Below are 128711 nucleotides of genomic sequence, written 5' to 3' on the forward strand. Positions count from 1 at the left end.
TCTTGCTTTTCAGGTGCGACGGAGAGAAGCAAGATTAGGCTGATGAAGCTTCTCGATTCCGATATCATCATTCCATTTTTCGATCTAATGAATTACCCGAGAAAATGTGTCAAATATTAGCTATTGGCTTGCAGTTTTCTCCTATAAACTCTATCTATGAGGTTTTTTTTCTTCTCTTGTTTTTCCCGCAATGTTGGCATGAAGCATGATATGAGGATGAGATGATTGCTGAACACTGAGTTGTGAAATTCTTGGGGGCGTTTCAATGAAATGAATTGATTGAGATGGAGGAATTTGATTTGATACAGATTGAAAATATATGTCGATGATTTCAAATATCTAAGTGATACCTTAGGTTGCATTTGAATTGGATTATTTAGATTGGAGAAATGAGAACGAATGGCTATGGGATTCTGAATGTTTATCGTTTTTGGAACATAGACCATTTCATGATGGGCTAATTGGTTAACTGCAGTCAATCTGCAACAGATATATTAACTGTGATCAGTTTAAATCATGCTTTAATTTACCCATTTTTCGCTTGAAAAACCAAGGTCCAAGAGTACATCGACAATGTGAAATAAGTCAGTAGGAGTTCTAAACAACCTCACTCCAGTGGCAAGAATACCGCAATCTGCTCCATTTCTGGCAACCAATATAGGATCAATGTTATGTTATGAGCCCGACGGGACCGTTTATGTACCATAAATCACATTATAAAAATTTCATGATTTCAGAATCATTAAACATCTCTAACATATGTAGGCACAGCTTCATTTGTAAGAAGGGATTATATACAAAAGGCCATGATATTTTTATTCAAATTATTGTATGATTTGAGTCAAATGTCGAATGTAATAAGGACTCGTGGAAACCAATTTGTACCAAACAAATAGTGCCCGAGTCAAGTGAAAATAACCATCTCGCGTGGTAGTTTCTTGCCTGCCTCCTTGTGTTCCGGTGCTCACAAAGAACCCGGCAGGAACACCGGCGAGCTTCTGCTCCCTCCAAAACACCCCAATCGAGTCGAAAAACACCTTCATCTGCCCCTGCCATTCTCCCGTATCTCGTCGGTAACCCGAACAAAAACCCATTCGCCTCGACCAATTCCTCTGCCGAAATCACCGGGATTTCATCATTTTTCGGTGGCACTTTCATTCAGGGTTCGCCGGAACGGGAACGGTGAGCGCCATTCTTCGACTATTTAGCGGCGATGCGGAACGGAACAGCTGAGCGGAACGGAAATATGTGCAAGCTTTCAAGTGATTTTCGAAATTGGTATGCAGTTAGAAAGAGAGAACGCAATAACAATGTGGCCAAAAAAAAAAACTATCTGAATGATGCAGGTAAGACTAAGGGACATGTTGTTTGGTTGAAAAACACCTTCTCGAGGCAACCATTTGGTGAAAAGACGAAGGGACGCACGCACAGCTTCGTAGCGCAGATTTCCAGAAAGGCTCGCGCATATGCGCGCGAAGAAAACAGCAAGTCGCGTGCGTGTGCGCGGATTCTGGGCCCGCATATGGGCGGCTTCTTCTGTAAAATGCTCTCACATGCGTGCTGGCTTCTGTTTTTCGGGGGTATGTGCTTGTCAACAAAATTATTTTCAAATAAATTTTGTCCAAAAAGATTAATACGGTCAAAAAACCTCAGCACACCACACCGCGCCGAGCCGAGCAAGGCTGGCGCACGTGTGTTTAATTCACCGAGACCTAGCCTAGCAGCGTGTCCCCCCTTCCAAAAACTTCGGTACCTCTTTGGGCCCAAACTCATAACACAAACTTTGAGTTATTAAGGAAAACCAAACTTGGCTTATTTTCCAACGTCAGACAACTCTCACTCCCTTTTTTATTGACCCATTTTCATTTATCCAACACACATATTTTATTTTTTTAGTATGATGTAATTTATATTTAAATTTTTTTACCAATTTTTTGAATTTATTAATTTTTTTATACAAGCGTTCCGCAACATAACATTGGAACTGGAACAGTAGTTGCCGTTCCAAGCACCGCAACCGTTCCGGCGAACCATGCTTTCATTTGATCCACAAAGCTTGTGGTTCCCAAGTCAAGTTGACATTCTTGATGTGATCATTATCAAGAAAAGCAAAATCGGCCATTAATGAAGTGAATTACTTGAAGAAAATAGATGAATGTTTCTCGCTTGTAAAATCTTGTTGATTGTTCCGATTAAAGTAACAAGTGCAGAACAAAGTTATTCAAAGTTAAAACTCATCAAAACTTTTATCTGATGAACCATGGCACAAAAAAAATTTAATTAATTGATTATGTTATCAATTGAGAAAGAAATTATTGAACAACTTGATTATACATACTTATTAGTACTTTCATCTCTAAAATTATAAGGAGAGTTATTTTTTAATGATTATTTTGAGTATGCTTGATCTTTTTATTCGTTTATTTTTTTACATTATCTTTAATGTAATGATTTAATTTTAAAAAAAAATTGTTATGGAACTAAAAGAATATGAACACATATAATGATCAATGGGGCTTTTTTAAAAGTTAGACTCAAACTCAAAAATTGTTAAAATCGACTCTTCTATCAACAGAACCAAAAATGAAAAAAAAAAGTAATTTACAAGATTACAAATAAAAATTTATCGTTAACAAACCGAAATAGGGAAAAAAAATGAAAATTACATCACAAAAAATTTAATTTTCCTCAATCAAAATTTTTGTGGCTTCATTTTTAAATCTGGAAGTGTCTAATGACGATGATAGAAGCGTCTACAAAATTACAAAGCTTCCTGTATAACTTGATATCATGGCGTCGTTGATAATTCTTTGCAGAGACATTACAAAATTCTCACTGCTCGTACCCAACTTTGAGCATGATAAATATATTGTCTCTAAGCTTTCTGAGTGTGTGTGTGTATATATTTGCTATAACTTCACCACCGAACTTAAATTGGTATGGATCCAAAAAGGCTTTACAAAATAATAGAAATATGGAACGATGGACTTACGGATTTATCATAAATTTAAAACTTTTGTGTCAGATAAGTCACAAGTGATCCAATTATTCGACACATGTTTTAGCAATTATGCGCGGGACTTTGCAGAACTTTTATGATAAAACTTGAAATCTAATATTATGTTAAGATTGGAACTTGAACCTAACTCAATCCCAAACGCTAGCTCAAGATGAGAGGATTGTCCAAGTTCACATATACAACTCTAAAAGATTTTATCTAATCGATGTAAGACAACTAACAATTGTTCTTTTTCAAAATAAAGAAAACAAAATCTTATTTTATTATATATATTCAATTCGATCTCGAATTCGAACTCGAAAACTATTGGATTGCAAGTACTGTGGCTAGTCAGTTACTTCACTAGTACTAGTCAGGCAACTAAACTCATGTAATGTTTGGTTGTAAGGACAAAAGTAAAGACCCATTGAGATAATGAAAAAAAAATTGGTGGAGATGAAAGAAAATGAAGTTTGTGGATGAAAATGATTCGAAGGTTGCTTTCATCTCACACAAACGTAGCTTTTCAAATCTGTGGCTGCGAACGATCTCTAAAAAATCTCCTGACTTTTCATGTTGCGTTGATAGATTTGGAGTATTAATTATTATTATATATCATATTTTATATTCCAGCTGTAGTTTTGTAGACCAAACCAACCATTGTCATTAGCCCAAATCCTTTATAAACCGCTCGTTCACTTGTGCGGACCCCTTTTCTCGTCACTCGACTTTTGTTGCTCATGGATAATATCTCAACGATTGTGGCATATGCGTCTTTGGTGAGACGGTCTCACGAATCTTTATATGTGAGACGTGTCAATTCTACCGATATTCACAATAAAAAGTAATATTTTTAGCATAAAAAGTAATATTTTTCATGTATGACCCAAATAAGAGATCGGTCTCACAAAATACGATCTGTGAGACCGTTTCACACAAGTTTTTGTCCGATGTGTATGGATATTAACATAAACCAATTCATCTATTGGATTAAGAAAAATCGAAATAAGACACTTTGACGAGGTCATTTGCATTTACATCTCTCGTATTTTATGTATTTGATATTGATATCTTTTATCAATTGTAAAAGTTATAATATGACGATGAAGGTGAATGCCAATCAAATATATAGGAGAGATGCATACAAATCACAACTTTGACGGTTGTGAGTATTGACTAGTTAGATTTACTTGTAATTAGATTTGGATGTGATTAAAACAAACTTTTCCTTTGATAAAATAACTATTTTGGTGTGGTCACTTCAAAATTACAATTATCATACTTAATTTTTAATTAATTTACAAATTATTTATTTGATAAATTATCCAATAAAAATGAAAACAACATATTTTTAAATTAAATAGTTTTAAATAATTATGCTGAATAACTTGAAAACAATTTTTTTTAAAAAAATAAAAGAAGTCAGAGTTGAATAAAAATAATAATTATATAAACATGCAATTTGTGTATACGATCGCTATTATATATATCAAAATCCGACTAAAATTTAATGATGAAGTGGTTTCTAGGCGACTTCTGTTGCTGCTAAACATAAATAATTTATTAATATTATAAAAATTGATGGTGTGCCCTTTTGTAATAATTTTTATAATTAATATCATATGATCGTTTAAACTTAAACAAAATTGAAATACTTTTATAAGCCAGCAGACATAGATGGGCAATTGGTTGTCAGTTGTCAACCCTCCCCCTTTCCCCGATATTTTGTCCTGAACAAAAACTTGTGTGAGACGATCTCACGGATCATATTTGTGAGACGGATCTCTTATTTGGGTCATCCATGAAAAAGTATTACTTTTTATGCTAAGAGTATTACTTTTTATTGTGAATATGGGTAGGGTTGACTCGTCTCACAGATTAAGATCCGTGAGACGGTCTCACATGAGACTCACTCTTTATATGGTCTAACATGAGTCGTAACCCATATCCATGCACTGTCACTCATAGAATATCTCATCCCTGGAAAGTGGTTTTTTTCGCATCCCGGTCTCCCCCAACACTTGAACCCAAAAGTGGGAGGCGAAAGAAACCACTTGGTGGGATGAGATATTCTATGAGTTACGGTGCTTGGACATGAGCTTAACATCTTAACAAACTGTGATCAGTAGTGATGCATGAGTATGAGTCGAGGCCTATGTTAGTTCAGTCTAATGACACATGATCTTTACAACATGTGTTTGTATGTGTTTATATATAAACACGAGTAATCTTATATATGTGTCGCAGGCATGTACATTTGGTTTTTTTTTTATAATTATTTATCATAGGATTTTAAGTTTATATTTGAAAAATTGTATTAAATTTCGAAATTATTGTGTAGATAATGTGCTATTTTTTTTAAAAAAAAAAAAGAAATACGAAGCAATTAATACGTGTTGTAGTTTGAAAATTAATTTGTCTTTTAATAATAATAATATAATAAAATATAAATATGTGTACCATATGATTCCAGGTTTTTTTTAAAAAAATTAAATGATTAATTTTTTTGCTGCCCACATAAAAATGTCTGGCTCATGTTAGTAATTAGTAGATATAGAATATTATATAAATAAAATATAAATTCTTGTATGTGACATAAACCTGAGGGCAGTTTAGGAACATACTCCAAAATTCACACGCTTCAAGTCACATAATCATGTTACTGTGCACCGGCATGCTAGCATATAATAGCCCCCAACTCCGTTTTCATCGATCTCCGACGCACCCCACAGCCGTGCGTCTCCCGCCGCCGCACCTTGTTAGAACACCGACCATGTAACTCTTCCTATGAATCGATCTCTTGTAAGTATTATTCTTCGTGCACTATGAATTCTACTGCTTGTATCATCAATTAATGGCTTTGCGTGTTTGATATATTCTCTGTTTGACTTTATGTGTAGCACAGTGCTATAAACTGAAAAGATCGTTGAAATTTGTTAAATCGGTATAGAAGAAGAGTTGTATGAATTTGAAATGAGAACACTGTGCGACGTCTGTGAGAGTGCGGCGGCGATTCTATTCTGCTCGGCGGATGAGGCGGCGCTTTGTCGTGCTTGTGATGATAAGGTATTGCGCCTGTTATAGTTATTTCTCGGGTAAACTATTTTATTTTTGTGTCTTTGATTTGAAGATGGGAAATTGGGAGATTTGCAGTTGTTTCTGAAATACTTTCGAGATTTTTCTAAATTTGTGTTGGGATTGAAATTGTATGCTATTATCTATTTATCTACTCTACACTGAGATTATGATACTTCTTTGTTGAATTGCTTGATACGTGTTTGTGTATAATTCTATCTTAAATTCTTGTTTTGATTCATGAAATGTCAAACGCTGTACTGCATGCTTTTGTTTCATTGCCAATTTTGAGTTATGTGCTCATTTCTAATTTTAATATTGGACGATGGTATTGGTTTCTTTAGTTACTTCTCATGTTGGCCTTGGCTCTAGAGTGGAATAAAGTGCTTGTTTAAGCTGAGGCTCTCAATATAGTCAAATGTACTCCGATCGCCGGTAACAATATGGGGAGAAGATTGTATTTCGTTCTTTCTTGTGTTCATTGATCTATGTTAGTCCATATTATGAATTTGCTCATTGGATCTACCGTCTAAGTACTTGCAGTGTAAATATAAACTCGACTGAATTAAAGTGGCCCAAACCTATTGTGCTAACGTTGTCTGGCAGGTCCATATGTGTAACAAGCTTGCGAGCAGACATGTACGAGTTGGTCTTGCTGAGCCCAGTGAAGTCCCACGTTGTGACATATGTGAAAATGCACCTGGTATGCTGGTTCATATCTTTCTCTTTCCTCTTCATTTTTGAAAGGTGGCAACCTGTTTTGAAGAATACTTCCTGAGCCTCTGTATGTAGCTTTCTTCTATTGTGAGGTCGATGGAAGTTCCCTGTGTCTGCAATGCGATATGATTGTCCATGTCGGTGGTAAAAGAACCCATGAAAGATATCTCCTTCTGAGACAGAGAGCTGAGGTTTGTGGATGTAGTTGTGGACACTGGGTAAAATGCATCTGGCCCCTCTATTACATATTCAATATCTGCAAAAACTTTCTGCGGGAAAAAAGCGTAAAAGTTTTGATTTTAATGTTTCCGAAAACCCTATGTACTTTAATGATGTTTCTATTTACGCATTCTTTTGTTTCTCTTGCCCTGGATAACTCGAGCTTAGGTTTTTTTTAGCTAATTTGGAATATTACATGGGGCCAAATGCAATTCACCTAAAGATACTCGTTCTCTTTTTTGTGATAGTTGAACATGAGTAATGACATTTGGTTCTACGTCTATGTTCTTTGCAGTTTCCGGGGGATAAACTAGAAAGCTTAGACGAGTCAGGAGCGGTCAGAGGAAATATTGTTCAAGCTAAGAAAGAGCCTACTCATGTTTCTCCTAATCCTATAATGGTTAACATTGATTGTAATGGAAAAATGGAGAACAAATTGATTGATCTCAATGCCAGGCCTCAAAGGGTGCATGGAAGAGCTTCAACTATCCAGGTTTTATTTTTAACCGGAACCTTTATCGTGTCTCAGAAACTACACTTCAAGCAGCATGGTTTAATGACTCTAAAGTGTAGTGAAGTAATACGCAAATTATCTTCCTTTTCGATTTATTTCTCAGGAACAAGTGAATAATTTGTTTAACAATCACCATGAACCTGAAAATATTGTAGACGGATCATTCAAAAGGGAGCCTGAGAATAATAGAGGTATACTGAATGCAAAGTCAATCCGTATCAGTCATACTGTGATGCTTTATGAACCTTTTGCGAGATTGGTAATTTGAGTTCTTGTGAAAAAAACATTACCATGGAAACACGATCTTCATGTCTAATGTTAACTTCTGTGGCTAAAACAACACTTGATTTCTACTGTCCATTAATTCACAGAACACTTGTAAATGTTCTGCTTTTAGTATGTTTTGATAAATCTTTTTGTTAATTTGAAATTTCACTTCTTCTTCCCTTTTCGTGCTTCTACTATGTGCAGCTTGACGAACACTGTTTGAGGTGGAATTAGCGATGGAATCTAAACAATGGTCCCCGTGGCCATTTTTCATGGTTAAACATGTTGAAAACTGCGGTTAATATACTGGGAAACATTGTGAAGTGCATTTTCTGCAACTATTTGCATTCTGCAGTTACTGGTGTAGAAGTTTGTGCCATATTTATCTGCTGTAAATTAGAAGACCTTAGAAACATTACAGTTACCAATAAAGTTTCTCAGATAAATTATCTCATTTTTAAACATTGGTTTCTTGTTACTTTATCTTTACATTTGGGGTTTTCTATGGCAAATTGCTGGATATTGATTTACTGTTTAAAAAAGTGGAAAAATCTTTAGTTTATCTTGGACACTCAGACTCAACTGATGGCGATCACTGACAATGGACCCACCCAAAATGAAAAATATGTAAGCTCAGAACATTTATTTTATCGACTCATTCTCGTTTTTTTATCAATCTAAAGTTGCATTTAGATTAATGAACTCGAAGTTATGGATTTTAAATCCATAATAATAAATTCATTAGTTTATTTTGGTCGATCCATGTTGGAATGAATTTCAAATTCCATGTAATTATTTTTTGAATAATTGTTGTGGATCTCAAAATTCATCTCAATATGGTATTATTTGAAATATTTTGATCAAATATTTATCAAATCGAAAATTTTCAATCCAAACGACACACGGGAATTGAACTCAAGAATCTGACAAATACAGGTGCAAAAATTGATTTCATTCAAAAAACTGAACTGTGAATTAAAGTTATCTTAATAGATTAAGATATAAAAGTTTCAACTGAACTGAACGTGTCGTATGCGTGCCATCACTTTGAAAGGATACCAATTCTTCACGAGTACAAATTCTCACACACTTGCAAAAATACTCAAACTACAGTTTTGACCCAAAAGGAAAAATATCCACCATCCTTTTAATAGTCGAGCAAGCTAACTAATTCTCAAGAGCATAATTTTATAATAAACTAAACAAAAACATTTTCCCACGTCGATCTATAGACCATTTTCTTCGACAGTGCAGTATGCTTAGTAGCTATACCCCTTGACAAACATTCCTTGCTTGGCTTCCTCAGATTCCCCATCACCGGTGTATTTTCCGAGCTGAGCCAGAGAGTTAGCCTTTGCTCTCACGAGCAGAGCAGCCTGAGCTGCCTTCACATTCTCCGGGAGTCCTCCCCATGTCTTGAGGCATGTGTTTTGGAGGGCCCTGGCATAGGAGAACGACACATGCCAAGGGTTTGGAGCTTGGTTCATTGCATTCAAGTTCAAGGTTGCTTCTACCTCAGATTGCCCACCTGACAAAAACTGCCCAAGATATCGAAACAAGAAACACATTAGCTCGATAAGCTCAAAGAACATATTTTTGAGTCGGACGCTATCTAATTACACCCCATACAATAGTATAGAATGAGTGCCTGTCGTTAAACAGTTACAAGCTTTTTTAGTGACACCAAATCAAATCTTTATAGAACAAGGGGTGTTGTAGGATAACCAAATGGGGAAGGGAATCAATGCATTATACCATGCAAAACATAAACCATAATCGATACGAGCTTGAATACTTGCCATGATTCCAGGGACGGAAGGGGGGATTCTCTTGCGGAGGAGCTTAAGAGTGTAGTCTGCAACTTTCTCAGGTGTGGCCCTGTCTTTGCATTCAGCACCAGGAGTAACCATGCTTGGTTTAAGGAGGATTCCCTCAAACGTAACATTGTTCTCTGCTAAGTAGAAAAACACCTCTGCCCAAACTTTAAGTGCAACCTCAAAAGTCCTCTCAATTCCATGTTCTCCATCTAGCAAGATTTCTGGCTCCACTATTGGGACCAATCCCGAATCCTAACAAGTTCGACCATCACAATCAAATAAACGTCAGTTTTCGTCACAAGTTTTTCTTGTAAAATATTCTAGCTCTAGAACCATCTCAAAGGTACCGCTCTTCCCGGTAACATCTTTGATGAGTTTGTCTTGATTTTCATGCTAATTAAATAATCTTTACACTGTTATGATCGTTGTTTGATGGTAATAGATAGCATTTTTTTAGTGTCAATCAACTGTGGTATATCATTTTTGATCGGTGGATCAGATACTGCCAATATATGTATTGATAAAATCCCGCAGTTGCGGCAAAACACAGGACAAGACAGGCAATTCATCCTCAATAAACACAGTGAGATATTCATATATGGATTTAGGAATAATTATGCATGTGAATTGAAAGCAAATCAGTTATTCTCGTGAGCCATGAATTTTAATTTCAAAATCCACTATGTATTCATGGTGAACCATATAGTGTGATACCTGAGATATAGCAGCATAACGTGCCAGGCCCCAGGCAGCCTCCTTCACAGCCAAGGCAGATGGACCATTGGGAATGCTCACAACAGTACGCCTGATTCAAGAAAACAGCGAGCTCAATACTTTTACATCACAAACACAAAAGGGGTTCATCCAAATTCATGTGATAATCGTACTCACCATTTGGCAAAACGAGCACCCTGCTGATAGTAAGCAGCAGAGCGAGAAGCAAGGCCGTCAAGACCTTGGCACCATGACTCGTCATTTGAACCAGCTAGCGGAACCAAACCCTGCCTCAGTCCAATCCTTTTGCTTATCAAGTTTCAAGAATCATTTATATGGATATTCATAAATTATATATGTAAAATTAAACTGCCAACCAGGAACAGGCATAATTTTACATGTCTTTAAGATTAGTCATCAAAACTTCATAGCTTCGCATGTTTTAGCTATCACCAAGATTCAAGAATCAGTTAAAAATCATGGATTCGTGAGTTTTTATTAGTTACCTTGTCAACTTTGATCCCAGGGACAATGTTCTGCTCGACAAGAACATCCACCATTTTCTTGCCATCGACTGTGGATTGGTATAGAGTCTCCTCGAAGAGGATGGCACCGGAGATGTATTGGCCTAGGCCAGGGGCGGAGAGAAGGAGGGTGCGGTAAGCTTGGCGGTTAGCCTCGGTGTTCTCTAGCCCGATTGATGCCAAACGCTTACCGCATGTGGCATTTGACTCATCCATGGCTAGGATTCCACGCCCTGGTGATGCAATAGTTTTCTACAACACCATAGTTTATGGACATTGTCAAAATTTCCCATTAGTTAAAATCCAAACCCATAGGCCATAAATAACAATAGCTCAGAGATAATAAGTCGATAATGAAATTATATCCCATTTGTCGAACTCGTATAATTGGTTTTCTTCACTTAAAAGCCATATTTTTTTATATAATAATAGTTTAGATATTCGATACATGTTATACAACTAGTTCCAAGCTAGGCCTCATCCCAAAGTTTGTTTTATTTTTTTTTAAATTGAAATTCGGTACGTACTGCGGTCTTGACGAGCTCATCAACATAAGAAGAAGCTCGAATAGTGAGAGGAGATGCGGAGGCGGCTCTCGGGTGGCACAACCGAACGGCCGAGGACGAAGACTGCCGCAGAAGGGGTTGGCCCTTAACAAATTCAGACTTGTCCCAGATTGGAGATGACTTAAGGAATGATGCAGAAGCCATTGCTACGTGTATTTTTCTTTTTGGTGTGAATGAATGTTTTTTGGTTAAATTTTTGTGGGACTATTTTGTGCTTATAAGAAGAAAAGCTAAGGCGAGCGTTTATTTAAAATCTTATCCCACTTTCACTCACTCTCTTTACCACACACAAATACTACTATGTAAGAGGGTGTGTTGTGCCAAAAGATGTCTACTTTGAGGTTGTTATCGATGAACCAATCACGGGTTTCCACGTGGATGATATATTTCGTCTATTTTATTTCATTTTATTTTTTGGTATGTGGTCGAAATTGATGGAATAATTATAGCCTTGAAAATATCAAGAACAATAGATGGGTTACTTGATTTAATAAAATCTAGTTCTTTTTACATATTTTATTTATGCTTGTAGTTTTAGACAAGAGAATGAGTCTTGTTGCACCATATGACTTGTAGGGAGTTTATTGAAAACATTGAATTCGGAATACGGTAAGTAGGTCCGGATGAACTATTATATGTAGTTATCCACATCTAATATATCGTTTATTATCTTATTCCACGAGACAAATAATGACAAATGAAATCAAATAATAAATATAAAATGTAAATTTATTTATTTGAGAAGATCTATCATCTATTATTAGTTAAATCACTCCAAAAAAGAATCAATTATACTTATCTGCCACCTCTTCATGAAATAAATCATACAGCTATTTGGACAAATTTGTTGATAGTGTTAGCATAATGGGCTTGTATTATCAACTTAAACAACACTTTGGGCCAAAAGAAAAGCAATAAAATCCAAAGTGACAACAATACTCCTAAACTTTACAGGCCCATTTATATAGGTCCAACAAGTTGGAAGCCCGTTTTGCATAAAAACAAATTTAGCTTTTAATTTTATTAATTATTAATATTGATATTAATTGTGTAATCTTACGATATATTCATCCTGTTCCTTCCCAGCTCTCTCCAAAAACCTCCGTCAAAGATTTCTGTGCACATAGGGTTCTGAGAGAAAAGGGAGGACTGGATTCCCATGGAGGAAGATGATGACGTTTTATGGAACTTGAAAAGATCCCAGGAATCGGATTTGGAGAGGGACACTTTTGAAACTGGTGATGCAAAAAATGCCGAGGAATGAGGGTTTCTGACGGAATCGGGTGATTGGAATTTGAGTGTTGTTGGGGAACGAAATGGAATGGTTTTTTCAGAGGCGGTGGCTGATGAATTTGGAGAAATGGCTGGTTTGGAGAATGATGCGGCTGTAGAGACCCAGGTGGTGATGGCGGTTGTAACGGTGGAAGGTAACAGAGAAGTGATTATTTCTGATGTTGAAGACTCTCATCTGAAAAGAAAACCCGACGAAGGATCTGGGCTAGTGGATGATGCCAAGGTGGCATCGGCGGTGCCTGATGCAGGGAATGCGGTGCTGTTTTATGAGCCGCAAGTAGATGCAAGAGAGGATGAGAATTTTCGATGGATTTTAAACTTTAAATGGTAGCAGAGGAAGAATTTATGATCATAGCTAATTCAGTCGAGGCGGTTGATGATGCAGATGAAGCACCGACATTTTCTGAGTTGCCAAGAGGTGATGAATTGCTGGCAGCTAGTGATGGAATGGAGTTTCTAAACGATAGAGCCGAGCTGGTGACGGAGAGTGTGATACTGTGATCAGCGAGGAAGAGAAGGTTGAAGAAGTGGGAGCTCAGGTTTATTTGGCGGACAGTGGGAAATTCGAAAATGATTTGGAGGTGGTGGGTGATGATGATGGCGAGGAGAAGGGTTACTTTATAGAAACTATTTAGAAGCTGGGATAGCTGAGAAATCCTCTGGCATTGAAGAGGAAAAAGTTGATCTCTTTATAACTAAGGAGACAGACACCCATCACTGAGGTTATTATACATTTTTTGTTACATGTGGTTTTAAATCCCTGGCCTGTCAGAATTGTCGAAACATTTCTTGTGGTTGAATCATCTTATGCCACAGATATTTCCATCTTGTGAATCACTTGACTAATAAAGTGTATCCAATCACACCATGCAATTTTTTTGTACTTGTTATGTGTAATAGATTGATCTTTCTTTATTCTTGCCTTTTGTAGGTCTGAGATTTGTTTTGCTATAGCATTGAGGAGATGAAATTCAAATGTTACAAATATTGAAGTTTATCAAGATGCGAGGTATAGTTTCTCTGATTCATGAAATCATAGTAAAAGAATCATTCTATTCCAGTATTGATGATTATATATGTGGTTTGACCACCACTGTTTAGTCTAAGCATGTTGATTTCACAACTAGCTATGTTACTTGGGTAAATGAGATGCTATCCTCGACCATTCTTGAGCGACTTTCAGACTCAGAGAATATGTGGAGAACTTGCAGATTTTGAAGATCCCTGAAGACCGTCAGAAAGGAAATTCCAGAAATACATTCTGATCCGAAGATGGATCCAAGTTATGAATCCGATGGCAGCAACCATGAAACTGAAGGTAGTAGACGAGGTTTTCCTCATAATCTTTTTGTATAGTTGGTAAAGTTTATAATATATATTATATCAGTTGTCTAATCCTAACATTATTTCGTACATTGATTTGTTTTCTGCAGATCATTTCTGGAGATCTAGAGGTTCTGCTGTCAGCAGGAGAGTGAAAGACCCGATCTATCCTGAAGGCCATGATCCTGTAAAAGATACTCGGCGTTCGCCAGTAAAAATTTCCCCAAAAAATTTGGAATTGAGTAGAAGCGTGTCTGGTGATGATTTTTCTGCCAATGCTCCCGCTCCCTGTGGTGGTGACATGGTAATTGAAGATAGTTGCAATTCAGAAACTGACCTAGAGCTACCGAAATCCAACAATACGTCTTCTGATAGGAAGACGAATGCTGCATCCGAGCGGATTCGCTTTCTGGAGTTGAGCATCTCTTTCGGCTGGAGTTGCGGAAATCACTATCAAGGTTAATAAAAAATGGATATGGCACTATCAGGATCCTTCAGGAAAAGTTCGAGGACCTTTTTCCGTGGCAAGATTGCCAAAATGGAATAATGCTGGTCACTTCCCATCTGATTTAAGGATTTGGAGAACCACAGAGAAGCAAGATCACTCAATACCTGTATCTAATGCTTTGGTTGGTAAATTTCAGAAAGAGTTGCCAGCTGTTGACAATATGATTCCCCCAACTGACCCGACTGACTTCCTTAAACCCTGACCAATTGATGCGTGCTGTTGATCAAAATTCCAGATCTCCCACTAAATTTGTACTGAAAAACGGACTGGGAATGCTGTTACAAACATTTCATCTCCTATCCCTGCACTGGGTAATGAAGGTTGGACCAGAGGAGAAGGTGATCTTCCCTCTGGAGTTAAGGGAGTAGTTCTATCTCCTACTGCAGTTTTTCCAGACATTGAGCCTCATTCCGCTGTTCATTGAAGCGCTAATTTTAACCCAACACTGCCTATGCCTCAACAGGGAATACTGGTGGGATCAGCAGATTCTCTGCATCTTCAGGCAACCATTTAAAGTGAACCACATGCTGTACAGATGAATCGCCATCCTTCCACCATGGTCCAGTCAGTTCAGTAGGTTTCTAGTCAGAGTCCTCTAGCTGAAACTCAGGGTTGGGGTAGCACTGCACAATCTGGGCAGCCCCAGGAATATGGTTGGACTGCACCAAACATTCAGGTTTCTACTCGAGTTTCTCTGATCAAAGTACTACAGCTGGGCCTCAATCGGAATTTTGGAGACCTAATCAGGGCAGTCAACCGAACGTTTAGGCTCATGCTAACACCAAATGTAAGTTGCGGAATTCCGCCGGCAGAGAACAATACTCCCTTGGGGGTGACACCTGAAATTTGTAACACTGGGTGGGGCATGAAGCAGGGCAACCCAGACATGAGATTGGGGAATCCTAAAGTCGGAAATACAAACACAAACAGGGGACATCCTGTGCAAGCGCCACCCAGAGGGAATGCAAATTCCAGTTGGGTTGCTCCCACCACAAATGCAGGAGCTAACACTCAGGGTCCCATGGCCGGAAATGTTAATTCTGGTTGGACTCTGACCCCAGGTTGGGTGGTCCACCAGTTGAAGGGCCCGTTTCCTAGAACAGGTGGGGCCCAGCTGGATCTCTACCTCCTGTGCAAGTTTCAGATCAAGAAACTTCAAACCAAGGATGGGGTGCACTACAAGGGAACCATGGTGCATGGGGTGGCGACCAAAATCACAATGAAGGGCAGTTTTCAGGCCAAATGAATGGTTAGTGTCGAGATTCTGTTTTTGGTGGTGGTAGGCCTTGGAACAGGCAGGCAACATTCGGTGGAGGACGGGGAGGTAATCAATATTTTGACAGGCGAGACGTCTTGTGTCCATACAATGCGCATTGTGATTATCGTCACATCTGACATAAACATCTTAAGCTTATGGTACGTGCATGATTTTTGAATAGTTTTTTCAAATTTAGCTCAAGTCTTTACCATAGCCACCATAGGTCTTTTGTAACTCGAAACGATTTGCAGTTCATATGACTGCTTTCTTGACATGCAATCATTCCCTAAAACATGTGCTCTTCTTTTACATCTCTCCTCTTTTTGCCGTCCCCCCACCACCCCAAAAAAAAAAAAAGATACAGAAACAAAGAACACTTAGCTTGTGGTTTGACAAACTCCTATTTGTATATGTAACCAAAATAAATGAGAAGTAAGAGACACGTTAGTTAATCAAGCCCAGTCTAGTTTGATACAACTCAATATCTGCTTAGACACATTAAAGCTTTAGGAATTCTATGCGAACGAGTTTCAAATACCAGCATGTCTGCAACAGAGTTACTTTTCAATGAATGTGTAGTGAAAAAAAGAGATGACGGACCAACTCACAAATTCCAAGAATAATGCGCTCCTATGAATTCACTGAGGTTCTATTTAGAGAAAAAGATATGAATTCAACGTTGGAAATCAATTTCGATTTCGATTTTAATTGATTTTATATGAGATAGATTCGAAATTCACTAAAATTGTATTTAGATCGATGAATTTCAAATTAATAGATTTTAAATATATTCAAATATATTTTTGTAGTTCTAGAAAAAAAAAAAAGACTATAAACTTCAAATCCACTGTTTTTATTTATTTAGTCTTTCGTGTTAATTATGAAGAATTTCAAAATAATCTAATAATTGAGGTATTTGAAATTCATTTTACATTGTATAATTAATGTGTAATTAAGTAAAATACAGATTTAAGATTTCATGTATAATTTCATTGTTCACAAAAAATAATAAAACTATAATCGAAATAATTTCAATATTAAAAAAAAAAAACAACGAAGTGAAATTTTATCCCAACAAACCTCACAGCTTTACTATATAAACATAACGTATTTCCTGACGCATCCGGGCAGCACCTTCCAAAATCATATCACTTGCACTACCTTTGGCACTGCCATTCACATAATTTAAGGATATGTTTGGTAGCCATGATAAAAGAATGATTATTAAATAATCATCCCTTATCTCATGTTTGGTTCATTTTTAATTTAACATGGAGGCCCTTGATTATGATTGAAAGCCCTCACTATTTATGTTATTTGTGTGATTAAATATCCTTCATCAAAGGTGTGATAATGTATAATTTTTGAATAGTGATAATGATAAGATTGTATATTAACCATAATACCCTTGAATTGTTTTCTTCAATATAATATGAAAATTAAAATTAGTGAAAANAATCATTTTAAAGAAAATAAATTGTAATGCAAATCTATTTTAAATTAAATTTTTATAAATTTCTAATCTAGTTAATTAATTTTTTTATGAAAATAAATATTTATTAAATTCTAATTTATTTTGTTTAATAAATATAAATTATAATTATAACTATTTAATTATCTATCAAATTATTTTAAGAATATTTATAATTATTTTAAACAAACAATAATATTGTAATTATTTCTAGACTTTATTTAACTTTAACATTCAAAATATTATTGTTATTTTAAATATTAAAGTAAATGCATATTTACAAATTTATTTTTAATAAATATATTTAAATTAATTTTAATAAATATAAATTATAATTATAAATATTTAATTATCTATCAAATTATTTTAAGAATATATATTTAACTAACAATTGGGGCATTTTGGTCATTACAATAAAATTTACAAAATTAATCAATCATTTTAAAATAATACCAAACACCATGTTATTTATCTCACCATACTATTAATCCATATCTCTCATTTTTTAATCACTCTAATTACTAATCATTTACTTATCCCATCACACGTATCAAACGGAGCCTAAGTATACAAAAAAAGATTTAGTCCGACGACGGCCACTTCCAGAAAAGCCAAAGTAATTATGACACAACATTAAAAATTAATTATCTCTAATTTGATATCATTAACTTAAAACCTATCCTTAACTTTCCCCCGATAACAAATCTCCTCCCCACTCTTTCGCCATTATTAAGTATCTTTAGGCGTGTAACTTCAACTTTATTACAAGTCCACGGAGCATGTGATGGCAAAAAGTGAGATTTTATTATCGGGGAAAATCCATAAGCCGCAGAATCCATCATACTAAATCATTAAAAATTTGTCAGAAAAACTTAAACGGAATCATATCTGAATCTATAATCCTGAATTCTTTATAACGTGTCTTGATCTTCCAGATCTACGCGCTCTTACCTTGTGAGAATCATTTAGATTTTTATTCTGAACTATTTTATTAACGAGGAAGGGAATAGAGGACGTGATCTGAGGACCATGACCCATTCTGATATTTCTGTTTTAACATATCATAAAAACAGAAATTACACTTATGTATTTACACATTAAAGACCCACAATCTATTAGATACATTAAAACCCAATAACCCGAAACCTTAGTTGATCACTTTAATTGGACTTAACTTAATATATAACATACAACTCATAATTATTCACATATAAGCTCATATAAATAAAATTAACCCAGTATTTATTTGATTACATTAAAGTAAAAATTCTCCCAGTCTTTTATGTTAAATAACTTGATATGAAGAAGATACTATTATTATTATGTAATTATTTTTAAATAATTTATGGTAATTAATTAACCCCAAAAAAAATAGAAATGTAGCCGTTTTCACCCCTCCTACATCCCATGCTTCAGTGCAACTTTATACGCCACACCACCAATAATTGATCCAATTTTTATTTTTTTTTGGGCACTTGCCATATAGTTAATTCAATTTGCCACAAACAGTTGAACCACCCCAACCCCCCCCCACCTTATCTCCCCCCCCCCCCCCCCCCACCCCCCAAAAAAAAAAAATTAAATAAAAACACTTAATTTAAAATAAAAAATATTAAAAATATAAAAAAAAAAAAAAAAAAAAAGAGTATATATATTGCATCCCATTATTAAATCTTGAAAGGTCATTTCATTCCACGAGAGAAATAGTTGTTCCGACTCATCGCCCACTGGAAAAGATTTGAAACAGTGCATTGCACGCCATTGACATGTGCCTAGTTGTTGGTCTTATGATATTATTATGTATTTTCCATGTTATGTCGAAAATTCGTAGTTATTTTTCTTTAATCTTCGATGATATCATGAATCAAGGCATTCGTAAAATTTCTTCAAAATGAAAAACGGGCTAGAAGAGGTGTAGGAAGTTGCCTGAATGAAACTTATCCAATGTTTAAGTCGAAAAATAAATAAAAATATCACAAAAACTCTTATGAGACGGTCTTACGGATCAATTTCGTAGGTCGAATCTCTTATTTGGGTCATCCGTGAAAAAGTATGATTTTTTATACTAAAAGTATTACTTTTTATTGTGAATATCGGTAGAATTGACTTGTCTCACAGATAAAGATTCGTGAGACCGACAAAAAATAGAGACCACTCTAAAAATATATGACCATATGTTTGATTTTTTATTTTTTTATTTTTGTTAAGTAGATTGACTTGATTGATGTATTTATTTTAGATTCTTTTCTANAAAAAAAAAAAAAAAAAAAAAAAAAAAAAAAAAAAAAAAAACAAGTGGAGAAGACCACACAAGTCTGAACAATAGTGGGCTCCAACCCACCACCACATGGCAAGATGGGCTCGGGGGCCCACGATAATTTGTATTAGTTGTCCTTTCAAATTTTTCTAACAAAAGTTTGTTCAACCACTTTGGAATTTTCAACTCGCTCCAAAGGACTTTTCAAAGTAAATACAATATACCAAAATTAGCCGCATACATTTGACAATCTAATTAATTTATTGAAAAAATATCTAATTATTTATTATAATCGAAATTTAAATTTATTTTATTATATATATTTTTTAAAATTAGAAATATTGAGAATTATGGTGTTAGTCAACTCCATCATTAAAACATTAAATGGTGGTTATATTAGATATTATCCTCTTAAATTCAAATTTGATTTTCCTTCAAAAAAAAAAATTCAAATTTGATTTTAAAAAACCAACGACTATTTTGTAATGTTTGACTTCAATTTTTGTGTTCTGATTTTTTTTTTAAAGAAAATATTTTATTGTATGTTTATATAATAATAACTATATATATTCATGAAACTTTGATAGTATGTTTATATATAATTAGTTATCCAAATAAGTAAATAATTATTACGGTTTTTTTTTAAAAAATAATTATTAATGTTTTCCGTAAAACCAAATTTGACAACAATTCTTATTACATAGAAAATTCAATAAAAAATATCACAAAATAATAACAAAATTTCAAGATATAATTCTTGTTTGTTTTTATTATATTTTTAGTATTATTTTTTAATTATATTATATTAGAAACTGCAAATGAATGAGCTACAGCAAAAAAATATATATATGTAAAATTAAATAAAAACCTAAAGTCATAAATCCACCTAAATAATTCAATTCTAAGCCTAGAGGCCTACCTACCATACGACCTTCCACGCCAAAATTGTTCGTTTGGACCACCACCGGTTTACCCCGAAACCGGTTCAAAATTAAAACTAATCTACCCGTCAAACATTCGCTATCACTTCCTGTTCCGCCGCCGCGGCATGCGCATCCTTTCTCCGCCGCATCTCCAAAACTTTCCGGTGACTGTTGGAGTGTATGTCCAACGAGAAAGTCGGGCTGCAGGCGGGCCTATACTCTGGAAAAAGCCTGCCAGACTTGAACCGGACACCACAAGCATTGCAAAGCGTTTTCGGGCCTAATGGGCCGGCTCGCCACTGAGGAGTCTTCTGCACCAGACAGTGTGTACACCGCCGGCCGGTAACGAAGCCCCCGGCGGTCTCCTTTTTAATCTTCTGCTTCTTCACAGGCGGTTTTTCCACGGATGAGGACAACTCCAAGTCATGAACCGGGTTCGTGAACACAAAAAGAGGCATGGTTGTTGAACCGGAAGAGCAGGACGATACAGAAGACGACTCGTCGGAGCTAAGCGCCGGAGAGGCCAGGGACCAGGGCCGCCCGTTCTCCTTGGACCGTTTGCTCCTCGGCTTCCTAGACACATCCGTCGGGAAACACGGGTTCCTGGTTTTCGGAACCGATTTGCTCAGATGGTCCACCCGGTTCGCCACCCTGGCAGCTTGGGTTTTCGCCATGAAACTCCCGGCGGGGGATACCAGTGAGAGCCCAGGTGCAGAATCATCCACGAATTGCGACAACCACTCCAGGTTCTCCAAATCTTCAACCTGCAACAACAAAATTTCAAACATAGAGTTTTAAAAAAAAGTCCTTTCTTTTTTCTCAATACACCAACATATATCTAAATATACATGATGAAGTTTGACTAATTACCGGAAGAGAAATTTCGCCGGCGGAAAAGCTATCAAACTCGCCGGCGCCGGAAAAAATGGAGGAAAATTCATTGGAATTCGTCTCCTGCGAGGCTTTTTCCTCATCTTCTTCCATAAAAAAACATCCCTCCTGCAGCTCTTTCTCGGAGAAATCAAGGTTAAGGAGGTCCTCAAAGGGGAAATCATCGGACACAACGGTGTTGATAGCAGCCAAACGCCACACATCATCGACCTGGGAACTGTTCTTCACACCCATTTGAGAGAGGAAACTCGACTTCAAAGCTCTTGCTTCAATGCACTCCATACCAAAATCAACCAACAAGCAAAATCAAAGAAAATATTATTCTCTTCCAGATAAAGAAAAAGAGGAAGAATATGAAGCTGAACAGATGGGATATGGTATTTAATTGTGCATTAACTGAGTTAATTTATGTGTGGGGTGGGGTGGGGTGGGGGTGGGGTGAATCACGAGATTTTTCATGCGTGGTCTGTCCGGCTGACCAGTATTAGTAATTTGCATGGAAAGAAATGGACAAAGTGGGCGTTGTTTGAGAAAGTTTCTTCGACATTGACTGGTAAACGTGCGATGCCTTGCCTTAACCGCGTTTCTCGTCTTAATTGTCATTACCAACCTTTATTACGTTATTCACTTTTTAGTATTATTATTGTTTTTATTAAATATATTTTTATGTAAAAATATAAATTTATAATTAATTAAAANAATATTTTTATTTATGCTATTTATCTAATCAAATAGATCAAAAGTGGAAAATGATTTCAATAACATACATGTTCTTCAGGTAAAATAAAGATAAAGATATGCATGATTTCCGGAATAAAACATGTTTTAAATTAAAAGCCAAAAAATTAAGTGTGTTCTTGGAAGAAATATTCGAAAATAAATTTTTATTGATGAATTAATTTAAAATGTTATTAACAAGTAGCATTTGGTTTCTATGTGTATAAATTTTTAAAATAAATAAAATTGATACATGATGTTTGGCAAAAACTTGTGTGAGACGGTCTCACGGGTCGTATTTTGTGAGATTGATCTCTTATTTGGGTCATCCATGAAAAAACATTACTTTTTATGCTAAGAGTATTACTTTTTATTGTGAATATCGTTGGATTGACCCGTCTCATAGATGAAGATTCGTGAGACCGTCTCACAAGAGACCTACTCTTGATGTTTAATGAAAACCATTAGTCAATAATCCACAAATAATTTATAATTTTTTTGCTGATGTTGTAACCTATTGAGTATATATTTCCAGAAATACTCTTGTTAAAAAAATGAAATTGAAAATAAAATTTGAAATTTTCCGATTTTGTTTTGTACAAATTTAATTTTTAATGAAGTAAAAGAAGTAAGAATTGGGATAATAATGACATAAAAAAAATTTAGAAACACGAGGGAATTCATAGCGCCGCCCCCTTTTGGTGGTTTCTGAAATTCTACACGCTTTCACTGAATTGTTTGGCTGCCATCAAATTGAATTCGTTTAATTTTGTTGATAAATCATTTAGCAGTCAAATTCACACATCATATATGTGTGTGTGTGTGAAAACAAGAATTGTTTAGAAAATAAATTTGTTTAGAAAACAATAATAGAGATTATATTTTTTCAAGAGGAGTGTCAATTATAAAAAGTAGATCTCTTGTGAGACGGTCTCATGAATCTTTATATGTGAGACGGGTCAACCCTACCGATATTCATAATAAAAAGTAATACTCTTAGCATAAAAAGTAATATTTTTTCATGAATGACTCAAATAAGATATTCGTCTCTGTAAGACCGTCTCACACAAGTTTTTGCCAATTATATATAAATAAATATTTTCATATGTATATAATATAATGAGTGGGTCTCACGTGAGACCGTCTCACGGATCTTAATCTTTGAGACGGGTCAACCCTATCAATATTTACAATAAAAAGTAATACTATTACCATAAAAAGTAATATTTTTTCATGGATGACCCAAATAAGAGATCCGTCTCACAAATACAATCCGTGAAACCGTCTCACACAAATTTTTGTCTAATATAATTTTACGCTCTAATTTTATTCTATATAATGAATTCGAACTCACGTTCCGTTCGGGAAGAAACGAGATTCATGTTGTGAGATGATGTGTAACTAAATAAATTTGTTTCTCACACGCTGTCGTAGCGCGTGACATAAAAGATGCCGGCTTCGGTCACGCGCGATGCGCTGGTGCTTGCTGGCCGCAACATTTTGCACACGATCACTTACCTAATCTCGTTTATATTAAATAAATATTTTCTTTGAAAATTTCCCAATTTTTAGAAGTTTTTTTAAAAAAATATATAAACATTAAAGGTTAAGTGTATGTTCGATTTTATTTTTTCCAATAGAATAAAATCATATAATTTTGTCCGATAAATTTGATTGTCAATGATTTGTGTAGAATTTCCATATATAACTCTCATGGATTTTATTCAATCTATGTGTGACAACTAACACACCAACTCACGTCGATGAAAAAATATATGAAACGTGAAGTTTACAAATTATCCAACTTTGGGCAAAATGAGTGGTCCAACTATATGATCCCTCCAACACATAATGGCAGAATTTGAACTATGATATCATGTTAAGATTGAGATTTGGATCGCAACGAAAATTTGCTTCTAGAAATGTATCTTCTCTCCTTGCCTTTTCCTGAATCTTGGAACTAATTTCGATATCACACCTTGAAAATATGCTAGCGAACAACATGAATTTGCATATTTGACACTACCATGAGTTCGGCCGGTGCGGTGCTATCGTCGCCGATGTAGTGGGAATAATGGCAGGGACCAATCACTAAATATTTTTAAAACTTTAGAGACAAACTTTATTTAATTGAACTACTTAGAGGCTAAAAGTACTTTAGTAAGAATATATAAGGACTAAAAGAGTATTTTTGAATGCAACAGAATAATGTTTCCGTAAATCAATCACGGTTTGCCAATCGTATCTTCGTCACTAAAAACAAAAGATTTACGTAAAAAAAAAAAACACTATTTTCCATACGATCATTTCATCAAATTCATAATAATATTTTTTTTAATGGTGTAAGAACTCGTATCGTTATCTTTCAATGTATGTTGGGTAAACTTTTGATTAAATACAAGAGTCTACAAACTTTTTTGGTCAAATAAAACGCACTAAACAAGTCGTCCCAAAATATATTGACGGAAGAAATCTAATTCATCACTGATCACATACATGTCTATTTCATTAAGTCGGAAAACTTTTTAGAAACATATAATTTTATTATTATAATAATAATAATTTGGCGAACATGTTATGGGATCTAGAACTCGACACCTGTTTTAATTTTAGGAAACTTGATGCCACTCGCAGCCGGCAGGAGGCCTGTGGTTCCAATTCGTAATATTCGTGTATAATATGTAGAAAACAAAAATTTGTGTGAGACGGATATCTTTATTTGGGTCATTCATGAAAAAGTATTACTTTTTATGCTAAGAGTATTACTTTTTATTGTGAATATCATTAGGGTTGACCCGTCTCACAGATAAAAATTCGTGAAACCGTCTCACAAAAAACATACTCTATGTAAAAACAGAAAAACGAAATGTAATTAGAACACACATGACAGTAAGTCTTATGCAGCTGATAATTATTTTTTTAAAGCATTTAACATTTATTTATTTGTTTTATATCGTTAATATCATGATTAAATATAAATCAACTAATCCAATCAGTTGACCAACATTTTATCCTACAAGTGTACTGTTTAATTATTTAATAATAATAATAATAATAATGAATAAATATATGGTGAGACGGGTCAACTTTTCTTATATTTATAATAAAAAATATATTTTTGATATAAAAGTAATATTTTTCATAAATGATATAAGAAAATATCCGTTTTACAAAATTGACACATGATATCGTCGTAATAATAAGAAGATTTTGTTGGTTTAGGTTTGACTAAGGGCTGGGCAAATGGTTTTTAAGAAACTAGGAGACAAATAAAAAGTCTTAAATCTAGCTAGTTAGGCCAAACTCCAAATCTATTACCATTTGATACTTGATTTTGCCTCCGACCGAACATCTTCTTCGAGTTAGGACTGGTGTCAGCTACATTGCTGTGCCGGAATTAAAACAGTGCTCTAGATTTTTATCAACTGTATTACTTAACATGGACGACGAGTATAAAAACATTCTCGTATATACATCGAAAAATACAAGAAAAAGGTAACAAAAGGTAACGAAATATAAGTATGATTAATCGTTTGTCAACCAATTGCCTGCATTATTTTTGATGGAATTGCATTAAATTAGGCTTTGAGATTGAAAAAGTCTAGAGGTCATTTAATTTCACAATATCAATATAAGTGATATCATTTGAAAAAGTAAACTAAAAATATTCTAGTAAAATGTATAGTATTTTGGTGAAATATAATTTTTTTTTGGTTATGTCGTTTAAAAAACTCTTATAAGGTTGTTTTACGATTCAATTTTGTGAGACGGATCTCCTATTCGATCAGACTCATGAAAAAGTATTATTTTTTATGTCAAAACTATTGCTTTTAACTACCGATATGGATTGTGTTAACCGTTCTTACAAATATAAATTTGTGAAACCGTATCACAAAAAAACTTAACTTTTAAAATAAAAATAAAGACGAAATGGTTCGTTTTGGGCAAAGAAATTGATATATTTTAACGAAGTCATCATATACCTTGGTTAAAATAACATAATTAAACTAGTATTCTTCAAGAACAGATCGAACAATCAAGGGAATCCTAACATGATGGAATCCATCATCCCACACCAAACTTCCAAACGAGTAGACTCCTTGAACGCTCAAATTGGACCAAAATGTCACCTTAAACTTGATCTTCTTCACTGTTGAACAAAACTTAAGAATCCCAGGTTCCACTATCACATGTGTACCAGGAGGAGCCTTGATCCTAGCAACGTAAACTGACGAAACGGAACCCACATTCGTCACGGTTCTTGATACAGTGACACCCCTTTTCAGCTCAGGAATGGTGACAGAAGGCAGATTAAAGTTCGCCAGGAAGCTCGTCGTTTTCGGGCAAGCAGTTTTGGTTCTGGTAAATGGGGTGATTGATGAGGCATTATAGCCCATGGCACATAGGAATCGAGTGTAGTCACCCGTGTCTGTGTCAAATATTAGACCGGGATCGATGGCTTTGTTGGGATCGATATGGCCACCACCATAATCGAAGGGGTCAGCTTGTTTGTATGGAGATCCTTCTGCAACCGCTGGCTGGCCATATTCGTCAGTTGACAAGGCTGCATACATGTGAAGAAAAATGGAAAAATCACCTAAGTTGATTCAAGAATGAGTAAAGAAAGAACTAGAAAAATGCATGTAAAGGGAAATGTTAATCCCTACTGAAACATTCATATTAGTCTCAAAGGTCTAAATTACTGACCTTTTCGTGTAAGAAAAAGGGCAAAATAAACAAGGACATGACAATTTAACCATTAAATCATCATATGGCCTAAACATAACAATCGAAGTAGCAATATTTCCTTTACCTGTTGTGATGAGGGCAGACTTAATTGCAGCAGGACTCCACTTAGGATGGATGGTTTTAATAAGAGCCACAATGGCAGTTACATGGGGGCAGGCCATGGAAGTTCCCGATTCGAATTTGAAGTGAAACGGAGAAAGTTTGTTTTTCTTGATGTCATCATATGGTTGAGCTGCTTGAGCAGCAGACCACGAGGCGAGAATGTTAACTCCAGGAGCAGCAATATCAGGCTGTGGGATATTTAGACTTCGACCTTAAAATATATGTCGCATATATTTGTACAAAAAGTTGAAATGAGACCTTTTTTGGTTACCTTAAGCACAGACGGGGAGAGAGAACTTGGCCCTCTAGAAGAAAAGAGTGCAACATTAGGGGACACCTGCTGCCCTACTGCTGTCTTTGGAGCATTATATTTTATAACAGGATTTCTGTTTCAAGATTGAAAATCTTCTCTTATTTGTGAACACGAGGATTAAAGAGCCTTCGAAAATAAGGTTTTTACCTAGTTGATGCTATGTAGGAGAGTATGGAAGTTCCTATTGTGAAGTCCACTTGGGCACAAGGAACTTCCAAGCACAGGCTCACATCTTTAGTCAGAAACCTTGCAAAAACGATTCCGACGCCCTCGACTTCATGTACAGAACTTTCAGCAGTGGAAACAAACCTTTGGCTTCGTGATTCAAAACAAAGAATGACTTTTCCCTTGGCTAGAGTTGCATTCAACGATCCAGAAGCGCAACTTCTGTTATCAATTTGATACATGCAACTCATTTTTTCTTTTTTGGAAGACGTGCAACTCAATTTGAAAATACTTTACCTTGCATCATCTTCATCAGCACCGGTTGCTGCGATGTCTTCTCCATACACAATAGGATAGAACTTGTCAAGATCCTTGCTTATGAACAAAGATTGACCCTGTATAAAAGTGCAAGGACTTAGCCCTTTTGGAACAATTAAAAGCTTATAAAAACAATACAGATTGTCGTAATGGTAAAACTCGAATGTTTTGAATTATAGTACATGTTTCCGCTCCGCTAGTTTCTTCAAGTTCATATAATTGTCACTCATGACAACAGGTAAATCTATAAACTAGTGGAATAAGTACCACAAATGTTTGATTATTTCCGATGGTTAATGCTACTGGAAAAGCTCTATCAATGGTGCTTGCAGCAACTGTTATCATCCACGGAGCAGTATTCACAACCGTCTCAGGAAATGGACCGCTATTTCCACCCGAGCAGATGACAGGAATCCCACTAGCCACAGCATGGAATGAGCCTACAGACACAACGTCGTTAAAGTAACTCGAAAGGGGTGGCATTAAACCCAATGACATCGAAATAACATCCACTCCATCGTGTATTGCATCGTCCAGTGCAGCAAGAAGATCAGCCGAGCTGCATCCACCCGTCGCCCAACACACTTTGTACATAGCCAACCGAGCAGATGGGGCACCCCCTCTAGCCATCCCATGTCCTAATCCCAAAAAACTCACGTTTTTAACCAAAGAACCAGCTGCAATGGATGACGTGTGTGTCCCATGGCCTGATGCATCTCGAGGGGACATAAACTCCGTGCCATTTTCTGTTATCAGCTCTCCTAATTCGGCCTTGTAACCTTTAACATACCAACGGGCACCGATGATTTTCCTGTGAATAGACACCATATTTCAAATTCCAATCTTCATTGAGTCATGATAGCAATGTGAATCCCTTTATCTATTTTAGACAAAAGGTTTACCCGTTGCATTTCGAATTATCAAACTCTTCTCCAACCTGGCATTTGCCTTTCCAACGTGATGGAACTGGTTCCATTTCATCGTCTTTAAAGCTTTCTGACTCAGGCCATATTCCTGCTCTAAAGTAACTGACGAATCAAACTTATATTTACAATACACTTCACAAGATTTTACTTGTTCGTTCTTACCAGAATCAAGAACACCAATGATAGAGCCACTCCCTGACCGAGATTTTACTAGAATCCCACCATTTAAATGATTTACGTGCAGAAAATCCCAACTTCGAGTCGTGTGCAGATGAAGAATACTGTTAGGAATGACACTAACAACACCAGGCAAACCTGAAATTCACGAGTTACGTAATGGTAGTCAAAGAAGTAAAAAAGACATTGAAGTACTGCACAATTATTTAAACTATAAATCCCAAAACCTGCAATAGTTTTGGCCTGGGATGGACTCAAGACTGCAGCAAATCCAGAGAATCCATGTTTGTAGCTGTACAAAATTGATTCACTTGCAGCTTCTTTGCTACAAAAAGTTAACATGAAATGATTCTATTGATTTCAAACTTTTCTGGAAAATCAAATGCAACATAGCGTCGAGCTGCAACGTAATTCAACACTGTGAAGAAGTAGAAAAGAACAAAGTTAGTTGGAAACTAAAAAATGGACTGAATAGGATTATATATACCTTTCGAGAATGCCTGAGAGAAGCTCATGGTGAGAATTTTCAACAAGATGAGGCTCATCCTGCTGCCTGTCTCCCATATAAACAATGTGAACCTACACATATATAACCAAGGAAATTCTCAATCTTCGAGCTCGAATTACGACATTGTCGTCCACCAAAATTGACATGATGCCTATACCTATGCCTATGCCTATGTTAGCAACCAATTCATACCCATAACCATTTATTTGTACAATTTTTTTGGGCAGATTCCATGTTCAAAACCCACATTTTTTAAACCAATAGTATCTTAGGCATCATAGAAAAAAAATTAATTTTTTCTCAAGAAACAGGAACTCACATTGCTGGAAACTGCACCTTCGGCAGCAAAGCAACAAAGTTGGTAGGTGACAAAGAAAAGAACGACACAAACCCAATGAAAAGCCATATTCATGAACTCAGCACTAACTTGAAGCGAAGCATTTAAATACACCTACTGCCCAACTAGCTAGCTGTGGAAAATCTCGGTTGTTCCATTTGAACTTAGTGGTGATAACTGTTGCTAAACAGGATCTCCCATTTGTCTCGCAACCAGTAATGTCAACACATTTCACACTATCAAAGTACGTGAAGTTGAGTAAGCCGGTCACTACTCAAATTTAAAAATAAATAAAATTATATATATATAATTACAAATAAAACCTATCTGTACATATATCTTTTTTGTGTAATAAGCAATTGAAACACGATATTTAGATTGTTGTATGATTTAAAAGAGTGAAGTTGAATTATTGATACAAGTCATAGTTTTTAATAGAGCGGTAAAAGTTCAATAAGTCCTATGATACATATACGATGGTGTGTGTATTTGCTCTGGTGTTAGTAGAACTATCAAAGTGTCATGTTTGAACTATTGTATGATTTAAAAAAATGAAATTACACCGTTACTGCAACTTGTAGTTTTTGATAAACCAACAAACGCTCGATCAATACAGATGTAGTGAAAGTAAAAGCTTGCAAACTAAGCAAGTAGCGTTGGGACATCAATGAGAGTGGGTTGGCCATTACTGAGAAGAGAGAAGACCGCCTAAAGTTAGTGACTTCATGTTTTCCGTGGAACGAAAATGGGATTTCAGTTGGAGTGGAGATGGTGATGTCACTTCCACTAACTTAGTGCATGAGTTAATTTTTTCTTTACTTTATTTATTTTTTAAATTTTGATTTTTGATATTTAATTAATGCTTTATGAAGACACTTTGATCGACTTCCACTGTTTCTTCTAAAGTGAAAAATAGCCAAATGTTACTTTCTATGAAGATCTTGTAATATCTTGGATAATTATTGGCTTTATTTATGCCACTTTTGAAATGTTTCTAATTATCATATTTAAGATAGAGTAGGTCTTCAGCAAGTCAATTTGTGACTTGAGTTTTATTGATTTTATATAAAAATAATATTTATTATAATAATATTTTACGATTTTATCCAATTATGACATTTATTTTATATGTACACTCATGCAAGTTTCACAGATAAAGTCCTTGAATTATAAGTATCATGAGGTCCATGAGTTTAGTGGATCATGAAATTTGTTAGGAAATGTATTGTATATTTTAAATTCGTTCTTAGTCGATTCAGTTGCCTAAAACGAGGATAAAAGTCGCTCAAGTTTGAGACTAATATATATTATATAAACATCGTGTTTCATTGGGCATGAAGATATCTATTTATATAGATGGATGCTCATTTGATGAGACACTGAAAAATCATCCATCGGATTTTCCCATTGGTTATCATTTATCGAGTGGAATAATATGCGGTTATGGTTGTAAATCATTAGTCCTTAGACCTGCCGTAACATGGAGGTTACGTATTAGCATGCACTTTGATCCATTTATCGACTCTATTGAGGGTCATCAGGTGGTGATGTTTGGTGTACTTTCAAATACGTACGTGCCAATGTATTGTAGTTAGATATTCACATCTTACTCACGGGTGTGGATATCTTATGTGATTTGATGAGTTAATAGTGCAATGAATCTCTGGCCAGATTAAGACATGTGCATCATGGAAAGGTATTTCCTTAGTTGCACATATTATGATACCATTATTGCTCAAAGATAGATCACATCATTATCGAATTCATTTGCAACTCTCGATGTACCAATGATTACAGATTCGATCGGGATATATGAGTTGAAGGGACTATACTGCCGCGATGTAATCGTGGAAGTGGAAGTGGAAGTGGAAGTGGCCGTGAAATTTTTCCCGTGAAAAATTGGTGTTGGCCGCTTTTCTTGAGGATAGAGGGTGGACAAAACTTTCTCTACCAAAACCTCTGTGTAAAACTTTTATTATTTCATATAATTTTTAATAAAATATTTATAGACTTTGATTCCTGGTCACATCATGACTCCTTCTCCTATTAAGCTTTATACTCATAATATCATTAGGATTTCTATTTAAATTAATTAATTAAAATTCTAATATTTTATATATCATGCAAAGTCAGCTTTTTTTATATATTCATATGTACATGTATAGACATATATGTAAAATTCGATAACCAATTATTTAATTTTTTAATCAATTGTTAATCAATTCTAGACATTTCTAGAATATTCAATGAGAATCATATACATATAGTAATCACTACTACTAATATTATTATTTAATTATTTTATTCTAAATTAACTAAATAAACAATTATGAACCCATATCAGAAAGTGCCGATGTACCGAATGTACAAATCTTGTTAATATAATGAAAATTAAAAATTTCGAATATCAAAATTTCTTCTGATCCATTTTTGGCAGATGCCAATTTTGTGAATTTCTTCATCAAAACAAACAGTTTCACTCTCCTTACTTAGTTACAGTCGAGCTAACTTCCACAACTTCAAATACATGGAATCTACTTATAAAATTTGATCTCCATCAAATTACAGTCGTCAAATTCAACTCCTTGAACTTGACTATCTCAATGAGAATACAAAATCCGATACTTGTGTGACCCTCAATGGTTTAGGGTTACAGCTAGCTATTGGTTCCCAACTTCATGTGATTCAGAATAACATTTATTCTTATTCAGACTTACCCTAATTAGTCTCATTCTTTTCATGAACACATTGATCAAGAATTTCATTACTCAACTTTGATTGCCACCATCAGATCATAAATAGAGCGTCCAGTAGAATTGCCCCATGATCCCCTAGGTATCACTGATAATGCTTGCAAAAACCTTAAGTTATGGTTAGCGTACAGTAAATGAAGAGAGTACAACTGTCAAATTTAGTGAAAGAGTCCACAAAAATGACAACTGCAAAAATTTGGAACAGTGAAAATTTTTTACCTTCAAAATTTTCGATTTTCATTATATGAACGAGATTTGTACCATACATCGATGATTAGATGTCTGATCGTCGATCGAGATTGTAATAAGTTCATAATTACTTAATTGATGAATTTAGAATATACTAATTTAATAATAATTGAGCAGTCATGATTACTATATAAGATTCTAATAAAATATTCAAGAAATAGTCTAAAATTATTTAATTGATTAAGTAATTAAAATCATATATTATCAATAGTTGATAATCCTTTAATTATTCCATAGATTTTCAAGAATAAAAATACAACATGAGATTTTTAAATAATAGAAATATAGAATCTCGATTCAAGGATAATTATGGATGGATTGAAATGTTGTGTTTATTAAATACAAATTATCAAAATTTGATAATCTCGAACCGATTTGGTGTCCAATATTCTTAAACACAAATGTAAATCAAATCTAAACACCATATGAATTGTTTAAATCATACAACACTGAAAAATGTTTTTACCGTCAAAACAAACAAAAAATCAAACTTTTGCTACGTTTTGAATACGATAAAACAATACTCCAACTATTTATACGATACTACTAATATTATGTAAAAAAAAACCTATACATTCATCTCACAAACAAATTACAAACGCATACATTTAAAAATTTACACACTATCAAAACCAACTATAAATATTTTATATTTATATCATTTTTTTAGTCTAAATATTAATTTCATTCTAAAAATAATTATTCATAATAAACCAACTTTACAAGTGCATAGAATTACTGGTAACTATAAATTTTATTCTTTGGATCAAGCAATATAAGATGTATTTCTTAGAAAAATGTGAAGTTCTAACTCGTTAAGAGGAATATTATTTATCCAAGTGTTCAAAAACAAAAAATCTGAAGTTAGTTATGACGTAAATAATAATTTCCACGTAATTATTATTTTCGGGTCTCTGCCCTTTTGAGGTTACTTTCATTTAAGTTTGTGATAAAAATGGAAAGAAACGGTAGGTAGCAGTCTTTTGCTTTAATAAATATATAAATGTGCGTGTCTTTTTTCATCATTTTTATTGGACTACAGTTTCGATATCCTTCACAAAAGAAAGAAATAAAAAGGATCAATTTATACTTAGCTATAATAATTTATTAGTGATTACTCATTTCAGCATAGAGTAGGTCTTATGTGAGACCGTCTCACGGATCTTAATCTGTGAGACGGGTCAACCCTACCCATATTCACAATAAAAAGTAATACTCTTTCATGGATGACCCAAATAAGCGATCCGTCTCACAAATACGACCCGTGAGACCGTCTCACACAAGTTTTTGCCTTCAGCATAATATGTATTTGGAGAAGTTAAGACGAGCTTAGTGTAAGTGAATTACGATTTTCTCAAATTATAAACATATTATATTTTAACGTAAAAAAATTTCATAAAAGCAAATTTTAGTAATATATTTGATACCCCATGGATGGGCCCACTACCCTTTGTTCATCCCTAGCCCAAATGGAAGATAGGCCCATCAAGGACCCATGTATTCTCCTATAAATATCATGTTTGAGTGTTTTCATTCATTATACTGTTTTCAGCAGCACTCTTAGCTGCTCTCCCCTCATATCATCAGTCTCTGACTTAAGTTTCGGAGGGGCTACGTCGCGACACCCTCCTGGCCTTCTTCTAACGGTCTTCTTCGTGATTTCAGGCTCAGATCAAATTTGAAGCCTGTGTCTGGACTAATGACATTTGCTGAAATCGGACCCTAAATTTTCCGTAAGTATCACTTGGCGCCGTCTGTGGGAACTTGAGTTGAGACGTAGAGATGGCAGGCATGAGAGGGAGTAGAAGAATTAACTCAGCATCATCGCGTCTTTAGATGGGACCCGAATAACCTCATCTTGAGACGAGACAGGAACCACCTCGTCATGAGGCAGGAGCTGAACAACCCCTTCACGAGACAAGGGCCGAGCAACCCCGTCCCAGTGAGAATGTGGGGAACTTGACCCTTGAAAAGTTGGGCCAATTTATCTCTCGGACAGTGGATGAGGTCATGAAAAAGAACCAAGAGTCTATGTTTGCTGAGGAACATGCCACTTGCCAGGAGCGAGAGGAAAATGATGAGGGCCACCAGAGTATGGTTGAAGAGACACAGCCCCTCCCAAACGAGGGGAATATGGAAATGGGAGAGAGAAGAAAATACGGATGTTGAGGCAGCAGTTGGGAAGCAGAGTGCCAGCACCCAAGAGAGGAAGTCCTTTTTCACTTGTCATTTTGGAAGAAGGGCTTCCTCCAAGTTTTCGACAATCAAATGTGAGAGAGTACAATGGACGTACTGACCCAGAAAAAAATTTGGAAAGGTTTGAGAACACATCTCTGTTGCATCAGTATTCAGATGGAGTTAAGTGTAAGGTATTTCTGGGCACGTTGGTGAGGTCAAACCAGCAATGGTTTAACACCTTGCAACCCAACTCTCTACAATCTTTCGAGGATTTTTCCCCTGCTTTCTTGCACAGATTCGCTAGCAGCAAGAGGCACCAAAGAAATTATTTTAGCTTGTTTGTGATGAAGCAGCAAGAAACTGAAACTCTGCGAGAATTTATCCGACGTTTCAATGATGCAGCGCTGGATATACCAGATGCTTCCCCTGACATCATGATAAGTGTCTTTACCCAAGGACTGAGGAGAGGGGATTCCTTTAAATCGTTGGTCAAGAAACCTCCATCAAGTTATGATGATCTGTTATCTCGGGCGAAAAAATATGTAAATCTAGAAGATGCCCAGCGGCATAAGAAGATGGAGCAACAGTCTGGGAGAAGTAGGGTTGAGGGAGCGGAAAAAAGAGGTAGGAAGAGAGGTTCGGGCGAGAGAGAGGGGGATAAAGTTAGGGGTAGAGGACAATTCTCACCTCATGTTCCTCTGGATATGAGTCGTGACAAGGTGATGGAGGTGAGGGAGCCCGAGGGGAGGTGGGAGAAGTCACAAAGGGTTGAGAGCAGTGCTAGATTGCTTTCGCGGGATAGACGAGAAAGATCCTCATCCGGGAGTCGACAGAGGTCTCGCTCGTCCCCTAGGCATGGCCAACACCCTCTGTTGATAAATCAGAGGATCGGGAATCAGAAAGGGGAAGGTCGAGGTCAATATGTCCCTCAGGAGCTCGTCGAACCGAGGATGAGAATGAATGAGGATAACCACCCTACGAGAGGAATGATTCATATGATCTCGGAAGTTCTACGGATGGAGACTCTAGGCAAGCTCGGAAGGCACATGGGAGAAGGTTGGAAAACTTTGAGATATCTAGGGGTGCAGACGCACCAAAAGAGCCCATCATCAGCTTTGAGCCGGAAGACCTCTGAGGCGTTGTGACTCCACATAACGATGCCTTGGTGGTTACGGCCACCATTGCCAATTATGATGTGGCGAGGATATCTATTGATAACGGAAGCTCCGTAAACGTCTTGTTCAAGAGCATGTTGGATCAAATGAAAGTGGAAGGATTTGAGTTTGAGCCGGTCTCTACCCAGTTGTATGGGTTTGCAGGACACACCATCCCACCTTTGAGTCGGATTGTTCTTCTCCTATCCTTGGGGGCTGATCCTCGGCGGGTAACAAAAATGATAGCCTTCACCGTGGTGGATACCCCGTCAGCATATAATGGAATTCTAGGATCGACAGCCGTGAAGGATTTTAGAGTCGTAGCTTCCACTTATTATCAGAAGCTTAAGTTTCCTATGGGAAAAGGAGTTGGAGTCTTGTGCGGGAACCAAAAAGTCGCGCGTCGGTGTTATGAAGGGGTAGTGAGGGAGGAGGGAAAAAGAACGCGTGTGGAGGTTAACATGATTAGGAAATGAAGAAGTTGGTGACTTGGTCCTGTTGAAGATACAAGAATAGTAGAGGGGAAAGTTGGACCCAGAGTGGGAGGTACTTTTCAGAGTGACTGAGAAATTTAATTCTCGAGCTTATTACATGGAGAATGCTCAAGGCAAGGCTTTAAAGAGGTTCTGGAATGCTTACCACTTTATGAAATATCATTCTGGATTTTATCGTTGATGTATTTCATAATTGAATCATCTCATGTAAACAGTTAGAACTCAATAAAATCAAGTTCTTCTTTTCAGTTCATAAATGTTGTTGTATTCTGAAAGTGAGAAAAATTTTATTTTCCTACTAAGGCATCGCCTAGTAGAGGAGCAGAGTGGAGTAGAGACATCTTTAAATTTTCCTACTAAGACATCGCTTAGTAGAGGAGCAAAGTCTAGTAGAGGAGCAGAGTGGAGTAGAGACATCTTTAAATTTTCCTACTAAGGCATCGCCTAGTAGAGGAGCAGAGTTGAGAAGAAGAAAAATAAAATTTTCCTACTAAGACATCATCTAGTAGAGGAGCAGAGTTGGGAATGAGAAAAATAAAATTTTTCTACTAAGACATCGCCTAGTAGAGGAGCAGAGTTGGGAAGGAGAAAATTAAAATTTTCCTACTAAGGCATCGCCTAGTAGAGGAGAAAAATAAAATTTTTCTACTAAGACATCGCCTAATAGAGGAGCAGAGTCGAGACAAAAAATTAAATTTACCTACTTGGGTTGCGCCTAGTAGAGGAGAAGAGTTGATGAGGAGAAATTAAATTTACCTACTTGGGCTGCGTCTAGTAGAGGAGAAGAGTTGATGTCAGAGTTTTATTTTCCTGCTAAGGCATCGCCTAGGAGAGGAGTCAGAAGGTGAGGAGGTTGAAGTTTGATTTTTCCTGCTAAGGCCCGGCTTAGCAGAGGAGTTACGAGATGATGAGGTAAAAGTTTTATTTTCTTACTAAGACCCGACTTAGTAGAGAAGTTACAAGATGATGATATGAGTTTTATTTTCCTGTTAAAGCATAGCCTATCAGAGAAGTTAGATGGTGAGAAGGTTGAAGTTTTATTTTTCCTGCTAAGGACTATTTTAGCAGAAGAGTCAAGGACACGGGGAAGTGAAAATTATTTTTCTTCAAAAGCTTAGTAGAATACCTTGAAGATGGGGTCGACGAGGGCATACCGTGTTAGAAAAATTTATTTGGTTTGTCGATAACGAATGATGTTTGCCGCTGCGAAAATTACGGGGATCGGAGGACGAGGCTTTGCAGGGCGAGCGCTCGACGTGCTAGGCGAGGGTGTGGTTGGGCGAGAGCTTGGCGCGCTAGGGTGACGGCGTGTAGGGGCGAGGGTGAGCACGGTCGGGCGAGGAGGCGAGAGCTCGACAGGGTGAGGGCGAGCACAGCCAGGCGAGAGCTCGGCAAAGGCGAGGGCGAGCACAGCAGGGCGAGGGGGCGAGAGCTCGGCAGGGGCGAGGGCGAGCACAGCCAGGCGAGGAGGCGAGAGCTCGGCAGGAGCGAGGCCGAGCGCTCGGGCGAAGGGTCTTGTGCACATTGTGCAGGCAAAGCGCGCGAGGGCGGCGATGGGCGAGGCTGCTATTGGCGCGGCGAGGGCAGGATTGTATGGCGAGGCGCTCGGGCGAGAGCGCCCAGGGCAAGGGACGAGTCGCCCGAGCGTGCAGGTGGCTTGGGCGAGGCGAGCGTGCAGGGCGCTGGGCGAGGCGATGGCGGGTGAAGGCAAGCAGGCGAGGGCGAGCGTGCAGGTAAGGGCGAGCGTGCGGGTAAGGGCAAGCGGGCAAGCGTGCGGGTAAGGGCGAGCAGACGAGGGCGTTGTTCCGGTGACAGGGCAGGGGTGCGTTCGGGAGAGTAGGGGAGGGCTCGCGTGGGGCGAGGCATGCGCAAGGGTGTATTCGAGCGAGTGGGCAAGGGCTCACGCAGGGCGGTGGCTCGGGCGAGGCTAGGGCGGCGTCTTCGGCAGGGTGAGGGCGTGCGCGAGGGTGTGGCGAGGTGGAGCCATGGCTTGCCAGGGTGACGGCGTGGTGATGATGAAGCGGCGCTAGGGTTAACGCGCAGGTGAGGCGCGGGCGGGGGAGAGCTGGTTAATGATTTGACGAGAAAATTCTGTATGGGTGAAGTAAGGAGAGAACCTATATTTGTAGGGAAAGCACAGACCAAATCTTTCCTTTTAAAGCAGGATTACGATGTGATTTGTTTCCAAATTTTTGGAGACTGACGAGCGACGAGGAGAAAATACACAACTCGCGCCCGTTGAACCGAGGACAACACAATTAATCGAACTTCGAACCTACGATTCAGTTCGACCCGAGAGGGGGAGACTGGTGATACCTTATGGATGGGCCCACTACCCTTGGCCCATCCCTGGCTCAAATGGAAGACATGCCCATCAAGGGCCCATGTATTCTCCTATAAATACCAGGTTTGAGTGTTTAATTCATTCATTCATTACACTATTTTCAGCAGCACCCTTAGCTGCTCTCCCCTCATATCCTCAGTCTCTGACTTGAGTTTCGGAGGGGCTACACCGAGACACCCTCCCGGCCCCCTTCTAACGGTCTTCTTCGTAATTTCAGGATCATAGCAAATTTGAAGCCTGCGTCTGGATTAGTGACACTTGCTGAAATCAGACCCTAAATTTTCCGTGAGTATCAATATTATATATATTATTATATTATATAACACGAGAACACCTCATACTAACTGAAAAGAATCGTGAATTAATTTTAGATTTGCCTAAAACATCATCATCTTATCAGCAATTATTTATCTTTATCTATGTCTTTGAATTATTAACTCGAACATAAAAAAAAAAAAAAAACTATTATAAAAATATTTTGTGACTTTTGTATTTTAATATGATCTCTAGAAGTCCACACAAATATTATTTAACATAAAAAATTTAATATGTATGTACGAATCTAGAAGTCCACACAAATATTATTTAACATAAAAAAATTAATATGTATGTACGCATCACATATACCACAGAATACTAATCTATTTAATCTATAAGTATAACTATTATATTCTAATAAAATATTTATTTATCTTTATTTGTAATTTTATATTTTTAATAAATAATCATATTACCAACATAAAAAATTATTACAAAAATCATGTAATTAAATTATTAATATCATTATTAAATTTTTATATAATTACTTTGTTAAACACACATGTACGTCATGAAAGATTTTTTAACCTCCTAATAATAATAAACATTAACAATAATATGGTTCGTTTAATTACACAATTTAGATGAGAATGACTTAATTTGATTGTCGAAACACAGTGAAAGGGACTTAATTGATTCAACGAAATATATATGATTAAAAATTTACCTCATGATTAGGGGTATAAATAAACCGACTCGTATTCAAGCTTATCGAATTCGAGTCGAACTCGAAGAAGTTTGAATTTTTTTCGAGCCGAACTCGAACTCAAATGATTTTGTTCGATAGTTCGCAAGCAGCTCATGAACCTTAATATTTTATTCATATAATATAATTTTATACTAAATAAATAAATTTCGAGTCTTTTGAGTACTTATTTTCGAACAATAATAGTTTGAAACGTTCGCGAACATGCTCGCCTGTTTCGAGCCAAATTCGAACTTAAACTTTAATTCGAACCGAATTCAAACCAATAATTTTAAAATTCTCGAACTTGAATAGAACTAATTCGAGCCTTCAAATTTTCGTCATATTCGGCCCACTTTGATTTGTTTACATCTCTAATCATGATACATACAAGACTAACTTTGACATTTGTTTTTCTTTAACAATCATTAGTCAAGAAAAAATATATTATCGTAAATTTATCAACACACAAGTATGTTTGAATCTTGTCCAAATCTTATCCAAATTCAAATTATCGTATAATCTCCCATTTTAAAATTATTATAATAAATTAAATTCATATAAAATTAATCTATAAAAAATTTATTTCACTCAATTTTTATATTTCTTATAAGAATTTTTTTTTAACATGCACGCATTGAGTGGAATGGATACTAGTTATTCATAAAGTCAACATGAATTTAAAAGTTTACTGCAACGTCAATGTGACATTTCACTTCATAGAACTCGAAGCCAAATGCCAAGATTAAATTCTAGCAAAGTCTTTTCATCTTTTTTTACGCCACCTCAAAATACGTAGTCAGTTGAATGCCGAGGATTAATCGAATTAACTGCACTTCCAATTTTTTTATTGCCACCAGTTCTTTGACAAAAGCATGTTTTACCACAATTTCACGCTTATTGCACGAACGCATGGCCTAAGTTGCTCCAAAGAAGAAAAATAAATGCATGAAGTATGCGATCAAAAACCGAGCTCTTAGCTGTCTAGACTAGTTAATTTGCCACCAAAAAGTTTTTTAAAAACATTCACAAGTCGAAATCGCAAAGGAAGGCGAAGAAGTACGTATGCGCATCAACTGGAAAATAAACAACTTTTTTCGATTGATATTATTTTTGGAGAGCTATGTTTAGTTTTAATATAAGTTTAATCGTCAGATTTATCAAAATAAAGACTACCGTCATTTCATTTAACAATTCATTCAATCGTTACCCTCAAAAAATACATATACTAATACATGGACATGGAAATTGCTTGAGATGACAAAAACGACACACTAAATACAAGATATATAATTCTCATCATTTGGATTTAAAGCAAACATATCTAATAGATTTCTCGGCTTATGTTAACATACATACCAGAAAGCAAAACACAGCAGAAACTTCAGCGACTCGCTAAGTTAGCACAAGGGATGAACTTCAAACATCATCCTGGTCTTTCTACAGCTACTTATTTATAACAAGAGATTCCTGCATTTTATGAAGAACGCCATGTGAATTGGAAACCATTTTCTATTGCAAATTGCAATGACTAAAAATTACTATATCTTGGATGGAAACACTTACAGACAGCAGTAGCTCGAGTTGCAGATAAGTATGATACAAGAATGGCCAGTGCGATAAAGATGATAACAAACTGCAAGAAATAAACATAACTAGAAATTTATAAGATGGGAGGAGTCTGTTTCGATTGAAACAGAAGAAAAAGGAATTTGATGCTAACCGTAGCAGTATTATATTGGGGCTTGCTCTGGATCACGTAAGATTTCCTGGTGCAAAAACAAGAAGCATTGTCTTAAGTCAACAATAAAATTCTGGAGAAAACAACTATAAAATTCTGGAAGATAAAAACTAAAAAGCTAAACAACCTTTCGTTTATGGTTCCCGAATCCCTGCATATTTTCAAGATCACTTCTAAGTTGTCTTTTGTCTTTCTAGCATTAGGATCATTGTCATCAATCTAGAAGTTTCAGAAAACAGCCCGTTTGTAATGTATGAAGGGAAACGATAATGCAGGCAAAGGAAAAAAATTCAACATTCAACAGTGTCATTAAATAATTTTAATTTCAAGACTTTTATCGGTTGTCTGTTATGTGTACGTATTTATGAACAAAAATTCCAAGGTGTAAACTGTGCATGAAAAGCTTATAGAATATGACAGATTAACTATGAACATAAAAATCTGAAATAGAAACTTGCTGATGAAATTTCGAATGTTTCAAAACCTTGATCTACTCAATTGGATGCAGAAATATTTGTAGGTAAATTAATTGATGCCAGTTTACAGTAAATTGTGCTTAAACTCTTGCCATGAAACCTGTTGCATGCCTCTAATCAGGAATGTTATACTCATATAGATGAAGTTTCTTACCTTAAATTTTAGCATACGAGAGAAATCATAAAAGGCTCCATACACATCTGGCATGGCCTTAGTTCGGTCAATAACTTTGGCAGTAAGACCTAGGGCAAGAACAGGAAAACAAAAAACATAGTATCTTTTGTTGAAAACAGAATTAAATGAAAACAGCACGGCATTTCAAGAAGTCTGGCAGAAATATAAAGTAAAGCCAAATGCAACCTGAACTTTGGTCAAGTTATTTCGTCATAAACAGCCACATTTGGATATAGCATAAATTCACGTATTGCACTTAAAGTTAAATTCTGTGTGGTTGGTTACCGACAAAACGGTCGATAATTTAGGAAGCTTTTCAGCTTGTGAGCTATTTTCAAGGTCAAGAACATTGAGAAGCAAAAGCAAGAGTGAAAAGACTGATCATTGGTGTAATAGCAGGCCAACACAAAACATTTTCAGGTATAGATTGATGTAAATATTTCGTGACCAAATAATTGATTTTGCCACTTTGCCTATTACATATGTACCTCCACTTGCAACAAATTCAGTTTCTCAATCTCATGAGTGTGTTACACAGACAAGAATGGAAACAAGAAATAAACACAAACCATGTTGTCGTGAAAGAAGATCAGATTGAGAGAAATCATCTTACCACGTCTCATTTTCACAACACCTCTGAATACTTGAATGTTGTTGTAGCACAAAGCAAGAGTCCCTATTGCCATTACCTGTGGATATTAATAAAGCCAACTCAAATGTACTTTCTGACATTTTACAACAGAAATTTGAATGCAAGCCAGAACCACTCATGGATGTCGTGATGACATTAGCCATGCAAGATATTCACAGGCAGTAATATTTTTTAATGTTCTAGACAACAGAACTACGGTTTAATTGAGAAAATATTTCAAATGATCCATTAACATGTATACCTGTGGAATTGCACAAAATCGGAAGATTGCTGGATCCCGCAAAGCAGACATGTACTTCAGGCAGTCTTCAACATGTGATAAAGCATTTGTGACCATGTCATTCAGGCACTCTACTGCCTTAACTGAATTGTCTTCATATTTTAAATCCTGGAGGAAATCCAAACAGCAGATACTGATTTGATTTTATTGAGTTACAATTAAATCCACAACTGTGAACAACTTAACTTCTGTAATGAATTTCAGTATTGAGATAAGGCATGAAGCAAGGAAAAAAATACCTCGAGTTTGTTAACATATTTATTCCAAATTTGGCGAGGCCAAAACATTCTTGATTTGGGAATCTCATTGATATCCTCCAGATAATCCCTGATAATATTTGTTTTCTACGCTTACCGCAAAGAAACAAGGCAAGTATCATGAGTTTCGAATGGGAGAGAAAAAGTAAAACATTGATTTTGCTAACAATACCTGAAGAAATAAACCCATTGAGTTCGAGAGAGCATCTGACGCAAGATCTTCTTTTCCTGAAGCATGGAAAAGCTTTGACAATCCTAATCCAACAAGTCCAGCCACATAGTGACAATATTCATCATAATCATCTACTGTTTCTACCTGGGAAGAGTAAAAAATTGTTATGAACTCAATTTGATGCTTGTCGTTCCATGCATAGGACTCCAGGATATTTCATATTTCTTATTTCGCCAATGGCAAAACAAAAGGCAATAAGTAGATACTACGGTTGCTAAGAGATCTAGAATTCATAAGCTGACATCTCTACTTCCTGATGAATAACAGTTTAGAACACGAGCAAAGCTTTTAAGTGACATTCTAGGTTCCATGACATCACTTCTTTGCTGATGAGTAACAGTTTTGAAAATGTTGTCGAGTACAGAAACAATCAAAGATAATATTAGTATATTCTAGATTCTTTTGAAGACTTGGCCAAACAACAAGTAACCCAAAATTACAAAGCACTAATACAACCAACACGAGCGTGAATAGCTACCTCCTTGCATATAAATTTTGCCATTCCTGCACCCATTCTCAAGGTAATATCCTCAATAGCCTCTTGATAACTGCAAAAGAGAACAAAATTTTTCATTCACAAAAAACATCATTTTACACATCGAACTAGTTGTGAACCAAAACAATTCAAGTTAACAATGCCAAGCATCAACAATCAGAAGTGTAGCATCACATAAGAAATGAAGCATGATTTTATGAGGAGATTGTGGAATTGAAAAAAATCGACCATCACCAGCAGAATTCAGATTATTTCCAATCTCTACAACTGGTGTGCAGAGTCCAGTTTCCTGGCTAATTTTAATTATTTTGCTTCCAGGTTCTCTCTCCACAATCTAGTTCAAATGTAATGCTCTACTCAATCTCGTCCACTAGTAGAAATATTGTTTGGAAAAGCATATAGTACTAACATTAATTTAGTTCCCTAGTTCAATTCATTGAATGCCAAATAAATTGTACACACATTTCAAGAAAACATAGATATACTACTACATGAGCAATGATGTCAGTAAAGAGGTTTACCTGCTTCCAAGCTCCAGGAAGGCCGTCGTTAGATGATGGAACTCATCCATGAGAACCTTGTAGTCCTTAGTCCCACCTGAAAGGTTATACAAGGATGGCTTAGAAATTTAATGAATCCAGTGGAGTATAGATAACAGAGAAGAAGATTCATCAGGATGTCCCTCATGTTCGAAATAATGAAGGTGACAAAAGCGATCGGCAGAAATAGAAGTGTCTATCAAAAAAACGAGACTCGGCATCATTTGAAGAGTAACCAACCCTTGCACGAGTAAGTTGAAAATGGTGGGAATTTATATAATACTTTTTGACTAGTCTGATGCTTCGTACTACTATAGCAGCAGCCAGAAAGAATACTGCTCACTCCTGCCCCATTAATTTTGATCATATCTCTTTCTCTACTTTGTCGTGATTAGGACACTCAATGTTTGATAAATGGTTCTATAGTCATTCTGATGAAGATTACAATAAAAGACAGAACTATTGTAGCATAAAGTGGGAGATTGGTACAAGAATGATGATATCTCATTCGACTTTAACATAATGATAACAGAAAAAAATCTAAGGTAAACAACAGGAATTATAGGTGTCCCATTTACCAATCAAAGCAGGTAATGTGTCCGTAGAAAAAATCCAAGCCTGCATTAGTTTACAATGTCAAGAATTATGACCAAAATGCCTTAGCAGGTGCTGTAAGTTGTAACGACTATATTCAGACCAAAAGCTCATTCTTTTAACAGCATACGGTTTACTTTAAGAAGGATAGTTGGTGAATGCCAGTATATCAAGTTTTTATTTCCTTCATTACTTCAGGACATGCTTGGATGAGGATGTGTAAAAGATGAATTGAGAGTCAGGATTTATAACAACGTTTGTCAAAGTGACAGACAAGAAAGTGAAGCCTCGTCAGATCTAACTATAGTATGTTTATATTAATAACAAAGAGCAAATACAAATTAAGATGATCCCAAACACTGTCCTTAAAGGAATGAAATAAGAGCCCATAATAGTAATAACATGAAGTAGATCAAATGCCAGAACTCGAAAACTCACATGAAAAATGCCATTCACGGTCATATATATGACGGTGAAAAGACATCAAAATCGGTACTTTAACCTCTGTTGCTATGCTCGTATCATCCTCTGTCATATTAATCAAATTAATCATTAAGGTGGTTATTTGGGAATCTAAAATTTAAAATGAAATATTTTACCAGCATTAGAATGAAAACTGTAAAAAAATATGCTACCAATAGGAAATCTTACCAACAGTATCAAGAGCTCGGAGAACCAAATAGAAGATGCATATCTGCAAAATTCCATGTTATTTGCTTGATTAGCCAATTGAATTCTAAAATAACTAGAGAATAAAACAAAACCAAAATACGAGCCCTTTCGTTATGATCACACTTCATTTAATCTAGTTGTTATATTTGTTACCAACTTGTTTCTTAGTGTTAATCAAGAACCAAATCTTTAGATGCTTCTACCTGGTATTAGCATCTGTCCATAGTTCAGTGACAGCCTATTATAGAAAATTTTTTTTCCTAATCAAGACATCACAAGTTAGCTCAATTCCTTTTAAAATTGAAAATTGATTGAGTATAACTTAAAATTTGATGAAGTTGGTTTTGGCGATGATTTGGGTTCTTTTTTGCCCACAATCCCCCAAGCATCGTATCCTCCTTAGATATTAATTTCATTCATATTTATACAGGTCTCGGCTTACATTATTGTTGGACAGGCTATTATAAAGTCTAACTTTTGGAAAATTTTGTTTTCAAGGCATTCACACAAAAATACAATGCTAAAGACTAAAAACTTAAGCAGAGCCTTCTCAACAAAAAATCTACAACGATATCAACACCTGGCAAAATTTCAACCAAAATAACGTAACAGGAAAAGACAAATAAACTGAACTTACTGCATCACGAAGATCGGTATCTAGCTGCTGAATAACGAGAGCAAAACTCCTCGAAACTTTGTGAAGCATAGAGTAGCAAAATCCCCAGTGCGGCTCCGACGGAATCTGCTTCTCCGCATTCCTAGCCGCCAACTTCAGCTTCACCAACGGATATAAATCGTCCGGATGCTGCAAAATTGCACGCAGACTCCCCATTTTTACCCCTGCTGCTGAACAACAATTTAAAACAAAAAAAAATCAAAATCAAATTCCAACCTCTCTACAAACCATATATCAATCCAAAAAACATATAACGAATGGACATCCTTCAATCCGATTCCAGATTTCGAAAATCAGGGTATCCAAATATGATTCCCAATCATTTTGCCCGAAACTTGAACCGAAAAAAACAGCATGGATTCAGAACAAAAAGATCTGAATTTCCAAGCAAGATCTTCAAGCAAAAATCACTCAAATTAAGTGCATTCCGTACCTTCGTCGGGTTTGAAAGCGGTCTGTTCTGGTAAATGCGAATCTTTAGAGAATTTATGGTTCGTGATGATCGAAAATAGGACGTAACAATGAAGCTATTGAAATTGCGAATTCGTCGGTCCATATATATTTGATATAATCAATGGCATTGATAGAATAAAGTTGGTAAAGGACCTCGCACTGCCTCATTTACTCACACACAAAAAAATGTCTACGTGGCCACTTTCAAAAAAACAAAATAAATAAATAAATAATCATTTTGTTTTTCCTATTATTTTTTTAAAAATTTTATATTTTTAAACAAATAATATGTGATATGATCTTACATATCTATATTTAAAAAAAAAAAAAAGATCGATTCGGCTTCATATTTAGAGTGAAATATAATAATTTTGACATAAAAAATAATATTTTTTTATAAATTGGGTTTTAGCTAACAAATTATAACATAATAGCATAAACTTATATCAAATAATTTTTATGAGACCATTTGGTCAATTTTGTGATATGTTTATCCTCCCTGACTAACTTATAAAAAATAATATTTTTTATGTTAAAAATATTACTTCTTATAATAATTATAGATCGAGTCGACCTGAACATCTTATAAATATAAATTCATAAGACCGTCTCACAACATACCAACTTTTTTTATATGTATTTTTGAACATTATTCAACTCAAATGTGAACCAAACAAAAAGCAGCACAATTCGTTTCCCACAAACAATTCGACGCCTTTTCAATTATCAATACCCACAAATTTTATGTCCACGCGGGCTTCACACATCGCCCATTTCATTTTTTTCTCCGTCATCATCATTCACACTCTTTGTTGTTTTTTTTTTTATTATTTACACATACATACACATATATATTACCGGGTCATGATATACATGATGTGCGTGGTCTATAAAAAAAATGAAGATGTAGTAGTTTTTTTTAAAAAAAATGTAAAGTGAAAGTTATCGAGTTTCTAAATTAAAATGATATTTGAGAGTATATGATGAAAGAGTAAGTCTCATGTGAAACGGTCTCACGAATTTTTATCTGTGAGACGGGTCAACCTTACCGATATTCACAATAAAAAGTAATACTCTTAGCATAAAAAGTAATACTTTTTCATGAATGACTCAAATAAGAGATTCGACTCACGAAATTGATCCGTAAAACCGTCTAACAAGAGTTTTTGTGATGATGAAAAGACAAATGTTGAATATGAAAGTCTGATAGTTAATTGTGTATTTTCGAAATCATAAAAAGTATTCACCAAAATACCAGAAATAGTTATTTTGTGGGGTTTAACTTTAATTAATAGTATAGACACGTGTGAGTCAATATTTTTTATTCCAATTTTTTATTAGATTATTTCAATTTTATATGTATATTTGGACAATACAACATATTCAAGTATTATCCGAAACATCCCAAGCTATTTAGTGCCGAAGGAGATTTTTCCTCATCATTTTCAACGGGATGTTGCGATACACACCACATATTCTCGAGTTTGAAAATTTGCGAGGTGACAAGGAACATGGTTTGCGATTTGGACGAGTTATCTCATGTCACATATATATGTTCGCTGGATTTGTCGACACGGTTTATATTTATAATCAAAATTAATATTTTTTTTTGCATAAAAAGTAATATTTTTTCATGAGTTGGATTGGGTATGATATTCGTCTAAAAAAATTGACCCGTAAAACAGTCTCATAAATATTTCAGTGATCAAACATGATCTTTACTTTAAAGCCGATCGAGTGAATCGGGTAATCCATTAAAAACAATCAAATTAATCATTTACTCAAGTCTTCATACTCTAAGAATAACTTGTAAAAGCTATTCCAATGTATAAAATATTGCAAGAAACTAGATATTAGGTACTTTAGAGTTGGAGGGAACTTATTCGGTGTTGGCTATTATCTCATCATAATTTTTTTCGTTTGAGTTGTGACATGAGATCAGCAGTCGTGCTTAATAATATTTTGTTAATTGGGTCAAAATAACAAATTTAAGGGAATTGGGTCAATTTAATCCTAATATTTTGTTTTATATCCCACTTCAAATTGGACTTTTTTTTTTTTACGACTTTCTCGAGTGAAATTTCGTGCAAGATATTTGTTCAATCTTGCCAACGGCCAAACCCTATATTAATGGATTCTGCCTAAATGTATTTCTTGAATAATTTTCACCGACCAAACATATTATTTGTATTTAGTGGTATTGAGCTGAAGAATCATTTCGCATATTATTTTATTTTAATATGATCTTTAGTTTTCCTTATGTTTATACACAAAAACTAATGTGAGACGGTTTCACAGGTCAATTTTGTGAAACAGATATTTTATATGGATCATCCACGAAAAGTATTACTTTTTATAACAAATATATTAATTTTTATTGTAAAAATGGACATGAATTATCCGTATCACAAATAAAGATACGTGAGACCGTCTTATGAAAAACCTACTCATGTTTACAACGTGGAATTGAGTTATTTATCAAACAAATAATTTAGTGGTATCAAAGAATATACCATTATTTAGATTTTTAAAAAAATCGTGGAATTTCTTAATTTTTTTTATTTTTCAAAACGATCTTAGACACACTGAAAAAAGTAAAACAAAATTAAAAATTAATAAGGTTATACTTCAAATTCATGACCAAACAAATTTCATTTTCTAAAACTTTTCCAAGCACAGAAGGTTGACGTCTATTTGTTCATTTTGTCCAAAATGGCCACCACCTGTAGTCAACACTTTATGTTTAATAAAGTTTCGTTTAAAAACCTATGATATAGGTACAGTAATAGTCTTCAAACTAATGTGACACGTCACATCACGTCGATGTCGTGTTGAGTTTTAATTCGATATTTTTAAAACGTTTGAAATTTAATAATTTCTTTTTACGTGTTGAGTTTTAATTCGATATTTTTAAAACGTTTGAAATTTAATAATTTCTTTTTACGTGTTGAGTTTTAATTCGATATTTTTAAAACGTTTGAAATTTAATAATTTTTTTTTAAAAAAAATTATTATTTTTTATTTCAATTATAGATCAGATCGACCTGTCTGACAAATATAGATTCGTGAGATCGTCTCACAAAAAACTTGATCTTTATGCTTTTAGCTAAGTGTCTTCATAACGATCATTTCAAAGTATTTTATTTTGTTTAACATCTTGTGTTAGAACATTTAAGTTTTGGTGATTTAACAAGCCTGCTGATCCAATGGATAATTATAGAGCCTAACTAAATAGAATTCAAGAAGAAAACTGAATATTCACGAGCAAATGTTTTCTACGTTAATCAAAGTGCAAATGAATACCTAGCCAAACTCATAATTCATTATTCAAAGACAAAAAAAGATACTGATAGCCAAATTGATAAAAGGACAACTGATGGAGCCAAAATAATAGCAGTTTACTTCAGACGATCAGTTAGCCCAAATCCAAATATTATATGAAGTTTATCAGTTTACACAGTGATTAAGGATCGGAGTCCAACTGAATTATCACATAAAGTTTTCTGTACTAACAGACACTGATTCCCAACAAAATTTCAGAATCCATGCGCACTATCAAAATTATACAAGCTGTCAGAAAAGACGATGATATGACAACAATAACATCTATATTTGGAAATAGATACAAGATTAAAAAAGATTATTGTTGCAGGAAAATTCAATAAATAGATCAGTTAGACAATTTTTTGAATTTCTCAGGATCTCTCTGAAAATTTCATCTACGCAATTAAAGTTTCATGTGCCCAATTATTTTTAAGAGCGAAACTGATCACAAAAAACACATTCTAATAAGTTATAATACGATCAATTGAGGATCAATTTGTGCTTAGATTTTCTTTATGAAATACCTGTAATTGGGAGTAAGAAATCTTACTTCTCATTTGGTTAAGAGTGAAGTATACTAAAAGTTTCAGTCAGTAAGTGATAAATCCTACTGAAGTGGATGATTTCAAACTGTTTATAATTATCAAAGTCTTTTAGTATAATCCTTCTACAAGCAAGAATGGGTCAACATAGGAGTATTGATGTCTCCGAACATCCAGAAACAAATTCATACAATTTACGTTTCAGTCTATCTATTTTTCTTTTCGTTTGATAGCCCAATTTTTTTTTATAAGTCGTTTCGTGTTCAAATAGTTTCAGTCGGTCTTTTTCCGTCACGTTCTCACTGCTGACTTACTGAGAACTCAACTGACAAGAATTTCATTTCATTATTACTAAACCAACCAAAATATTTGTAAATTTAGTTGAGATTATTTATTCACCCCCTCTAAATCAATATTCGATTATAACAAGTGGTATCAAAGCGATGTTAATTCTTGTCTCTAAACATTATTCAATCAAATGGCTTCATTTAGAAAAATCCATATGTTCTCTAAAGAAGATTTTGATAACTGGAATATTAGAATGCATGCTCATTTAACTGCACAAGATGATGACAAGTGGTTTGTCATCACGGATGAACCAATGAAGATTATGAAAGCAAATATTGTCTTCGCCGGCAGTGATAGTGCTTCGCAAATAATCGAAAAGCCAGAATGGAGTAGACCATTGAAAACAAAAATAAAGCTAATATAGACAATGTGGATAAGGATAGTTTTATTTATTTTTTTTACAAGAAACTAGACAATATATTCAGCAAGATGATCAATATATATGTGTTTTACTGCCGAGGTTACAAAGGGCTTCAAACTCCTCGGACTTCACAAATTCGGCTTTCTTGCTTGTCCAAAGGGCCTCCTCCTCTTGTTGTTGGCTCGGTAATTGGCTTTCTAAAGACAAATTATCCTAAGTTAGCTGGACTCTCTACTCGGCCCTCTATACGGGGCCCCTCTAGCTTGTCCACTGATAAGAACAAAAAGTATTTTTGTTTTAGTTCATTTTTACGTCGTTTTGTGCTTATTTTGCGTGTTTGCATCCTAGTTTTGTGATTATCCATTGAATTACTTTTTTTCATGTAGTGTTGATGAAAATGCCAAAAAAAATAAGATAATTAGTAGAAAATTCAACGAATGGATGCCAAGCAATCGAAGTCCATGAAAAGTGTTGGAAAAGTTGGAGGAAGAATAGTCAAAGTTGAGGAAAAAACCCTAGGAAGAGTCCAGTTGGACATGCATCGGCATAGGAATGAAGAAAAAAAGAAGACAACATTTATGTGAAACCCACGCGATCACTCACTCCTGAGTGAGTAAGCCTGCAGTACGCGAAATATGGAAAAGATCAGATTTTTGGATCCTATCATTTTTAATTTTATTTTTTCCTTATGACTCTATCTCTATATGTTTAAAAAACTTTTGGGAGAGAAGATATAAATAAAAAATTCCAAGAATAATAAAATCATTTTTTGGACTACCAAACATTGGTGGCTACAGTTTGAGAGGAAGAAAAACACTTCAAGCAAGATACACGTCATTCACTCTGTGATCTTTCAATTTTTCTCTATTTGAATATTATTTTCATGGATTTAAATATCGATTTATTTCTTTGTTTTGAATTTAATGAGTAAATTTTTATTTTTTTTTACTGAGGTCACGATACGAGACTATGTTTGATATTTGGTTTTGATTCAACGAACTTATTTATTTATTGCATCTAATTATTGATTTATATTTGTATATAGTAGCATGTGAATAATCTTGCCAATCGTTTGCATATTTGTTGCTTGCTCTCAAACCGAAAGGCTAGAGATTGAAGTTTAGCTTCACAATATCAATCAACACATGGTTAAACTTACTAGAAATAATATTCGATTTTAGTGTGCGGTTTTAATTAGGTGACAATTGAGATTCCATAAATCTTATTGCATTTTTGTTTAATTAAATTCAAATATAAATATTTTTACTATTGAATAAAAATAGATTTATTGATTCTAAAAATAGATTAATAAATAATTTAAAGAATTTTTCCGTAATTACGCAAGACTTTGAATAAGTGATTGAGTTAGAAGGCGTGTCATATAGTTGAGTCAGATACCGTTGTTTGCTTTTGTCATTTTGCTTGAATTTGATTTATTCCCCGATTAATCTCTATCATCTAAATTGATTTTTTTTATATTTCATTAGAAGTTTAGTACAATTAAAATATTATTATGATAATCTCAATCGTCCACTTTAATTGATTTGTCAAGATTAAGTTTAATAATAAATATCATGTTAATTAAATATATGTCCCCGTTGGAAAGAATCATACTCTAAATCCGATTTATTACAATATGACCTAGCGCGCTTGCTAATTCCAACCGATTTCAATGGTCAGCACTAAAGTGGCCTTCTACGTAGCTTCTCGGACCTCCAGAGCTTGGAGCTGCTCCATAAGCTCGGAATGCCTTGCCCAGATATCATCCAGGCCTCTTTGGTGGGACTGAAAGCGAGCGCGAGCGCGAGCGCGAGCCTCGATAGCTCAGAAAGTGTGCTCCCCGGCATGAATTTCCCCTCCACGGGAAAACAATGTTATGATACAAATTCGGAGATATGAAAGGAAATAATGAAAGTTGAAGCAGTTCTTACCCAGAGGAAACCAATGGCTATTTTCATCCAGCTGTTGATCAAATAGTTCTTGAACCCTCTAAAGGCATTCAAGATCAGTTTCTACATCAACCGAGGGCATCTCCTCAACTTCAACGACAGACCTCTTCTCAACAGCTAGAGTTTTTTTTTTTTTTTTTAAGAAACTCTGAGCTCCTCCACTTCATCAAGTGAAGGATCCCCAACCCCCAAAGGCATTTTCTTCACAGGCTCGGTCACTTTTTTCTTCTTTTTCCAGAACAGTTTTTTCGGATCTCAGGGAAAACCTTATTCGGCTAACTCGACCTACTTTCTCTTCATGGCCTTAATCGTTTCAGCACTTACCATCATGTTGTCTGCACAATGAAGGAGAACAACAAAAATAATAATGGTGGTAAGACAAACACCAAAAGGGCTAGCCTGAACCATAACTATGGGCACTTTTAACTTGACCTTTATTTTAAAAAAATGAAGTAGCACATGACGTCATCCTACACCAAGTTCAGTGAATAGAAACTTTTGGCAGACTTGGTAGCCAAAAACTTTTTGAGGTGGGGCTCGGGCTCAAATTTATAATGCCTGGGAGGTGATATAATACTCCCAAGTCATAGGGTAAGAGTATTTATCGTGTGCGGAAACATAAAAAAATCGGTTCGGCCACTCCATGGGAAGAAGGTTACCCCCCAGAAATTTATGCTCAGTTTTCAAGTTGATGTAAAATCGGCCAGTGGCTACTCTCTTTAAATGTACATATAAGAGCAGAAGGCTTATAATAATTCTAAAGTTAAAATATTTAAGAAGAACCCCTAAAGACAAAAGGGTGGAATAGCAGTTAGGGGCTAGTTGGCTCGGACAAACACAATAATATTTACAAACCCCTTGGATTAGGAGCGGGGTGGGAAAACAAAGACCCATTTCTATCTGGTCTTGTAAACATTGAGATAACCCGGGTGTGGTTGGTGAGCTCAATCACTCGCTCTAGTCATGCCAAGTCCCAGTCGACGGGAAATCCAAATACCTCCTTAAGTTCATCTGCCAGTGCGTGATCGACGTGGGAACCTTCCACGTTGTACCACTTCAGCTCGGATCCCCTTAATTGTGCCTCTATGGCTTTAACTTCCTTAAGATGCTCTTCGTGAGCACTTAAGGTCGAGGTCTAGAGGGTTGCTCGAGTTTAGGAGAAAGAGAGGCGTCAACCGACAACCTTGCTAATGGCTCGAGGGTCAGGACTAGATATCTTGTCCTGATAAAAAGTACAAATGACTTGCTACAAGAGACTAAAAAAGAGCTAAGAAGAAGGAACTTTATGGTCGGGAATGACTTGGAAATTTTGCAGAGTAATGGTAAGGTTGTGAAAATTACACAAAGGAGTTGTCTATTTATAGTTGGGGTCCCTTTACCATGACCGCAGGACAAAAAAACAAGCGGATGGTGTGAGCTAGATCAGGGATCCGACCGGTCGCCTCACGAATCTGAATAGGTTCAAGATCGCAATCGTCCACATGTACATCTAACGATTGAAAATAAAATCACGCGGATCAAGGTTTTGATCTACAAGGATCTCAATCTCGACCATCGATTGTCTTCTGTTTCAATGGCTTGTATAAGCCTGAACAAGCACAAAGTGAGAAGCTAGATGAAAACAAAAATCACTCGGATTATGATATTAGCCACTCATTTCAACGGTTTGGATGAAAAAAAAAAAGAGAAAAAAAAGAAAAATGGCTCGAGAAATCCATCATGTTCTGGTCAGACACCACACTTGATTTAAATTTCATACTTCTTTTAGATCAAAATAAGGAGGTACTGTTGATACCCCAGAAACCTGACCCGACCCCAATCATGTCAACCCGACTCGTATCATGCTCGAGCCTAGTTATAAAGATAATGGGCCAGGGAAGTCAAGCCCAAAAAGTTCAGTACCCTGCGGAGAAGCTGAACTATTCTGTGCTCTGTAAAAGCCTTTTGAAAAGAAGAAACCGAGCAACCGAACTCATGGGTTACCGACTCGAGCTCAGTCTGTTATGACGGCGAATAAAGTTCTTTCTATACCAAACTCTGAGTTAAATCTTCCGTCATAAGAAAATAATCACAGGATAATCGGGATAGATTATTTGAATTTATAAACTGCCAAAAATAAGAGATAATATCAGCATAAAATCTGTGATTTAAAGGAACATGTCTTACTATAGTTCTTTCCAAACAAGAGTTCTTTCCATACAAGGTACATAGCTCCTTCCTCTATAAATACATGTAATCCTCGTTGTTATATACGTACGGCTATCACTAGCACTACTATACTCACACACTTAAATTTCCTCTCTTGACTAACTTAAGCAACAGAGGGGCTACATCGTGACCACTTCCCGTGCCCTCTAACGTTTGTTTGTCTTAGCTCAGTCGCATTCAGCTCGGCATCTCTCGATCAGGACTTTTCTGCTCTGATCGCTTGGTATCGACCAACCATAATGGTTATTTTTTCTCTCCAAACCGAACCTTGGATATGTGATATTTGGTATCATCATTCTCATTTCCTTATTATATCATTTTTTACGGTTCTCTCCTTATCCCCGAAAAATCGACAAACAAATAATCAAATGATCGAAGACTTGAAACACGTACCAATACGCTTTCCTAAAAACTATATTTGTCCCCTCTCAATGTTACTTAAGAAATATGACAAATAGTTTTTGGGATATGACAAGCCTTTGCAATATTTTGTAATATTTTGTAGAAGTAACAATATAAAATATTTTGGAACTTGGAAATGTGTATTGAGTTGGAATAAAAGATTTCAAATGATTTGTAATAATCATTATTCTTGAACTCACAATCACATACACTATTTGTAGCAACCGAGAAGTCATCTTCAAAAGCTACAATGAATGGAATGCATCTCTTCTCAAATATTACATGCCAATAGACATGATGTTAGATTAAAACAAACTGAAAAATAATTTATTTATTATTTTTTAAAAATAATTAACAATAAAACTGCATGTGGCAGATAATTTCAATGGTTATGTCATTTATAGATAATGATTTGAAACTAACATTTTCAACGGACATTTCCAACGGCTATGAAACGTCCACTACTTTTTTACTTTAAAATGATACTAATTTTTTTTTCAACTCATCAATTCCAACATCCAAAAATTAATTTAACATATAAAAATCTTAAGTGCATAAAAATCCTTAAATCGTCAATTAACAAAAATCATATGTCAATCTTTAACATGATCAAAAATAAACTTCAAAATAAAGCATAAAAAACTCTAAAAAAATCATTCTCAAAATATTTATTTCAAAACTTTAACTATCAAGCAAATGCTGAAATAAGTGTCCATTGGGAGTGTACTGTCGGATTCGATCCACTCAAGCGTCAGCGCCTCCCTCAATATCATCCTCACCTGCAACCATCGAAACCTAGTTAGTCTAATGACTCAACACATTCTAACCATGAGTAACAAATAATAGATATACGCGCACATACACGAAAATCATATTTTTATTGAAAATAAACTTGTAATCATAAATCATTTAATAGTAAAACTTTCCATCATCATATTTCATTTTTGGTGAAGTTTGATCCTTGAAAGTGACTAGCTTTAATCGTATCATGTGATCGACTAATCAGTCTTAGCTCATCATTGCACATGGGGACAAGTACTAGGCACCGCCGTAAATGGAAATACGATCGTCGGGCTCCTTCTAAGACCTTCTCCCGTAAACGGGCTCTCTCTGAGGCCTTTTCCCTCACGATATTTCCAGTCATATCATATCATATCATGTTTGTCACAGTCAATCCACATCCTTCAAAATATGTTTCTTTCCTTTTTATTCATAAAATATTGTGTCATTTCCAAATTCGTAAAATAACATTTTAACAGAAAAAATCGTACAATTTTAGCATAAATCATAAAATTCAATATTTTCATCATAAACATTTTAAAGTATCATTTATCATGTATTATAATTCTTCGAGACACTGTCAGACCTTTCGTACTTTCCGGGACGCAAAATGACGATTTTACTCTTGGACTCTAAAACTCACGATTTTGAAGTTTTCTTACTTTTATTGATTCGATCCTATCCCAAATCATCATATCAGCTTAAATTTTACTTCCAATATTTTTCTTAGACGTAAACCTGAGGCTGTCGATTTAATTACTTAATAATTAAACCGTAAAGCGTTTTAAACCCGAATTAATTCAAAACTCAATATTTTCTTCTCAAACTTTAAATTTAGGCTTTTCGTCCCTAAAATACCCTCGTGAGCCACGAACCACCTCCCGTGGACCATGGTTTGAACCCTTACTCCTCTCCCTAGCCAAAACTGCACCCTAAGCCCTATACCAAGCCACGCTTCCTCTAAACCCGAGCCACCCTCTAGCCATCATGGACCACACCCTGCCTAGACCCTCCGGCATCACACTTGAACTGACCTAGAACAGCGCACCAGCACCAGCACCAGCCCCAGCCCACGCGAAACACCCCCTGCGCATGAGCCCCTAGGATCCGCGGCCCTTCCTTGCGCAATTAGCAGTCCAGCCATGCTAGGACTCCTCCTAGCCTCTAGATACAGCCTCCACACACCTAACCATCCCTGAACCACCCTCTTGGACCCTTCCTGGCCGCGCCTAGACCCCCACAGCCATCCAGGACCAGCCGTGCATCTCTTCTTCCACAACTTGCGGTTTTGCCTTCCAACTGCACGCAGCAGTGTCCAAACACCCTAGGACTCTTCCTAGGCCGTCAACATAGCCTTCACCGAGCCCCTGACCAGCCCTGGCCGAGCCCTGGTGCACCACCCCTCATAGCCGAGCCCTAGAACCCATGCAAAACCCATAAAGTGGTTATTCTTTGTGGTTATAACTCCACTTTATTGTGCTTAAGTGGCAATAATTGTCCTCAGTTCATTTACGGACAATAAAGTGACAATAAGTGTCCTCAGATCATGTTCCAGAATTGTGCTTGAGAAACAATCGTGTCATACACTGCCAAAATAACTAATTTTCATACACTGCCAAAATAACTAATTTTTATAAAATGTTATCAGTGGCTTCTCATGCCGTCAATCTCCATGAAAATGCTTTAGAAAACTTCACGTTTCGTGTTATCTTCTCTGGCGCAGATGCACAAGGTATTGATCCCTTACTTCATTGCGCTATGTCTCACACCCAGTACTCATCGCCTTGAAGGTAAATTGTTGGTAAATTGCCTCTATCTTAACTTCTCTGCCTAATATTCTTTTTAGTTTTTACGTATTTTGCGATACATGTCTACTGTTTCCCAGTGTGTCTAGCTCACATAGGAAAACTTGAAATGAGAAAAATGAATCAGAAATAGAAGATTGACTGCTTCATTTATTCTCCGAAGTTTCATGATGGAGGAGCTTAAAACTTTTTGGTTATATATATATATTTTCAGGAGTTTTAGCCTTCTCTTCCTTATCACTAATAGGTTTTTCCCAATTGAGTAGGCGGGACGAGACTTGAAGTTCATCAGCATGTCTATGAGTGGAATCCTTTGTTTAGGGATTCTTCTTCTACTGGTATGTAGCAAACGCTCCAGTGGCTTCCAGCAGTTCATACAAACATTTCTTCTTCTATCGCATTTGTGTATTACTCTTTTGTACAGTTTACCAAGTCTATCAATCCATTGAACACATGGTTTATCTCATTCATTAGATTGTGCGCAATAGCGGCTACAGTTTAACTGGGTGTTGGTTTGCACTCGTTGCATTTCAATGGGTAAGTTTACAAGCTACAACCTGATTAGATTGCAATTGCTCTAAATATTGTAATTCTTGTTTCTGGCAGTCTCGGTTTCTTGTTGCCCTCCTCAGGCTTACCACACCAGCGGGCGTGCTTCATTCAGAAGATACGAGTCAACGAGGTGAAAACTGCGTAAATTGGACGTCAATAGCCCAACGTGCACATCGATACCCGAGTTCTTGAGGGTAAGTGGTAAACAAATCATGTTTCCATCAAAATTCAATCACAATTCCTAGCATCCCAAAATTGCTGCGGCGGTGGAGCTTCTCGTTCAAAGATAGACTAAAAAATTGAAGGTCGGTAGTAGTTCATAATGGTATTTACTTTTCTTTGTTAGCTCTTTTATTTAGTTGCTTAGCGCACAGGGATTTCATTCTGATTCTGTAAACAAAAATGACGACTTGAACCATAGCTATCTCAATATCACATTTTTTAAAATTCTTGTGTGATTTTTCATAAAATTAAATCTACTTTTTTAAACGACAAAAACTTGTGTGAGACGGTCTCACGGGTCGTATTTTGTGAGACGGATATCTTATTTAGGTCATCCATGAAAAAATATTACTTTTTATGCTAAGAGTATTATTTTTTATTGTGAATATCGGTATAGTTGATCCGTCTCACAACTTATCCTAAGTTTTGTGTTGGTTCTCAAAGAGTGTGAATGCAAGCCTTGAAATTTGACGTGTCTCCATGGTAAATATTTAAACTTTTCCCCTAGATTTCACTCAAGAATCAGATACAAAAGTTTAATGAGACCAAAAGTGATTAATTATTTGAGATAGGTTGAATTCAAATTAGCTTTCTAATTAGTAGCATGAGAGAAATAAACACTAAAGAATTATGATTGTTTTTGACATTCCAGAAAATGTGGATGATCATGTAGAATTTGTATGTACTAACCTCTTAAAGGAAATATAATTTCTTAATTTAATTTATTTTCTTAATTTTTTTTTCATTGTTGATTTGTTTATGTATAATATTGTATGAGATTTTGCTTTTCTAGATAATGAGATAATTATGTAAATAATATCATGATATGATATCAATGTTCAAAAGGAGTTTGTTCCTAATTAAACTCCTACCTTCCTTGTGTAATAGGTTTCCTTATGGAGATAAACTCTAGGAGAGATGAAGTCTATAAATAAGAGAAACAAGGACATTGTTACTGGCGCTTGGATCGATCATTCACGTACTTTGCACGACACAAACTTTTCAGAGAAAATTAATTCACAACGTCGCTGCTGAACGAAGAAGTGCTGATGCCGCGTGTTGCCTCGATTGTTGGAGACATCTACAGACAACATCCGTGAAGAAGTTGGCTGAAGATCGTTTTTGTTGCTCCGGTTTTTGGCATCACGTTTTTGATTTCTTGAATAAGTTTTATTCTGGTTATTTGTTTTTAGAAAGCATTTATTTTCTCAACGTGTTGAAAAAATTGATTTTAGTAACAATCATTATTGGTATTGTTTTCGTGTAAACTCATTGGTTTTTATAGTGATTAATTTTTGACTTGAGGCACCTTACTTGTGCAAATTTAATTTTGACCATCGTATTTATTTAAAGTCAATTTGTGTTACTTTAATATTCCGCTGCATGTTGTCTGAAATATTGTAACATTCAGCACAACACTTAATTCTGATAAAACACAAATTTACAATCTTATACTACTACTGTCATATAAACTCACATCTGCAAAATTCCTTACAACTTCCATCGTCAAGCCAAGAAAGTAATGGGAGTTGGGGAAACGATTACCAATACAGACTGCATACAAAATATGAGCTTTTTTGTTTTTGTTTTTGTTTTTTTTTTACCAAAATGGAGCTTATTTGAGAAAATATTGACCCTTTCTATAATGGGCTCTGACAAGTAATAACTGGGCTCAAGAAGCAAGAAATGGCAACATCATTTTCTTGAACCCCCCAAAATGAAGTGGACCAAACAGAACTTCAATTTTAATCATTGTTAATTCATTTACGAGGTTGCTCCCTCCTACTCTACTACTGGCCCCTTTATTATGTCGATTTATGGAGACCAATTTGCTAAGAATGAGACTGAACCCCGAGACATTGTTGGCACTTAATCGAAACGCAATTTATTGTATTTTAAAGAGCTAAATTAATATGACCATAACATTAAATATCCTTAATGAAGGAGGAAGACTTTCCATATTCCCAACCCAATGAGAATCATGTGGAGTGTAAAAAGGACCATAGAGTAACAACAGCTAACTCCTTGGAAGCTCACTCTCATTGAGGCAAAAGAAAAGGGTAATTAATAAATAAATTGAGCCTCCAGCCTTACTCTATTGACTTATGACCACTTTTCCATTATTGAGTGAGTGAATTTGTGTAGATGGAGTGCAGATAAGACAATTCTATCATAAGCAAAAAAAAAAAAAAAAAAAAAAAAAAAAGGCAAAGTGACATGTGCTCTTTGGTCTCTTTGCTCAGTCTCAATCATTAATTGGGATCTATTCTTGCCTTCTACTCATCCACCATTTTATTTTATATATATATAGAAATATTATAATACATAATAACATCTCTTGAAAAGATCATCTGAATCTTATGAGTGTGGAGGGGACCAAGTTGTGTTAGATAGGAATCGAGTTGATTCAAAACATATTTGATTTTAATTTGAAATTATCGGATTCGAATTCATATACATATTACATAAAAATATTCCGAACCTTTATTTTCGAGTATTTCACGAATATGTTCTAGTATTTCAAGTCGAACACAAACTCCGACCTTGATTTGAATTGAATTTGATTAAAAAAAATTAAAATTTCAGAGATTCGAATTAAATTCGAGCTTAAATGTATCTAATTTGAGCCAAATTCAAATGTTAAAAATTTTCATATTATTCGGTTTCATTCCGTTTTACACTCTGAGACCAAGTGTAATATGGGGTGGAGTGATAGAAAATTTTGGTTATAGTAGGTGTCCAACGAGTCAACTTGTGGCTTGGATTTTATTGACTCCTATATAAAAAATTTTTTATTTTAATAATATGTTATGATTTTATCTATTTATGACATTTACTTTATATGTATACACTTGTAAGATGCATATATAAAGTATTTGAATATACAATAGATAACATAAGGTTTTTCTCTCAACATAAAATCATGTAACTCATTAGAAAACATAGTGTATATTCTAAGCCGCTTCCTATTCGATTCAGTCACCTAAAATAGAGATTAAGATCGTTCGAGGTTGACACTAGCATATGTGATGACATCATATTTCATTGGTAAGGCAATGAAGATGTTCATTAATTCAGGTTAATGATTATTTGATGATGTACTGAATAACTCTTCCTCAGACTTTTCAAGTGGTTATTTGTTGCAATATTTTGCTAATTGCAAGTGTATGATGTCAAATTTTAGCAATCAGTTAAAAACAGATATAGTTCCCACATGAAATGTAATTTAATAATATATTAATTATCACAATTAGAATAGTAAGTACTTTATTTAGAAAATTTAATCGAGTGTTGATTAGTAATTATAAACTAAAATGAATTAAATCACACAGACAATTTAAAATCATTGACAATAAGAATCTAGAGGTATGATTTCACTCGCTCTTCACTATATTAAACTATCATTGAAATTTATATTCATAAATTCAACATGTTTACTACCCAATATTCTTTCTCGTTCCTTGTTCTATGTATTTTTTCGTTCGTTTGCTGCTCCTCTTCTTTGTGGCTATGGTTTCAAAATTTACACCTACTATCCAAGTTTCTAGAGCTCACGAAAAAATCTCATACAAGTCTAAGTCTTGCATGCGTGCGCGGCTCCTCGCTGTTTCTGCTCTTCTGTGCGTGAGCGGCTGCGTAGGATTCCAAGCGGCTGCATGCAAGCTACTGGTCTGTCTGCTGAGCGCTGTTTCTTTCTTTCATATGTGTTTCCTCGTTGTTAGTACGTTAGGCACTCATACTTGATTCCTGCAAACACATAAACAACCGCTAATCACGTAAATATTCTTGATATTAACAAAATTTCATGCCAATTCATTGGATAATTTAAGTGAAAAACTTTCACTTATCATTATCACTTATCGAGTTGAAAAATATGCGGTTATGATTGAACAACATTAGTCCTTTGAAATGATAGTTATTTAATTATACAAATACTTTCACTTATAATTGTAGTATTTTTAAAGAATGCAAATACTATATGAGAATTTTAAATAGAAGAAATATAATATCCTATAAAAAAAGAGTTATGATTAGATCATCATGAAGAGACTTTTATATTGAATATAGAGATAACTTTTACACATAAGTTTTTCCACCAAAATTTGACAACAAAAATCCTCTCTCTTCTCCCTCACTAAAACAATCGGCCACCTTGGGAAACAACTCCCAAGGCCGAGACTTCCCAACGCCACCGAACCATCAGAAGTTGTCGCTGGATTTCTGAAATTCCGGTGATCTAAATCTCAACGAAAGTTTTGTGTGTATTTTTAGTGCAATCTACACAAAGAACAAAATATCTGATCGTAAACCTGATTACAAGGTTGAAGAAAGTTCGAGGAGAATTGCAAGAAGAATCATCTCTACTAATCTCGAACTGGTTTAATGTTCAGCGTCCTTAAACGCAAAAGTAAATCAAATCTAAATGTTGAATTCTTTTTAATCATACAAAACCCAATAATTTTTTGAACGTCAAAACAAAATTTTTAAAATTTTTGTTGCGCTTTGATTGCGAGAAAACAATACACCAACAATTTTGAGGAAAAAGAGGAGTTAAATTGGAAAAATGATTGAACAAAGGTATGCGTGTAATATAAATATATAATACTTAATTTTTATAAGAATTATAATCGAGAGCCTGGAAATTCATGCATTTGCGTGTATGAAAAAAGAAGTACCTCTTTTCAATGTTATGTCGATGAGATCAGTCTGCAGTGATACAAATTGAGTTAGTTTATAATGTTTTATTCAATCGAGTTATCAAAACAAGTTATTAATAAATTATTAAAAGCTTGATCGCATTTTGTGATAAATTAAATACCAATTTTCAAAATTACACACATATACACACACGCATATATGTATACACTACGTTATTATATTAGAGTAGGTCTCATGTGAGACGGTCTCACAAATTTTTATCTTTAAGACGGGTTAACCTTACCGATATTCACAATAAAAAGTAATACTTTTTCATGGATGACCCAAATAATAGATCCATCTCACGAAATATGAACCATTCGTGAGACCGTCTCACACAAGTTTTTACCATTATATTATTAAACATAAGCTTATTATATAAGTTAACTTCAGTGTTATAGTTTGCTTTTTTATTTAATTCCAAAAATTATTTTATTTTATTTAAAGCATATACAACTATCTAAATATTATTTGAATTTAAATAAGCACATCATTTCTCATCTGTAAATTCAGTATAGAACATCATTTTTTTTTAAAAAAAACTTATAAAATATAATTCAAAATATAGTTTTCAATTTTAACATGATCTCTATTTTTTTTTTTTTAAAAAAACACTTAACATACAAAAATATAAATTAAATGCAGGCAGTAGTACCAATATGCTCGTACGTGTTATCCGTAATAAATATACCTAACTTTCCATACTATAATCATGTTAGGTACTTAGTTTTAAGCTACTTGGTGAAAACATAGGCTCCCAATTACCAATTATTAACTCATTATTATCTCTCACCTTTTTTTTACAAACTTGTCGCCCTTGCCTTGCTGGGGATGTGATCTAATTCAATATTATTGTTGGTTGCTATGGCCCCCGTCACATAGTTAAAATATAATAGATCTTTTATGAGATGGTACGATGAATAATAGATTTGTGATAAAAACTTATGTGAGACGATCTCATAGATCGTATTTTGTGATACATATCTTTTATTTGAGTCATCTATGAAAATTTTTTATTTTTTGTGCTAAGAGTTTTACTTTTTATTGTTAATATCGGTAGGGTTGACCCGTCTCACACATAAAGATTTGTGAAACCGTCTTACAAGAGACCTACTCTAGATCTGTAAGACAGGGTTACAAATATTCATATTTACAATAATAAGTAATATTTTTGTGCATGTGATCAAAATATGATATTCGTCTAACAAATTTTTTTTATTATTTATTCAAAAATAATAATTAAATTTTTTAAAATATCAAGTGGTTCAAGTCACTATTTCATATAGCATATATATATATATATATATATATATTATTTTTATAATATTATTATTATTTTTAAAATATTTTCGCATAAACCATGTATTAATGTATGAACAAAGAAGAAAGTAACTCGTCAAGAAATGTTTTATTAAAGAGCTTGCAAGTGTTTTTGTCAATTTATGTGAAACAAAATGACAAATTTTCACAGGGGAGTTTTCAGCTATTTTTTTGGAAATTTAAGATTTATTAGCTTTTTAGTTTTTCTAAGGGTGCTTTATGCCACTTAGTGGTTTCACATTAGACAAATCAGGGACGACAATAGACCTAGTTTGGGTAGGATTACATATCATCTGTCTTTATCTTCATCCTCGTCCCATCATGTATTCCAATTCATGCTTATCCTTGTACCCGTCGAAGGATTAGATATTCATACCATATCCAAGAATCATATTACCACTCATAGTTGTATTTTCTAAAATTTGAATTATTTTGAGTAAATTATGGATATTAAATAAATTGTTGATAATAATAAACGAAAAATATAAAAATTAGCAAATTAAACATTATAGAAAAAATATCAAAAACAATTTATCATAACATTAGTATCCAACAAAAGGGAAAAACTTGTGTGAGACGGTCTCACAGGTCTTATTTTGTAAAACAGATCTCTTATTTGGGTCATCCATGAAAAAGTATTACTTTTTATGCTAAGAGTATTACTTGTTATTGTGAATATCGGTAGGGTTGACATGTCTCATAGATAAAGATTCGTGATACCGTCTTACAAGAGACCTACTCCCAACAAAAATAGCATTAACTCTAAACTAACAATTTTTTTCATTTCATTGAACTAGTATCATTCAACAAAAACATATTAAAATTAACATCATAGCCGAAAAATCACATATATATTAATTTTAATCAAGTATTCGAGTCGGGAGTATGATTCTTTAATACACTCATCCATTCTTGTACCAAAAAATCCCCATACCTTTTTTTCCATTTATTTAATCAGATAAAAAAATCCCATCTATATCCTCCTTCGTTTGGTTCGAATATAATATTATCCGTCGAGTTCGAAAGAAATTATCATCCCTAATCAATATTTTATTAGACATATTTTTTAGTGATGCTTGTATTAAAGTACTAATACTTGTTATTATTATTATCTAGCTATTTAATAAATAATCTACTTTATTTCATATGTTTGCTCAATTATTTATACAAAAATTTAAAAATGTAAACACTATCTACAAAAATTATAAATATTTTCACGATAAGTCATTATTCTCTAAAAAAATAACACATTATCCCCGTTAATAATTTGTACAAAATATAACAAACTAATTAAAAATATTTTAACACAAATTATTCGTTTAGAAAAAAACCCAAGTGACTACCATACATCACAAGCATATTATTACTAGTTATATTATTGTTATTATAATTATTACTATTATCATTGAGTTGGACGAGGCTTTGTTAAAATGGCTCTTGAACTCAAGTTCGTCTCAAAAAGTAAAACTTCGATATCAGATAAATTATAAATTATTTAATTATAACAAAATTTTTAGATGTATCTAACATGTTATCAAAATCATTTTAAGATCGTTCGTGCCTCGTAATTTTCCATAGTTTGTATGCCAATTTTATTCACCAAGCAATCCAACAACGCATACTACAAAAGAAAGCAAAAATTTGTGTTAGACGGTTTCATGAGTCGTATTTTGTGAGACATATATCTTATTTTAGTCATCCATGAAAAAATATTACTTTTTATGCTAAAATTATTACTTTATATTGTGAATATCGATAGGGTTGACTCGTCTGAGACCGTCTCACACTCACAAAAGAAATTTAAAATTTTAAGATTCCTCAATCAAATCGAAAACCTAAACCAAACAAAACCACTAAAAATACTAACTTTTGTTTCAATTAAAATTTTTTTTTCCCAAGAAAAATAGCTTTGAGGTTGTGCTTTTCAAATGCTTTTAGTATTAAATTGTCTTATAAAGCTCTCGACAACACCATAGTCTTCTGACGTGAATGATATTTTATCATAAAAACCATGTACATCCTTCTTCCCACATGGTACGTTACTCTGGCAGAAGCAAAAGTTCCCTGGCAAAGTAACTTATTTTAAAATAATTTCTCAATTCAAAAGCCCCCACTGTTTTTATTCATTCGAAATGCATTTAAATTCAAAACCCATCGTTCTCACTTCTCACCAGTCTTGTCTCATCGCCTCTCTCTCTCTCTCTTCACACAGACGCACGCGCGTGTGTGTCTGTGAGTGAATACTTACACAACAGAATGTATACATACATAGATGTATATGTATAACTATGCGGTCTCAAGCAGCCGAGATTCTTTCGGGCAGTGGATTATGCTGGAGAAGGATCGAAGATTTTGAAATGAGGGCAATGCTGTGAACTTACGCAGCTGTGTTTCGTGATTTGTGGAGGATTCTGTACCGGGTTTTGTGTTTTGGAGTTGTTGATTGGGGAATTGGTTTTCGATTTTGATCTGTTCAAGTATGGCGGCGTCGACTTCTAGAGGGAGGAGCAGTTCCCCTTTCCATTATCGGAAACCTTCGAGTCCGTACTCTTCTACATCTTCATCTTCGTCGATGATGAATGGTCGTTTTATACCGCGCTCGAGCTCCTCCTCCGCCACGTCGTTTTACGGTGGAGGAGGTGGAGGTGGATATGGATCCAGATCCACGACGCCTAGCCAAAATACTAGAGATTATTCTCAAAGTAGGACGCCGGTTAACTATCCGTCGATGGAAGAGCAGCTGATTGGCGAGCCAGTGGATAATGCTTCAAGATCGGGGGACAGCATTTTGGTGACGATAAGATTTCGGCCAATGAGGTGAATTTGAATGAAATGATAGATCTAACTTGGATTTAGTTCTAGCACGATCCTTTGAATTTGGGGAAATATTGGAAGCTTGTTTACCTTTGTGGGAAATATGATTGACTTGATTTGTCTTTTTTTTTTTTTCTTGTTGCAGTGAGCGAGAACATCAGAGAGGTGAGGAGGTCGCATGGTATGCAGATGGCGACAAAATCGTGAGGAATGAATATAATCCCATGACTGCATATGGATTTGGTAAACTTCTTTGCTATTTTACTTTTCGTTTTAAGTTATTATGATAACGATGTTCAGAATTTGATGGCTGATTATGGTTTCAAGTTGCATTTGAATTTTTAGGAGCTGCAAAACCAGTCAATAGATAGCAGCAATTCATTATAGGCATGCTCAAGTTGAAATGATGTGAAATCAATAGCCTTGAATAGTATTTCTTTTGAAGTCTCAGCGCGTGGGATTTTGCCGCTATTTACCAGCCCTAAATAATAATTGTAGTTTCAGAATGGAATATTTGCTGCCCAACTAATGAGAACATGAGCCCCTGAAGTTTTCTATTATTCATGTGACAGATAAAGTCTTTGGGCCTGATACAGCAACCCCTGAGGTGTATGATGTAGCTGCTCGACCTGTAGTTAAGGCTGCGATGGAGGGTGTGAATGGTATGTTCAACTTGATTTTACTTTTGCAAATTGAAATTGCTTGATTAAAAGCTGAACTATTAATTGTTAAGTTGACAAACTGGTTAGCTCTTATCAATTACTTTTTCTTTGACGACAACTCCATACCGTTGATTGATCAATGATAAGCTAGAATTCACGTTCATGTTGTTAAATTATCTTCTTTATTGTACTCTTCTGTGCCAATTGATGTCTGCTTGCAGTTGCAAATTTTGTTTCCATCTAATACTGGTTGAGTCAACATGCAGGAACTGTGTTTGCTTATGGTGTTACCAGTAGTGGAAAGACACATACTATGCATGTAAGTTGTATGCTCCCGTATAATTAATACTAACTTGATATTTGCCACTCATAATTTGAATGAAATAGAAAACAATGCATTTCCAACAGGCATTTGTTCTGGTCACACTGATTTATCCGTATGTCAATGTAATACTATACCGATTAGTTGTATCGACCATTTGTCCGTTCATCAATGTTCGACTTTTGAGATTATAGTGGATGTATGAATGGCAGGCGATGTATTCAAAACTGCATAGCGCCAATCGTTATAGTTGATATGTAGATGAGTGTAGTCAAACCATAGTTTAAAGGTCTTACCATCTAAAATGAAGGAGCATGAGATGTGTGACAAAACCTTTGGTTATGATTACTGATTTTCATATTTATACCTGTCTTTTTTTTGTTTTCTTTTATTGTGTCTCGTAATGAAATTTCACAATTTTGAACTTGGGAAAAGAGAATGACTGAACGCACTCCCATGTATTTCATTATTTTTTAAAAAATATTTATTGTCAGGGAGATCAAAATTCCCCTGGGATCATACCATTGGCTATAAAGGATGTATTCAGCATCATCCAAGACGTAAGTTTCCTTGCTATTATATTTAGACATTTTACTCAGTTCAGTTAATTTGAAATACAACCAACATGTGCCCCCTATCAAACAGTTTTTTTTATTTATTTATGCATTTTATTTAAAACAAGGAAATTCATTATTTATTGGTGGATGGCTGACTTTGATTTTTCTTTAGACTCCAGGCCGTGAATTCTTACTTCGTGTGTCATATCTTGAAATCTACAATGAGGTTGGTGCTAATGCTATGACTGTTACCATTGGCGTATGTATCGGTAGAAGTGGGAATTTGCATTCTCATCAATTTCAACCTTGAGGAATACAATCCAATGATCAGTTCTAAGTTAGCTTAGTTACATTTTATATGGTGTGTTCGAGTCCAATGTTAATGTTCTCTCTCATTTTTTTGGTGCTAGGTTATTAATGACTTGTTGGACCCAACTGGCCAGAATTTGCGTGTTAGAGAAGATTCACAGGTCCTTTTCACATTTCTTGTCTCTCCTCTTCCAGTATGCTTATTTAGTGTTCTCTCTGCTTAACTTGCACCTGTCCTTGATATAATGTCATTGTTTTTGGTCTTTCAAGAAATTCCCCTGCAACACCCAATGTTTGCTACTTTGCTTCTTTCACATGGGCACTATTTATGTTTCCTATTAACAGTTTAGATGAATACCTTTGTTTTGCTTAACTGTAAGCAATCAGCCTGCATATATACGGTTCACCAGGGTTCACTGATCTCTTGGAAATTGGAATTGTTTACCTTATGCCTGAATTTCTTTGTTTTTTCCATTATGCCTGAATTACTTGATTCACAAGGAATCATTTTTGGAATCTTCGAGCACATGATCTGAGTTTACTCAATCCTCAGTTTTGTTTAGAATTTTATCATAATATTAATATTATATTTGCTCAGGGAACTTACGTTGAGGGTATAAAAGAAGAAGTTGTTTTGTCCCCTGGACATGTTCTTTCATTCATTGCTGCAGGAGAAGGTGATTATTACATTTGTTATTTTATTTTTACCATATCTTTTTCACGGACAGTCCATTGGAGTGTTTTCTCTGATGAAGTTTTAGGCTTAATACATTAAATTTAAAGTAGGCTTTTCTTTTCATTGTTATTTATTTTCTTTTTGTCTATTCCTTATGCCTCTCTTTAGCATTGAGCACATATGGCTTGTTTGAATGGTTAATAAACTATTTGACCTTTATCGGATGTAATTACAGAGCATCGACATGTTGGATCAAATAATTTTAATCTTTTCAGCAGCCGGAGTCATACAATTTTTACATTGGTAAGAGTTTTTACTTCTTTGAGATCCGTGGTTTAACTCAAATATCCCCCCAACAGTAAGGGCACAATTCACATTCATGAATGGCGTTCAATATTCAATTACCTATCTTCCTTGCAGATGATTGAAAGTAGTGCACATGGAGATGAGTATGATGGTGTAATATTCTCTCAGTTGGTATGTATATGTTTATTGTATGGGATATTGAAATTTATCTCATTGACAACCGGAGAAGATTGCTTCAGTTTCTCATTTATAAGTAGTTTGTTCTTTTTTGTTTAGAACCTAATTGATTTAGCCGGATCTGAAAGCTCAAAAACTGAAACAACTGGCTTACGCAGAAAGGAAGGATCATACATCAATAAAAGTCTTTTGACGCTTGGAACCGTGAGTATCTGAGCTCCACCTTTTTGATTTTTTTGATTTTTCTCTTTTTTGGTTGATTCAGTGCCACATCTCTCTTTCCATCACATGTACATTTGTTGATACACAGCTGACTCAAACAAGCACTCTTTCATCAACCATGTTTTTCTGCATCATTTAAATTTCCCAATCTAGAGCTCTGATGTTTTGATGCCTTATCTGATGTGTAGGTAATTGGAAAACTTAGTGAAGGGAGGGCATCACATGTTCCTTATCGGGATTCAAAGCTTACAAGGCTTCTACAATCTTCACTAAGTGGTCATGGACATGTGTCGGTGAGCATGATAAACAATTGACTTGTATTACTTCTTTCCTGAACCAAATTGTAATTTTGCATGAATCACGTAACATTTATTTAGTTCATGTTCTCATTACTTTGAAACTACTTCTTTTTGTCACTTCACTTCTTAAACCTTATGGTTTCTTATATACATGAGTTGCTTCAACCAATCTATTATTTAAAACTCTATTACGGGAATATGCTCGTGGGAAACTCAGGTTAACTTGTTTATTTCATTGAGCTCTTAATTCTTGTTTATATTTTCCAGCTTATATGTACTATTACTCCGGCTTCAAGTAATTTGGAGGAAACCCACAACACGTTAAAATTTGCCAGCAGGGCAAAACGTGTAGAAATATATGCCTCACGTAATAGGGTGCGTATATTACCTGTATATTTAGTCGATGGTCCTATTTTAGACAATAATAAAGTTCGGTATAATCATGTCTTTTTTCTATGGTTTAGATAATTGATGAAAAATCACTGATCAAGAAGTATCAACGAGAAATATCATGTCTCAAAGAAGAACTCGATCAACTCAAGAGGGGAGTGCTTGCTGGTGTCAACCCTGAAGAAATTATAGTCTTAAGACAACAGGTATTATGACTCTTACCTTTCTAAATGGTAGGAAGTTGAATGGTTTAGCAGCTGCCTGCAAATTTAATGGCATATATTTATGTTCTTGATATTTAATATGCTTTTACTGTGACCTCATGGACTGATTTCGCAATCCATGTTTACTATGTAGCTGGAAGAAGGGCAAGTCAAAATGCAATCAAGATTGGAGGAGGAAGAAGACGCCAAAGCTGCTTTGATGAGCAGAATTCAAAGGCTAACCAAATTAATACTTGTTTCCTCCAAAAATAGTATACCAGGATACTTGAATGACGTGCCCTCACACCAAAGGAGTCATTCTGCTTCTGAAGACGATGTAAGTTGCCTTCTTCATTTTTGTCATTTGAATTTTTCTAGGCATGTTTATGCTATGTCATGTTATTCATTCAATTTTTTCATGAAACCACTGTCATATTGAAGTGGACAGTTACAGTTTCAAATAAATCTTTGTGATTCTAATATAATCCTGAGTTAAAAGTCTCTAGTTCATCCTCGACGTGTAGCGGTGGGTACTACTGACTGGAACCTGTAATTCAATGCATCCAAGTGCTTCACGTGCTTAACATAAAAGTAAACTACTTAGCATCTGTTCATACATCGTTTTCTGATTGTTATCTAGCAGAAGTTGGATATTCTGCGCGATGGGTCTTTAATTCTTGAAGGGCAGAGCCAGAATCGTGTATCACCTTCTGCTTTAACTATCACATCAGATGCTTATGATTATAAACACAGAAGATCATCCAGCAAGTGGAATGATGATCTATCGCAAACTGGCAGCACTATAACTGAAACAACTCAGGCGGGTGAACTAATCAGTGGTTTTTCCTGCCCAACTAAACTGCCCATAGTATGTTCCAACTTCTTTCTTCTATATTAGGATAGTGTGCCTCATAAAACTCGAGCTTAAATTTTTTTAATTAGATATTTATGTGGTGTCGCTACGGGTAATTATGTTTCCAAATTTGTAACATGCAATTCTTGTTGGATAGCTGTTTTTTTGGTCGCACCATTTCTTTTGACATTCTGGTTTTATATTTACCATTAAATAATGATTGTCTCACATCTAAAGTTCATTGTTAGACCTTGCAGTTTTATTAAGGAAATCTTGTTCATCTGAATACTTCTCAACAAATGTTTTTGTCCTATTGTTTGTAGGATGGAGTGACAATGTCAGATCAGATGGACCTCATTGTTGAGCAAGTTAAGATGCTTGCTGGGGAAATTGCATTCAGCACCAGTACCCTAAAGCGTTTGGTTGAACAGTCCATTAATGATCCTGAAAGTTCAAAAACTCAGGTATTCTCTCATTCCTTCAAAAATACGATTAATCTTTTTTCAGTAGATTCCACCTTCGATTTTGAGGTTTCACTGTTTTGGTTCCCTGCCAGATTTTGTTATGATTGATAATGAGATGTTGAGCATACAGAATTTTCACTTTCTTCTGATGGACAGATTCAGAACTTGGAGAGTGAAATCCAAGAAAAGAGAAAGCAGATGAGGGTCTTGGAACATCGTATAGTAGAGAGTGGTGAGGCTTCTGTTGCAAATGCATCGATGGTTGAAATGCAGCAGGTTATTAGCCATTTCAAAAGAATCATATCATTTAACTCTCTGATTATATTATTGGATATTAGTGCAAATTTTTTTGCTTGTTTTTCTTTGACAGACAGTCAATAAGTTGATGGCGCAGTGTAGTGAAAAGGGTTTTGAGCTAGAGGTTCGTGTTCTTTTTTATCGTTTCACCATATTTTGTCTTTGCACTGTATTCTGTAGTCACCTATCATCTGGCATTTGCTGTTACTGTTTCTTCCCTGAAAAGACCTGTTTTACAGTTTCCTTTTATTACTGTACATGAGTAATCATATTAGCTTAAGCTTTATTAATCTCAAAATGCAGATTAAGTCCGCAGACAACCGTGTGCTTCAAGAGCAGCTGCAAAACAAGGTCAAACACAAAAAAAATCTAAAGCATTTTTACTTTGTTGTGATTGCTTGCGTGATGGTTATACCCACACTTTACTGTACCCTTAAATGGAAGTTGTCTCTATTCTTCCTTCCAGTGTGCCGAAAATGAGGAATTGCTAGAGAAAATTAGAAACCTAGAGCAGCAACTAGCTTCTGTCTCTGTGGAAAAGATTCCATCCACCTCCAATCCGGGTGTATCTGATGAATATGCTGAGGAATTGAGAATGGGAATTCATTCCCAGGTAATGCTGTCTTGAAATTTTTATTTGTTTTGTATTAATGGTGGTTTTCTATATCGTAGATTTAAATAAGTGCAAGCTTGATGTCATGCGGGGGAAGGCTTAAACTATTATTGAAAGTTACCTGGTTGACAAATGTGACCATGGCGTACTTTTGCTCATGTGATGTGGTTGTGGGTTTTGCAGTTGCTTTAAAATTTTGTATCGCTAGATCTAATATAAACAGTTTTCATTATAAATCTGAAACATTTATTGCACCTATTATGAAATCATCAGATGCTCAAGAATCTCTAGAGTACTTGATACCAGCTACAGTTTGAATTTATTCGTTTAAAAACCACATATATGAACCTAAGCCGCTATTGGTTCTTACATTTCTCATTGCTATGGAAAATTAGTTCACGCTTGGTAAAATGTCCAATAAACGCGCTTATAAATAGAGTCAAACCTAGCCCCACAACCGACACAGTTATAACGAGCATGATGGCTTAGTCACTCTACTTTTAAAAAATGAACCTCCCTAGAATACTGTTGCAGCTCAGTGGCGAACATTTCCCCACGGTCAGTCTTCATACCAGTGCACTGGTTGTTTGACACTAAAATTGCTGCACGACATAGCTATAGCAACCTGAATTGAGCTGTTAAACCCAATAGTTCCAACAGATCAACGTTTGGTAGTGCACGCATTCCTTATTGCAGATCATAAGCTGGTCTGTCTTTCCATTTTATTACATGTCAGATGGGGTATCATAATGTTGCTCTATTATTTATTTATTTTTTTCACGTGTGATACATTGATTCTTCCTTTTCTTCTGGCTTTATAATTATACTCCCTCGTCACATTTGGAGTTTTAGATTGAATATTTATTGATGTTTGAAGCATTACAGGTGAAGATTTCTGACACTTGGTTTTGATGTCTGATGATATAGTGTAGCTTTTTTCATCTGTTTATGTTTCTGTGCTTTCATCTTCTTCTGATGGATGTCTTCTTTTTTGTCAAAACATTGATTGTTCTTTTGGAATTTGATTTAATTTACTTCTGGTGAACAGGAAGTTGAGAATCAGAAACTAAAGCTAGAACACGTTCGGATTCTAGAGGAGCATAGTGGGCTACTTTCACAAAATCAGAAATTATCCGAGGAAGCTTCTTATGCTAAGGAACTAGCATCTGCTGCTGCCGTTGAGCTAAAGAATTTAGCTGGTGAGGTTACGAAGTTGTCATTACAAAATTCCAAATTAGAAAAAGAATTACAGGCCGCTAGGGAGTTGAGCTCTAGAAGTTCCAACATTCATGCTGTTAATGGTGTGAACCGAAAGCACAATGATGTCCAACGAACTGGTCGGAGAGGTCGATTTTCTGGTCGCTCAAATGATGTTTCTGGTATGGTTAATGACGATTTTGACTTGTGGAATCTTGATCTTGATGATCTGAAAATGGAGTTGCAAGCAAGGAGACAGCGGGAAGCCACTCTTGATGCTGCCTTGGCTGAGAAGGAATTAAAGGAAGATGAATACCGAAGAACAATTGAAGAGGCAAAGAAGAGGGAGGTGGCTCTAGAAAATGATTTGGCAAACATGTGGGTGCTGGTTGCGCAGCTAAAGAAAGAGGGGAGTATCACTCAAGTGTCAAAGATGAATGACATGCAGAATGATATAAACCAAGTAAAAGATCTAAAAGTGGATGATGTTGACTGTGAGGTTCGAGTTCTCAAGGAACGGCAAGCTCAAGATAATTTAACACCTGCTTCTGACATTCCCAAAGAAGAACCTATTGTTGTCCGGCTGAAAGTAACTCCTCACTTTTTTAAACTTTTCATTGACTTTTCCATTAACATCTTTGTGTTGGTGTTGGTTTTACTACTCTACGTTGTTGCTCGTTATCTTGAGCCTGGCTGAAACTAGCCATCGCTATTTTTAGCTATCTCCTTGGATATATATTTGTTGTGTCTTACTAGTAAATAATTCTTATAGTAAATAATGTGTGATTTAAAAGCTGCTGATGGTTCAATTTTATTTGCTTGACTCGGTGAACATTGATACTCTTAGTTATCAGTTGAGGTGAAGAAAAAAAAAGCCGAATATATGCCTTGTGTGCTGTACTGTTAATCGATTTGCTTACAAGCTATTCTGTAGGCAAGAAAAACTACTTTACTCTTATTCTTTCCTTCAAATCCCTTCAGGCGCGAATGCAGGAGATGAAGGACAAAGAACATAGGTACACTGGGAATGGAGATGCAAATTCTCATGTGTGTAAAGTGTGTTTTGAATCACCTACAGCTGCAATGCTTCTTCCATGTCGCCATTTTTGCTGTATGTTCCATTCCTTTTTGAATCCTAATGCGTTTCTTTTTTTATTCATTTGGGACATTACCGACTAAGTTTAATTCGTTGCATTGCAGTGTGTAAATCTTGTTCTCTTGCTTGTTCTGAATGCCCCATTTGCCGAACAAAGATTGCAGATAGGATTTTTGCTTTTACTTGACTCCCCTTTAAACTCAAGGTGAAGATAGATATCTATCTCCTTTTGGTTTTCCATTGCTCCTGCTTTATTCTGCAAATTTTATCTCAGACCTTGTCAAAATTTGGGATCTAAAATATTTGGAGCTGTCTCAATTCTTGTAATTTTAATATTTCCTTCATTCATATCTGTTTTTGCAGGGATTTGAGACCGTACCTCCGTCAATTACCTGCTCGTTATTTTCCTCAAATGGCAGGTGCCATTCTTTAATTAGTTAAACTGTATGTATTTATGTGTCATCTTTATCATTCCCATAGGGACTGTGAAATTCAGCTGAGCAGAAAATGGGGTGTTTGTGAAAGAGGAGGGAGGGAAGAAGAGAACGTGTTCCCAATCGCGTCCTTTTTTCTTCCATGTTGTAATGTATCCATATAACAATTCATTGTTAAATCAAATTTGTTGATGCAGCGATTGACTCTTCCCCTAAACTCCTGCATGGTTGAAATGATTTGAAAATTGTTAAAAATAATTAATTGGCAAATATTGGCATGTTATCTAAGATAATTGAAATGTATTGTTATCGTATACTACACTTTTTGGTAGGATGTAGACGTGATTCTATAATGGTTTTCGAATTTAATGAGTTTTCTTTGCTACGGAATGTAGTATTTGTTCCTAGCTTGTGCGATTAGAAATATATTTAAATTTTATATGACAAAAAATAGAAGAATACAAGAATTTTTTTGCCGCCCGTGACTCCCGTCAATCACTTGATCTCCTCGCGTTGCTAATGATTTAGTTGAACATGGTTTTTGTTTTGTTCTTCTTGTACATTGAATGCGCCTCATTATCAAGTACGCCGCGTTCCTCTTAAATTATATTATAATTCAATTATTGAAGATTTTGCAATAATGAGAGAGCTGGTTATGATTTAATGACTTTGCTATTGAAATTTGCCATCATCGGTAAAAAGTGTTATATTGCATTAAAATCTCATAACTTATACTTGTAGCTTAACAAAATATCAGATATAGCCAAGAATATTTTATGAACAGTTTTCTAGTCCAAACAAGTGAAATGAAATACTTACCTTTGAGAAAATTACCAATGAATGTGAATACTTCATTAAAATTCATGCTAACCCGAAGGGTAAAGAATTTCCATTTTATCAGATGCTTAGAAATTAATGTATTGAGTTTTCAGCGTTTAGATAAGGTTTCATAAACATGTTCACTTTGAGGGAGAGACGTGAGTTCCAACTCATGTAAAAGCAAAAAATAAAAATAAAACCCCCTTTCCCCACCCTACCCAAGATTGTAATAAAAAAATAATAAGTTATTGAAGAAATCTAAACGATGTTATCATCAAATGTAATTTTTATTTTTACTTTCTTTTTTTTATCATCACGTGTTATCTTATAAAATAGCTGGTTAAATTATATTTTTTCTAGTTATTTTTTTATTATTTAGAACTCGGCTTATTTGAAATAAATTTCGAATAAGATTTATTTTCTCGTATTAATTACCTTCTATATGATATGAAATCTTTTTGTCAAAATTGATTTTAAAAAATATACTATTGACATAGTGAAAGTTATCAAATATGTATAATGGAAGTGACTTCTGAATTTTAAATATTTGATAATGCCGCAATTATTTATTTCCTGTGTATAAATAGGTATAGTGAGAAAAATGGAAGTTGGAGCTAAACGCCTAAACCCAACAACTATCTCTCTATAATTTTATTTTATTTTATTTTATTTTTTGTCCTAAATATGTAAATATCATTCCATTTGTCCCTCTCCAAAGATAGAAGTTTAGACTTTAGAGCATCAATTTACCATATTAACCTATGCCTAAACTAATGTCTGCAATACTAAACACAACTTGAATAATTTAAGCTAAAACTATGTTAATCCAGTCCTAGAATTTAATGAAAAAACGAGAGTTTCTTTTAGGACAAACTAAGAAATAATTTGGCATGTAACCGAAACATGGAAAAAAATTAAAGAAAGGGGCCATTAACAAGCAATAATGTGGGTATTAAAAGCAATAAATTGGCTGTCCTGTATTATTATGTAAACGTGGGCCACTGTTTTGCGAAACTAGATGTTCTTCCTCCAATGAAATTGTTCAGTTGGCCAAGATCTGGTTCCAATCTTGAACGCACTTTCCCAAATTCGTGTACTCAAACGGGTCGTTAGACAAAGAGCGGAACAGTCCAATTTCTTATCTTTTTTATTTTTCTTGATTGATTTTTTGAGTTGGAATGTGAACTGATACTTCAATCGGCTGTATGTGTTGGGAGGATGCGGCAATTGTATGAGATCTGAGCAGCTAAAATTTCAGGTGATTTTTGGCCTTTATTTTCTTGAGATTTTAATAAAGCAAGGTTCTTGGTGTAAAATTCATGAATCCCATATTTTTTTCCAAGAAATTTGAGTTTTTGTTTATGAAAAATTCATCTTTCTGGCTTTGCGGCGTTGCATATTGAATGCTTGTTTTTTAAGGGATTCAAATGTTATAAAGAATTGTCATTTACTAATGTTGTTTGGTTATTTGAATTGCTTATCAAGGTTCTTGTGTTCTTACAAGTATGATCTTGTCCCGTGGGAGAGATGAAATCTTGAAAATAAATTGGTTTCTTCGTTTACAGAGTAGACAGATTGAGGAATAGTAAGTAAAGATGGGCAAGACAAAAGGTTGGTTTCTGTCGGTGAAGAAGGCCCTAAGCTCAGATTCTGAGGAAAAGAAAGCTAAGGTGCGCAAAGAAAATTGGATTCAGTGTATTGTGACAAAACTTTGACGATTAGATTTGGTTGTTTCCATTAACTTCTGTTCTGGTTTCTGGATTCAGAGTGGAAATAAGTCAAAGCGAAATTGGTTCGGGAAAGAAAAGCCACTGGGATCGAGTTCTCCGATCCCCGAGACCATTGAAGCATCTTATCCTCACCCTCTTCCGCAATTGGAAGATGTGAAGCCAACAGAGACGGAGAATGAACCGTCAAACAATGCTTATACTGTCTCGGTCAATTCATCAGCTGATGTTGAAGATGTAGCAGCTGAAGAGGTTGTCCAGCCCCGAATAGTGACACGGTTTTCAGGAAAATCCGAGGAGGAAGTGGCAGCAATCAAAGTTCAGACCGCATTCCGTGGTTATCTGGTATGGTAGTTTATTGGTTACTGACGGGATATGGATATACTCTCGAGAGTAGTTCAAAGTGAAGTTGATTTAGCCTTAACCATAAGATCTAAAGTGGGTGGTGCCGGCAACGGCAAGGAGGCTGAAAATGGTTTCATTTTCATATAGAAATTGGGATTAATTTACTCCAGACCTGAAGTACGAGCCTTTGATATTTTTGTTGTTATAGATATAGATATAAATTTTGTTAGTACATTCAATGTACCAAATTACTCAGCGATATCAACGTCACACATTCAGGTGTTCCTATTAATCATATCATGATGGTCCTAGAAAATTATTCTGATTCACTGATAGTATTATTGTGTAATCATCATTTATACTTCATTTCATTTTTATTTTATCTTACTCAAAAGAATCGTTGTTCATCACGGTGGAGACGCAGTATACCATGAAAGTTTTTTGGTCTTTTTATTTTTCAGGCGAGGAGGGCACTGAGAGCTCTAAGAGGGCTTGTGAGACTGAAATCACTTGTTGATGGACCGATTGTGAAACGCCAAACTGCAAACACACTAAAATGCATACAAAGTTTATCTCGTGTGCAGTCTCAGATTCAAACAAGAAGACTCAGAATGTTAGAGGAGAATCGAGCACTTCAGAGACAGCTCTTACAGAAACGTGCTACAGAACTGGAGAGCTTGAGAGTTAGTTCTCTTAGTAATGCAAGCATTTTCTTTATAAACAAGTGTGCAGGAACTTGCACCTCCTGCTGCTGTAGTTTCTTTTTATGATTGGCATAATAGTTAAGATCATTTGTTATTTCCCATTTGCAAATCGACGCAATTATGGGGAGGTCTTTTTGGGAAGTACAATTGTCCTGCTGTCAAGCGTGGCGCAGTATTCAAAGCGTAGAACTGGGACTGCTGAATGCTGTAAAATAGGAGCAGTATTATTAATTAACAAACACTTCTCGGTCCTATGATAAGAATGAAGCTAAAGTTAGCTTTCTGTTATGGATTAATGTGTAGCGAATTAGCTCGTTGGTTATTGTTTTAGTTCTTTTTTCTTGGGTCATGTTCCTAAATCTGTACATTGACTAGCTAGCTTTATTTATCCGGTCATTTGATTATCAACGAGTTTTTATTTCGAGGCTTCATTTACAGATGGGAGAGGACTGGGATGACAGTTTGCAGTCTAAAGAGCAAATCGAGGCGAGCTTGCTTCAGAAGTACGAAGCAACAATGAGGCGAGAAAGAGCACTAGCTTATTCATACACTCATCAGGTAATTGAGTCTTTATTGGTATATACATTGAAACGGTATGAACATTAAAAAATATACCCTTCTCTTGATGTTTAATCGATCGTTTTCAATTGTCTACATTTAAACTGAAAACAGCAAACGTGGAAGAAATCGGCAAAGTCTTCGAACTTGCTTTTCATGGACCCGACTAATCCTCACTGGGGTTGGAGCTGGTTAGAACGATGGATGGCTGATCGGCCATCGGAGACACAAAGCTCGCTGGATAAAGATCTTAATACGGATAATTTATCCATCAAAAGTGCTAATCCTGGAACTGCTCCAGGAGGAGAAATTACTAAATCTTTTGCCCGTCATCAGCTAAATCCTGAAAATCCATCTTCTCCATCCAACAAAAAACCGCCTTCTAGCCGCCAGTCCCCTGCCACACCCCCTTCAAAGGCCATTAAGTCTTCAATAACTGCAAGAAAGGTGAAATCTGCAAGCCCGGAAGTCAGTTCAATAACTCAAGACGACGATTCAAAAAGTAATATAAGTGCACAATCAGAGAGAAACAGGAGGCATAGTATTGCTGGTTCAACGATTAGGGACGATGAGAGCTTGGCAAGTTCTATGTCTGTTCCGAGTTACATGGCATCCACTAAGTCAGCAAAAGCTAAGTCGAAGCTCCCAAGTCCATTAGGAATCGACAATGGCAGCACACCTGAAAAGGGTTCAACCGGAACTGTCAAGAAGCGGCTTTCCTATCCACCTTCGCCTGCCAGACAGGGGAGGCAGTCAGGGCCCTGGAAAATCGACACTAGCTCCATCGGTGACAATAATGTGGATGAAGTTATCAATTAATTAAATCACATTTCATGAGAATGAAGAGGTCAATTTCATTTGTGAAGTTCCATACTTGAATTATTTATTTTTTCATTGATTTGTGCGCTTTGTTTGGGGTTGATTTTGTTCAGTCTTGAGTGAGTCTTGCTATACATTTGTTACTCATAATTTTTTTTTGGCTTCCTTCTGTTACTGTTATCAAGATTGTTATATTGATAAATAATCGTAGAGGACATAATTATTATGCTTTGAGTGAATCTTGTGATTGTCGTTTGCTTACATGTTTCTTTTACACTTTTAGTTAAGAATTTTATACTTCTACTCTATTGACGTGACTTGTTTATCGATTGAATTCAATTATCTTACCGAACTGGATGAAATTTTTATAAAAATCAAACTATTCAAATCGAATTTCATGAAAATTATATCAAGCGAGGCGGAATAATCGAAAATCGAACACTTGCTGTCATACAACAAGTGTAATGGAACGTATTTATATATATTATTATATGTTAGCAAAGAAATTGAAATATTTATGTGGTCCATTTAATGATACTAACTTTTGGACAAAATGATATACTCTATTGTCCAATATAAAGATCCATTTGTATTTTCACATTATTTTAAAAATAATTTAAAAGCAAATTTTACAATGATTATAAAATTTGAAAATAATTAATGTATTTAAATATGGAAAATTGTAATTTTAATCTTGTAAATTGATATTGTTTGAGCTTTAGTCATGAAATGCGACTTATGAAAATTTAATTTTCATCTAGTAATTTGATCTTTTTTAAAAAAATTTGGTCATTTTTTTCAATAGAATTATTTGGTATTGTACTCCCTTACATGACTTATGAGGTGAGAATAAAGTCTATATTATATATATTGAATTTCATCTCGGCTAAAAAAAGAAAAACAAATCAAAACAACCCCAAATATTATAAAATAAGGGGAAAAAAGTTTGTCGTTTTCTATTATTTTTGTTTAGGTACATTTTAATATGTGAAATATAACTTTATTCTTTTCATATGAGGCCACATATGAGAACATCATTGTCAAATAAGTAATAATCGGTTGATTTAGTGTTTTTGAGGAAAAAAAGACAAAAACAAAAAAAAAATCCAAATTATTGGATTAAAACCAAACTTTGACAAATTATATGAATAAAAATCAAAACATGTCAACTTATCGGGATAATATTATAATTTTTTTCTATTTAAATATATTAACCATTTCAAAGTATGTTATATTTCAATAAAAAGGAAATTAGATGTTAACTTTTTTTGTAATTATTGACTTTAATATATGAACTTTTGGATATAAGATTTTATCACTAGTTTTGTTTTCCCAAACGATAATCAAATCTAGGAAAGATGATGACTGCAAAGTTACAAACCCTGATTGTTTAAGTCGGGAGCTCTGCAGTGGAGTATTTAAAGGGCAACTCGGCAGCGTGTCTGAACTAAGGAAGAGGATATCACACCGCGTTGAACGTTCAAAACTGAGTCATCTTCGTGTAAAAATGGTGAGTGCCGTTGAAATTCTTTATCCACCATAATTTACATCCGAATTTAGTGGACAATCGCTGTGATTGTATCAATACATGCCGCCCATTTTACTATTTTGGCGGCACTGAATTAATATAATTTTTGTTTAAGGATTGTGAATGTAAGAATGGGGTACTGAGAAGCATTCCGTGTTTTCCCATTCTCCATTTCATGAATGCAAGTGCTTCTTTTGTTTTATTTTCTTATTGCATACTTGATTTGTAGCGTTTAGAAGTTACATGCGGATTTGTCTAAAAAAAGTTGTTTTACACCCGTTTTGATGTAGAATCTTGGTTGCTTCTGGAGTATAGGCATTAAATTAATGAATGGGAATTAATTATAGAACTATGCCATTTTCTGTTGTCTGATACCATGAAATGATGATATTGATGCAACTCCCGAGGGAGTAAATTTTTTAATCTCTAAGAAGTGTGAATGATGAGAACTGCCTATTTATGTTAGGATGAGAAAAGCCAGCCCGCTAATAATGAAATCAGTCTTGGATCTTGATTTGGTTTTTCCATTTTAAATGTGCAAGCATTTGTCTTTCAACATCTTTACTGAGAAATTGTAATTGCTTATCATACGATCTTCAGTTATAAAATGCGCGAGTAATCCTCCATTAATTTGCTCATCATTCTCTGTCAGGATCGTATCACTCTGCTTTACTTCATCATCAATTGCATGACTTTATCACTTGTAAATAGATAGATCAGTTATCTATAGCGATTGCTTTTATTGTTGTTTGAAGTTATAAATACACATTATAAAAAATCGAAAGTTGAAATTCGAGGCAGACTTCACCCTTTATAGTAGGAATAGCCGTCGCTGCTACTGCTTATACTGGTAGATATGGAATTCAAGCCTGGCAAGCATTCAAGGCAAGGTCGCCAACCGTTAGAATGCGTAAATTTTATGAAGGAGGTTTCCAGCCAACAATGACCAGGAGGGAAGCGGCTCTTATTCTTGGAGTCAGGTGATTCAAAACCTTCATTGATTTTGTACTTAGATTTCACAAGTATGTTGATTTTGGCAATTAACTATCACCAAATTAGATCTCTATTTTATACCCGTTTATGTTACTGTATGCCGCATCCCAAGTTGGTTAATAATTGATGGGCGTTTTTATCGTTGACTTTAAAGCTTTTGATTCATGTTCGACCTTTTATTTGCTCTAGGTTCCATAAAATACGAATTTACCAATGACTGCCTAATATTAACAGGATCATGTGTGATATTTTTTTTTTTCATTTTTAACATCATTTTAACTTGATTCAGGGAAAGCACTCCAGCAGATAAGGTTAAGGAGGCGCACAGACGGGTGATGGTAGCAAACCATCCTGATGCAGGTGGGAGCCATATCTTGCTTCTAAAATTAACGAAGCTAAAGGCATTATTCTTGGAAAGAGCAGAAACAGCGATTCTGCTTTCTAAAATCGACCGAGATTTTTGCCAATTTTTATGAGTTTTGAAATTGAGCATGATCAACTAAAAAGCTAATCATCACAGATTGATGATCCGATAACATCTTCTCCTCAATTTTGAAGAAATCTACATTTTAATAATTCCTTAAATTGCTGTGAGTGTGCATTGTTTGTTGTAGTCATGCTTTATTTTCAAGGAGCATAGTGTACTGGATTTGTGTTATGGGAGGAAAGATGGAAGAATTATATTGTTTTTATTGGATTTCTTATGAGCAACTCCACATGTTTGAAGGAGGCTATATTGCATGAAAAGTAGTATCATAAGATGGTTTCTACCATCCAAGTTGAGGTTCTTTATGAAGTATACAGGTAAGAACCTTCATTTGCAGGTCAAAAAATGGGAGATATTTCAATTCAAATATATTGTAGTGAATTTTTTGTTGTTTTCAGAACTGTCAGGAGCAGTAGATTAATCACTTTCAATCCTAATGCTACCTTCTTCACACCATTTACTACTACTACTACATTTCACCACTTTCTTTTTCTCAGGGACTCCAGTCAAACTTTGTTCTTGAGCTGGAGTATAATCTTTGGATGCAAAAGCATCAAAATTTCCTTCAAATTCTTCGTTTGTAAAGAGGGACATCTGGTCATAAATCTGCAATTAACTCCAAAATTAGTGTACGAGCACTTTAATAGAAGGTTTTTGTAACATTATAAACAAGTGAGGATAAATATTTTTTCCTGCTAGTATATTAATTTCTTGGACTTCAGTATCATATATTAGCACTTCAACACATAATTTGTGCACTCGACACACGATAAAATGTAAGTGGTTATCTGAAGTTGAGTTTTTTTACATATCTAATCTTGTTAGTTACTAAGGATGTAGATACTCAAATACTACTGGCATATTCATATTCATGCTCGAGCATGAATTTTTTAGCAGCATTGAATCTCGAAATTTGAAATAATTTTGGTTTTAATTAGAGCTCGAATTCTACTGAGATTAGTTTGGTATGAACTTAATTTCTATCATGTAGAAGCTTGAATTATAGCTTGAGGTTGCAAGCTCGTTGAATTTAAACATTTTTATAAATGCACGCACACACAAAAAACAATTAGATTGAGGTAGATAATTTTGAATATAAATTGAATATCATTGTTGTTGATTTGAAAAGCTCACGAGCCATTTGAATTCCTTTGCTCCTCCAAGTAATGATGGTTAAGTCTCTTACTTAGTGAGGAACTGAGGATTGGTAAATATAAAAACAAAAAATCGAGAAACATGCTACAAACCTTGCAGAAACCATAATGAGAAGAAGTATCCATCAAATCTTCAACATGCCAACTGGGTAAAGTCTCCATTAAATAATCTGTTCTGCTACTGGTCGAAACTTGGCTCGCGGCTTTGCTTGACTCATTGTTATCTCCCCAAGGATTTGATGATGATTCTGAGCAGTTGGTCATCAAATTTGACTGGAAATTAGTTTTACATGCTATGGAATTCTTCATCTTTGTTTCTGATCCTGATTCGCTGGATGAGGCTTGCACATTAAATGAAGCAGCAGCTGCAGAAAGCTTAACCCCGGTAAGTAGAAATCTATTGTGCTTTTTTGTATGTTCATTGGCTTTGTGTATTGAACTATCACACTCTTTGCAAAGTAACGCTCTGTCTTCTTGACAGAAGAATAGTGCTCTCTTTTCCTGTGAAAACCAATCAAGAAAATTTGGGAAGATATTAACTTAACTAGCTTGTTTTATTTTCGGGATATTTACATTTTTGTCCCTAAAACTTGTCATTTCAGTATATTTTGTCGTCCATGTTTAATGGTTAGTAGATTTGGTCCCTCAACTTAAAAAAAAACTATATCTAGTCTTTTTTTGGGTACTCTCTATACACTCTTATCAAAAAATGTAGCACGCATCACACGTGCCACCGTCTTTTATTTTCCTTGAATTGAACCTTTGAGTTTGATTTTTCCTCTAATTTTACCTCAAAACCATGACTGACTGCTATTGCCCAAGAAGAAGAGATATTCTCCGAAACTATTTCCAATTTCCTACATAATAGCAAGCAAATTCAGGAGGAAATATATTTCTGATTTGGGAGAATATCCTCTCTTTCTCTGGCAAACTTTAAGTGTGGGTATGATTCTCAATGTAAAATTATGCTATCAGATTAGTTGTGTTTTCAAAAGTCAAAGAGACTGAAAATGTAATTTGCTAAGCATGCTAACCAAAACCAGTTAACGGAAAACATTATAGACTAACAATGTGATTATCATCTATTTTCTCAAGTGTAAAATTTTTGGATGAAATGATGGGACGCTATAAAGTATGAAACATGTGCACATTTGTTACCTGGCATATGTCACATAATGGTGAGTCTTGAAACTGAGGATGGAGAAGAGAGAACCTAGTGTGTTTTTCGGCTAGTTTATTGGCTCTGTGGACTCGAATATCGCAGTTTTGACACAGGGAAGCCTCATCCGCAGGGCAAAAAACAGAGGCTTCTTCTTTCCGGCAAATATAACATAGAATCTTCATTGTTTTCCACTGTGTCTGTTTTTGGTGTGGATAATATCTTGGGTACGTTGTGAATTTGTGATGTATTGTTAAGAGATATAAAGTGATGGTTGGTCGAACTTTTATGGGGGCATATGGGTTGGAAAAGCACAACTAAGAGATATTAAGATCAGTGGTAATTGAATATAAGAAAGAAAGTTCTTGAAAAAGCTCATGCAAATTGGGTATATCTCCCACTTGGGTGGTTGTAAGAGTGGACCAGTCCAGAAGATACAGTCAGCTTCTCTGTTAATAACTACGATTCCAACAAAATCTTGGGTGATACCATTTGTTAGGAGAGAATATAGAGTTTGCCACTTGAGTTAAATAAATAATTTGAGGCCCGACATGGCCGATTAGTCTAGGCGTTTACGTAAATATCAAGACTTTATTTTCGATCAAAATGTGAGATGGTGTTTTTAACCGCATGATCGACATTTGTAGGGTTAAAGATGAGCAAAGGAATCAGCTTCGATAGATAATTATACCCATATACGATCTTGTTATAGTTCTGTAGGGAAAAGATCAAGTTGGCTTATATAGAGTGTAGGGGAAACAGCTACATATTTGATATTTATGACAAAAGCCTTTCATTCTTAATGTTGGTTTGTTTGGCAGTGGAATGGGATGGGAGTATGGCTGTACAGGATTGGATGGTCTTTTATTTTGTTCATTTATTGAACCATACTTTGATTTTGCATTGGGTAATGTACATGCACACTATCCAATTTTGTTCCCTGTACATTTTATGTTTGGGACGCCCAAATATTTAACTTGGGTCGTGTCGGTGCATTATATTTATGAACAAAATTTGAAATTTAATTGATTCAATTAATTAATATATAAGAATTTTAATTTTAAAAAGTTATGCATGAAATTACTCTGTTATTAATCCAAATATGAGTTTTTTTTTTAAATATTATTGGAGAAATTGTGTTTGTACATAAAAATTGAGATGACGTGTCTGGTCAAATTTGTGAATAATCTTACTTTTACATTCAAGCGATGTGGATTCCGATTCGGTTGTTAGTTCTAACTATTTTGGTAAGCCATAAAGTGAAGAATATGTTGAAAATCGCGGAAGAAATCTATGAACAAAATCTGATCTAATTATGAATTGAAATGACATTTTACAACTAGAATTAGAAAAACTGAAGGGATATACCAAAACTAAAGAATTTACGATAATGAAACTAGAAAAGATGCGATATGAGATGAGCTAAAATGGCTAGAATTTGCAGAGAATGTGTACTGTAATTTTGAGTTAATTGTTGATGAAATTATTGAGAGTTTTTTAATGATCTTCCATCTGCTTTTGTTCATTCCTCCGGACGGTTTCATCCATCTTCCACTTTCTTTGGTCGTATATCATGGCTCAACTTCCTCAATCATGTGCGGACCAAGTCCTCAAACCACCTGATTCTTCTGAGTTAATGATTTTAACCTAGTGTGCCTCAAATATATTTGGGCTGGCAGGATTTGTTTGTCTAAAAAATAAAAATCTAACGAAATATAAAAGGGAATAGCAACATAAAAAAATTTAAAGAACATTTAGATGGCCTACATGTGGGTGAGAGATCAAGGGAGAAAGAAATTGTAGACGATGATATGAAAGGTGGAAAGAGGAGTTCTTAATTAAGAATTTATAATTTTGGAATTGATTTAACAATGTAAAAATCTATTACTTTATATGTATATGTGGTCCTAGATTTGTCAAATTGAGTCAAGCTTGTCGGGCCAGTCCGCTCCGCTATAAAAATTGAGCGGGTTAGGTTGATAAAATAGCAGATCGTTGGGTTGCGGGCCAAGACGGGATGTGTTTAAATGAGGTGGGCTGGCCCGCCAAATTAGGGTAGAATTTTATATTTTTAAGTTTTATATAAAAATTAGAATAAGTCTTCTGCGCCTCCATGACTCTCTTATCTTATTTCTTCTTTATTTTTCTCCTACGCCTCTCCTCTATTAGTCACTCTGGTAAATTCTGAATCTCTATGCTAATGTAGAATATCAAGATTGAATGAAATTTAATGAAAATTGACTTTATAGTATTTGCTTAATCTTTTCATGTTTGGTTTAAGCATTTTATCTTTTATGCATTTTGTTGTATGCTTTCTTAACTTCTTATTTCGATGTTTTTAAGTATTTTATGAAACTATTTGATTGAAATATATTTTTCTTCTATATTTACTGTGATATTGTGTAGCATTTTTTCTTAAAAAAATAAGCGGGTCGGCCCGTCTAACCTGCGGCCCAAGGTGGGTTGGGCAGGGTTGGCCATTTAAAGGCCCGTCAAAATGGCAGGCTGGCCCGCCCAACCTAATGACAGGTTGCGGTGGGTGGCGGGCTGGTCCGCCCTGCCAACCCGTTTTAACATGTCTATGTGGTCTCAGAATTTGTGTTTGTATTGTCGATCGAGTTTAAAATTAAAAGTCTATTTATTTTATATACAGAATGAGCCACAATTTGTATAAAAATATACCATAATGTTTGNAAAAAAAAAAAAAAAAAAAAAAAAAAAAAAAAAAAAAAAACACACAGACATCCTAATAAAAATCTTGAGGCCCTTTATGGGGCTGTTAAGGAAACATTACAATCAGAAGGAATTATATGTAAGTTGACATAGATTAGTCGTGACATTTCATTATTGCGTGATATTGCCATCTCTCTTCCTCAACCATCTCAATTATTTTGTGACAACATCAGCGCTCTTAGTATGTTCATAAATTCTATTTTTAACGCTAGAACTTAACACATTAAAATCGATTATCATTTTGTCCGGTAAAAAATTGCTATAGGGACTTTGATTACTCGATACATTGTTTTTTCGTCTCAACCAACTGACACATTCACGATGTTGATTACTCGATACATTGCTTTTTCGTCTCAACCAACTGACATATTCACGATGCCTCTGCCTAAGAACCTATTCAGTAACTTTTGCTACAAATTAGGTGTTTCATTACCTCCACAACCCACTCTGAGGGGGCATGTTAAGGAAACTTTAAAATCAGAAGGGATTAGGCACAAATTAACAGAGATTAGTCGTGACTAAAATTCTAGAAACATTGGTGGAAGAATTAACACTATCTATATAGTGTAGTATAATAAATATCTAATGATATTGAGATATGTCGATAATTATTTTAGATGGAGCATTGACAAATCAAAAAATAGGAAATTAAATAGTCCTCCATGAAGTTTGTATTAATTTCATATATGAAGAATTGACAATTACGACTTGCGTTGTTGATTTCTACATTAATTAAATTTCAACTATTTTCAAATCTATTTTTTCCCCACAATAAAACCAAATATATCCCTATTTATTTTTCGTTTCAAAAAACCTTTTTCACCCTTTTTTTTCAGCTTTTTTTTTTATTATTATCGTTAGACTAAAATGAAATTTGACAAATTATAGAGAGACTAAATTGATATTTGATCTGTTGAAATAATAAAAATAAAAATATATGTTGAAATTTAAAAAAAACAAAAAACAAAAGTGTAATATTAGTATCATATAAGGGCAACGTTGGAAAAAAAAATGGTGTCCTTTCTAGATGGTTACTATCATNTATATATATATATATATATATATATCTTATTGTAAATATCTTATAAAACAAAAAAATTGTTCAAAGTAGTATCAAATATTTGGAAAAATACAAATTAACAGGAATAATCATATACATTTTTCCAATATTATACAATTGCTGATGACAAAAATTTCTGTGAGACGATCTCAAGGGTCGTATTTTGTGAGACATATCTCTTATTTGAGTTTTCCATGAAAAAGTATTACTTTTTATGCTAAGAGTATTACTTTTTATTGTGAATATCGGTAGGGTTGACCCGTCTAACAGATAAAGATTCGTGAGACCGTCTCACAAGAGACCAACTCATTACTGATATGGCCATTTTGGTTTTTCGAACTTCACCAAATTATATCATCAATAAAGTTTAAACAATTACAAAAAATACCGAAAAATTGATTTCAACAAATTACAATGGTGTAATTGCAATTAAAGTACTGTAAGGGTGTATATTGAATTTCTGAGTCACTTTTCCATAACGGACCGTAACAGGCTGACAACTGGGGGAAACAGGGAAAACCGAGAAACCGCAAGAAGTTCCAGCCCGGAAGAATCGAAAAATGTTGAGTATTTTGAGGAAATCCATGGCCAGGAACAACGGAGGAGGATCCAGACCCACCCACCATTACGAGGCCGTCGAGGACCTCGCCGCCTGGGAGCTCGTCAGCCCTTCTCTCTCGGACGACGACGACCTCTACTCCTTCGACGGCGATGACATCATCAGCAGGGGCGACGAAGCAATCGGCGGCGAGATTGAGGAGGATCACAAGGAAGAGGAAGACTCGCGCGATGTCTCGCATCTGGATGACGTCATCTCCATGCAGTTGCTTTCGGTGTCACCCCAGCCCATGGTGTTTTTTCCTGTTGAAGACGTGATGAGTCTTCATGTGTATAATGATGATGGTGGTGGTGATGATGATGATGACGACGATGATGACGACGTGGATGATGAGTTGATTCCATGGAAACTGAAGGACAGATTCGGGAAGCAGAGGATAAGGAAGATGGGGAAGCGGGGTGGACCAAACGTCAGCAAATCGAAGAGGCTGCCGCATTACCACAACAGGCCTGGATGTTTGTATGGAAAGCATGGCCTTGGTGTGCAGCACTACTACATCTAATTGGGGGAAATCTGTATGTTAGCTTGGGATTAGTGGTTATTCTTATTTGATGTTGCTACTGCTTAATCTGTTCCCTCTATCGGTTGTTGATGTGCTTATGGTATGTGAATATAAAATATGGATATTTGACAATCTAATTCAGTGAAGATTTCTAATTCAGATATCTTTGACTTTTAAAGATATGTTGTTAAGCAGTTAATTTCATCATTCATATGATTGGATTCAAATATGGATACATTTTCACAGAGTTTTGTTCAGTGATCTTGGTCCATCAAGTTGTTTGCTGTTTTGTTTGGTTTGTTGTGTGGATATATGAATGGAGATATCTGGTTCTTGATGTGAATAATATTTGGATCTTTACATGCCTTGGTCTTGATGTTGATTGTGCTAAGATCTCACACAAGTTCCTACTTCTTCCTGATACACTTTGAGAATTGATTTCTCTAGGGGTAGATAATGTTATGTGTCACCGTAACCGCGCGGTGATTTTTGAATCACTAATAAATTTGTGAAAATTTTGCATCTAAATGGTTAATTTTTTGGATTTGGTATCTCCACTGATTTTTTGGCTGATACTTTTGGGGATTTAATGTCGAATAAGTTGGCAGCTAGTGCACAAGTTATATTTATTGATTGGCTTGGTAAAATGTTGTGCATATCAATGGCTTTTTGGATAGATTGAAACGCCTTGGAATGTCTGCTGATGTTTGATGATTAGTGAAATTTGTATTTTGATCATACCTTAGGTGGTATATTGATGCTTTGGCTGTCATAGAATCAATTTTTAGGTTGTACACATTCATTTTCTAGCTAAACATAGACACAAGCCATCTTTAGATTTTCATTCAGCTTATTATACATAGATTCAAAATGTGGAAATATGGGAGAGGAATACTTTCTAGTTTCTTCTACTTCATATCGGAGTCACGCATAATATGATACATAGACGATGTAAGTTACTTTTGGAGTACTTCTTTGGACTTAGCATAGGTCATAGATCAATTCAGCAATGTATATGTGCTATAAATTGTTTGGACTAAATTATTATGACCTGAGTTTATAATATCAAGGCAGCTGGCATTAAAAGTAATCGTATGCTCGTAACATGGTGGAATTCAGTTGGAAACTGAAATCCAGCCAAGGGATTTATCCAGAGTCCAATATTATCGCTGGGTACAAATTTTAAAGCGCGCGATGCAACCTCCTTCAAGATCAAAGCTTGCAACTGAAAAAGAACGGTCAAATCGCCAATTTCCTCCTTTAAAATTGAATCAGAATCTCCATTAGCCAAATTCCGTTCCACTGATCGATGAAGAATAGTATTTGAGAACGAACCTTAATCGCAATGGCCGATCCAACGGTCAACAGAAACTGGCCGGAAGTTAATGATCGGAGATCCGAAAACAATGAAAAGAGTAAAGAAAATAACTGTTTGGATCCAGAATTGTTCAGTTGTTTGCTTCAACCATCTCCGCCTGACTCTGATCCCAATTACATCGGAATTCGCCGCTTATTCCTCAATCAAAAGGCTAAATCCAGTGTTTTCAGCCGCAAGGTATGCTTCTAATTAGGGGGTGTCAATTCGGGTGGGTCGGGTCGAGCAATAGTACTATTAAAAAATTGCTCAACTCGAATCCAACCCGAAAACTCTCAACCCGAATCAACCCGATCAACCCGTATAACCCGATTTTGAATTGTTTTTAATTTTTTAAAGAAAATTAAATAAAATTAAAAAAAATAATATTTTAATTTAAACACATAATAACAAAATATCCCTCATATATATGATTTAAATTTGAAGTCTAATTGTAAAAAATAAAGTATATTTACTAAATCAAATAAACAATTGTTTAAAAATAAAAAATATTCAAAATAAATATTAAATTATGAAAATTTATGATATAAAATATACAAAAATATTTTTTCAGTAATACAATATATAAAAATGTATGCAATATTTATTAATTATATATTTTTTTAAAAAAATAAAATTTTCGGGTCAACCCAACCTGATCGTTTTTTTCGGGTCATCTATCGGGTCCAACCCGATCTGACCCGAACCCGAAAACCCCAAACCCAAACCTGATTTTTTTCGGGTTAAACCGTGTCGGGTTGGTGGGTCGTGTCTGATTTTGACACCTCTACTTCTAATCTAGATTTTTCGTTGCGTGTCTCTCTAAATACGTATAAAATGCAAACAAATAATGTATCTATTTGGAAATTAGATGTTTTCATTGGATTTCCTAAAAGATTGTCTGTTGGCCAAAATGCGTTTCAATTTTCGCAAATTACAGCATAGATTGCAATATTTAGCATATAGTTTCAGTTAGATTAGGAGTTTAAATTTGGACGTGGTTGTGTCTGATCCTTTTGAGTGTGATAGGTAAAACTACATCTTGAAAACATGCATACTGATTAGTTAGTTAAGATTCATGTTGAATCAAGTGTATGCTGGAATTGATCCTCTAGGAGGCTAATAATTCCAGGGTATTCCTGATGCTTGAGGCTTCCTACTTGCTGCGTATCCAACTTGATACTCTTAAACAGGCGGTGTGAAAGCTCTCCTCGCTTTCGGAACTTAATTATCTTTGTCATTTTTTGATGGAACCAAGCGATATTGTAATCTAGAATTCTAATCGCCATATCAGACCTTACACTATTGCTCGGTGGCCGGTGCGTAATCTATTTTCCGAAATTATTTCATTGAAATAACAATTAGAATAATCAAATGTTCATATTTTATTTACAAATTTTTGTTTGTTTCTTTGTCCATATAAAAATTTAATTTTGCGAGTGAATTCTTCACACCATAAGTAAATGCTGTAGTTGGTTGTTGTAGAACTGGAGATGTAATGGAAAAGGTTACGTCGCCTACCGTAATTTTATTAATAGGCCAAGAAATTGGGACAGTGTGCAGACACCAAGTCAAACGAGCACTCCAGGAGATAGGTATGTACGCACTAACTTTTCACCAAATGAGTTTTTAACCCGTGTTTGCTCACCATTGTAAATACCATGCAATGTCAGTAATTTTGTGTTTTTTGTAGCTAAACGTTGCTTGTAAGTTTATGAGCATGCTTCATCCTCATAAATGGTTATTGTTTAAGCTTTTCTTCCATATGACTCTTACATCAGGTTAATTTACTGGTTGATGCATCAGCGGACGATGGATATCATCTCCTCCGCCTCGCTCCCATTTGTTTGATGTGAGCAGCTGGAGTATTAGCAGGGCATGGGACATTCATCTATTGAGTCATTTCAGTCTGTCCTATGAGTATCTTTTGCACCAAAATTTTTAATAGAATCAGTGATAGATTATCGGCACGCACCATGCTTCAGACGTTAGTAATGAGGCTTGGAGCCAAGTATTAGACTAAAAAAAGGAGAAGTTAACTTAGTTGCTTATCAATATCCTCATTTTTTTGTTCTATGTTATCCTATATCAGTTTTACCGTCCATAAATTTCCAGGATCTTCGAAGTTCTAGTCAAGCATTGAGTCACAGCACAAGTTTTAGTTCTAATACAAGTGATATAGAGCGCCCCAGAAAAAAGGGTGAACCCGCGTATTCATTTGTAGGGATGCACTGCATATTTGACCAATGCAAGGCCATGGGTAATAATTCTAAGAGAGCAAAAATTCTATTTTTTTCTAGTGCTTATTTTCATTGTTGAAATGTCTTTAAGAACATATTTTAAACTTCACAGTTACGGTCATAAAGTTCGGGCATATGAGTTCTGATCTGCTTGCTTATGGAGCATCAGATGGAAGCTTGACTGTATGCACTGTCTTGACACCACCATCAGTTCTGAAGCAGTTAACAGGACATACAAAAGATGTCACAGGTTGGATTAACTGGTACTGACTATATAAACTTGTTACACTTCTATGTTTCTTTTTACTTCTGTGTTTGTCGTAAATATTTCAGGAGCTTCTATAAAAATCACTTGCATTAGATTTTACAATTTTAAGATAGAGGAAAGAAAATACGAAAATCATAGTGTGCAATTAAATGTATTGGGCTAGGATACACGGATATCGGTCCTATTATCTTGCTTCAACTATATAGAGAAATGTGGCTGATTTATTTATTTAACTATAAATTAAATGAAAACTTGTAGTTTGAGTTGGCCGGGGCTAGGTAAATTGTCTTGATACTTTTATCAGTGCACCTATGGTAGGCTGATTCTTGCTGCTGTGTTAAGTTATTTACTTATGATATTCTATCAACATTTGTGCTTTAAGTTTGCCAAGTGTTCTCGCATTATTTGGATCTAAAGTGTATTCCTTGTTCAGATTTTGATTTCTCAGCAAACAATCAGTATATTGCTTCTTCCTCAATTGATAAAACGGTACGAGTATGGGACACATCAAAAGGGCTTTGCATGAGGGTGATTTATGGAATTTCTTCACAACTTTGTATTCGCTTTCATCCTGTAAGTACATGATAACATTCTATTCCAACGATTTCACTACTGGTAGATTCAAAATATCTAACAATTATTACTATTAACTTGCGCAGGTGAACAATAATTTCCTCTCTGTTGGCAACTCAAATAAAGAGATCATGGTAATGCTTTGTGTCTGTTTACTAAATATGTTTTTTCTGGTCTGTTTAAAATTTCACATCCATGGTTGCAAAATTTTGGAGAAAGACTAGCCCTTACGATGTTGGGAGTAAAGTAGCACTTTTTGTTGCATTTTACTTCCACAGTATAATTCTATTCTGTGTTACCAGATTCTCGCATTCTAGGTGTTCAACTTTAGCGCTGGCAGAATGATCAATAAATCAAATTTCGACAGTGACGTTACCGCTATGGATCATGACCACATGGGTCAACTTATCTCCTGTGGCGATGCTCTGGTACACCATCAGCTACATTGATTTTATACTGCAAATAACCTTATTTTAATCTTCTTTTCTAAGACCACCCCCTCTTCAACTGACTCTACAGGGATGTGTTGACACAGTTAGAATGAATTCGCATACTGGTGTTCTATCCCGGTCTCACCGCTATCGAAGCAGTGGCAAACAAAAGTCTCCGGTCGCTACGGTTCAGTACCGAACCTTTTCCTTGCTCGCAAATGGTCCAGTGTTACTGACTTTTTCTCAAGGTGGAAGTTTATCTTTCTTCAGGTTAAATATATTTTTCCAGATTTCACAATGTAATTTTAGAATCTCGTTTTTGCTTGAACACTTTTTTGTTTCTGCAGTGTGTCTTTGGAGATACAAGGATATTTGACCCTCCGCTGCGCGCTGAAATTGTCTGCCCGTTTGCATAGTATTCGTGCCTCTTTCTGTCCTTTGCTTTCCCTCGAAAAAGGAGAATATATAGCCTATAGGTACAAATGCATACATCCATACCCTCGGTTTTACATTATCTTGTATTCCAACTGAAAGTATGTCTAATGGCTTATACTGACTTGTTTGCCAAATGTCTTGTGTTGACGGATGTTGACACAATATCTCCTATTGGCTACTGTCTAGTATGGTACGTGTAGGAAAGATAGTGTTCTAAATATCGTCCTAGGCAGCCTCCTAGACGGTGCCTAGGCGCTAGGCATCGGCCGACCGCACCGAAAAGATGCTAGTCGGCCAGCCTAGGCGGCCTTAGTGTGGTAGATTGGGGAAGGAGATGCTAACGATTGGAACCAGTGGTTCTCATCTGGGGTTAGAAAATACAGGCGCTAAGCGTTGGTCTGATGCCCGATTGGCGCCTAGCGAATATTAAAACCTTGAGGAAAGATATTGTTAATCGGTAGCAGATGATGTAGTACTTAGTGTAAGTGAATATTAGTGCTGAATCATTATTGTTGAGAAATTTTCATATTTGAATGATCTTAACCTTTCTGATTCCTGAGATTGATCTGCACACCATTGTAGTTGCTGGAAGTGAGGATACTAATGTCTACTTCTACGATTTAACTCGACCAAGGCACGCGTGTGTTAACAAATTACAGGTTTTTTTTACCTTATTCTAGATTTTACTGTTTTCATACCCACATACATATATTGATGATCAATTAAAAATTTCAGGGTCATGGTTTCCCAGCTATAGGCGTTGCTTGGAATAATGGGGAGAATTTGTTAGCTTCTTCTGATTTTGGCGGCACTTTGATTGTTTGGAAGAGAGCTAAGACAGGTTAAAAGAAAGTTATCCATTCTTTTTCTTTTGTACTCTTTTACCACCCAAAGAAAATGACCCTATCGCTTCAATATTCGTTAATATTCATGCAGCAGTAAATCTCCTACCACTATAGTAGGACTAGAAAGTAGAATATAAAGTAAAAGAAAAGGTTTCAAATGAAGACTACGGATAACGAATTACTACGCTGGAATATTAAAATTTAACCCAAATAAGGATGGCAAAATTAGTTTGTATATTTTCTGTTTCTCAGTGAAACATACTTTTCTTTTTGTTTCTGGAATTTTAGTGATCAACGTTGGTAACAGTTTTGCATATGAGCTGGCGGCAATCGCCATATTGGATCTGCCATCAGCCATCTGTTTACTTGCATTTTCACGTCTTCAGTTTTATTTCATGAACGGTATTTTGACTTAAGCAAAAACTTGTGTGAGACGATCTCACGGGTCATATTTGGTGAGACGGATCTCTTATTTTGGTCATCCATGAAAAATTTTACTTTTTATTATAAGAGTATTACTTTTTATTGTGAATATCGGTAGGGTTGACCCGTATAAAGATTCGTGAGACCGTCTCACAAGAGACCTTAGCATTGCCTTATCGGAAGCTGTCGACTGTGCTGGGGTTTGGAGTGTTGGATTGGATAGTAAAAACTTAGCAGTAACCTACAGATTAAAGAACACTAGAGCCTGACCTACGTAATCATCTCGGCTAAATCTTTGAACAAATTAATACTAAAGATTATGCGTGCTGCTAAGCAAATTATGGTAGGGTGGGCATGTTCAGAAACTGAATCAAAATCATAAAACCAAATCAAATCTCATGATTTGGTTCGGTTTTCAGACGACAAATCTTAAAAATTGGATCGGTTCAAATCTTGAATAAAAATAAATCAAACCAAACTTATTCGATTACATCAACATAAAAAATCATGTAATAAATTTTGTTAATTTAGTGTGATTTTTTTGAATATATGTATTTTATGTTTGATTCTTAGTTTGTATTATACATTAGAGAGTTTTGTAACAATACAATTACATTGCAATTTATTTATTGTAGATTTTAGTTCAAATAAACATGAATACAACCCTAAAAACCTACTTTTTTACAAGTCAGCAAAATTGTGCAACCTGCTTAGTATTTTAATATATGATTTTTATTTATAATCATTATACTCACAATCAAATAAAATATTTACTCAATTTTTGTCATAAATTAATTACTAGTTTTTATTAAATTACAATATTTTATGAACTAATTCACTAAGAAACTTAAAACTAGTTATCAAACCTAATCAAACTGAAATTCATGATTTCGTAATAAAAGTTTCATGTTTTGGTTTGGTTTGAAATTTTGGACAACTGACAAAATATAATTTTTATCTAAAATTGAACCAAATCATAATTGGACACCGCTGATTACTAACATTGTACTCATTCGTAGTTTTGTCGGTTAGGACACTCCGTACTCACCCGGGAGTCTTGCCAGCTGAAAGAAATTTGATTTACACATCAGTGGCTCACGCAGAAGCCAACGGTGCCTTCGAGATCCCATTCTTTAGATTTCACATCCAATCTAATTACTTGAAATGTTGATTTTGACACTTGAAATAGCTCGATCACTTTATCAAAATACGTTGGTCCACCTCAGAATTATGCTAATTGATTTCTCAGTCATAAATCCACATTCTGAAAATTTGTTCTATGTAACCATAAACAAGAATTTACGTAGATAAAACAACAGGGATGAGAGATCAATAATAACAGCCGATATAAAATTCGATACTGGCAAATCCTAAGAACGGATTCAAATCCTAAATTCTGAAACTTAAACATGAACTTGAAAAAGAACCCCAAATATCCATAAATATACACGCGCTGCTCATTGGCTGTATAAATAACTAATACATAGAAACAACAGATCACAAAGCATACTACACAACACAGACCCCTTCATCTATGACTTCATTGGAGTTGAAAGATGGATTAAGAAGAGAAATAGGACCATGGGGTGGGGGGATAGTATCTACATAACATAATTACACACAACCACACACCCACAAATGGGAACAGAGTTTAACCGTCTTTCTAACAAGATAGACACATTGCCATCACTTGCTTGGTGTTTGTTTGCATCCTATGGGAACATACATATTAATATCTTCTCACCTCCGGCGGCGTTTTGTATCCACCTGAAAAACCCAAATTAACTCATATTTGAAAATGCAGAAAACCCAAACACAATAATTAGGTAAGATTCAAGGATCTAAGCATGTTGAGAAGATGTCTGTCCGGGAATGAGTAATACAAATAGGTTTTATCGACTTCAAAGAGCAAAATATTTCACTATTTTACGCCTACAGAATCCAAATGATCTTGCAATTAAAAAAAATAAAAAATAAAAAATAAAAAATAAATGATCTTGCAATTAAGATGGATTGCATTTTAACTTGAAATCATCCCAAACTGTATTTTACTGGCAAGACGAGGTAGTGTCTATAACTTCCACTCCAGATAAACCTCATCTTGTTCACTCTAGGCTGTACCCTCAAGTTTAATTATTCATAACTGCCGAGATCAATCAAGACTGGATTTTGAAAACAAGAATTACAAGGGGATCAAAGATTGCAGCAGTGATTGAATTACCTTTGCATCAGCATGTCTGGTAGAAACATGAGAGTTATGTAATTTCTTCTGATCCTCGGACGAACAATTATGACAGAAAAAGTGGTCAAGCCTTTTGGCTTCCTCAGGCGTCATGTCTATACAAATTGGATGGAACCTGAACAAGATCACGGATGCTTATTTCACTGCCATGTATGAAACAATCAAATGATAGATCCTCTCAATTTAGGCACTAAATTCGAAACAAATTTTGGCTCCCATGGCATAAGTTTTTACTTTTTATTGTTACAGTCCAATGCAATAAATATCTAATGTTATGACCAAATTCTTTCCCCACACAAATATGTTAATAATTTGCGTTCACCATTCCAGTCGGCAACAAAGATAGCTCTAATAAACAGGGTTGTAGCATGGTCTTAAAGGTAAAAAAATATGCATTTCCACTTCAGCCAATTTCTAATTTAACACCTCACGTCTGAGACAATGAATATTCGAGTCTTCTTATGGGGAAAAAACAGTTAATCTTAGAAGAAACACTATGTTAATCCATTACCTAACAGGATCCCAAGAATTGCTTAGGAGCTTCACAAGATATATTATCTACCTCTATGATCCCACATATATTCTGAAAATTTTTAAAAACAGCTTTTCGTCCCATGCAGTTCGATACCCAAATTCAGAAGTCATACACAGGAATCCCAATATTTAGCAGCGAGCAACAGAGAATTATATTTGTACTTGATTGGGCACACCCTGTTTCCACATATTATGAGGGATGGATTTTCCTTGTGGATGAGGATGCACGTGAATGTATTAACTGGTGGAAACAACAATGCAATCTGTTAAGAGCTTTCAAGTTACATCCCCACCATAAAGTAGCTCTATTTATATTTTACTCACGTTAAAAACCGTCGATTCCTAATGGAGATGCCAAGGATTTATTTGCGTAGGTCATATGTTTAAAACTGTCAATCATACTTATTCTTTCGTTTTTTTCCTTACATTATGAATGGGATGTGACAACAAATTTGTTTGTGAATTAGGAAAGGCACGCTTCTTAGGAACTAACAGGAGTTACTGTCGCTCAACCACAATTTATTAAAAAGCTGAGAGTAAAATGATGAAACAACTTTGAAATGAACAAACTAGATAGACATCAAACGCTCATAGGAAAAGTAACGGCGTGACCAAAATGGATAATCAAAAAGTGCGATGCCAACCAAAAAATTTAATGTCCAAGAGAGTCAATCAGAAAGTGAACTCTTAAAAAAAGAGACAAAAGCTGAATAACTGGAAATAAAGTAATCGAGAGCTTCATCTAAACAGGTATAAGACAGAGTCTTACTCTATGAAGTTAGAGAGCAGTCAACTAATTTTTCATGCCTAAACTAAGATTGGGGAAAAACATTACTGCGCCTTCTAATCGGCTCTCGGAATATCAGATAGTCACTTCACAAAGCACAAAGAGAGTACACATACATAGCTCATAGCTGGAGTGAAACGAATTCCTTCGCCTTTAGGTGCGGCAAGTCACCCCCATGCTCCCGTGGTACAGGCACTTTCTATTAGTACAACCTACTTATCTCATTTTGGAAACATTTAGTTTCCATATAATTTCCTATTCTACACATGTTGTCTGTATATACAAGACACACGTACATGCACGTCTCACTTTGGAAACATTTAAAAACGAACACAACTTGCCATATAGCTATGGAGATGACATAACCCGTCAAACATATTCCAGACGGAGAGGAACCAGCATAGCAGAACAATATACCAGTTTTACAAGAACTGGTGCATTTTGAAAATAGCGTAACATTACAGAAATGCATACAATAAAGTTTTTATCTCAACACAATATAACTGAAGCTAAAACAAGTAGAATGTGACACTAAAAGCTTAAGGAAGATCCACATAAATAATATTGTTGTATCATGACTCTCTCCACTGCATGAAGCATGTCAGCATATTATAATACAAGTGTGTGCCAAATAACCAACATCAACTGATTCTGAGGAGTATGTGAACTCACCAATCACTGCACTCTTCACACTGAACCATGAGATCGTCAGGATTGTAAGGCATCTCACATTTACAGTAGCTGCATCCATTTAATGAGATGGGAAATGAAATAAAATAATGCAAAAACCTGAGCCATGGATCGATAACTAAAACTAACATACTAGAAACCAAAAATGCTACCTTATTTAGTGCACAGAGGAAAATAAATATTGCAGTCCAGTATTCCCCGAAATCAAAGTTTTTACTCACAGTACAATTGAACTTAGCAACACAAAGCCATAACTTTGGACAAATGTAAAGATTGGAGGTGCTGAACCATCCTAATTGCTCCCCTGAAGTATATTTTCGGTTGCTCAATTCATGATTAAAATCAACGAGTCAACTATATAAATTTATCTCTTCCCAGTTATCACTCCTGTTTCTTTTTTCACACCAGATAATCGTTTAAAGCAGCCAAAAGAAGAAACTTTCTGACCTATTAAGAATCTTTATTATAAGGTGATGACTACAGCATGGATTTAGAATCGAGCCAAAAGAATTATAGATTCTCAACAAAAACGATTTTTTTTTATAAATTAAAGCAGGTGTTATTCAAAATATCTAAAACTTCCCCTAGCGTAGATTAGGTGATGACATAAATTTTAAAAACATTAACTTAAGTGTTCCAATATCAATTCTAAGAAACCAATACTATCGTTCGATTCACATACAGTCCAAATTTACATAAAATTCACCAGGAGCCCCTTAATTTCAACAGTTTAACTCAGGCAAAACAAGATGTATTCTAAGAATAAACCTACACTGCAACTCTGTCGGGATTAAAGGCACCGGTAGAAGAATTGTACTCGAATCGGCAGAAGAAGTCATCATTCCCAACGGCATCAAGCTTAGTGTAGCTCTTGAAGTTGTGCACCGTGCACTTCCCCTCAACAGTATCGACGCTCTGATAATCAAAGTGATCAGACAAGAACACCTCTTTTAAGCTGTGGAATTGTCGCCGGCCTCCGATAGACTCCTCCGGCCGGTAATACCATCTCACATAGATCCTCACATTCGCGCCGCGGCTGTCCGCCTCGATCCTCTCCACACGCGCGACGTACGACGGCTTTGATGTGTCCGAAGGTCTCATTAGAACACAGTCGCCAGCTGGACAAACAAACAAATAACCGTACAAGTAAGTAACACCAAATTCGGCATCACACACGAAGGTAGAAAAACAACAGAGCTAACGACTTGCGATTCGCGAAAAAATTGAACCGATCAATTCAAGAACAGCTCCAATTTGAAATTGAACGAAGCAGACAGATAAGCAGCTCAGCTAAGACCAAATTCAGATGATAAACAGAGGAATATCAGAAAACTAACGGCGAATAGTTTTCCCGATGTGCTTGACGGTGATGGAATCGAGAGTATGGCGCACAGATTTGGGTTTAGTCATGTCCGATGCGGCGGAGAAGTAGCGGAGGGGAGAGTGTACATGTAAAGAAGATTGCCGAGGCAGAATGATAGAACGACGCTTTTAATTTTATTTTCCTTTAATTTTAATAATACTGGAGATATGTTTTTAATGCTTCGTACATTAGATTTAATTGAACGGTCACGATTGATTTTTGGGATTTTTGGAAATTGAAAGAAGATTAGAGGTCAATTTGGGACAAAAATGTACGGATGCAAGATTTAATTACCGACTTGGTAAATCTTCAAACTAATATCAATAGTTTGTAAATCACGTTAGTCAAGTAAATCACTTTAGAGATATCTTATGCTCATTCGAGAAAATGTCAATAAAAACAGTTGAACTCCTGACAATTCATCAAATACTTATATGCTCCTAACAACTTGGATAAGAAGTAATTGCCTCATTTAATGACGTCCAATTATATCAAACGTGGTTAGTTGTATTATATAATCCGCAAAACATGGTAAAATGCTCACATAATTAAAAAAAAAGATTCAACATAATGTGGAACCACTAATTATAATATTACTTGTAACGAGAGAAAAAGAAACAAGTTTCATAGACATTAAAATAATTATACTTTAAAAATTTCAGGCACGTAGCATACAGTGGTGATACACACACCAAAACAGAGAGGTGTGCTTATGGAACACATCAAACCATATTTTATGAACAAGTGATTTAACGGCCATTGAGTGCAGCAAATTGGGCAAACATAGCAGTTCTAGAATGTTCATCTATGACTTGAACTTCAGCAGAGCTTTTTCCAGCCTCCGGTGTAGAATTTGACCTGTTATCTGAGGCAGAAACAGCAGGAGGAGTAGGCATAACGATAGGAGGAGAAGCTGGGGTCGAAAAAGACCCGTTTTCTTCGCCATTTTTACCATGTGACCAGTTCTCTTGCAGCTGCAAAGCGGACTCCAAATTCCACAGAACATCCCCCATAGTCGGCCTATCGACCCCGTATTCCGCCAAGCATTTCTCGGCAGCTTCAGCAAGTTTGTACATCGACTCGAGATTGATATGACCGACCAATGTTGGATCGATGATCTTCTCTAATAGCCCTTTTCTCTTCCACTGCATCGCCCACTCTGCTAAGTTCACTTGCTCTCTGGGTAAGGAAGGGTCGATAGCGGGACGTGTGCACAACGCCTCCAAGAGGACAACGCCAAATGAGTACACATCTGATTTATCCGTAAGCTGCTGCTTTCGGAAGTACTCGGGGTCCAAGTACCCGAAACTACCCTTCACTGCCGTGCTTACGTGTGTTTGCTCCGTGTTTACATCCTTGGACAGCCCGAAATCAGCCATCTTGGCGATGAAGTTGTCGTCTAACAAAATATTGGTAGTTTTCACATCGCGGTGAATGATCCCTTGTGCGGCACCGGTGTGAAGGTAATGTAGTCCCCTAGCTGCCCCAATACAGATTTCGAGTCTCTGTTTCCACGATATAGGGGGCAAGTTCTTACCGTACAGGTGGTCTCTGAATGGTCCATTCGACATGAACTCGTACACGAGAATCATCTCTGAGTTTTCGTCGCAATAACCAATCAATGAGACCAGATGACGATGCCTTAGTTTCGAAAGCATCTGAATCTCAGTCTGGAACTCGTTGAGCCCTTGCTCCGATTGCGGGTTGCCTCGTTTCACCGCGACTTTCGTGCCATCGTCGATCACTCCAAGATAAACATTCCCGAATCCTCCAACGCCTATAATCGCACTGGGATCCCAATTCTTGGTGGCTTCTTGCAACTCATAAAAAGAAAAGTACCTGCCTAAACCAGTAGTAGATGAAAAGAACTGGCTTTTTCGAGACCCTAATGAAGTCTTACTACTCGACATAAAGCTTGTATCCCCTGCATGAACTGGTAACAACCAAGAAGAGAAACTGTTCCTTTTCTGCCAATCTTGAGGTCTTTTTTGCCATTTCACAGCCATTGAACCCAATCCAACGAACGCACCAAACATCATAGCAAATCCAACGGCTGCTACTGTTCCTTTAACTTGGTTATTACCATCTGCCTTTTCCCCATTGACACCAAATTCTCCATCAAGACTTCCAACAGAATTGTTCATCTTCAAGATCTCTAGGCCATTGAGAAGCGCGTTTTTGGTACCGGCATTTTCGCCCATTGGTCCGACTTGAACTGTCAATGGGTCCAAACCCGTGACCATGGATGAGTTTAGGACAAAATCAGCATAATAGGCTGCTGTTAATCCGCCTGCTTCCGTGGATAAATCGAGCCCGGTGATGCTCGGCTTACCATTGATATATACATTAAAGTATAGGTCATTAGGAGATTTGCTCACTATGTCTGCAAAGTGTAGTCGAACGAGATATTGGAACGAAGTATCAATCTTCATTTTCCATGTGATGTTGAAATTGGGAACCTGGATATGGAATTTTTGTTAGCTAACAAGTTAGGTACGTCCGTACGTAGAATAGCATGAATAATGCTAAAGATAAAATAAAAAATCGTACAATAATTATATTGTGAGATTTTGTATTGAATTTATCATGAAATTTTGATATATACAATTTTTATATTAAATTTTTCGCGTTGTAAAAACTTATTTGTATGTGTAACATTACTCCATAAATATTGATGTAAGAAAACTAATCCAATGTTTTGTACCAGTTTCTAAAATTTATTCTTCATTCCAAAAATAAAACTAGCTAGCTATAGATACNTATCCGATTCAACTTTTCTACACCTGCCAAAAATTCCTTATTATTTTATAATATTTAATCAAATATATTTAATTTTACTAAAATATATCAGATTTATTATCATCCACACATATATCAATTTAATCTTGTTTTATAATATTTGTTAAATAAATTTTATTGATTCAAATATAATATATGGATTTTACCATAATCTGACATATGATGTTGAAATTATATTTTAATAAATTAGCATAAAGTTTTTTAAAGAATATTCATTTGGCAATTTGCTTACGTTTGCAATATTTTAAATTTTTGGTTCGAAATATTTTCCCTACTATTCGAAGAGCAAAATCAGTTCTTGTAAGAAAATCAGCTTCACTCACCTGAACATTGGCGTCGGCCATCTGGGTAGCGGTGGCGTAAACCACCGGCGGCGCAATCAGCGGTGACTCACCCTCAGGGTACGTTATCACGCTCGGATCCACAGATACGTCGCTCCCGACGACTTTCGGCTCTAGGTACGGCTCATCCGAGTCCCATGCTCTTCCTAACGTGTCGTTTTGAGCCGTGATCGCGGGGCCGCCGACATTGAGCCGATACACCGTCTGATATGCGTTTTTCATCAGCCCCGAGTAATCGCCCTTGGGAGATACAGCGGTGGCAACATCTCCGATCAAAATGTCCGGCGCTGAAACGAACTCGATAGCGTTTATGTAAGCCAAGCCGCCTTGAGAAGGCTCGAAGGTTAGAGAGAAACGCTCCGTGGTTACATTGACGAGGTATTCTCTGAATTCCCACGTTCGATTTTCGGGAAGCTGGAATTCGTGGACCAGTACGAGGTTGTTGCTGGTTTTTACTTTGAATTTTGCGTTTTGCAGGTCCTTTTCGTTGTTTGGGACGGGGGCGAAATGGAGTCGGACCCAATGCCAGCCGGGTCGGGCGACATGGAAAGTGTATGTGGCTTCGGTCTCGAAGACTTTGGCGGAGAGGTAAATCGGAGAGGGGGCGGTGGGGAAAGCTGTGGCCGGGGCGGAGACTTTGAGATCGAGGCCGTTGTTGGATAAGTAGTTGCTGGTTTCTAAATCGCTGACGAAAACTCGTTTTCCGGGAAGGGTTGTGGCGGCGGAGCTGCCGCAGTCTAGGAGGTAATTGTCCGGTGGGGTGAACGAGTCTGATTTCGCAGGGGCGTTGATTCTTGTGGCGTGGGTTGAGACCACAGCGTTTGACACGAATGTTGAAAGAACCAGGAGGATTGCCACGGCGGAATACAGTGGCGGGTGGCGGAGATCAGCGATACACCGCCGTGGATATGCGTTTTCCATATCTGCAGCTGCCCTCCTGGGAGGATGAAATTTTGGAAGGATGACTATGGAAGAAATCAGGAGAAAGTTATCGGCATTGTGTTGATTCTGAACCCTTTTTATTTTTTTAATTAACTTTTTAATGTTTTTTTCAGGAAATTAATGTTCAATTCGAAATCGTTTTGTGATATCCAATGTTGTCGGATGATTCTGGGGTGGAGGGAGAAGAAGGCTTAGTTTGAGCTTTTGGTGCCTATTCTTGGTTAGCAGATATTGGAAGGTTAGAGGGAGGGCTTCAACTTAAATAACTATTTGTTCAACATATGTTATACTTATTATCTTTGGTATTTTTTCTTTTACCATGGATCAAATGTCAATCTGTATATCATAAACATATATGTCAATTTTCATAAAAACGTGAAAGATTCATATATTCTAATGATATTAAAATAGTCAGAAAAATTCTCGCAATATATAAAAACTAACCCATCGTCAATTCATTTTCCTCCTATCGTTACATGTATTCCCATGTTAAAAAATTGAACTATGTTTAAAAAATATATAAAAAATGGAACCAACTACATTATTTATCATATAGATTATTAGATAGATCATTATAGATTAACTCGTAAAAATATATGAATCTACATTTTTTTTTTATCAATATGAACTTTGTTCAAATATTAATTGAAATGTTGACATGACATTTAACAAATAAACAATATTTTGTGTCACGACAACTATATATGACATCATGTAAAAATCCGTGTGATATAATAATAAAAACACACAAAACCGTTTGAATACTTACATGATCAAAATACAAATATATCGACTTACGTAATCAATAGCATCACACATATTCATGACAATTTATCGAATGTTTATTTCTAATTCAACTTAGGTTCTTCTCGTCAGTATTTGGGTCTGGGTCGATTTATCCAATTTTTAATTGGGCCTTCTAATGGGCTTTCTAATTTAGGCCCAAATTCTAAAAACCAAGCATCTGAAAATAGCACCTTACTTGCGCACCAAGCTGAATCATCTTCAGGAGAAGAAGTTTGTGTCCTAAAAAAAGGTGGAAAGAAGAGAGCGGCAATGGCAAGCGAGAGCGACGACGGAGGCAGCCGGGAATCGGTGATAGCGGATTACCGGAAGAAGCTTCTTCATCATAAAGAACTCGAAGGCCGCGTTCGATCCGGTTTCGCTCTCTTAAAACTTAATTTGCTGCGTTTTTTTTAGTAATTTAACATCATTTCGTTTGGGTAGAGCTGATTTTTTTATTGATTTATTTAGTATTTTGCTATTCTGAAATTTAAGAGGTGCTTGTTTGATATTTGTTTATTTATTTTTTATTTAAGAGAGTGTTCCTGCAATCTAATGCTGCGGTGTTAGGGTTTATTTTCAATGACATGAAGTGTAAAACATTCAGTAAGCTGTAGGTTTTTTTCCTTTTGATGCGGCTGAGCTAGATTGAGGGTTCTCACTCATTAGTCATGAAACTTAAATATAATTGGGTCTGGTCTGTAATCGTAGTTCATTTATGTAATCTCTACCTCCATTGAGATTTTCTTACTAGTGTGGCCCACCACTTCATCGGCTTTCCAGGAGCAAGTTTTGTGATTACTAGATCAAAATGTCATATTCACTCAGCAAAAAATTTATTTTAGTTTTTTCGTTGATTTTAATTGTTGGTTGGGACGTGTGAGTTTGGCTTTGGGTGGGAGGGGTGTTTCTCCCATCTGTATGTATCCGGTGCTTCATGCAGTTGGAGTTTCATAGATCTCAATTTATGAGAGAAGTACTTCTTCACTTATGATAGATCAGATGTTGGACTAGCTTATCTGCGAGTTTTGGCCGTGTTTTATAAAGTTTCTGTTTGTATTAAAGATTGTTTTAGAAAAACAATTACTAAATGACCATTGTCATTTCTGTAGTACGGGAGAATTTGAGGTCTACAAAGAAGGAATATGCTAAAACAGAAGATGATTTGAAGTCACTCCAGAGTGTCGGGCAGATCATAGGCGAAGTTCTAAGGCCTTTGGACAATGAACGCTGTATGGGATCTCTCTCTTTTATCTAATTTTTTGGAAACGATTGCTGCTTTCAAATTTTATTCTCATAGCACAATTCCATTCTATCTTCTTGATGTTTTTCACCCATTTGTTGGTGCTGTGACGACTGAATTCTTTGTTAACGATTGCGAATGGTTCTTATTTCACAGTTTGCTCTGGAATTTAACCGATTCTTTTTATTATCAGGATTGTTTGGCCTTTTTTTGTTATTTTCTTATTTGGACTACTCATAGACATTGTTTGTTATCTGTTCAGTGATAGTGAAAGCCAGCAGCGGACCAAGGTATGTGGTGGGCTGCCGCAATAAGGTTGATAAAGAGAAACTTACAGCAGGCACGAGGGTTGTTCTTGATATGACCACGCTCACAATCATGCGAGCGCTTCCTTGTGAGGTACATGGACGTGCTCTATGCAAGTGCTTGTTTTTGGCTGGCTGCAGGCTATGTTTCAGGTTGATTAGTCAACTCGACTTTGTGTGGCTCAGGTTGATCCGGTTGTATATAACATGCTTCATGAAGATCCTGGAAATGTGAGTTATTCTGCTGTGGGTGGTCTTTCAGATCAAATCCGAGAACTAAGAGAATCTATAGAATTACCTTTAATGAACCCTGAACTATTTCTGAGGGTTGGCATTAAACCTCCCAAGGTAACTATCTGTTGACTGTTGTGACGCTGTGGATGACTTTCATGTTTATTTGGATTTTGAGTTCGTCAATCACATGGATAATTTTAGGGTGTACTTCTATATGGACCTCCTGTAACTGGAAAGACATTGTTGGCCAGAGCAATTGCTAGCAACATAGATGCCAATTTCTTAAAGGTGAGAACATAGTGTTATGTCATACTTTGCTTTATCTTCAACCTTTTGTTATCTTGGAAATTTGGAATCACAAAGTTGTACTTTTTCAGGTTGTATCAAGTGCAATAATTGACAAGTATATTGGTGAGAGCGCAAGATTGATTAGGGAAATGTTTGGTTATGCCCGTGATCATCAGGTGAAGATTTGATACAGTTCCAACTTTTGGCTTTTTTTAGGAGTTTATTAACCAAATTTGATCCTCCGCGTAAAAGATGATCACTTCATATGTAGCCATGCATAATTTTTATGAATGAGATTGACGCCATTGGTGGGCGTCGATTCAGTGAAGGAACAAGTGCGGACCGTGAGATTCAAAGGACGCTTATGGAATTGCTGAATCAGCTTGATGGGTTTGATCAGCTTGGAAAGGTTTAGTTTGATATTGACCCTAGAAGCAAGTTCATTTGGTGTCATTTCATTGCTACTTGAGAAAACCAAAGGGAACCGTTGACATTCTTGAATGACATGTGCAGGTTAAAATGATAATGGCGACCAACAGACCTGATGTTCTGGACCCTGCACTTCTTCGTCCTGGCCGATTGGATAGGAAATTGAAATACCATTGCCCAATGAGCAGTCGAGAATGGAAATTCTTAAGATCCATGCTGCTGGGATAGCAGCAAAACATGGAGAAATAGATTATGAGGCTGTTGTGAAACTTGCTGAGGTGAGCTAAGGATGTGCTGATAAATTTTTTTCTGAAAGTTATTAACATTAGCCATATTATTAACCTGTTGCTCCAGGGTTTCAATGGAGCCGATCTTCATAACATTTGCACTGAAGCTGGGATGTCAGCAATTCGCGCAGAGCGTGATTATGTCATCCATGAAGATTTCATAAAGGTAAAAACATCTGAATTTGAAATGTAAAATTAAATTTGATGCAATTATATAGCCTTCATGTTTTCCAAAAATCTCTCATGCAAATGAAACTCTTCATTTCTATACCTATTTAAACTTTTGGTGATGCCTTTTTGGCTTTTCCTAAAATATCTTATCCTCCCATTTTTTATTAGTTTACTATGCTTCTATTTTTCAGGCGGTGAGGAAACTGAATGAAGCTAAGAAGCTTGAATCAAGTGCGCACTATAACACCGATTTTGGTAAAGAGTAGGAGCCTTGACCAAGATTTTCCGTCGAGGGCGACTCTTTAAGTGGTATCATCGCCCTGGCTGGCTGTGGTCTATGCCCCAACCGGTTTGCAGAATATATCTTTCACTGAAATGACTTGCAACCGGATACTTGCTCTTTAAAATGAATGGTTTCCTGGATCTACGCACGGGCCATCAAGTTCATCCGAAGAGCATCTTTATTCTTTCATAATTACAAGGAATTGTTTTAAGCAACCAAAATACTTTTGGAAGGCACTGTTGGATGATTTCATCTTGACAACTATTCTGTGCTGAGAAACCCTATTGGTCAGAGAATCACCAAGTAACTAATATTTTCTAATTACATAGTAAACAAGTTTGATTTTGGTGGATATGGTGCAGATGCAATCGTTGCTGATAGGGAAAACAATTTCGTATGTTTCATCGGGGCAAAAATTGCTTAGATTCCCCAGACACGTGATCGTATGCAGCGGAAAAACAAAAATTCGATCTTCTCGGATTGCCCTAATTATAATTAGTATCCCCAGTTTGAATTACAGTAACGTCCAACTAGTTACCTAGTGATCTGCCATCGAATAGACCTGTAATCGTATCTTGGGTCACAAATATTAACTTCACGCGTAAAACTTGAAACTCTCTACTTGACTGGTGAATATCATTTATATAATATAATCTACTTATTATATAAAGAATTTGTTGTTTGGAGCACGTCATATTTTGTTTCCCAAATTGTCATTACATCCATTTTTTTAACAAAATTGTTACAACTTATTTTCAATATTACTCCTGTCAAATTACATTATGACCTCTTACTAATTTATATCGATTATTATTAAATTAAATATAAAATTAAACATTTAATAAAATAAAAAAAATCTTATATAAATTATAATTATAATTTTACACACAATGCGTGCCCATAGTTTTCTAGTATTAATAAAGGTTGTCAGCATTCACAAAAGATATTGGTATCTCGCAATGGATGTTTTTCTCTTCAAACCATCAACCAATAACAAAAATTTAGAGAATGTAGCTTGCATGGATACGGAGATAAAAATTATCTATCATAATACAACGTTCGAAACATATGTTTCTAATATATAACAAAATAGCTGTCTCTTTTCAAAAACACAAACAAAACAAAATATCTGACTATCGACTAATTAAACACTTGGATAAATATTAAAACACTGTCACAATTTTTTAGAATTTTTTTATAAAGAGGGTCTAAGCTTATTCTCGGTGTCCGGCCAAACCCGCCCGGTTGTCGTTCCTACTCACATGTTTTAATCACTGGGTGTTGAACCAGTGTAATATCTTCTCAATTGCAGCGACTAAGCAAGCTGAGTTTCTCGTCCCAAACAACTTTAATCAACAGGAAATTAAATAATATCCAATGAGCAGAGGCAATGCCCTCCCATTAGTGCCACTGTAGAACGTCCAGAGATTCTTGATGAACCTTTTTATCCCCTGCTGCCACTACATTAAAACCTGCCAAAAAATGGATGGTACACGTGATAGTTAGAACTACAGATCTTATAGTGCACGATTGAGTACTATTTCATGTCCCATGCAAATAAATAAATCATACACTGTCCCCAGATTTATATTGTAGATGCTCCGTTATGACCAAGTAGTTGCAAAATCAGATTATGAACGAAAGCAGTGGAATCCACATAACTACGTACTCGTGGCAGGTGAGTTTGCAGAAGCTTCCCAGTGAAGTTGATTGCCTTTCCAATCAGTTATAACTCCACCAGCACCTTCAATCACAGGTATCAGGGGAAGGAAATCGTATGGCTGGAAAAAAAGAAGCTCAGTTATTAATTCAAAAGATAATCTTTTTCCGATTTTTAATGAGCTAATATGTTTGTTAAATGTCTCCAATTGGCATAAAACTAAAGTTTGAAACTTGAAACAGAGCATGTGAATCCAAGTTTTGGGAGAATTCAAACCTTGATCTAAAACTCCAAAATTGAATTTCAAAAAGGGTTAGTTTGTGATTAAGGATATATTGATCCTGTTTTTCCAAAATTTAAATAAGATGTGTGAATTCCAAAAGGAACCAATGGTTGAAGGCATTTTGAATATATCTACGAAAATATGGTAGAATTTAGATTATAAAACGTACCTTGAGACCTGACTCTATCACTAAATCTACGTAACCTGAGGCTAACAAGGCATAGGCATAACAATCACAGCCATATAGAGGCACTTTCACCTGTAAATCATAAACACTCAAACTGAACAACAGAACTAAAAGTATAACTTCATCCATATAAAGTGACAAAAATAAATCCGAACTCAGGATTCAGAACAGATAAAAACTACTAAAAAGAACATGTTACGATAGGAATATGACCGAGCTACGAGTATCAAAAGGAACACTGGAGTAAAATTCAGATCAACATAAAGTTTTTCACTTCTTCAACAGTGAATTGACAAATATAATCTGAGAAAGGGTCTTCAAAGAATGCAACTTCATCGACAAGAAATTTGGAGATCCCAGAAATCTGAGAGGTCAGCCGAGTGCAAAAACCAAAACTAATGGACTTGGAAAAACGGACCACAGGATGATGTGTGGATGCAAAAATCATTGAACACAGATTGCCACAATTCTTTGATAGTGTTTGACAACTCAGAATCAATAAAACAATGCATGTGATGCTTTTTTGCCATACTCTTAAGCAAAAGGGCTAGATATGTCCAAACCATAGCCAGCTAAAAGGACAGACCTTACTCCTTACTCGAGTAAAGGCCACTTCAGCATCTCCACTAAACAAATGTGGGCTAGTTGTGTACCTGATAAGGAGTAAGAAATGTTACGCAACAAAAAAACTGATCGGTTAGAATAATCAGAGTCTTATATGTTTTAACTGAAATACTTGAGCGAATAAAGATCAGTGAAGGAAAAAAGATGGACGGACAAGTAGGCCTTTGAGAGCTGTGAACAGTTGCGAGCAGAGATTTCCTGCCCATTCAAAGTAGATTTCCTTCCACTTAAGCCAATCCATCTTTCTCTCAGAACGGGTTGGTCAATAATGCCGAGGATCTGATCAGGAAAAATAATATTTCAAAACACAAAGCGCCAACCACTGGAGAAACTTCTAATTGGAACGACCATGCAAAGCCTTCCTGAATGAAACAACTATCTAGGAATCCTTACCGGTTTACCTTCATGGAGTAGAGCAATTAAAGTTCCAAATAAGGGTTTGCCTATAAAATAATTTATAAGAAAAATTAATCAGCTGATGAGCCAAACTTCTTCAATCCAAGTGCGACAAAGACCATAGAAATTGATACCAGTTATAAAACTTTTTGTTCCATCTATCGGATCCAAAACCCAAACATAGTCCGCAACCTCTTCTTTGCACCTCCATCCTTTCTCCTCTCCATATCTGAAAATCAGAACCATTTGTCCTTTCTTAGTCTAAGAAACTAAACCAGCCAGCTTAAATTTAATGAAAACAGAAAGGTTCTGGGCATATTGACCAGTATTTTGAAAAAAAAGTCAGTGAAATTTGAACATATATATTTTTAAAAGAAAATTAGTCACTTATTTCATTCCCTTGAAATATCACAAGCTCGCTAAATTTCAAGGGCCAATTTTGCAGCAATATATATGAGGGGGAAAGAATCTTAGATTTATTTGAACTTAAATGTAAGGAATTCTGAAATCTTGGAATGTGATTACAAAAGGAAGGGATACTTGAGAACATGCAGCTCATTGGACCAAATTCGTAAGATGATAGGAAGAACCCATCCGTAGTTTCTTGCGACTACGGGATTCCTTAAAGATTCAGTTATTTAGATTTCAGCAGGCTATCGTGCAATGCAATATTGCAGCAGGTGTCAAGCTATTAAACTTTAACGTACTCGGATCATGATTGAAGTCGAGGTCCGGTTAAACACGTGAAGCGATGAAATTAAAGGAGAAGCAATGAATAGCGGGAAAAGAAGAAGAGAAAACTTGATACGAAGTTATTGTTGACAGTTTAACTAACTTGGAGGTAGAACCCGAATGTTTACTCAGAATGATGATTACCGAAAATCTAACAAATGTAATCTCATCCAAGCCAAACAGCCCAGCCCAGAAACTCACATTGCATGAGAAGGAAATTTCTCTTGAATAATTTGAACCATAGACTCCTCTGCAGCTTGATCAGCAATCGTCACAGGACCTAATTTACAAGTTATCAATCACTTAGATAACACCGACAACAGGAACTTCGATTGACAAAACTTAACACCACCATTCAAAAACAAAAACAAAAAAACAAAAGCCAAAAAAATAAAAATAAAAAAAAAAAACTTACTCAAATCCTCTTTGTCGAGAATGTCAAAGCTTTTCCGAAAATATTTGCGGATGACATCCCCTGCAGCGTCAGCAAGCTGATTGCCGACGTCAAGGAATCGATCCAGGTCAAAACTGTCGAATTCAATACCCGCACTCCGAACGCCATAACTATGATTCCTACAAACAGATGAATCAACGGAAACAGCATCAAACGACGACATTTTACTTGAATTCACCCCAAGCGAGCCAAAATTTAGGGAAAAATCACGACGAGAGACCAGAAATTGCGGAAATGCGCGAAGGGAGAAGGTATCATTGTTTGCAGAATGGTGTAGAGAGAGTAAATTAGAGTACGAGATCATTTGAAGAAGATGAGTGTGCATTGAGGGGTTTATATAGTTGCGTAGCGATTATGGGGTTCTGATCTCACGCACGAACACGCTGAGTGTGTGTGACGTAAGATTCTGTGTGGAGGTGGGGAAGAAGGCGGCGATGTGATTAATGCAAATTGAACTAATAAAAGAAATTGAAGGATTGATAAATTAAATTCAAATTTTAAACCAATCAGAAAGTGATTTAGAAATTAGAATCCAATATTTGGATCGAACGGGAAATTAGATCCACGAATTTATCACTTTATTAAATCTCTTCCTCAAAATCTATCATTCAAATCTGTTCGAGTAAAACAATTTAGCAATTGATTTTAAATCTACAAATATAAATTTTTGAATCATTTTAATGGATTTTAAATTCTTTATAACATTAAAGTTTTTTTAAAATTTTCCACGCACGAATGATTTCTCAGATCCAAAAACAATCTTATATGATATTTGGATGGAATGATTTAGATTGCGGGAGAATTGCAATCAAATGGTGAGTTTTAAACTAAAAACCATAGAATAAAACCCTTCAACTTCAAAATTAGTATTTTAAATCCTTAATTTTATAAGTTATTTAAATCCAATCTTAAAAATTCATTCCTTCAACTAAAAAAATTGCTCGAATCATGGTTGGTGGAAAAAAGAAATCGAAAGATAGCAATGTAATTAGAGAAGGCAAGATGCAACCAGGTAACTTTGTGACAAAATACAAGTTGTTTTTAGGGGTTTTCTTCCACTTTGTCTTGCTTTCATAATCTGCTTCTGCTTTCCAGTGCTTTATCGTCCAATGATGCTTCGTGCAAGTGCCATTACAGTGTGTAGCTTTTCAGATTAGTGCGTCTCTTTTGCACACTCACACCCACACGTAACTCCCTCCCCATTTGGGACCAAACAAAATTGACATTCACGTGAAGCTAACACTTGGAATTAACCACAATTGACTTGATGTGTTGCTATTTTACTGATGTCATACAACTCAAGTTCTGAATTTAAAAGCAACTCCATTAAAAAAAATTTGATCTTTTACGTGCACCAATGAGAATTCATTACTGTTCTTTCATGGAGGCCTATAATGGCCCAGTCCCAGGTCTTGAGCAAGGCCATAGACAATCTGAAGTGTAACCTTGCATTTCCAGCTTAAACAAGAAGTTCGTATTACAACAGAACAAATTAGTCACTCTCATACTAAAAATCTCTCTCTTCGTATATAATTATGTAAGGAATTGAAACTTCATCAAGTATTATCCCCATTCTTTACAGTATATTTCTGCGGCAGCTATCCTATAAAGGTCTTCTCAAATGAAGTGACGACCCCTGCCTGGTTTCTCCTTCATGTACATAACCCAATACCGATACAATGGAGGGGAATCAAACCGAAGGATCGAGGCTACAAAAACACCACAACCCAGATATATCAAGACTGGAATATAAATCTTCATCACAAACAATACATCAAAGTAGCAGTGATCAGAGGCAAACCAAAGATTCGTGTTGTCGAAGGTGAGGCAGGACGAAGGTCGACAGAATGGATTTCGAGGGGGCAAACTACCAATTTAAACAACTAAAAATGAAATTATAAATTTTTTGGTAGAGGGGCGATTACCCAACTTGGTCCCGCCTCCAGTAGTGATGTGCGAATACGAGAATCTAAATATTTAGTTCATTAGAGATAGGATGGACACTCACTCTTAATCCATAAAGAAGCTCAGTTCTTGATGGATTGATTTTCAGACATCGATCTTCCCCAGAAAAAAACCTTTTTTCGAGTAGATTGATTTTCAGACATGAATCGACGGATCTTGAAGTTGAATGAGAAAGGTCGCCTCAGAAAAGGCTTTCCTTGTGAGCTCTTCATGCTCGAACTTGAGCTCATCTTGGGACTCCTTCCTTCAACTTCACTGTTTCTATGCCGATCAAATATAAAATTACGGTTGAGATCACTGTCGACAACAAGTTTTTTCAAACGCTTTCTAGCCTTTGAACCTAGTTCAGCTTTCCATGCCTTTTCAGACATCTTCATGACATGTTTCTCCCCGAAAATACACACTGGGCAATCTGGGTCATATTTGTTGATTTCAGGAGTCATATTTTCCAGGCATTCAGAATGGTAAACATGTCCACAAGTTAATACAGAAACAACAGCTAGTTCGTTGGAGGATATATGGCTGCTCCACCGAAATGAAGATCTCTCGGTTAAAAGTTTCGAACAAACACCACAAGTTTGGAGATCCAAAGAAGGAGATCCTGAATGCCCAACAGAACGGGTATTTTTGTCTCGACTGAATCCTGAGGTTTCACTATCAAAAGACAACCTTTCTTTCCGATTAGTCATGAGCTCAGAGAAGCCAGGGATTGACCAACTGTCAGATGACCCGCCATTAGAGCCCCGGTTCGAATCATTACCCCAAGCAGGGGGGATAAAAGAAGATGCCTCTTCTGAAATTGAGAATGTTGGTGATTTGTATTCTGGAATTCGGCTATCAGATACTTGGCGTAATAGCAGACGTCCAGGAGAACGGTTATGCCATCTGGAAGGAGTCGAGTTTGGAGGAACAACGTGACTTTGGGAAGACAAAGGAGATGCTGAAAGAGATGAGATGGAAGGTGCCACAGGAGAGAACTTAATAGGTGATGTACATGAAATAAATGGGGATTCTGTTGGCTCCTTCACCTGAATAGTGAACAAGGGGAACAACGGAAACAAAGTCAAGCTTCAAAAAAGTACATGGATTGACTTTTTAAAAAAAACTAACTTCATCAATACTCCCCACATACCTCCACCAGACCACGTGAGATAGCTTGATCTACAAAAAGAATCGAAATACAGAATAAAAGTAAATGCCAATCTCATTTTAGCAACAATGATGAATTGGAAAAGAGCAACATGAAACTGAACACCCACTATTTTTCTACTCAAATGCTACCAAAATGAGAGCTAATATTTAATAGAAAAGGCAGATAACACTTGAACTAAAATTTACTGCATAATCGTCAAAACCCACAAAATTTAAGAGAAACAGAAAGCACTGATGGCAGATTTTTAACTAAAGCGAGTTAAATAAGACACTCTAAAGCCAAGTATCTTCATCGTGGGGTTGTGTTTCTCAAATAGAGAGTGATCTAAGAATTTATATCCCTTGATCAATAAAATAACTGTGCATAAAGATGATGTTTCTCAACCGAACAATACGCACCAAGTGAGGATAAAGCACTCTAATCTCAAATCCTATGCAAATTGGTCTCCTCTTAAACAAATATGTCATCCTAAATAATTTAACTTCAAGTTCTACACTGGCATGTCAAACTTTTCAAGCCTCCAGCATCCCTCCATGTCTCTCTCTCTCTCTCTCTCTCTCTCTCTCTCTCTCTCTCTCTCTCTCTCTCTCACACACACACACACACACACAAACAACACTATCCTCTACATCCTAATATGCTGCATGCCAACTTCTCCGACTTTTCGATATGTGCATGTATACTTTGAGCCATCAGAATATAGGAAATACAACCGATTCCAACACCAACAAAATCAGGAAACTTTACTGTCCATTCCTAAATTGTTACTATTTGCACACCTAAGTACTCTTGAGAAACAAGTACTTTCATATTGCAGCATGAGGTAGTTTACAAGCAACTACACCGCTGAAAAGGATGAACAAAATTGAAACATAAGAAATCCATAGAGTTACTTACCAGAAGATGGAAACCTTAAAACCACGGTATTTCCTCCAGTAACTGCGGGGTGGTTTTGCCACGCAGGTGATCGAAAACTATCCAACGGACTGCCCTCATCAGAAGCAAATGCAGTTTCGACAGGTGTACCAGATTTGACATCCACTTGACTGTTTCCACCACCTCCACCATGTAACCAATTTGCAGGTATCTCTTCCCCAGCCACCCGTCCACGGTTATCACGTCGAAAACTCCAGGATGGTGAATAGCGAGCATGCCTCTGCACAGTTTCACTAGAAGGTCCATTCGTTATAGTTCTACTCTTAGCTGCAACACAACAAACTGCCCCCATTCTTCCTCAGTCACACGCCAGGACTCGATAACTTATGGTTAACGGACCCCTTTCACATCAATCATCTCACAAAAAAGAACACACCGGTACATAAACACAACTTAAGTTACCTGCAATTGTAAAGTTATAGTAAACCATCATCCATGCAGTGATTCAATAAGAATCCCTCACTTCATATATGTTAAAAACAAAATTTAAAATTTATCAATCTGTCTGATTTCTAAATCATTGAACAGAAATTATCACTCCACAAGTCTACAATTTCAAAGGTTTCAACTCATCAATTAAATAGACAATAAATAACTGAATGATATCGACAATCACCTTCACCATCTTACTAGTACACTACAAGTAAATTAATTTACAATTATCTTTAAATAATCCAAATAGAAATAAATTCTTAGCACAAGAATGTAAGTACCCACAAACAGGATTTGGCATAATCTAAATCAAGAATAATCGCACTATTAATTTTGCAAACTGCCCACACCTACTCAGAGTAAGGTATTTCCCGATTTCCAGATCTCCTATCAATTCGAATCTATGCAAAATCTCTTGAAAGTCATATAAAACAGCTCGCTCAACTCTTTTGCAGCTAAAATTCTGCATAACATTCACATAAAGTAACAAGAATATTCACCGTTAAATGAATATATTAACCAATAGACTTTACAAAGTCATGACAAACAAAATTGAACACTCGATTCACAAGTGACTCTATATTTGGAGGAGAATACAGGTAAAAAAAACTAAAAACACGAAGGGTCTGACAACACAGAGGTCAACATAGATCCGAAATTCGGGCCTAAACAGCTGAAAGTCACAGTCCAAACATTTGGCATCAGTCTAAACACCTCTGATCCAAAAAAATTTGCACTGTCATCTGACAATCATATTTTCACGAAATAAAACACGATGCAATCTATCTAATCGCAAAAATAGCAATTATACATCGAACATCCAAATAAAAAACAAAAGCAACTTACCGAAGATCGGTCAAAATTGTCTCACCGCTTCCAAACCCTAGAAAAATAGCAGAGAGAGTATACGTGTTAAGACTTTAGAGTACGTGAACGCTTGTTTAATTTATGGAGTCTATGTATAAATATTTGTATGTAATCGAAATATATACATACAATGTGTACGTATAGAGTGAAAAGGGGTCTGTCTCTTTCAAGTGAGGTAATAGTTTTCCACAGAGACAGAGATGACGGTTTAATTGACGACGTTGGTTGTTTGATCAATCACCGTCTACATTTTCAAACGGTGGTGGCCTCAAATTCTAACGGCGTCAATAAGAAACGTTTGGTTAAACTAAATTAATTATTAATGTATTTTAAAAATTAAAAAAGTGTTCCATTGATTTAATTATTTTCCTTTTCATTTTATATTTATTAAATTTCAAACGATTGATTTTTTGTAAAAAAAAAATTTGTAAAGTATTTGATTAAATTATTAATAACTGGATTTCTTTTATTTTTAAGATTCTTTATAAGTTCGCACTTTTTAACATTATAAAGCGATAGAGATTATTTGAATTTATTTATTTATTTTCGTATGAAGCATATAAAAACGATTTGTTTTAGTTATTGAAGGGAAATATATTTTTTTTATTTAATTGATATGACTTCTTATCTTAAATAATTTTTTTAATATATTCTTCCTTTTTGATATGATATTTAATATTTAATTATGGTTTTGCCTTTCTAGATAATTATGTTAAGATTTTATTGTGATATAATATCTTACTTAAATTTAATTTCCTTCGTAATAAGATTATGTGGAATATTGAGTTTTGTTTTCTAAATATAATATTTATGATAATGATTTACATGATATGGTATTATTGATTTATAAAGATATTGTTTCTAATATAATTTTTTTTTACCATATCTTGTAGATTTTCGAAGAGGAGACATTTATAAATAAGAGTTGGAGATTCAAAAGCACATAGAGGAAGAGAAGAGAGAGAAGAGTTATTTTTCGTGGATATTTTCATGAGGAGTTTTTCGTGAGTTGTTTTCGTGGAAGAGTTTTTTCGTGGAGGAGAGATTTTCGTAGGAGCTTTTTCGATCTATTGCTTTCGTGTTTTTTCACTCTTCGTTTGAAAGTTTTCGTGGCTGCATATTGTGTGCACATTTGCACATTCAAGATTTCAGAGAAAATATTCTGCAAGGACATTGCTGTTTCGATGTGTGTTGTTTCGCGTGTTGCCTTGAATGTTGGGAACATCTGCAGACAACATCCGTAACGAAGTTGGCTGAAGATTGTTTTCGTGGATTCTCTTTTGGCATCACGTTTTTAGCTTTCTTGTTTAAGTTTGATTCTGGTTATTTGTTTTAGAAAGCATTTGTTTTCTCAACTTGTTGAGGAGTGATAGGTTTTTTTTGTAAACGATTTGGTTTTCTAGTAATTAATTTTTGCTATAAGACACCGCACAAGTTTTTATACTTGTGCATATTTAATCTGGTCTTTCTATTTCCTCAAAGTCAATTTGTGTTACAAAATATAATATTCTGCTGCATGTTGTCCGAGATGTTGTAACATCTGGCACAACACTTAATTCTGATAAAACATAAATTCACGATTTTACATCCTAGTCTGATATTATTATTATTTTTTATATCAGTCGAACACAATAATTCTTTACAGTTATTTCAATTACTTACTTATTAATTTATTTTATTTCGATTATTATTAAATTGGGATGCTTTTATTATTTATTTAAAATCGATTCTAATCCATATCTTTCTCTAATGAAAAAAGTTATGTCACTATACCATTAATACAAACATTATGTGATACGGTTTCAAAAGTCAATTTTGTAAGACGGATATTCTATTTGATCACATATGAAATAGTTTTACTTTTTACTGTAAATGAGACTGTCTCATATAACCCTTTTGGTATGAATTATACTACATCATTAATAAAATTGTCGAGGAAAATACGTGTTACGAAAATTTTGATTGCAATGGTTGTTTGTTGCGCATGCAAATTTGGAAATGAAATAAGCCCACAAAATAAAACCTTTTTCCTATATTGATATGTATTATGTAAACTTCCGAACTAAAATAATAATCAAGATGTTTGACATCTCATAAATGGGCCCATCAAGATATGACCCAAACCAGACTTTGGACCTTCAGTCCATTCTTAACCAAGGTAAGTGGCTCATGACAAGCCCATGTACTCTCTATAAATATCAAGTTTGAGTGTCTATTTCAGGAATTTACTATATTAGCTTTCAGCAGCACCCTTAGCTGCTCTCTCATTCTATTATCAGTATTTGACTTGAGCGTATGAGAGGTTACGCCGGGACACCCTCCCAACCTCCTTTTAACGGTCTCCTTCGTGATTTCAGACCTAAAATGCATTCGAAATCTGTATTCGAGCTAGCATCATCTATTGGAAGCGCATCTTATATTTCTATTGAGTATCAATGTCTATTACACACGTTATCAAATTTTGATGTCACGCGTTATGCGCATAATGTCTAAAATTAGCATATAGAGTGACCTGTTGGAACTGTATATAGTGGACTTACGCACCTTTGCTCCAAATATGTTCATATGTGGAAGCAGTGGAATTCGTACGGGGTACGTGGCGTGGTTCCCATTCAATTCACATCGCGGAGATAAATTAAATTTAATGTTTTTTTTACGATTTAGTTTACTCTAAAAATTTATGGGTTGAAATATCATGATTTTTGTAAAATTTCATATAGAATAAAATATTGTAATATTAATATTTATTTATGCGTATAAACTAAACAAAATATTGTAATATTAAGAATAAAAGTCGTAGTCCATATATTGGAAGTCCACGGTTTGTTGGAAAGCTATCAGCATCACTCTTCCTAGTCCACACATTCCATTTTTAGGGTTAGGGTTTATTAGGCCAGATTTGACCTATACATAATCGAAAATTGAGCCCAATTTATGAGACAAATATAAAATATTATTTATGTAGTCAACAACAGAAGTTTTAAAACAAAATTTGTCTTGGGAGCTTCCGAATTTTCCACTTATAAAAAAAGGTTTGTGACGGTCAAATCCGTTGTTTAAAATCATCGTTAATTTCTGTCGTCGTTGACTATTAACGATGATTTTTGAAAAATCGTCTCTGATTATAGTTTTTCAAAAACCGTCGCTATAATATGATTTTTAAACACCGTCGTTAATTTAATTATTTTTAAAATAATATTTAAATTTTAAATGATGAATAAATATTTTTTTTGTAATTGAATGTATCGATATGTTTTTTTTTCCTGAAATTTTTTATAATGTTTTTGAATATTTATCAAACAAAATTAATTAAAATAAAATTTTTCTTAAAAAAAAATATTTAAACTCAGCATATTAAACTAATATATATCCGTCTTGGCTAGTAGTTTTGTATAATTTATCATGAATAAAGGTTACAAGTTTTAATGGTAAAAAAAATTAATTTTTGTCTCCAATTAATTTCATATTTATTTAATTTTTCTAAATTCTTGTTGGCCATTAATTAATTGGCTTCAAAATTGGGGTCATTCTATCCCATAGATTTGAACATATGTCAAGGATTTCACCCGTATATGATAGAAGATAGGTTTCATCAATTTCTTTTTTCAAAAATATTAATAGACCAAACAAGAACAAAATAAATTTATAAAAAAAAAAAACAAAACCTAATAAAAAAATCTAAAAAATATATAATAATATATTTATTTTATATAAATGCTTACTATATAAAAAATATATATTATAACAACACGCAATATGTGATCCAGTTTAATTACGTGACAGAAAATAAAATGCAAATTGTTCAAAATATTCTTGAATTAATTTGAACTGTACAACGGGCTCTTTATTTTATAAACTAAATATAAAAAAAGAAAAAATATATCCAAAAATTTATGAAGCTTTAAATTAAATTCGCCATATTTAAAAAATGTGGGGAAAAAAAAAAACAAATTAAGTGATTAACTGACTGAATCTGGGTGATTATTAAAAGGGGAACTTAAAAGTTTGAAACCCTTAAATTTACTGCAAATTAAATTGTTCATTATTGCAAGGAGGTTGACACATTAAATCACTATGGATTCAACACATAATTAAAGTTTGATAAAAATTGGTTAATGCAAATTACATATTGGTTTGAGTTGTAATTATTATTTCCCTCTTATTGTATGTCTCGATTCTATATTTTCTCCGTCCCAAATATAAAGATTGCATTTCTTTTCAATTTTATTCTTCCCAAATATATAGTCTAATATCTATATTTCTTTATTTCATTTCAAGACGCAACATGGACCTAATTTATATAAAATACTTAAAATAAAAATGAGTTACAAACATTATTTTTATAACACACAAAAACTCAGCATATTAAATATATTACCTTACTATACTACGAAACGACACCGACATATTTAATTTTACANTGCCAACAAATTAAAAAATAAAAAAATTATAAAAAGTAATTATATATATATATATATATAAATAAATAATAATAAAGGTATAAAAACATATATAGTAATAGATAATGGGTTAGTGGGTAGCCACTCGGGATAAAGTGTACGTTTATTTTTTTTTTTATAATCAAGTAAGTTTTTTCCTTTATAAATATGTAATAAAATATATCTTCGCCCCTTTGTACTTGAAATTTTGTGATGTTTTTGTTTTCTGTCTCCATGGGTAAGCTTTCTTTGGGGGGTTGACTCAAATTTTGGTATGATAGAGCACCATCATTCATTAGCTGTAGTATGAAAAGAGAGATGCATCAAATTATTTTCAACGAAAATAATTACAGCAAAAATTCAACATTTATAAGACATTATTATTTCTAAAAATTCAAATAAATATTTTACCAGTCAAGTTGTAGGGTGCTCGCTTATAAACTAACCGTTAAATATCTCACGTTAGTTAGATTAAATCATCAAGATTTGAAATTTGAACTTAACTCAACCCTAAAGCTAGTTCAATGAGTTGAGTTAAATCCAAGTCAAAATCTTAACATGATATCATAACCAAGACCCGCCATTATGTGTTGGATTGCTCTATGAGTCATCCGATAATTTATTGTAAATTTCACAATCTAGTTGTTTATTCTTAGACGTGAAGGAGATGTGTTAAATGTTAAATGTCCCACATCGGTTGAATTAAATATTTGAAAGTTATATATATAAACTCAGACAATTATTCTCCGCCTTGTTAAATTCAAATCTCCATCTTAATTATATATAAAATGAATAATAATTATATCTTCAGTGCTACCCAAAGGGTTCGATCTATTCTTTTGGTGGCAGGTGGCACGATTTACGGCCCTAAATGTAAACCCCTTCAAGCAGCATCGAACTAACGTTTGATACCAAAGTGTTAAAAAAAACAAAGGATTTTCCAACGTGAGCAAAAAGAGCAGGGTTACCTCGTAGCAGCAGTACTGCAGACACTGAATTTTGGTTGGGAAACTATACAAAAGTTTTATTTATTTTTTCAAACTAAGAAACTTTAGGAACTGGGTCCACCTTGCTTATTTTTTTATAACTACACGATGATGATCAGAGCTTTTTTCACTATAATCTGAATCAAGTATGTCACTACAGGTTTATGTCACTGCATCGTAAATGTGGTAACAGATCCCTTACTTTTTTTTTTTTTTTTTTTTTTTTGAGTTGGAGATCCGATATCTCGTCCCAAATTTGAGACGTTGATATGCGATGTGCTAACAAAGCATAAAAGGGTCCACCTTGCTTATAAGTTATAACCGTCATTGTTTGGTAGATATTCTGAGGTTATTATCTATTTGATGAAGAACACATAGACACCAAGTTTGCTTACGTAAAGTAAATCTACCAGTACTGTCATAGTACCTCATCATCAGTCGTGCTCACTTTCTTCGACTCCCCTGATTTACACAGTCGCCCTACATGAAAAAAATTCACTTAGTTTGGGTAAAACTTGCGAAGCAACGGAAGAAGAACGTCAACCTAAAGAAACGTATTGTATTAGATGTTCAGAAAATGTTTATGAATATTTTGTCGCGTCCAGAAATCTAACATATCAAAATTATATATAT

At 35.3% G+C, this 128711-nt stretch overlaps 15 protein-coding genes, 2 long non-coding RNA genes and 2 pseudogenes across 31 annotated transcripts in view; 9 read left to right on the plus strand and 10 right to left on the minus strand.

The window, feature by feature from the left end:
- The window catches only part of LOC140987170 (uncharacterized), a 3922-nt gene extending 3633 nt beyond the window's left edge, over nt 1-289 (plus strand). For all 3 annotated transcript variants that reach the window (XM_073455579.1, XM_073455580.1, XM_073455581.1), the window contains one exon: nt 14-289. In XM_073455579.1, the coding sequence (XP_073311680.1) occupies nt 14-43 (30 nt within the window). In that variant the 3' untranslated portion in view covers nt 44-289. The remainder of the gene's footprint in view (nt 1-13) is intronic.
- Nucleotides 290-5632: 5343 nt separating this feature from the next.
- LOC140988807 (B-box zinc finger protein 19-like) lies at nt 5633-8252 on the plus strand. Of its 6 annotated transcripts, none has more exons than XM_073457881.1 (7): nt 5633-5756; nt 5899-6064; nt 6680-6776; nt 6866-6981; nt 7305-7502; nt 7627-7782; nt 7995-8252. In XM_073457881.1, the coding sequence occupies exons 2-7, from the start codon at nt 5972-5974 to the stop codon at nt 8022-8024; spliced, it is 690 nt and encodes a 229-aa protein (XP_073313982.1). In that variant the 5' UTR covers nt 5633-5756; nt 5899-5971; the 3' UTR covers nt 8025-8252. The 6 variants fall into 6 exon arrangements, with proteins under 6 accessions (XP_073313982.1, XP_073313980.1, XP_073313984.1 ...); XM_073457879.1 differs by having other exon boundaries at nt 5657-5800; XM_073457883.1 differs by having other exon boundaries at nt 5659-5800; nt 7627-7714.
- Nucleotides 8253-8807: 555 nt separating this feature from the next.
- LOC140987859 (fructose-bisphosphate aldolase 1, chloroplastic) lies at nt 8808-11632 on the minus strand. Its single transcript, XM_073456569.1, has 6 exons — nt 11373-11632; nt 10828-11097; nt 10499-10608; nt 10322-10412; nt 9590-9859; nt 8808-9328 (listed from the first exon to the last, which is right to left on the minus strand). The coding sequence occupies exons 1-6, from the start codon at nt 11553-11555 to the stop codon at nt 9050-9052; spliced, it is 1203 nt and encodes a 400-aa protein (XP_073312670.1). The 5' UTR covers nt 11556-11632; the 3' UTR covers nt 8808-9049.
- Nucleotides 11633-12475: 843 nt separating this feature from the next.
- On the plus strand, nt 12476-14276 carry LOC140987227 (uncharacterized). 2 transcript variants are annotated; one of them, XR_012177090.1, is made up of 4 exons: nt 12476-13426; nt 13636-13713; nt 13806-14034; nt 14138-14276. It is a non-coding gene; the product is annotated as an uncharacterized lncRNA (long non-coding RNA). The 2 variants fall into 2 exon arrangements; XR_012177089.1 differs by lacking the exon at nt 12476-13426 and having other exon boundaries at nt 13437-13713.
- A 6073-nt stretch (nt 14277-20349) lies between these two features.
- LOC140988813 (GATA transcription factor 7-like) lies at nt 20350-21772 on the minus strand. Its single transcript, XM_073457887.1, has 2 exons — nt 21315-21772; nt 20350-21208 (listed from the first exon to the last, which is right to left on the minus strand). Exons 1-2 carry the CDS (start codon nt 21615-21617, stop codon nt 20531-20533), a joined length of 981 nt encoding a protein of 326 aa, XP_073313988.1. The 5' UTR covers nt 21618-21772; the 3' UTR covers nt 20350-20530.
- A 4218-nt stretch (nt 21773-25990) lies between these two features.
- On the minus strand, nt 25991-29870 carry LOC140989047 (subtilisin-like protease SBT3.6). 2 transcript variants are annotated; one of them, XM_073458215.1, is made up of 11 exons: nt 29738-29870; nt 29290-29381; nt 29030-29127; nt 28788-28940; nt 28602-28713; nt 27967-28510; nt 27679-27776; nt 27364-27603; nt 27175-27289; nt 26866-27091; nt 25991-26616 (listed from the first exon to the last, which is right to left on the minus strand). In XM_073458215.1, the coding sequence occupies exons 2-11, from the start codon at nt 29364-29366 to the stop codon at nt 26060-26062; spliced, it is 2220 nt and encodes a 739-aa protein (XP_073314316.1). In that variant the 5' UTR covers nt 29367-29381; nt 29738-29870; the 3' UTR covers nt 25991-26059. The 2 variants fall into 2 exon arrangements, with proteins under 2 accessions (XP_073314316.1, XP_073314315.1); XM_073458214.1 differs by having other exon boundaries at nt 29630-29790.
- Nucleotides 29871-40993: 11123 nt separating this feature from the next.
- LOC140988823 (squalene synthase-like) lies at nt 40994-47233 on the minus strand. Of its 2 annotated transcripts, none has more exons than XM_073457894.1 (15): nt 47046-47233; nt 46574-46779; nt 45916-45958; nt 45703-45792; nt 44653-44728; nt 44114-44183; nt 43576-43719; nt 43386-43490; nt 43108-43254; nt 42828-42903; nt 42194-42282; nt 41691-41782; nt 41546-41591; nt 41389-41458; nt 40994-41292 (listed from the first exon to the last, which is right to left on the minus strand). In XM_073457894.1, coding segments are annotated over exons 2-15 (1245 nt in total). In that variant the 5' UTR covers nt 46769-46779; nt 47046-47233; the 3' UTR covers nt 40994-41290. The 2 variants fall into 2 exon arrangements, with proteins under 2 accessions (XP_073313995.1, XP_073313996.1); XM_073457895.1 differs by having other exon boundaries at nt 46574-46776; nt 47046-47186.
- Nucleotides 47234-58630: 11397 nt separating this feature from the next.
- On the plus strand, nt 58631-59528 carry LOC140987747 (protein DETOXIFICATION 46, chloroplastic-like). The gene is made up of 4 exons (XM_073456397.1): nt 58631-58780; nt 59051-59122; nt 59259-59321; nt 59391-59528. Exons 1-4 carry the CDS (start codon nt 58703-58705, stop codon nt 59526-59528), a joined length of 351 nt encoding a protein of 116 aa, XP_073312498.1. The 5' UTR covers nt 58631-58702.
- An 8186-nt stretch (nt 59529-67714) lies between these two features.
- LOC140987604 (kinesin-like protein KIN-7D, mitochondrial) lies at nt 67715-77677 on the plus strand. The gene is made up of 25 exons (XM_073456175.1): nt 67715-68393; nt 68536-68633; nt 68963-69052; nt 69319-69371; nt 69869-69934; nt 70104-70157; nt 70342-70401; nt 70839-70917; nt 71152-71219; nt 71337-71393; nt 71499-71603; nt 71810-71914; nt 72188-72295; nt 72385-72516; nt 72668-72850; nt 73157-73381; nt 73690-73830; nt 73987-74106; nt 74201-74251; nt 74431-74478; nt 74594-74740; nt 75789-76526; nt 76919-77048; nt 77138-77238; nt 77397-77677. The coding sequence occupies exons 1-24, from the start codon at nt 68056-68058 to the stop codon at nt 77218-77220; spliced, it is 3279 nt and encodes a 1092-aa protein (XP_073312276.1). The 5' UTR covers nt 67715-68055; the 3' UTR covers nt 77221-77238; nt 77397-77677.
- Nucleotides 77678-79263: 1586 nt separating this feature from the next.
- LOC140988085 (protein IQ-DOMAIN 2-like) lies at nt 79264-82700 on the plus strand. Of its 2 annotated transcripts, none has more exons than XM_073456991.1 (6): nt 79264-79544; nt 79857-79956; nt 80053-80358; nt 80820-81041; nt 81501-81620; nt 81735-82700. In XM_073456991.1, the coding sequence occupies exons 2-6, from the start codon at nt 79882-79884 to the stop codon at nt 82437-82439; spliced, it is 1428 nt and encodes a 475-aa protein (XP_073313092.1). In that variant the 5' UTR covers nt 79264-79544; nt 79857-79881; the 3' UTR covers nt 82440-82700. The 2 variants fall into 2 exon arrangements, with proteins under 2 accessions (XP_073313092.1, XP_073313091.1); XM_073456990.1 differs by having other exon boundaries at nt 79265-79544; nt 79852-79956.
- A 1037-nt stretch (nt 82701-83737) lies between these two features.
- Nucleotides 83738-85652, plus strand: LOC140987600 (mitochondrial import inner membrane translocase subunit TIM14-1-like; annotated as a pseudogene).
- A 924-nt stretch (nt 85653-86576) lies between these two features.
- Nucleotides 86577-88871, minus strand: LOC140987599 (B-box zinc finger protein 21-like). Its single transcript, XM_073456170.1, has 2 exons — nt 87760-88871; nt 86577-87102 (listed from the first exon to the last, which is right to left on the minus strand). The coding sequence occupies exons 1-2, from the start codon at nt 87943-87945 to the stop codon at nt 86578-86580; spliced, it is 711 nt and encodes a 236-aa protein (XP_073312271.1). The 5' UTR covers nt 87946-88871; the 3' UTR covers nt 86577.
- Nucleotides 88872-93783: 4912 nt separating this feature from the next.
- LOC140987751 (uncharacterized) lies at nt 93784-99236 on the plus strand. The gene is made up of 13 exons (XM_073456404.1): nt 93784-94229; nt 95514-95623; nt 95835-95904; nt 96144-96288; nt 96381-96518; nt 96970-97109; nt 97196-97243; nt 97427-97537; nt 97629-97810; nt 97888-98001; nt 98550-98634; nt 98711-98816; nt 99109-99236. The coding sequence occupies exons 1-13, from the start codon at nt 94020-94022 to the stop codon at nt 99234-99236; spliced, it is 1587 nt and encodes a 528-aa protein (XP_073312505.1). The 5' UTR covers nt 93784-94019.
- A 1422-nt stretch (nt 99237-100658) lies between these two features.
- Nucleotides 100659-105012, minus strand: LOC140988066 (chromatin remodeling protein SHL). Its single transcript, XM_073456957.1, has 5 exons — nt 104834-105012; nt 104269-104614; nt 103479-103547; nt 101465-101600; nt 100659-101010 (listed from the first exon to the last, which is right to left on the minus strand). The coding sequence occupies exons 1-5, from the start codon at nt 104904-104906 to the stop codon at nt 100984-100986; spliced, it is 651 nt and encodes a 216-aa protein (XP_073313058.1). The 5' UTR covers nt 104907-105012; the 3' UTR covers nt 100659-100983.
- Nucleotides 105013-105464: 452 nt separating this feature from the next.
- Nucleotides 105465-108920, minus strand: LOC140988709 (probable receptor-like protein kinase At2g21480). Its single transcript, XM_073457760.1, has 2 exons — nt 107982-108920; nt 105465-107318 (listed from the first exon to the last, which is right to left on the minus strand). The coding sequence occupies exons 1-2, from the start codon at nt 108918-108920 to the stop codon at nt 105609-105611; spliced, it is 2649 nt and encodes an 882-aa protein (XP_073313861.1). The 3' UTR covers nt 105465-105608.
- A 131-nt stretch (nt 108921-109051) lies between these two features.
- On the plus strand, nt 109052-113435 carry LOC140988711 (26S proteasome regulatory subunit S10B homolog B-like; annotated as a pseudogene).
- A 544-nt stretch (nt 113436-113979) lies between these two features.
- LOC140988712 (bifunctional phosphatase IMPL2, chloroplastic) lies at nt 113980-117752 on the minus strand. Of its 3 annotated transcripts, none has more exons than XR_012177348.1 (9): nt 117262-117752; nt 117048-117126; nt 116249-116343; nt 116112-116161; nt 115831-115997; nt 115681-115747; nt 115077-115166; nt 114537-114745; nt 113980-114436 (listed from the first exon to the last, which is right to left on the minus strand). XR_012177348.1 is itself a non-coding variant. In XM_073457765.1 (9 exons), exons 1-9 carry the CDS (start codon nt 117623-117625, stop codon nt 114366-114368), a joined length of 1053 nt encoding a protein of 350 aa, XP_073313866.1. In that variant the 5' UTR covers nt 117626-117751; the 3' UTR covers nt 113980-114365. The 3 variants fall into 3 exon arrangements, 2 of the variants coding, with proteins under 2 accessions (XP_073313866.1, XP_073313865.1); XM_073457765.1 differs by having other exon boundaries at nt 114634-114745; nt 115873-115997; nt 117262-117751; XM_073457764.1 differs by having other exon boundaries at nt 114634-114745; nt 117262-117751.
- A 977-nt stretch (nt 117753-118729) lies between these two features.
- Nucleotides 118730-121646, minus strand: LOC140987953 (uncharacterized). 2 transcript variants are annotated; one of them, XM_073456753.1, is made up of 4 exons: nt 121316-121646; nt 120398-120426; nt 119309-120293; nt 118730-119009 (listed from the first exon to the last, which is right to left on the minus strand). In XM_073456753.1, exons 1-3 carry the CDS (start codon nt 121644-121646, stop codon nt 119328-119330), a joined length of 1326 nt encoding a protein of 441 aa, XP_073312854.1. In that variant the 3' UTR covers nt 118730-119009; nt 119309-119327. The 2 variants fall into 2 exon arrangements, with proteins under 2 accessions (XP_073312854.1, XP_073312855.1); XM_073456754.1 differs by having other exon boundaries at nt 118730-120293.
- A 5434-nt stretch (nt 121647-127080) lies between these two features.
- LOC140988796 (uncharacterized) overlaps nt 127081-128711 on the minus strand; it is a 2255-nt gene continuing 624 nt past the window's right edge. Inside the window, exons 2-3 of the long non-coding RNA XR_012177365.1 lie at nt 128506-128558; nt 127081-127391 (exon numbers count right to left, since the gene is read on the minus strand). This is a non-coding gene — a long non-coding RNA (uncharacterized lncRNA). The remainder of the gene's footprint in view (nt 127392-128505; nt 128559-128711) is intronic.

The sequence above is a fragment of the Primulina huaijiensis genome, chromosome 11, assembly GCF_012295235.1.
Source record: "Primulina huaijiensis isolate GDHJ02 chromosome 11, ASM1229523v2, whole genome shotgun sequence".
Classification (NCBI taxonomy): Eukaryota; Viridiplantae; Streptophyta; class Magnoliopsida; order Lamiales; family Gesneriaceae; genus Primulina; species Primulina huaijiensis.

Excerpts from the sequence above, each read along its gene's own strand:
- LOC140988807 (XM_073457881.1), top strand. The coding sequence starts at position 5,972 with ATGAGAACACTGTGCGACGTCTGTGAGAGTGCGGCGGCGATTCTATTC. Across the intron at positions 6,065-6,679 it reads GTCGTGCTTGTGATGATAAG|GTCCATATGTGTAACAAGCT; the intron begins GTATTGCGCCTG and ends GTTGTCTGGCAG. Across the intron at positions 7,503-7,626 it reads GAAGAGCTTCAACTATCCAG|GAACAAGTGAATAATTTGTT; the intron begins GTTTTATTTTTA and ends TTTATTTCTCAG.
- LOC140987859 (XM_073456569.1), bottom strand. The coding sequence starts at position 11,555 with ATGGCTTCTGCATCATTCCTTAAGTCATCTCCAATCTGGGACAAGTCT. Across the intron at positions 10,609-10,827 it reads CTGGGATCAAAGTTGACAAG|GGTTTGGTTCCGCTAGCTGG; the intron begins GTAACTAATAAA and ends GGACTGAGGCAG. Across the intron at positions 9,329-9,589 it reads CTTCCGTCCCTGGAATCATG|TTTTTGTCAGGTGGGCAATC; the intron begins GCAAGTATTCAA and ends TATCTTGGGCAG.
- LOC140988813 (XM_073457887.1), bottom strand. The coding sequence starts at position 21,617 with ATGGAGTGCATTGAAGCAAGAGCTTTGAAGTCGAGTTTCCTCTCTCAA. Across the intron at positions 21,209-21,314 it reads CCGGCGAAATTTCTCTTCCG|GTTGAAGATTTGGAGAACCT; the intron begins GTAATTAGTCAA and ends TTGTTGTTGCAG.
- LOC140989047 (XM_073458214.1), bottom strand. The coding sequence starts at position 29,722 with ATGAATATGGCTTTTCATTGGGTTTGTGTCGTTCTTTTCTTTGTCACC. Across the intron at positions 28,941-29,029 it reads CCAGGCCAAAACTATTGCAG|GTTTGCCTGGTGTTGTTAGT; the intron begins GTTTTGGGATTT and ends CGTGAATTTCAG. Across the intron at positions 28,511-28,601 it reads GATAATTCGAAATGCAACGG|GAAAATCATCGGTGCCCGTT; the intron begins GTAAACCTTTTG and ends GTCTATTCACAG.
- LOC140988823 (XM_073457894.1), bottom strand. The coding sequence starts at position 46,768 with ATGGGGAGTCTGCGTGCAATTTTGCAGCATCCGGACGATTTATATCCG. Across the intron at positions 45,793-45,915 it reads CCGAGCTCTTGATACTGTTG|AGGATGATACGAGCATAGCA; the intron begins GTAAGATTTCCT and ends TTAATATGACAG. Across the intron at positions 42,283-42,827 it reads TGTTGTGAAAATGAGACGTG|GTCTTACTGCCAAAGTTATT; the intron begins GTAAGATGATTT and ends TTCTTGCCCTAG.
- LOC140987747 (XM_073456397.1), top strand. The coding sequence starts at position 58,703 with ATGCACAAGGTATTGATCCCTTACTTCATTGCGCTATGTCTCACACCC. Across the intron at positions 58,781-59,050 it reads GCCTTGAAGGTAAATTGTTG|GCGGGACGAGACTTGAAGTT; the intron begins GTAAATTGCCTC and ends CCAATTGAGTAG. Across the intron at positions 59,123-59,258 it reads TAGGGATTCTTCTTCTACTG|ATTGTGCGCAATAGCGGCTA; the intron begins GTATGTAGCAAA and ends CTCATTCATTAG.
- LOC140987604 (XM_073456175.1), top strand. The coding sequence starts at position 68,056 with ATGGCGGCGTCGACTTCTAGAGGGAGGAGCAGTTCCCCTTTCCATTAT. Across the intron at positions 69,053-69,318 it reads TGCGATGGAGGGTGTGAATG|GAACTGTGTTTGCTTATGGT; the intron begins GTATGTTCAACT and ends GTCAACATGCAG. Across the intron at positions 70,918-71,151 it reads ATTCATTGCTGCAGGAGAAG|AGCATCGACATGTTGGATCA; the intron begins GTGATTATTACA and ends ATGTAATTACAG.
- LOC140988085 (XM_073456991.1), top strand. The coding sequence starts at position 79,882 with ATGGGCAAGACAAAAGGTTGGTTTCTGTCGGTGAAGAAGGCCCTAAGC. Across the intron at positions 80,359-80,819 it reads CCGCATTCCGTGGTTATCTG|GCGAGGAGGGCACTGAGAGC; the intron begins GTATGGTAGTTT and ends TTTATTTTTCAG. Across the intron at positions 81,042-81,500 it reads CAGAACTGGAGAGCTTGAGA|ATGGGAGAGGACTGGGATGA; the intron begins GTTAGTTCTCTT and ends CTTCATTTACAG.
- LOC140987599 (XM_073456170.1), bottom strand. The coding sequence starts at position 87,945 with ATGAAGATTCTATGTTATATTTGCCGGAAAGAAGAAGCCTCTGTTTTT. Across the intron at positions 87,103-87,759 it reads CATTATGTGACATATGCCAG|GAAAAGAGAGCACTATTCTT; the intron begins GTAACAAATGTG and ends TGGTTTTCACAG.
- LOC140987751 (XM_073456404.1), top strand. The coding sequence starts at position 94,020 with ATGGCCGATCCAACGGTCAACAGAAACTGGCCGGAAGTTAATGATCGG. Across the intron at positions 95,624-95,834 it reads ACGAGCACTCCAGGAGATAG|CGGACGATGGATATCATCTC; the intron begins GTATGTACGCAC and ends TTGATGCATCAG. Across the intron at positions 98,002-98,549 it reads CTTTCCCTCGAAAAAGGAGA|CATTGTAGTTGCTGGAAGTG; the intron begins ATATATAGCCTA and ends TGATCTGCACAC.
- LOC140988066 (XM_073456957.1), bottom strand. The coding sequence starts at position 104,906 with ATGACTAAACCCAAATCTGTGCGCCATACTCTCGATTCCATCACCGTC. Across the intron at positions 104,615-104,833 it reads CATCGGGAAAACTATTCGCC|CTGGCGACTGTGTTCTAATG; the intron begins GTTAGTTTTCTG and ends TTGTTTGTCCAG. Across the intron at positions 101,011-101,464 it reads CCAGACATGCTGATGCAAAG|GTGGATACAAAACGCCGCCG; the intron begins GTAATTCAATCA and ends TGGGTTTTTCAG.
- LOC140988709 (XM_073457760.1), bottom strand. The coding sequence starts at position 108,920 with ATGGAAAACGCATATCCACGGCGGTGTATCGCTGATCTCCGCCACCCG. Across the intron at positions 107,319-107,981 it reads TGGCCGACGCCAATGTTCAG|GTTCCCAATTTCAACATCAC; the intron begins GTGAGTGAAGCT and ends TTCCATATCCAG.
- LOC140988712 (XM_073457764.1), bottom strand. The coding sequence starts at position 117,625 with ATGCACACTCATCTTCTTCAAATGATCTCGTACTCTAATTTACTCTCT. Across the intron at positions 115,998-116,111 it reads TACTCCATGAAGGTAAACCG|ATCCTCGGCATTATTGACCA; the intron begins GTAAGGATTCCT and ends TTTCCTGATCAG. Across the intron at positions 115,748-115,830 it reads ACTGATCTTTATTCGCTCAA|GTACACAACTAGCCCACATT; the intron begins GTATTTCAGTTA and ends ACTCCTTATCAG.
- LOC140987953 (XM_073456753.1), bottom strand. The coding sequence starts at position 121,646 with ATGGGGGCAGTTTGTTGTGTTGCAGCTAAGAGTAGAACTATAACGAAT. Across the intron at positions 120,427-121,315 it reads TTTAAGGTTTCCATCTTCTG|ATCAAGCTATCTCACGTGGT; the intron begins GTAAGTAACTCT and ends TTCTTTTTGTAG. Across the intron at positions 120,294-120,397 it reads TCTCACGTGGTCTGGTGGAG|GTGAAGGAGCCAACAGAATC; the intron begins GTATGTGGGGAG and ends TTCACTATTCAG.